Below are 144,179 nucleotides of genomic sequence, written 5' to 3'. Positions count from 1 at the left end.
TTTTTACAGTATATTGCAATTCCTTTTTTTAAGTTTATCTCTACAACCAAGAGAACTACAACCCTTTTTCTTTTTTTAAAAAAAAAGCTTGGATTCTGAAAGGCTTATAAAGCAATAGAATAAGTTGTTTGGTCATCTGTATATGACCCAACCAGTGCACACAGCCCTCCCCTGATTTCAGTTAACTATAGACCCTGGGGATGGAAAAATAGAAAGAGAGCAAAAAACTGGTTGACCCAGGAAGCTGTAAAAGATTCTTATGTTTGTGGTTTGATAAATATTAGGCTCTTCAAAAGTACTGCGTGCATTGTATATGTGGGCAGCTGCCCCTTCTAATGAAGACTGCGTCCTTTCAATATGCAAGTCGCAGGCATGTATCTGTGCAAAGCCTGTAGACAAACTTCTGCTTCAGATCTGCTCGTTCTGTGGTTGCCATCAGCACTCCTATAGAGCTCCCAGGAAGAAGAATGAAATAAGAAGCAGCAGCAAAAAAGAGGCTGGAAGCAAGTAGAAATCACTACACCTCTGCACCCTCTTAAGCCGATTGCACCAGTAGAAAGATTCTTTGGAGGCACAAAATCTCATTCCAACTATTTAGTGCTGGTCACCTGCACCAACAGAACATGGAGATCACTCACTAACACTTAGTAAGTGTTCCTTTTCTTCAAGGTCGTTATGCACTGCAAGCAATGAAGATAATGGAACCACAAGTAAAGCAAGCTCTTCAGTCGCTGCCAAAATCTGTGAGTTTGCTTTACTCAATTTTCTTTTGCAGCCATATTAGTTGTTGTTTCTTTAATACTTTTGTTTTTGTTTTCTTGTTACAAAATTGTACACATATTAATAATGAAACATGACATAGCTAACAAAAAATGGGTCACTAGGGGAGTAAAATACTAAACATACTGTTTTTCAGTACATAATAATGAAGTGATTACAGTAAACCAGTAAAATGACTTCTTCAGTAAATCTGCTTGGAAAACACAGAGCAATAGGAGTGAGCTAACGAGTAGTGCCTGCTTATACGCCATATTGTAATATATGTTGTAGGCATTTCTCATCCATGTGTTGTTTCATATGTATATTTAATAAAATCACACCATACAGTGTAAAAATTAACTTGATTTTCCCCACCCCTTGCCACCTTCAAATTTTGCGACAGATTTTCTTTTCCATTATGGCTGTTTCCCAGACTGTATTATGCCAGTAATCAATATTCATTAATTGCCAGGTTTAGTTCATTCCTTACTTCTTGATTGCTCTACATCTGAAGTATATAAATGAAGGCTAATGCTGGGGTTTTGGGGATTGTCCGAGCTGCAGTCTGACATATCTCTTTAAAAACAATCCTTCCAAACTTGTTCTAGTTGTGAACATCCTCTCCTCCCCCCCCCCAAGGTGTCCTGAGATACATAGTTCCCAGAGAGCCATCATTGGATGATTTTCAGCAGTTACATTTACACATTCCTAAGTCCTCTCCAGATCTCATCCTTTTTCTTAAATCTATGGAAGCATATAATAATGCCTCTTGGAGGAGCTGAAACATGCAGACAAGTTGATAGAGCTCTGTGGTTTCTTTCAGTATCCTCTTGGAATAGGCACATATTAGTCCTTTAAAGTCTACAATATGGTTATTTTCTGCCCCTTCTGCAAATTCCTCAAAAAAAAGTTAACCTTTTTAAGTCTGTTTGAAAACCTTCCAGCTTTGATTTTATATCCATATTCTCTTTAAGCAGTTTAAAAAGTATTTTATGTAGTGAGCTTAAGTCCATTGCTGCTTACACAGTTTCCACTGTTCCACGTAATTTTTCTGGCAGTGCATTTGCCTTATCTATGAGGAGTCATCAGTTTGTGGTCAGAATTTATTTCTACACCACTTGTTCTTATGCAGGTGAGGGAACACCTTTAAATAAAACACGGAATCAAGAGAATAACAACAATATCAGCGTCCTGTAGGGATCCAGTTTATTAAAACTATTGCAATAGGACAGCCTTGCTAACCAGTTGTTCAGCAGAACTGCTAGTTAGCAAAGACTGCCACGGAGCACAATAAAAGAAAACTTATACAGTGGTACTTTGGCTCTCAAACTTAATCCGTTCCGGGAGTCCGTTCGACTCCCAAAACCATTTGAAAACCAAGGCGCGGCTTCCAGTTGGCTGCAGGAGCTTCCTGCACTCAGTTGGAAACCGCAGAAGCTGCATTGGACGTTCGGCTTCCAAAAACGTTTGCCAACCGGAACACTTACTTCTGGGTTTGCGGCGTTCAGGAGCTGATTTGTTCAACAACTAAGCCATTCGGGAACCAAGGTACCACTGTATAGGGATTTCAAACACAGACTACAAAGGGTCATAAAACACCAAAACATCTTTAAACATCCTTGTACATTCATCAAGAAAGGTTACAGGTCATGGAATGCATGGCTCCATACTGATACTGACTCACCCGCAATTACCTTGGGGTGCCTAGACTATTTGGGTCTCAAATGTTGCACTTTTAACAGTTTCCTTGGCAACCAGGTCTTCAGCAGTGTTTATTGACATTCCAGCCCCCTATCTTAACTTCCCTGTTCCCAAAACATGTCAAAGAGCTTCAAGGAGAGATGCTGGATTTGCACTCCAGTGTTTACTCAAAACAGACTTGGGAAAACATCCTTCATGGTCACTTGTGCCACTTTCAAGGTTAGATAGGATTTCTTGTTTATGGCCTAGAGAGCACAAGGGTTGCAAAATGCAGGCACACAGGAACCATTCATTGATGCATTCTACCTAAAGGTTAAATGCAATTAATATTGAAGCAGTTATATCAAAATCTGTATCAATCTTGATATCTAACTAAATATCAAAAAATTTACATCAAGTTCCGTCTGTGTTTCTGTAATCATTTCTTTAATGTGGATATGTTGAGCTGCAAATTCTTGTCTCAGCACTGCATTTCTAACTTTTTCTGCCAAGGCTTCTGCAGTCTTTATCAGGCCTGGCTCCATGTTATGTCTCTGCTGATTCATAAACTCCTCTGCTTTAAGGCTGTTCAAAGTCCTGTCTCTGAGGATTTTCTCCCACTCTGTGTAGACTTCTAAATGTCATGAAAGCATGTGTGCATGTACAATGAAAACACACAAGTGTGTTACAGCAGTAAGTGCTTTGCACAAAGATTACAATCACATACTACTGGGCAGTTCTAAATTTCCCATTAAAAAGAACCCTGCACCACAAACCATATTTTTAAAAATGCTTTGCAGTCCTGACAATGTGTACACGAAAGTAGGTTGTGTTGATTCTAATGGATTTACTCCCAGATCAGTGGAGTTAGGCTTGCAGTCTAAATATTTGAGAATCTGATGAGTTCTCACAGTGCAATGTTATCCCATTCAATTGGTGTGTTAAATTCTCAGACTTGCTCTCATGTGCATCATTGTTATTTCTCAAGTATGAAGTAAGGAAGCAGCTTTTGGTTGTTGAGTTGAGGTGGGGGGAGCATTTTGGTTTTGTGTGGTTGAAGTCATTAAAAAAAATTTTATGGGTAGGGGTCTAAAATACAGGAAATGGTCTGGGCCTCTCTAGGCACTGCACACACCAGTCAGGAAGCTAGACAAGAATGTCATTATTACTCTTAAACAAGAACAGAACAACCACAGGTAGCTGACTAGATGCAACTGTTGCTAGTACCACCTAGTGACTCAACCAAACAATGATGCTACCAACACAGTTATCTTGCTCATTTTGCATAATGCTTTTTTTAAATGCATCTTATTTTAGGCCTTCAGTGCCTACTACAGAGGAGGATTTGAACCCAAAATGAGCAAGCGGGAAGCTGCTTTAATATTAGGAGTGAGGTAAGAAAGAATTTCAGGTTTTCAAAGACTCAGGGGCCCAACAACTCTTGGTGACTTTCTCTGGTGTATGCTTGGTATATGAAATTTCACAGTCAATCAAATTAATTTGCCCCAAACCATTGAGCATCACAAAAATTAAGTTGGGCTGAGGTACGTAAGTAGTCCCCAGCATTTTGGGCATTGTGTTAAAGGTAGGGCTTGTCTAGTTGAAGAGAAGAAACATGCCAGTCTGCAGACTGGTCATTCCCCAAGAGTGAAAATGAGAAATTGAGCCTTTAGTGTCATCAGCCCAGTCTTGTGGAACGCTCTGTGAGCAGTCATCTTCTGAAAACTTGTACTAGGCCTATGCAGGTACCCCCCCCCCCCCATTATGAACTGCTGTGATATATTTTATGATACAGTGTTATATAAATACTTTAACAAATAAATAGTTACTTGGGTATGTAACACACCAGCAGAAGAATCAACAATAGAAGCAGGGTAGAAAACATTTTATCTGTGTGTTCATGTAGTCACAAAATACCGTATTTTTCGCTCCATAGGACGCACGGGACCATAGGGTGCACCTCGTTTTTAGAGGAGGAAAACAAGGGGGGGTAAATATTCTGAACGAAACAGTGTATGTATGATTTTTTGTGGTTCATGTGCTTTTACCTCTCCATCCCCCAGGCAGCTTCTTTTATTACTAGCGTCCCTTATCTCCCATGGGGGGGGGGAGGTTAAAGAGAAAAGAGACAGGAACGTTTCAGCTGATATTGCAGCTACAGAACAGAAGCAAAAAAAGGGGGGGGTGAATGAAAGAACAATGCTCAAGAATGTGAAGGGTAGATTTATATTGTAGCAGAGCAGAAAGAAGAACTGATTCAAGCTCCTGTTCCGACATGCGAGGAGAGGGAGTAGGGGGCCAAGCAAAGTCAACACTCGTGTGTGTGTGTGTGTGTGTGTGTGTGTGTGTGTAGCAAAGGGGGGCAGAGAGAAAAAAGATGCAACGAGGATGGGGGGGAGAAGAAAAAGAGGACCAGTTTGATGAGGGAAACACCGTGGGGGGGGTGGAGTGAGGAGAAAACTGAAAATCCTGAAAGGAATTGGGGGGGGGGGCGGTGCAGAGAATCGCAGTGCACGGAGAGGGGAAGAAAAGAACAATAGTCCATGGCCGAAGAAGACATGGAAAGAAAGAGAGAGAAGCATGGGGAAAGTGGGGGGGGGGAGAGAGTGTGTGTGCGGGATCAAGGAGGTGCTGTCCGTCTGCCAGCTCGCCCGTTCCTGCCCAGCTTCGCTGCTTTAAAGTAGCTGCAGAGGAGGGAAGGAAGCGGTCAATAGGACGCACAAATATTTTCCCTTCCTTTTTAGGAGGGAAAAAGTGCACCCTATGGAGCGAAAAATACGGTAATCAAATGGGAGAGACCATTTCTTTTTGTGCCTGCTGCTGGAATTTTGTAAATATTGTGGAATGCGCATATAACTTTTTAGCTAGGGCTGTATTGCAAGAATGCTGTGTGTAACTCATTAATAGTGATGTTTTGATGTCTGATACAAGTGGGCCAAGTTAGTGCCAACAGGCAAAAGCAGCACATCCCTGATGACATATGTTGCTAGTTTTGAACATACCTAGAACTGATCTTATCTTTTTCTTTTTTTAACTACTAGTCCTACAGCTAATAAAGGAAAAATCAGAGAAGCTCACAGACGAATCATGCTTTTGAATCATCCTGATAAAGGTAAATGAGATAAATTTTGACATTTGTCAGTGTTCATTTAGTACAGTGGAACCCCGGGTTACGCACATCCCGGGTTGCGGACGTTCGAGTTAAGAACACCTGCAACCCGGAAGCGTTTCTAGAGCGCGCACGACCCCCAGATGCGCAGAACACTTCTGCGCACTTTGCGCATGCGCAGAAGCACTCAAATTGCACTACTTCCGGGTTTTTTCTTGGGGGGGGCGTTTGTGTTACGCACACCCGTGTTACATAGCGCGATCCGGAACAGATCGCGTGCGTAACATGGGGTACCACTGTATGAGGCCATGCTGCAAAGCCAGATGGGAAGTCTTCAAGTGTTGTGCTAAGGAGAAAATGTGATGTTTTCTGGTAGGTGTGGAAAGGCCCTCTTTCGGGTACTTTGTTTGAGTGTATAGAGCAGCTCAATTAGTAGAGCATGAGACCCTTAATTTCAGGGTTTGATCCCTACGTCGGGCAAGAGATTCCTGCATTGCAGGATGTTGGATTAGATGACCCTGGTTCCCTTCAACTCTATATAGAATCATATTAATAGAATCATGGAATCATGCTAATAGCACGTCCTCTGATGGGATAATTTTGTCATTCTGAAGGTTCTCCCTATGTCCATCACTCTGAAATGGCTTTTATTCCTGTCACCATACATAGATGGGTAAAGGTAAAGGTACCCCTGACTGTTAGGTCCCGTCGCAGACGACTCTGGGGTTGCGCGCTCATCTCGCTCTATAGGTCGAGGGAGCCGGCGTTTGTCCGCAGACAGCTTCCGGGTCATGTGGCCAGCATGACTAAGCCACTTCTAGCGAACCAGAACAGCGCACGGAAATGCTGTTTACCTTCACGCTGGAGCGGTACCTATTTATCTACTTGCACTTGACGTGCTTTCAAACTGCTAGGTGGGCAGGAGCTGGGACCAAACAATGGGACCTCACTCCGTCGCAGGGATTCCAACTGCCGACCTTCCAATCGGCAAGCCCTAGGCTCTGTGGTTTAGACCATAGCGCCACCTGCGTCCCACATAGATGTATAGCATGTATCAAAGGGTTGGGACAAATATTCCCTTTTGTGGTGTATGACATCCTTTTTTTTTCCTTGCCAGGGGGGTCTCCGTATGTCGCAGCCAAAATTAATGAAGCTAAAGACTTATTGGAAGGTCAAGCTAAGAAATGAAGACACACCACCTGATCAATGGCTTTATTATTAAATTTTATTCTTATTGTTGACAAAAGATGAAGTTTGTGCCAGGACGGACTGTTTGCTCCAGTATTGGTCACATCATTCATCTTTTGCTTATATTTCCAGAACTGAATCTATATTCAGGTGAGAGTAATGAGTCAGCAAGGTAACACCAGCATCCAAGACTGGGTTGCAAAAAAACCCCACAACCACCTTTTATGTCTCATCATGTAGTGTTTTGAAATATTTAATTTACCTGATAAAGTGTGGACAGTTGTACAAATTGCCCTATTATAAAACGTCTATCTGGTTTATTCCCATCATGAAATTCCTAGCTTTTATAATTGCAAGTTTCAAAGGAATAAATTTGTTATAATCTTACGTCTGTAAAACACTTACATTGACCAGAAACAGATCTGTGTCGAGGCTCTCTCCTTCTTTTGAGACTGAACCCTTAAAACAGCTGCCAGGCATGAGGACTAAATTGGGACCTCCCCACATAGCGTACCCTTGAAAGCAAGGATGGGGGAGCCTGTGGCCTTCCATGTTTGACATCATGCTGGCTGGGAATGATGGGAACTGGAGTTGGACATCCTAAGTGGGGCTATTGGTTCCCCATCGCATTTCAGCAGTCTTAGTATCAAGAAAAACTTAACCTAAACATCATCCCCTCTCTCAAAATCTGCATCTTTGAAGATCCTGAAACATTAGCGAATGCTGAAGAATGGAAGAGCAGAAATAAAGCAGCCAGATCAAAATCTGACAAGTCTTCTGGAGTTATTTACTATCCCACACCCAAGCAAAGTTACCTATTCAGCTATTAGCGACAAACTTTTTCTCTAGAGAGTACCATGCCTGTATCCACATTCTAGGTTTACAAATTCCATTTAAACAAAATAAAAGGTGACCATGTAGTTCAATACAAAGAACCTTATTCTGGCTAATCATGGTGTGGTTCCTAGAATTTAGCCTATGCTACTAGGTTCAAACTCATGAGTAGCAACACCGGAATATCCAGTCTTGCTTACAGCCAAAGTTCCCCTGTTATTGTGCTGTTAACAGTAGTTACTGGGCTGGCCCTAAAAGATCTTGGCTTTCACAGGGCAAGATTTTAACATGATAGCAGTATGTTAACATACCACCACCCTTCTCTGCCAAGCAGTAAGAAGAATCCAGGGGTTCCAGGCATTAATTCAGGGTGGTTTTTGTTGGAGAATCAAGGCACAGCAGAAGCTGCAGTGTCTTAGAAATACGATTTATTCACACACATTTACACTTGAAGCCTTCAGTAGGGGTGTACAGAGCATTATGTACATTGCTCCTCAAAAGCTTTAGCAAGTTTTGGTCCAAAATTGTAGCCATTCATGCCCCCACCCCAGTCTCTCACTGCAGCCTCTGCATGGAGTTCTGCCTAATTTCCTCTTCTTCACTCCCAGATCACCTTGACAAAAAAACCTGTGTAAAAGGACTTCTTTTCTGTGACATTATGCCCACATTAAAATTCTACAAGGCAGGCTTTAGCAGTATGTGGACCGAGAACTCCCAGAAGTGCAAACTGGATTTTGAAGGGGCAGAGGAACCAGAGACCAAATTGCAAACATGCGCTGGATTATGGAGAAAGCTAGAGAGTTCCAGAAAAAATCTGCTTCTGCTTCATTGACTACGCAAAAGCATTTGACTATCGACCACAGCAAACTATGGCAAGTTCTTAAAGAAATGGGAGTGCCAGATCACCTTATCTGTCTCCTGAGAAATCTATGTGGGACAAGAAGCTAGAGTTAGAACTGGATATGGAATAACTTTGGTTCAAAATTGGAAAAGGAGTACAACAAGGCTGTATATTCTCCTTGTTTAATTTATATGCAGAGTTCATGCAAAAGGCTGGACTGGATGAATCCCAAACCGGAATTAAGATTGCTGGAAGAAATATCAACAACCTCAGATATGCTGATGACACAACCTTGATGGCAGAAAGTGAGGAGGAATTAAAGAACCTTTTAATGAGGGTGAAAGAGGAGAGCACAAAATATGGTCTGAAGCTCAACATCAAAAAAACTAAGATCACGGCCACTGGTCCCATCACCTCCTCGCAAATAGAAGGGGAAGAAATGGAGGCAGTGAGAGATTTTACTTTCTTGGGCTCCATGATCACTGCAGATGGTGACAGCAGTCACGAAATTAGAAGACACCTGCTTCTTGGGAGAAAAGCAATGACAAACCTAGACAGCACCTTAAAAAGCAGGCATCACCTTGCTGACAAAGGTCTGTATAGTTAAAAGCTATGGTTTTCCCAGTAGTGATGTATGGAAGTGAGAGCTGGACCATAAAGAAGGCTGATTGCTGAAGAACTGATGCTTTTGAATTATGGTGCTGGAGGGGACTCTTGAGAGACCCATGGACTGCAAAAAGATCAAACCTATCCATTCTTGAGGAAATCAGCCCTGGGTGCTTACTGGAAGGACAGATCCTGAAGCTGAGGCTCCAATACCTTGGCCACCTCATGAGAAGACTCCCTGGAAAAGACCCTGATGTTGGGAAAGGTTGAGGGCACAAGGAGAAGGGTACGACAGACGACGAGATGGTTGGACAGTGTTCTCGAAGCTACCAACTTGTCTGACCAAACTGCGGGAGGCAGTGGAAGACAGGATTGCCTGGCATGCTCTGATCCATGGGGTCATGAAGATCCGGACACAACTAAACAACAAATGCCCACATTGCTCTGGCAACCTCCTCCTCAGTCACCTATAGTCTTGTCTTGTAGAAGGCTTTTGCAATGGATTAATGGCAGGGCCATCATCTCCCTATGCCTGGCAGAGAAAAACCGAGATCAGCATGTCAGCTTACCTTAATTATCAAGGCTCTGATTAAACCCCAGCACCCAAGAATCTAGGAGAAATGGGGCACCCAGGGGTCTTTGTTCCCCCACTAACCCATAGCAGTATTTATAGCGTAAGCCTTGTCAGTTGAAGGAAACAAAACATGAAAGGCAGTGGTACGTGGCTGCTACATGTCTCCAAAAGAACGTTTTCCCCTCAGAATTCTGGGCACTGTAATTTAGCTCCCAGTTACAATTCCCAGCAACCCTTAATAGGATTACTTTTGAGGAAGAAAATGTATTTTGTAGGTATGGTGTACATAGTCAAGAAAGCATGTTTTCTACCAGCATACAAAAACATATTGCACATCAAACAACCAAAACAAAAATAAAAATACTCTAAGGACTAACGTATGTAGTTTATACAGAATAAACTTTCTGGAAATTGATCTTTTCAGTAGTTCTGGTTATGTCTTAATGGACATGACTAATTCAGCTTAAGTGTTTTAACTAAAGCTATGTTTGATTTTTAAATACTGTACAGTTTAATAAATAAATCAAACAAAGCCTCAATGTAGAACAGTCACTGCCAATGTCGCCCAATATCCCTGCAGATTGAGAATTTAATAAATGTATTCCAGTGGTCTGCAGTATTTTCCCCACTACATACAGCATTTAAAAAACAATGTATTAAAACAGACCAGTTTCCAGACTAAACTAATGGAGAAATTACAATTCAGTGCAAAATATTTTAGACTGCATTTTTTTTTCTAGTTTTCCTCAGGTGAAGAAGTGGTTGCATATTATTAAAAATGTAACAAAAGCAGCTAATGCTTTCATAAAGAAGGTTACGTTAGGGATCCCCCCCACATCTCTGCCATATTTTGAAAACAAAATAACATTTCCTATAGCCAGCAATTTGTTTTTATTTAAATGTTACATATACTATTCTCAAGGCACATCTGATGATATTTATAACACAGTAGGTGTCAAAGTATGTTCAACATTGGATTTCTTCAGGATCCCTCCCTGTTCTGTTTTCCAAAATGGAGGAACTGAAAGTGCGGTGTCAAGACTCGCGATCCATATTCTATCTTTGGCAAGCTTATACAAGCACTATTGTAAAATGTAAATGTAAAAGAACTGTAAACTAGGAACTCTGTTTATGAAACACCATTCAGCACAGCTTCGTCCTGTTTATTCCCATCTTCTTGTACAGTACTAGGCCTTTCTTCAGGACTATGCTGCAACTTTGAAGGCTCAGTCTCAGAAATAACTGCAGGGCCATTTATGGCCTTTTCAGAAAGGCCAACTTCTTCAATCACATCTTTTGTCTGAAAATAAAATTTAGAAAAATAGTGACAAGACCACACATGAATCATTCACAACATAAGCTACTATTTTCCCTCCTCTCAAATTCAGATGTTACTAGAAAAGCAAGTTTTAAATAAAAATGTAATGCATTTATTTCTGGTACCTCTATATTCTACCTACAGTGTTCTGTTTATCAATTCCTTTACCTTTTCAAATAATTAAATTGTTTATTTTAAAATCCAGTTAAAAACTTCTGCTGCGTAAGCCATTTTGTGACAATGAATTCCATACATGAATTGTCTCTGAGGAAATGGGGGCATGAACTGCCATTATTTTTTTATAGGTGGAGAATATCTGAACAGGATACGCCTTCTTCATTGAACACATTTACATTTATTGGGCTCATGTCCAGCTTATGGGCTTTCTCATAGGCACCTGGTTAGCTGCTGTGAGAACAGAAGGCTGGGATCACATGGGCCTTTGGTGTGACCCAGCAGGGTTGATATGTAGCCAAGTACTTCCGCCACAGCAGGTGGTGCTGTGGTCTAAACCACAGAGCCTAGGGCTTGCCAATGAGAAGGTCGGTAGTTCGAATCCCTGCGACGGGGTGAGCTCACGTTGCTTGGTCCCTGCTCCTGCCCACCTAGCAGTTCAAAAGCACGTCAAAGTGCAAGTAGATAAATAGGTACCACTCCAGCGGGAAGGTAAACGGCGTTTCTGTGCGCTGCTCTGGTTTTGCCAGAAGCGGCTTCGTCATGCTGGCCACATGACCCAGAAGCTGTCTGCGGACAAACGCTGGCTCCCTTGGCCTATAGAGCAAGATGAGAGTGCAACCCCATAGTTGTCCGCAACTGGACCTGACGGTTAGGGGTACCTTTACTTCCGCCTTAATTCTCCTATTATGTGAAATATTAACACCTTCCCCACACCAGCCCACTTGAGACAAAAGACTAACAAAGGTTTGGCAGTCAGCACTAATGGGAAGGATTCAGACACAGGATCCTATAAAATTGCTATGTAGATCAATGTAAGGACCTATGCTGGTGCTACCAAATTGTGTTTCCCTAGTGTGTATCAGCACCAGCATGATGGGCAACTACATTTAACAGCATTTGTAGTCACACTCCTCTGGTGTTGTGGTGTCAATGATTAAATTATTCTATACACACAAAGGAGGAGACCACAGATTTCTATTATCATTTTGTTTCCTGTAATTTTTCTTACCATTTCTTTCTTGGTTTTGGCCAGTGTTTCCCTTGGGAGGTTTCTTTGTCTACTCTGAGATTCTGCTCTTGATATATAATCAGCAACTGTTACTGTGAAGAGAAAAAAGTATTTTTGCTTAAATTACTTCATGTTTAAGAACTGAGCAGCCACCATTGGCTGCAAACCAACAGGGCCCATTTATGCAGATGCCTTACAAGGTTCTTATATCATAATACATTTCTCAAAACTCCTAAGCTTTCAGGATTGATTGCTGGGTGGGGGGGAAAGGGAGATTCTAAACCCCAACTGTCTACATATGTTTTGAATGTTTTATCATTTAGTACTGTATACTGAGTCTCTGAAGGATTCTCAACTACAAACGGAATTATTTGTCAAGTTACTAATTGTCTGGGGCAATCTAAAGCCTCCCCATAGCTTTTTACTCAGAACTAATCCTAATCAAGTCAATAAACATTTGTTTCCAAAGGGTTTCCCTATTCATGTCTTTAAGCAGGACAGGATTTTGTTTATAGGCTGCATTATTACTAGGAAACGATTGGTTTGCTATGGTAGTGCTTACAGCTTTCTGAATTATATTCTTAAAAGAGACTGAAGGAAAATTATTTTGATAATAAGCTTGAAAAATATGAAGTGGTTTTAGACCAGGTTGAGAGGAAGGTGATGTACTGGGCCAGGCAATCTGGCCAATATGGCCTGGGTGTCAGCCCAGGATGAAATTCTTCATGACTGAGCATTAAGGGTCATTTATTTATTTGTACTTATAGCCTGCTCTTCACCAAATGCTCCCATGAAGGGTTATAAAAGTATCACAATTAAAATACAAATTGCATTAAAATCATAAAATAAAACCATAAAACAGAACAGCTGTGCACAGCAATTATAGCTTCAGAACAGGTTCGCATTTCCTGTTATTGCCAAGGGAATTAATGTGGTCTTCATTAACAGTGCTGCAGAGCTGCATATAAGCAATCTGCTTCTGCTTAAAACTATCCACATAAGGGGAACATGTGTTCCTTTAGATTGCAATGTACAATCATTATGCTGGAGAGGGAAAAGAGCAAAGTGCAGTTGAATGCAGCAGTCTTGATTGTACATCTGCATGCACAATGTGTAGCAAGAAAAACCTGACAGTGCAGACATAGCCATGTTTCTGAAGATGCTTCATGTGACAATGACCGCCAGACATTGTCTGGCTCTTTCAAAATTTAAGATTAAGTTCATCTTTTAGAAGGTGATGTAAGCCTATAAACATATGACGCTGCCTTATATGGAGTCAGACACTGGTCCCTCTAGCTAAGTACTGCCAATACTGACTGGCGATGGCTCTCCAGGGTTTCTTGCAGGAGGCTTTCCCAGCCTTACCTGCAGAAGCCCTACCTTGGTTCTGGGATAGCTCAGTTGGCAAAGCATGAGACTCTTAATCTCAGGGTTGTGGGTTTGAGGCCAGTGTTGGCCAAAGAGATTCCTGCATTGCAGTGGGTTGGACTAGAATGGTCCCTTCCAACCCTAAAATTTTACGATTCTATGCTGGGGACTAAACTGGGACCTTTTGTATGGAAAGCATGAGCTCTGCCACTTAGCAACAGCCCTTCTATATGGCTTTCTGGTATTTTCCAATTCTATGCTTCTGCAGAAGCAAATTTACGCCATCATTTGACAAAATGGATGTGTGTGTGGATTGTGTGTGGTATGCCTCTGTTGTTCAATAGGTTGTTTAAGCTGTTTTGTGGGGATAATATAGCAAACACAACAGTAATCACCAATAATTACTTTAGTGAAATACAGACACTACATTTCGGGGGGGGGGGGATAAAAAAATACTTAGCACAACAAACAAGGAATTTACAGGTGCAACACTTAGAATTATACTGAAAGTTATTTTACACCTTTAAAATATGTAAGGTGTTAGTATGTATTTTAAAAAAATCTGTCAAACCACAATTATCAAAGCATGAACATGCAACAATTTTTTGTTTTAATTTAGTTGTGATTTCTGGTGTTCTTAAAAGCAAGACATTTAAGTTTGATTCAAAGGACAGGAAGGCCCATGCATCCTTGTTTGCTACAGCACTAGAACTTGGCTAACATACCTTTTATGTATGTTAAGGAAAGATGCCAGAAGGCAGAAGGAAGAGTCTGTCTGACAGTGTTACTTGCAACATGGCATACATACCCTTGCACCTATGACATTCATTTATAGTTGTCCTCTAATTTCAACATATATTAAGTAAAGTCTATACACACTTTTACAGTGGAAGTACACCAAATAAAAGGCAACAGTATTAGTTTCATTATAAAAACTAGAACATGCCCCACTGACAATTTCTCATCCTGCAGTTTGATTAGTATTAAGCAATCATTATTTACAAAAGACAGCTTTACGTATATTTTAGAAGGTACACAAACAGCAAACGCAGAGCATTCCTTCATGCTTGTGACCCGAGGTGGTTCATCTCTCCACTCGAGTTACCTGGCTGTCTATCTTCTGCCTGACCCCTGAAACGACGCCTGCGACTACGATTGCGTCGCTGGGGTTTTTTGTCTCTATCATCTGCAATTGCAAAGTTTTACTATGAACTTTCTCGGTGACCAAATTGTTCTGCTGACAATTTAGCACACAACACTTTCAAAGGAAAAAGTATTCAGAATAGCTAAGTAGCGCAAAAGAGTTTTACACATCAGGGGACTGAAAAAGCAACTGCAACTCTGTTTAAGCTGTTATCACTAAGTTGATACTGAAAGTTAAACATTGGCTAAAGAAATTAATTCCCCATCTTATGAGAAAGATTTTTTCCTTGGTGTGATTTGCTTAAACTGTAAATGGCTATTCTTAGACACAAAATAAACCCTAGACCTGAAATCACATACACAGAAGCCCTACTTATTTTTAAGTATGTTTTGAATCACAGCCTTAGAGGAGCAAGAAATGGGGACTCTTCTCCAGGCCTCAATTTCCTTCTTCCCAAAGTTCATTTAGCAAATTCAGCAATAAAACCACTTAAGGCCTAGAGAAGGCAAAGGGGACTCTAATTCTTGAGAAGTAAACAAATGTGAAATTAAGGTGTGGCTTCTCTGACTTTCCCACCAAGTCAATAGCAGATATCTACATGGAATGAAGCCTTATGAATGAGTTCAATGTATGCCCTGCTATCCCATTGCAATGGACTAAGGCTAAAACTGGACTGGGTGCATATATGGTAACAGGGTAGCTGAGATGGTTGCAAAACCCTAGATAAGACGTACATAGCAGAAGGCATCTCAAAGACAACAATAAAATGAAAGTCAGCCTTACATAGCCTTTCTGAACATTTGGTCCAAAATATTCCAGTCCAATATACAGCTAAAATCTTTTAATAGTGCAACAGATGAGGACACAGTTTTGAACCACAAGGAAACAAGTAGAATAAAGTGCTAGTTAAGAAAATGAAGAGTGACTATTATATTTTTTACAGTTATACAAAGCTGATAAGACAATTTACATACCAAAGCCATTTTCATTAACAGATGCTGTGTCAGATTCTGTCATCCCATCCATTAAGACAGCATCCTCATCAGTTCTTCGTCTACGAGATCGCCTACGCCGGTTAGTGCTGTGGTGTGATTCACTTGCGTCTGTGTCTGCAGTCTGGTCAGACTCTGTGTTATCAAGTAAACTGTAAGGGTTGCTGTCTGGGTCTTTCAGCACTTAAAAGGAAATGACAAAACCAGTAAGAGCACATTTTCATTTGACAATGTTTTCATCTCATATTTTAACTTTAAAATATTAAAAATCAACCATCATCAAGAAACAGGGAAGTAGTTAACAACACACAAAATAGGCCTCTCAAATACATACCAGAACTTATAGAGGACTTCCCACCTCGGGGACCACCACGTCCACGACCTCCAGAAACACTGCGCCCTCTTCCCCCCGGTGGACGCCTTCTGCTGTCACGCTGGTGTCGACTCTCCCTGTCATCATCTCCTGCTAATGACCAATCACTCAGTTCATCTTTCCTTTCCGATTCTGTTTCAGAGGGATTAGACAGCTCAGAATTTGTTCCTTTACAATAAATGAGAGGGAGAGGTGATAATCAAGTACTGTTCTAGTACAATTTTGAATTTTAGCAGAAGAATGCCACTAGCAAGGAAAGCTGAGATACATGCAATTTTCTGAGGCACAACATTCAGGGGTAAACGTTTGCTCTATCAGAAGAAAAGTACCATTCCCAGAAGATTGCACAACATCAGGCCACTTCTGCACCAGTGTCTGAAACACGTAACAGAATTCAGTCCAAAAAACAAACTTGCCAGATTAGACGAGAAATTGAACTCTACAGCACAAACTAGATGCCAAGGTGGATGCATAGCATGTGAAGTAAACCTATTTCTGCACAGTCTAATACTGAATATTAGTATTAAAACTTCATTCATACACACGCAACAGCATAAACGATCACTAATGGGAACCATATCAGAGTGGATCTGAAAGGGGCTTCTTATGTATGCAATTGCGGATGCTTCCATTTCACCCTAGCTTCAACACAATTTCCATGTAATTTATCTATTTGCCATAGGATGCAGAGCTAACTGAACACCTAAACTACTACTTTTACTCTTGTAACATTCATACATCTCAATCTGTTACAGGTAAAGAACACCTTGCCAACACAAACAAAAAGTCAGTCTAAAACCCTACTGCTGATGGTCTTGGGTTATTAATAGCCCACAGTGCTCAGTTATGAAACAACATGGCAGGGAGAGATAAAAGAGATGTTCCCATGGAAACATACAATATGATGCCATTATATAATGGACAATTGCAATATTACTAATTCAAATCAAAACATGTAAACAAGGAGGGTGGCAGGATTTCCCATTAGAACTTGGGCTGTCAATATAATAATAATACCTTTATTGTCAATGTACAACCTGTGTACAATGAAATTAACCAAGCCTCCCCCCGCCCCGCTACAAACATTCAATCTTATTGCACTCTGTGCTTGTCGCACAACACACCAACTCTGAAAGTCAGTTGCACTGTATTATTTTCCGTTCAGCAGCCCAACAGCCCATGGATAGAAACTGTTTTTTAGTCTATTGGTATGACTGATTATATTTCTATATCTCCTGCTCGAGGGTAGAAGATTAAAGAGGTGCTGGCCGGGGTGTGAATCGTGCCTGAGAATTTTTCTCGCTCTCTTAAGGCAACGATCCCTTGTGATGTCATCTAGCGGGCTCAGCGGACAGCCCATGATATCATGTGCTGTGTTCACCACCTGTAAAGACAGTGCTGTAAAGACTTTCTGACTATGGCTGTCAAGCCAACGTAGCACACTGTGATACAATATGAGAGGACACTTTCTATTGTGGACCGGTAGAAGGTGGTCATCAATTGTTGTTTAACATTGTTCTTTCGCAAGACCCTGAAAAAATGGAGTCTCTGTTGGGCCTTCCTAACCACCTGAGTTATATTGTTTTTCCAAGTGAGGTCTTCACTAAGGTAAACTCCCAGGAATTTAAAGGAAGAGACTCTCTTCACACAACCCCCCCCCCCCGGATATACAATGGGGCTAATTCCCCCCTCTTCCTCCAAAAGTCCAACACCATCTCCTTTGTCTTGCTAATATTTAGGTGCAAGTTATTCTCTAAGCACCATGTAGATACTTTTTGAACCTCCCCCCTGTACGCTGATTCATCTCCACCTGTAATTAGATCCATTATGATAGTATCACCTGCAAACTTAATAATTACAGTGACAACTATAAAGGCTTAAAAAGAGAGCCCCAAACCTCTGGAAGTGGTGGCATAAAAAACAAAAATGGAAGCCTCTACTTCCAAACAGGCCTATTATTCCCAAGCATCCCACTAAGTGGAAACACGAAGGGCTGGCTGCTGAAAACTTTGTCCACAGTGCATACAGAGGTCCAAGATTCTAAACATGCTGCCACCTCTTTTCACAAGCAATGTAGAAACATGTATGTGGAGCCTGGCATGAAAACAACACTCTAAACCTGAATTTACGTATCACATTACCATATATAACAGTAACAGTAAAATTATGCACTCATTGGAACAGCTATACAGTAACTTATCAAGCAACCCATTTGTTTGTTGGAGATCACTATTTTGCTGTAGCTAACACTAAATGATATATTTGAAAGATCTGATCAATTTAGACCAGGGTGCACAACAAGCCTGAATACACACTACAGGCCCTTCAGCTATAGTTGGGCTTCTGTATACCCTTTTTTGTTAATGTTTGCAGAAACAAGTATGAAAGTATGCTGCCAAACAGACAAGACTATTTCTGAAGTTCGCATTCAGTAATTTATTTTTGATGCTCTTGATTTCCAAGTTAAGTGACAACTCTGGATTTCTTTAAGTGTCAAAATCTTTTAAAAGCTATCAAACACCGGTAATAAATTCAAAGCACAGCATGTCCACCATTCACAGCTTCACCTCCACTATGTTTTTATAATTTTCTAGCTGTATTCCTCACAACAGCCCTGCCAGTTAAGCAGCATTATGGTTTCCCATATTGCAGATGATGGGACTCAGAAGAATAAAGGAAGCTGTTTTATATTGGGTTAGGCCAGGTGTCAGCAACCTTTTTCAGCCGTGGGCCAGCCCACCGTCCCTCAGACCATGTGGTGGGCTGGACTATTGGGGGGGGGGGTGAACGAATTCCTATGCCCCACAAATAACCCAGAGGTGCATTTTAAATGAAAGCACACATTCTACTCATGTAAAAACACGCTGATTCCCAGACCGTCCGTGGGCCGGATTTAGAAGGCAATTGGGCCGCATCCGGCCCATGGGGCTTATGTTGCCTACCCCTGGGTTAGACCATTGGTCACCCTAACCCCTAACCCAGTGAAGGAGAACTTGAGGCCCCAAATTCTTAAGATTTCATTGAGTTTCATAAGGCTCAAACATTCATACGGGTTCAAGAGGGTCTGCCAATATTGAATATAGTTAATGGGGTTGTCTGTGCAATCACCATTTAGTGATATGAATGTGACCTTTCATGAGACCAATTTAATTCACAGATGGAAGTATAGAACCCTGAGACCACCATTACTGATTGAAATAATTAGACTATCAGGCTAATTGAACACTATTCACTGTTGCTGACAGAAACAAGGCAGGCCAAATTTCACAATGGGCTTCCTAGGAAGCAAACATTGGTCATTATTGAATGCACCTAACTAAATTAGAAAATTAAGAAGTGAAAACTAGATTCTCCTGGATCTGAAGCACCAAACGTGTGAGAAATGAGCTGGAGAGTATGTGGTCCTAGGCTTTAAGGTCACCCCCTCTACCTTTCATCTCTACCACAAAAGAAATTTATCTTATTCCTTTTTTAAACACTTGTGTGAAATTATTCTTTGAAATGCTTGTAAGGGAAGAATTGTATGAGCTTCCAGATCAAAATTTGATATCTAATCAAAGTCTATTTGAAGCAAATTCCTGCATTGTCTACTCTTGACTAGCAGTGCCTTTCCAGAGTTTCAGGTAGGTGATGCCGGGGACTGAACCTGCGACTTTCAAAACTGATCTTTAAGCATAACTTACCATAGCCAGAGGTGTAATTGGGGCCTCTCCGTCCCCTACCTCTTCCACTATAGGATCTGGAGCCTTGTACAGAGGAAGGGGTGTTCTCATCTGTGGTATAACCCTTTTCCTTTTCAGGACCTCTGGTAGATGAAGGTCTGAACCCCATGCCAATCTGACGTAGCTGCTCATCAATCTGGAGCCTCTCCATCCGCAGCTGTTCCACTTCCTGCATGGACAGTTACACTAAATGTAAGCAAGTCCACTGTTTTGCTTTTTTTAAAAAAAATATTTTTTAACACTTACACCCCATATTTCTATTTTAACAATACTCAAAGCAGCAAACAGCTCTTTTAGTCCTAAGATTCAATTAGGACTATTCAATGCACAGTGCTCTCAGGGCAGTAATGCTTTGAGATGTAGACTGAAATACCCACTGAAAATCAACATGTTATGATGCACTGAAAAATACCCTGATTTTGAGACAACTTTCATCCACATTGCTTTCAGAGCATTTGGTGTATGCTGTTTGCTATCTTCTGTGTTTCCAGATCCAATACTGATCACCTTCACAAGTCATACTATTGTGCATTCCCATGATACTGAAACTGCTGTCTTTCCCACAAAGAATGCTTACCTTCAAATAGGCAATATGGTATTCAAGAAGCACTTGGACATTCCCAATGCTTTCTTTAGTACCCACAAAGACAAACGGAACCATTCCCTACAAAGATAAAATGTAATATTGTTGAAACACAAAGAGAGTCACAAGCAAATAATGCCTGCAACCCAGTGTACAATTACACAAGTGTAACAGTGCACTGGGTTGCAGCCTGGTTATTTTTTTAATAGGAATTTCTACAATTTTTTATACCATGGATTCAGTCTACCTGTGGGCCTTCTCTCAGTGGATAAAGGGGATAGGTGTAGGGAGCACACACACACCCATAAACTCAGCAAATTATCACACTACCCAACTTTTTTAGTATTAAGACATCTTCAAAGAAAGCTGAATTATAACCTAAATACTCGGAGCCCAAGTTTGAAGCCAAGACAACCTTAGCTTGAAATAACCAAAAAGGTGTTAGATAGCAGTTGGCAAAACCCACAAATGGCACCACTAAACATTTTGACCTTTCAAATGGCACCCCTAAGGGGAAAGGCTACAGCTCATGGAAAAGAAACCACTTTACATGCAGACAGTCCCAGAGAGACCCCCGTCTGAAACCCAGGAAAGCTACTGCCAGTCATCATAAACAATATTGCGCTAGATGGACTAATGGTCTGACTCTGTTGTAGGCTTCCTACTGCCAATGTAGTAGCATTTGTGAATGACACGTCCATCAGACGCTAGGCAGAAAGAATAATCCAATGCAGTGGCTTTTCCATCATTCTGCCACTCCACATCAATTTATCCACCCCTGCCACCCCTTGGATGTATTACAAATCCCAAATAAGAATTAAATCTTACATCTTCTCTGGGCAGTTTGTTCTCATTGTCTCCTTCAATCCTCACTCGCACAACTCCTGACTTGTCCACAATTTCCTGAATAACTTTGCCATTTTTGCCAATAACTTTTCCTTTAATAAAAAAATAAAATACATTTTGAGATTTCTCAAGCAATATAAAGGTAGCTGAAAGACTGAGAACAAAAAAATCCCTTTACAATCTCAAAATAATTAATATAAAAGTTATTTATAAATGGGTTCATTAAAAACACAATACATATTTTCTAACAATGAGGTTATTCCATGTTTCTCTCTGTTAGGGACTTTCAGAAGATTGTTGTAACGTGTTTATAATAAAGCAAACACTCAGGTCTGACTATTACTATTTAGGAATATGGAAGAAAAAGAGGATATTTTGCCTTAACAAGTTGTGTCTCTTTTCTGGGTATGAGAGGCACATTCCAAAAAAGGGAAGTCCACTTCCTCAGGACTACAAGGCAGCAGTTGATGTTACCCAAGGAAGAGGACTCCCTTCCCCTAATCTGGAACAGCAATTACTTGAAACACAGAATTCTTAACAGGAGGAAGATGAAAAGTTAAAAGGACAATGAACCAATCCGAAATCCATGGCAGATGGAATCAGAAACAGTGAGACCAAATGACAGTCTTACTCAAAATGAAGTTTCACCATGTAGAAAAAAACCTTTTCTCTCAACATCTGATGTGCAGGATTAGAGGAGCATCACTCCAGTCCCATGTCACTTTCTACTAGAGCCTACCCCATGTCTAGCAGAGCAATGGTTGAACCTTACACTGACCCTGTGGGGCAAGACTACAATGCTTCAAGTTACCAGTAGGCATTGTCCTCAGGTGGTGAGGAAGAAGAGTAAATGAGTCCCAGGCAGCAGCTAAACGAGAAGAACTTGGTCATGAGGAAACAAAAAGAAAATGTTTTTATTTTCCCTCTGTATCATGACTAACACACCAAGGATGGCAGGCAGATGAATGAGCACAGGAAGCGACCATAGTGTGGAGCAGCAATAGGTATCATCTGCTTAAAATTTTATCTCTCAGGAGAGAGGAGTGGAGCTGCACTTGATCACTGCCTCTGCAAGGAGATAATGAACTGAGTCACTTGAGGCTTCTTAGCTCCTTTGGCAAAAAGAGGAAGAAATTAAGAAAAATGAAAGGCAATAATTGAAGCAAAAAGAGTAGGCTGAAGAGGCACAATTGAGGGGAAGCATTGCCTACTCTTGCTTTCCAGCCCGACAGAAATTAACTGAGGGTAGGGAATCTATTTGGACTCAATTCCCTTGGATAACATCGCCTTCAATTTCCTACTTCCTCTTCCAAGGAAATAGCCTTCCCATGCTCCTCTAACCATAATCCAGAATACTACATTTGTTACTGCAGCACTGCTCTCTATATATAATCCAGTGTATCAGCCACCAAAATAATAGTTCAGGTGTGTCATTAAAAGGTGGGGAGACGTCAACATTTTCATACTGAATAGGCAGTGGGAGGGTATTCAAGGATGTTAAAAGTTTTATCACTATTACATACCCACAAGACTCCTAGGAACCTGAATAAAGTCCTCTACGAATTCCAAATAACTTCTAGCCTTTTTTACTGCCTCAGCACTCTGGAAAAGAACAGAAGCCATTTGTAAACATAATATATTAAAAATTAAAACCCCTTCCAACAGTTAAAACTCCTTCAGGCAATTAATGTTTAAATATAAAACAGGACATAAGTACATAAAATCTCATTTGCAACTTAAAAATGCTAAAGAAATATACACATTCATATTATTAACTGTGAAATTACGAACTGTGTGATTGGAGTCTAGTGGCCTAAAATACAAGTGGAGACTTGGGTAAATTTCTGTACTATTTTTATTTTAAACTCTGTTATTTCTCGGTTTTCTTCAAGTAGCCTCATGCTTCTCTACTCCTTCCTCTAATAATCAAACATTTTCAACAGTTTATATACCTTTAAGCACCATGATTTCTAAAGGAATTTACAACGAGGTCAATCACAAGAGATACAAAGGATAAAATCAGTTAAATGTGACCATATGTACCTCACCAGTTTTATTAATTCAATTTATTATATGTCTATTACTAAAACAGACTCAAGAAAACTTATGGTATAAAAACACAATATAAAATACAGTATATTGTATTGTATCTTAGAATTCTAATATGTAATTATTAAGTAGCAAAGCAACCCTAACTCCCCACAAAAAAAAAATCATTTGCTAGTTATTCACCAGCTACTAGTAGCAATTAACTCAGTAGTAGCCTACCAGAGTGGCTGGGGAAACCCCACCAAATGGGTGGGAAATTATTAATTATTATTATTATTAACCCAACAGGAACACACTCTCCATAATGCAGCACAGTGATTAAGTGCACAGAAAGGGATATAAATACCTGCAAAATAATGCAGGAAAGCTTCAATGCAAGTGAAAATAAAGCAGTGATTATGAGTTTCATCATAGAGACTTCCATTCACAGGCACAAGTAAAAATAGCCTTCTATACAGCAGCAGTTCTCAACTGGGGGGGGGGGTCCTGAACCCCAGGAGGTCCAGACAACCCACCCAGGTTATTTTCAAACACGGATAGAAATTTTTTCAAAAGGTTCATGGCTTGGCTTTTGAAAAACATGGGGTCCTCAATACTTGGCTAATTGGGAACCACTGTTGTGCAGCATTCCCTTCTAGCAAATGCATGGTGTCCTTACAAAGGCTATGGAATTTTTGGAATCTTGTGCTCATCTCATTTTTATTTATTTTATTTTAAAATAGTTCCATGTCACTTAAGGTAGCTAAAAAGACAATTACAAAATATCAACAAAAACCTAAAAACACCTGCCATACATACCAATAAAATCCAATAAAAAGCATACTTGGCCAACTCATTAAAACATTTTGCAACAGCAACAGCAAACCAGTCTAACCAATAAAACTTAATTCAAGAATAAGTTGGAAAAGGTATGTTTTTAAAGCTTTCAGAAACTACTGCAGTTTGGCAGCCTGCTGCAGATCCACTAAAGGGAGTTCCACAGCCTTTGGGGCCACAATGGAAAAGGTCTCTACCAAACTCACTGATCCTTGGACACCCAAAGGAGGCCTTTATTGCAGTGTGAGGCAAGCTGATATAGTTGCAGGCTCATGTCAAATTCAGACGACTAGGGCAAGTAAAGAAAAAGAACGCCACACAACTACAAATGTAAGAAACCCCTTGTTTCCTTTTACCTCTCCATAGATCCTGAAAGTTCCAGTATCTTCCTCAAGCTCAATTGCAGTAACTCCTGGAACCTTTCTGGCTTGCTGTATATTACTACCATGTGTTCCTATTGCAAGTCCCATTAAATCTTCTCTGACAACAAATTCCTCATGAAATGCTGCTGCAAGCTGTTTCGTGCACTAGGGAGGAGGCAAAATCATTTGTTTACTACAGCAGAACTTCAAATATGAGAACAGCTACATCAAGACTGGAATTGAGGAGGGTGGCTGAAATTGGAGGGGAAGCCAGTATGAGGACAACTCACTTCTAGATGCTTTGTTGCTTCTTCATTTCTTGACATAAGCATTATCTTGGTTCGAATGCTGCGCAAATGCATGTCACTCAGGATATTTACTCTTTTCACTGTTGCCTCACTGGCGGACTGTAGAAATAAAGTAACAATGATACAAACAGGATTTCCACTTTACGGGGCAATTTATAGCTAGAGAGCCCTTATTTTATTTAACAATTCCTTGTTAAAACTGCATGTTTTGGAAAAATGTGACAGCTTCTTCCGTTGCTCAGAAGAACATCAAAGAATGTCTGCTGTTTTTGGTTTCTGAAACAAGGTCAGCAAACATTTATTTTCATCACTGGATCAAAATGGTGCGATGGATATTGCCTCAATGGCAGGAGGGACAGCAAGTTTTATGTTAATGGAGATCAAACAAGATGTGTTGGACTACGTTGTTTAGGATAGCCTGACGTACTATCGGCAGAAAGCCATGCCCATACGGATGCATCAGCTTTCGCAGGAAATGTGGATGAGGGTGTACACAAAGTTATGCAAGGTATCCTGGCACACACACCCTTCAGCCTGACCCAGCTGTCTTGTACTACAATATGCACAGAAGTGTCAAAGGCAAAATAGTAAAGCCTGGGCTTTAGCTTGCATGAGATCCTCTGGCCACTGGTTCTGTCCACAACTTTCTACCCTGGAATCTCTAAAGCAAATTTCTCACTCACAAGCAGAAAGCTTCTCAATATACCCAAGTAACAATCTTGGAGAACTAAGCCATGCTTAGAACAGACTCATTGAAAACAACAGGCACTGATTTCAATGGACCTACTCTGAATACAAAGCTGAAGATAACCTTCAGTCTTCAATCTTTTTTCTCTCCCTCATACATAATCATAACATTCGCCATTAAGTAAACTCACACAATGATCAAACCAAACAGAAAATATACCTTACCAGTACTATTAGCTGAGCAGTTTCAGCCTGGTAAAAAATTCTGCAGGCTCCTACAGCTTTCTTAAAATCCTTATGGGCACTTTCATTAGCACACCTAGAAAAATCGATTTATAAATTAATTCAGGTGGCAGTTTTATCAACAAAGCATGCTGCTGTATAAAACTGCAATACTGCATGAAAAAAAATCCAATTCAACGTTTGTACAAGTGAGTGTAGGACACAGTAAGGCGATATTCCTGTTATGTTAATTCCCTCTTCCTTGAATGCTGAAGCTTGTGAGACTGGTGATCCATCTTTACCCACCAAACTAATGACCATTAATAAAAAATGAAACTCCTATTTTGAACCCAGTCGCCTATTGTTAGAGTCCCATCCTATTTCTTCCTCTCCATGCCTCTCAGCCATTTCTGTTTTCTGCCACAATCGAAATCTAGTCTATGGCCTTCGAATTTCTCACCCACTTCTCCCTGCTACAGGCATACATCCTTCTATTGCGCTTCACAGATATTGCTCCTGAAGAGGACACAGGTGCAGCTGCAGGCAGCCTGGCCACATCCAGAGGAAAGAAGCCCCCCGCTGCTGCCACCCTTCTGGCCACATGAGCTAGCTAGGGCTGGAGCCAGGTTTTTCACCTCCCGCCCTGCAGTCAGGGGGGCCTGGCTTAATAGACCATAGTGTAAACATAACTTTTATATGCACTGGGAAACCAAACAAATTGTGTGACTCATTTTATTGTGTTATTTGCTTTATTGCGGTGCTCTGGACCAAACCCACAAGATCTCTGAGGTATGCCTGTACTGAGAAAATCCTGCTGCATGTCTAGGCCTTCCTATCCATCTGTCTTTCTTAAAGATTCAGTAAAACAGAGTCACAGTGTCATCTAATGCATGTCTACTTGGAGGTAAATCCTACTGAGTTTAATGGGAACTATTCCTAGGTAACTGTGTACTCTATCTTTCATCTGTCCAAGACTTCTGGCGGTTCCCTCATTGCAAGAAGTGAGGTTACAGGGAACCAGACAGAGGGCCTTCTCGGTAGTGGCACCCACCCTGTGGAACACCCTTCCACCAGATGTCAAGGAAATAAGCAGCTATCTTATTTTTAAAAGACATCTGAAGGCAGCCCTGTTCAGGGAAGTTTTTATATTTAATGCTGTATTGTTTTTAACACTTGATTGGGAGCCGCCCAGAGTGACCGGGGAAACTCAGCCAGATGGGTGGGGTACAAATAATAAATTATTATTATTATTATTATTATTATTATTATTATTATTATTATTATTATCATTATTACTTCAGATGATTTTTTTATTTCAAAAAAAAATAAGCTTTAGGTTGTTTAAAAGAAAACCAATTTTTAGATACAAGATAGTGTTATAATGAAATTTTAGAGTAGTCACTCACGCTTCTCTCAGATCTTCAGGAACTTCTACTGCACACTTGAAGAACGTGTTTTTGTTAACAGGTTTGTTTTGATTCACAGGCCGAAGTCGTTCGAATGTCACTATTTCATTGTAAGTGGCATCACAGGCAGCATACTCAATGACGTAGAACTAAAGACAGATTAGAATTCTTTTGTAAAAAAAAAATCTAAAGGGCACACATTTGCCCCCCAAAGACCTCTAAAATTATTGGACCCCAAAACATGCAGAAATACTCATAGCAGTTTATCGTCTCCATAATATATCATCCTCATAAAACACATGCCTCAGCTTTGTAGATATACTGCATTTTACCACAGCCCTCCAATGTAAGGGTGGCATACATCAACAATAAGGCTTAAGTTGGGCTAAAGTGTGTAGCTGGCGAAAAGTCGTCCAATGGGCTTCATTGATATGGAGGGATTTGAACCCAGGTCTCACCAATCCTAGTGTAAAACTCAGCCTTTATACTACATGAGAAACAGGAGCATGGGGTTTTTGAAGCCCTAAATATAAGGAAGCAAAATGCATTATCCACCTTTGTCAACCTGGTATCTTCCAGATGTTTTTGAACTACAACCCCCATCAGCCGCAGTCAGCACAGCTGTTGTAATCCAAAACATCTTAACGGCACCAGATTGACAAAGTCTGTGTTATAGGAACAAAAAGGTGTAACACTGGGAAATGAACTATTATGGAAAACAGAGCACCCTCAAGTGGCTTGAATGTTACTCAGGGGTGCCGTGGGCAACACTGAACTTTTTCGCTCTTTCCTTCCCTCCCTCTTCTGATGCCCTCTCGCATCTCTGCCTCCCTAAGGTTTGCACAGCTGGTTATTGCAGCAGCCCTGGCTATAAGCTCTACAGGCAAATGGTGCCTCTGGGGGGCACACCTCTTTGGGGCGGGGGGTGGGGCAGCTCAGAGACCAGGGGCAGTAGCAACGGCTGCCCAAAGGACTCTCAAGCAGAGAGGGAAGGGGAGGAGGCTAAGGGAACGCTCCACAAGGGAGGGTGTTCAAAAAAGAGGGGCTGCCAGCTCATAGCTGTCAACTTTTCCCTTTTCTTGCGAGGAATCCTATTCGGAATAAGGGAATTTCCTGTAAAAAGGGGAAAAGTTGACAGCTATGCGCCAGCTCTGCAGGCAAGGGGTGAAACTGGGCTCCTGAGCCTCGCAGGGGTGCCGCAGAAAGAATGTAGTTGGTTAAGGGAGCCGTGCACTCAAAAATATTGAAAACCTCTGAGTTAGAGGGCTGCATTCAACTAAGGCATACTCAGCGCAGGTTCACTGAAATCCATGGACTTAAAAGTAACAAATCCATTGTTTTCAACAGGCCTTCTCTTGAGTATGACATAGTTGGGCACAACCCAAAGAGCACTAAATAGTGAGCATGATAAATACTTAAATCATCCTTCCTCTTTGCGTTTGCCATTCCACCACCCTCAGGCAGCAAAACTTTCAGCAAATTTAACTAAGAATACCCAATTTCATCCATTTGGGGGAGTGTATGTAAATAGGTTACTAGACTTGCATACTGTAGGTTTTTTTTTGGAGTGCTCTTGTTTACAACGTCCTACACAGAGGTTTAAAACTTTCTTAGGTTTAAAGCTTTCTTTAGATAGTTCCTCATGAAGTTTGCTTACAATTCCCAAGTTTTATTCCTACTTACCTCCCCTTTCATCATTCGAACTTTTGCTAGCCACCATCCACAAGGCTCTTGGTCATTTGCTCGTGAATACACCTAAGGGGGGATCATACAGCATATTTAAACCATATTCATTAGAATATGTTTCAATCTTCGCAAACTAGCACTACTCAGATTCATTTCAATGATGTTTGTGGACAGCCACCAAAATCATGGCTACTGAAAGCTGGATTTTCTTTTAAGAATTACAAGTATCAATACAATTACAGGCATAAACTATTCTAAAAATAAATTCTTTCCCTTAATATAAAATGTAAGATAATCTTGTCTGCCTTCATATCTTTATATAAAACAGAGCAATGGTTCTCAAACATTCTACTCCCAAGGCTCAAATGAGACGGCTGAAAATTGTATAGGCCTATCAATCACAAAATGGCAGCGCAGGGATGAAGCCAATTACAAAATGGTGGCAGATGGATAAAGAGCTTGGCATAATCTGCTGGCAACAATTTTCTCCTGGTTTCCAATTCATCTTCAGAAATAGGTAGAGATGAAAAATTTCCAGAAATTTTGAAGTCATGCCAGGCGGGGGGGGGGGAGGAGATAGTTTTTTTCTCAGAAGAAACACAAATTTTGGGGGAAACTGAAAATTATTCAGTATCTATTTTTTAAGCACCATTTATAGATCAAAAGTAACTTTCTTACTTTAGGAACATAAAATGTATTGTGTATGACTTTATCATAAAATACCATGTTTGTTATACTGGAAGTAGAGTTTATTCAAACAATAATTACAAATTGAATTTACTTTTTAAAATGTGTTACAAATGGAGCTACAAACTACTGAACTGTAAGGAACCCAGCATCTCTTTGGTATTGTGAGTTTATGAGTAAAACAAAGAAAATTATTAAGTATTCTCAAAATCACTGCATCTCCTCCAGTTCTCCACATTGTCATGCAGACATAAAACCTTGTCATGTTGAAACAAAGCATGGTTTCAAATTGGATGGGGGAGCGCATGTTGAGATTCTGGCACTGCAGGGGACTGGATTTCCTACTCTACAATTCTGTGGTTCTATGTCTATGAGCCATAAGAATAGCTGAGAAAAAGGTTGGAGGGGAGACTAAATTTAATGCAGTATTCATAGGATCAGTTTCATTTTCTGAACTATCCGTCAGTTTCTGTTTCTTCATATTTGTCATTATGTGATGACAAATCTGAGGCACAGACAAGCACGACAGAGAACAGAAACAGATCCACCAACCGTGGCAACAAGAGGAAGCACTGAATCCTCCTCCCTTCTTTAGTGACAATGCAGTGCCTCCTAGAGGAATAAATGCATCTTGCTGTTGCATTTGAGAGTTGTGTCCTGTGTGTCTAATTCAGAACTTGCTTGTCCTCACTATACATGGTCTTACCAAAAAGTCTGTTACATAACTTTCATGAAGAATACCATCTACTTGGTAATAACAACATGCAGACTGACTCTGACAGCTGTGTAGCTACTGGAAAGAGGGGACTTCTCTAATTTATATCCATGGCACAAGTGACCAAGCATTGCTGTGAAAATTCCATTCATTTTGACATGATTGGTTTTAAGGGTCTAACTTGACCAACACCACCTCTAAAAATACAAGTCACTGCCCATCACTGGATGAACTCACCTCCACTTCATCTCCTTCACCAATTTCTTTCTTGATATCAGGTGGTGGTGGTAATCTTACTTCATTGAAGGGAACTTGGCGTTCTGGTTGCCAGCTGAAAGTTTCAAATTACATCACTGTCAGTAAGAAACAGCAACCCTGGTTCACAGTTGTAATTTTAAATTGATTATTTAAATACTAATATTGGACACAAATGGATTACTGTGCACACTAATATTAAACAGAGAATTTCAATATCCAAAAGCCAACAACATTTTTGTTAGATTGCCTAACAACACACACTTATTATTAACCATCCGTGACTCAAATGGTACTCTCTATTCTAAACTATGATGCAAATAATTATGAACAAGCTGTGGTGAGCCTTGGCTTTATGCGCTCTCTCATCCTTTGCTGACGAGAAGAGAGCAAACATTTCTGCTTTCACTTTAGAATGAACTAGAGTTCCTTATTACATATGAATGCTGGAACTGTGGTTTGTTCTTACCAAGGTTAGCCAACAAAATAGGTTCCAATATCAGTTTTACCCTGGTTTAAACAAACAACACTTGTGGTTTATAGATATTCAGCACTGTAGTTTGTTCTAAAATGAAAGTGGAAGGTCTCTCTCAAGTATTAGGGTGGTGGGGAGAGGAAGAGCACAAGACTGAGACTTGTTACAGTTTGCTCCCAATCACCTAAACCAGGACAATGACAGCCAGAAAGGAGGGGGAAATGTTCTCTTCTAATTTACAGAAGGATCTCTGCCTTAGTCACAGGGAGGCAGCCAACAGAGTGGCTATTTACCAGCCTCCCCATTGTCAACACAGTAAGATCAGCTATATTTCTATTTAAACCCGTTTCAATTTACTATAGTTGCCAAGACTACGGGACTACTGTGGCTTCAAGAACTTAGCAACAACATTTAAGTATGTTCTTTCCATTTTACATTCAACTGTATTTGTAGTCAAGTTCCTGCGCTTTGTCTCCATAGTGAAATATGTGCTATGCATTTCTAGGGGGTGGCACATTATGTAACTAAATAAAGGGAGTAATATTTTTCAACGTAGTACGTACTTATTTTCAAACACAACTGTGAGTGAATCCTCATGAACATCTTTGATGAATCCCTAGAATAAAGTATAAAAATTATTAAATACTGCTATCAAGGATGATTTTTTCTTTTGCAAAATGGCACATCCCATTAGAACGATAATTTTAAACTGAAACAATTTTTTTGTTTAAGAAAAAACACAACATGGTTAAATATGCCGAAGACTGCATACAAAAGAGATACTTAGTGGTTTGCAGTAGCTTTAAGGAAAAACTGATATTCGTTAATTGTATTACAGAACTATTCAACTTATAACTATTCTAATATTTACTTCTAGGTAGGAAGGAACAAATATACAGTGGTACCTCAGAAGTCAAACGGAATCCATTCTGGAAGTCCATTCGACTTCCAAAACATTTGGAAACCAAGGCGTGGCTTCCGATTGGCTGCAGGAAGCTCCTGCAGTCAATTGGAAGCACCAGAAACAGCGTCGGACTTTCGGGTTCCAAAGAACATTCGCAAACCGGAACACTCACTTCCGTGTTTGCAGCATTCAGGAGCCAAAATGTTTGACTCACAAGGTGTTTGGGATCCAAGGTACAGCCATAGTAAAAATTAATAAAGGGTTTACTGAGTTTATTAGTAACCTCATCTTCAGCTATAACACTCAAAGGCTAAATAATTTTAGCCAAAGTATAATTTTACAAGAGAAATACTGTACTGCTATTATTCTGCAGTTAGCACACCACAGATTACAACATCAAAACTAAGTTAAGGAAACATTCCACTTTTCCTTTCAGGAAAGAAAACTGCTAGAGTGATAAGTGATGGCAATTCTAGCTAAATTAAGAGTCCCAGCCACATCGTCAAAGTTTCAAGTTTACTTAAAGAATTACTGAAACCACCAGTCAGCAAATTGTGTTGTCAACAACTATTTCTATCGGTCAGAAAGAGCATGGGAACATGCCCAAGCATACACAATGTGTTTTTCTCCTGCCATTGAGGAAGTCCAGTCTGCCCTCCCCTTCCCACAAAGAAATTAAGGAGGATACAAATAATTAATTTTCCACAAATCCGAATTGCTGCATATCTCTTTAGAAATTAAACTTTGCCCCCAGCTCAGTAGCAAATATTCCATACATAACTAGAGAACACAGAGCATAAACTCCCTTTCCCCCAAAATCCTGAGTTTTCCCCAACTCCTGTCCAGCAGCTTTTCACAATGATAATACTTCTCCCAATCAAACTCTCTTGACATAGATGAGCTCTTCATTCTGTTCATCCACTTCATCAACAAAGGGCTTCATTTTTGCGAGAGAAGAGAATAACAGGAATCTGCTTTCAGCATCAAGCTAAAAGGCTACTAGTTTTCCCTCCACTCAAGTAATCCACTTCAAGTTTTCTGGCAGCCTAACTCAGCTGCTGTAATGCAACCTCCTTTTCACAACTCCATCTCCTGCTGCTGTGCTAACAGCTGATCCTACAATCTCAAGTCCATTCACTTTGCCTTAAGCATGTTTCATTCTACACAGGATTGAGCTGTAAGCCTCACAATATATAGCTCAGGCCCCAGGGGTGTTGTTATTCACCAGAATGAAAATCATCCATGCCTCCAAATTCATGGAGGAAAAATATCAGTGACTATTAGCTAGGATAGCTATGCTCTGCCTCCACGGACTCAGGTCATACTTGCTGGTTGGCCACTGTGAAAAGAGGGTGTTGAACTAGATGGGTCACTGGTCTGATCCAGCAGGCTGTTCTTTATGTTCTTATTAACTACAGTGGCTGCATTCACATGTCACGTTAAGCCAAACCTTGGCTTAGCATGAATGCACTAGTTCCCAAGAAATAGGTTGCAGCTAATCTGCTCCTCCATTGCATAAAATAGAAGCAAAAGCTTGCAAACTCCTTCTCATGACACCAGAAAAATGTGGGAACTTGAGGCTCACCTAGGCTTATTCTTACAGTGCTGAACACTAGTCTGAAGAAGCCCACTGCGAAACAAAGTTTTCCACAGGGGACTATGCTGTAAAATACATGTCAATCTTAAAATTATACAAAAACTATAGATCTTTAAAAGAAAAAAAAGCAAACTCAAAAGGAAAGAAGGAAAAATGTAGCTATCGCCCAGATGCCACCAGAGCACTAAGCAGCAGAACAGGGTCCAAGAGAACACAATGCTACGGACCTTGTCCACAGGCAGTGTTAAAAACTCAGATATATAATCTACCTATATACTTGAGTATAAGCTGACCCGAATATAAGCCAAGGCACCTAATTTTACCCCAAAACTGGGAAAACTTATTGACTCGAGTATAAGCCAAGGGTGGGAATTGCAGCAGCTACTGGTAAATTTCAAAAATAAAAATAAATACCAATAAAATTACATTAATTGAGGCAAGGGACATGTTTTTTTTTTCTGTGACATTATGCCCCTCCATCTTCTTGGCAACCACCCAAATCTCCTGTTTGTCAATAGCTTTGCATCTAGTTTGCCAACCGCAAGGCTGGTTTGCAGAAGCTAATCCAGGAATTTCTTTTCTGGCACAGTTCTGCAGCTTGTATTTTCCCTCCATATCTCTCTGGTACCCTAGATCTATGACAATAAAAAGCTACAGGCAGGTAGCCGTGTTGGCCTGCCATGTCAAAACAAAATAATAAATAATAAAATTCTTTCCAGTAGCACCTTAGAGACCAACTAAGTTTGTTCTTGGTATGAGCTTTTGTGTGCATGCACGCACGAAAGCTCATACCAAGAACAAACTTAGTTGGTCTCTAAGGATGCTACTGGAAGGAATTTTATTATTTTTTATTTTGTTTTGAATAAAAAGCTAGATAGGGTGAGGAACCTTTGGCTAACAGGCCAATCTGCTGGTGAGCAGAGGGCTCAATCCTGCTTGGTGCTGCTAGCAAAGCATGTTCTCCCCATCCTCACCTCAAGGTCAACATTTACAGATGGTGAGACCACCCACAATCAGTCTAGTTGGATGAATGGTTTGACTTCACTTCTGCTTGCTGCCTTTATGCAAATCCAGGATTGTGATGCAGCAACTACAAATCCTCCAGTGGGGGCTGCCACCACGAAAGCCTTTCTTCCTAGGGAAAGAAAGGTATCTTGTGGACCCTAAGCTAATTCTGGACTAAATTTCACAAGCCCACAGGTTTAATTTTTATCTTACCTGACATTTCCAGCAATGATGACAACGAACACAGGTGCTTTCCTCGTCCACAAAAGGGCCTCTCTACCCGACTAAAACACACGGGCAAGAAAGACACAGCCCAGGGCTTTGAGCCGAGGGAGCCAAAAGCAACCCAGGCCCCTTTACACTGACCCTGAGGCGGGAAGGTATGGCAGAAAGTGCCAGGAGCACTGCCGTGCATGCGTAGGAACTGCTCAATGTTTGTTTGTGTCACTGGTATATTAGTGTATCAAAGGAAACACCGGATTAGTAATAACAAGGAGCAAATGGGCGGGAGGGGGGGGAATCAAGGGGTAATGTGTCAAGACCCAGAGCAAATTCAAACATGCATAAAGTTATAGATATAGAACTGTTCATCATGCTTCATATTGCTAGTTTGAAAATACACCTGCAATGAGCATCCCATAAAAAGGGGGTTGATCTATTCATGCAAGAGTTTACTGAAACAGGCTCCTCATATGATACTGTGATGTTATAATTTCCACATAAGAACTATACTATCTCATTTAGGCACAGCTGATCACTTTATGATGAAACATGAAGCATGCCAAGTTTCTCAAATAAAAACAAGTGTATGAATTCTATACTGATCAAGAATCAGTATAGAATGAAATTTGTACTATGTTGTACTTGGCAGGAGTTCAACCAACATAAAAGCTTTAATGATCTGAACAACGAAGAATTTGATAGTTTATTTCAGGAATGGAAAGGCTTTGCCCTTCAGATGTTGTGGAATTCCTCTTCCCATCATCCTTAGCCTAGATGGTCAATGATCATGGATAATGTGAGTTGTAGTCCAACATCATCTATAGGGCTACAGGCTCGCGATCCCTGGTTTAGCTGACTCATTTCATCAGAAGTCAATATCAGTCACATCACAAAGTCCTTTGAAAAAAATCATAGATATATTGAGACCATTCTTTTGGAAGTTTCTCCATTTCTCTGAATATGTTAAGTTGTCCAGAAAACTATTCTTATTATGCTACTTTGTACACTGGGATTTCAAATTGACTTTTCAAAATCATAATACATCCAAAGGAAGAAATAGTGTTTTATAGTGACATAACACAAAATAAGATATTTAACTTCCTATTTTCTCAAAAGCCTCTACTATCAAAAGCAGATAACCTAAAATAAACTTACAGCTATCTAACTTGTCAGTGACTGTGAGATAGCAAAGTAAAGCTCAACCCAAGAGACAAGGACTCAATGGGCAGCAGAAAGCAAAAAGTACTGGCAAAGAACAAATACGGCTCAAAGTAACCACTGGAAACAGATATTAAAGCATAGTTCCAAAATTGCAAAAATCTATGTATCATTTGAACTTGACAAAAACGTTGTGCCTTCTTCCTTTGAGTATGGCATTGTCCAGTTTCTAACCTACACTAATTTAACAGTGGCTAGTGCAATGCAAACTATTTCATTGCAAATTTCCAAGTTCTTCTGAAATTGTAAACATCATCCAATATTAACACTGGATTTCCCATAAGATCTTTGGCAAGTTTGTTCTAAAACTCAGATTTCACAATTCTTGACAAAAATAGCCACTCGTTTGTTGTTAGCATCTGTCTATCTTGGGAGACAATGGAAAAAGTGTAAACTCAAACTGTTGAGATTTACAGCACCTGCTGTGACTGTCGAGAATGATAGGAGAGAGACATATTTTGCTGCAGCTGGGGCAGATGAAGGCATCTGGTTGTGCTGCTACAGGTGCACCATGGCATGTCTTCTCTCTGCACTCCTTCCCACAGTCATTCCTCCTTTGGTCACTACCGTGGTATACAACCTGACTGTCCGTCTCCAGGCACTGTGGTCTTCTGCAAGGGATTCCCACACAGTAGGGTTAATGTTGCCAGCCTTCATATCATGTCTGCAGACCTCTTTGTAATGCAGAGAAGGTACTTAGGAGAGAGGAATTAAGACTGCTTTCAGCATTTCTGTCCTAATGCAGAGAAGGTACTTAGGAGAGAGGAATTAAGACTGCTTTCAGCATTTCTGTCCTGGGGCTTTACCACACGCCTGAGAGTTGATGGTGTTTTTTCTGTTCATCCAGGGAGGGAGGGACATCCAGCTCTTCCAAGAAATGCAGAGTCTGGATGCTATCAATTGCCTTGTTGGAAACCATGTTTTCCCACTAGTACAGTTCTTGATAGTGCTCTGCCCATCACTTCACCTCCCAACAAGGTTTTCAGTGGTGCAGTTTTCCTGTCTATTGGTCCAAAGGCTGTCTTCATGCCTTCAAAATTACAGTGGTACCTCTGGGTGCGAATGGGATTTGTTCCGGAGCCCCGTTCGCATCATGAGCAGTCCACAACTCGAAGCGCCGCGTCTGCGCATGTGCGTGACGCAATTCGGCACTTCTGCACGACATCATTTGACGCGCCTGCACATGCGCGAACCGCCGAACCCAGAAGTAACCCGTTCCGGTACTTCTGGGTTCAGCGCATGCGTATTCCGTGACGAACGCAACACGCAGCGTTCGCAACACGAGGTACGACTGCACATCTTGTGATGCTTGCCGCACTAAGAAAGGCAAGAATTGCTAAATAATGTGCCAATATAAAAACCAGATATTAAGGACTCTGTTGCATTTCAAAATGCTAGAATAATTAGCCTTTCCTCAAGACACAGAAAAGCAACCAAGTAACTTGGAGGGCCCCTCTGTGGGGAAGATATTCCACAACTGCAATGTCACTACTGGGAATACCCAATTCCTTCCCACTACCAGAGGTAATTTTCTGGAAACAGAGTAAAATATCCCCCAAGGATCTCAGTAGCTTGTAAATGATTATAAACTGACCACCGTACACAGAGGAAAAACCTGAAAAGTGCTGATACTCAATCTGACTTCGTAAGAGTACATAAGAAAAGGCTTGCTGGATTGTATCAGAGGCCTTTCTAGTCCAGCGCTGCTTCCCACAATGATCAACCAAATGCCTATGGCAAGCCCACAAGCTGGATGTTGAGGGCAATAGCCCTCTATTGCATTGTTCAACAGCAACTGGTATATTGAAGGCAGTATACAGACATAACTAGTAGCCACTGAAAGGCTTAACCTCACTGGAATTTGGCCAGTCTCATTTTAAATCCTTCTTAAACTGAAGTTGGTGCTAGTGTTTCTGGTCAATTTTAACAATAGTAGCACCACAGATATTTCAGTGCACAGGCATACCAATTCTTGAAAGTATCACTGGCAGTGTCAGAAACTCATATATATAAGCTAGGCACCAAATGGCTCCTTAAACCAGGCTTACAGTTGCCAAAAAGGAAAGCCTAGTTGCCATTTTTGGAACAGACAACTCAAATATCGTATTCTGCAATACAACTTTTTGGTTCCTGAAGCTCATTCTGATTGTGAAGATAAAATATGACTGACAGAATTCTACAGGACGTTTTCCTAGTCTATGAAAGCAGTCCAGATCTGAGGACCCCCCAGGCATGCAACTCCAGATGATGGACACATCAGGCGCCATCCTGGCATCTTCACTTGGTTGCAAGTGGTCGATAGCCAGGTTCAAAATGTGTCTGGCACCTGGTGAGTTTCGAATGCTGGTACCAAGTTATGGCTACAGGGTTTCTAAAGTTAGCTTCAATTTGAAATCAGAAGTACCTGTATCATCTGAAAAATAAGTCAGCTTTTTTTTAGTAGAAGAGTTTGGATTTGATATCCCGCTTTTCACTACCCGAAGGAGTCTCAAAGCGGCTCACATTCTCCTTTCCCTTCCTCCCCCACAACAAACACTCTGTGAGGTGAGTGGGGCTGAGAGACTTCACAGAAGTGTGACTAGCCCAAGGTCACCCAGCAGCTGCATGTGGAGGAGTGGAGACTCGAACCCGGTTCCCCAGATTACGAGTCTACCGCTCTTAACCACTACACCACACTGGCTCCAAGCTGTAATTGGAGACCAGTCCACACCAGATTAAAAACAAACAAACAAGTAGCAACCATCTCTAATTGGAAATAAATAACTGGTGAGATCTTCCATATCCATAAACTATTATTTCTGGTTATTTATTCACTGTTATAACAGGTGGGAAACTTGTGGTACTCAATTTGTTGTCAGAGCCCCCAATTCCCATCACTGTAGCCAGCATGACCAAAGGTCAGGGATGATGGGAGATGTGGTCCAGTAACACCTGAATAGCCATAGGTTCCACAGCCCTGTAATAGGTCATGAACAAATCAAGCCCCATATGGCAGCTTACTAATAATGGGTATATCCATCTGAGCGCTCTGAAGCAATTATTGTACAAGCACATATAGTCACATGGATTTTGCATTCTGTCAATATATCCTCCCTGAGTTATTCAGGAAATTCAAACAGGATGGCCTGCATTCAAAATGGAGGTTTTGGAATTATTTTTGTGTCAGTCACATTTTTATTATTTATATATAGTCACTAGGCAATATAAATCACAAAAAAAGAAATCCAAGAGTAAGTTAAACATATAAATTTCCAGATTTGCCACCTATCAAAATTGTAAGCTCTCTAATTCATACATGGGCTTCAATATCTGGAACCTTTTCAACTTGGATCCCAGGCCCACCTAAAGGCAAAGGGCTAGTCACAACAGTAGCTAACTCCACAAATGCTAAAAGGCAATGTCTTAAATGCTCTGGAAATCCTGGCTTTATATTAGCAGCAACTAGGCCCAAGCAATGTTCAATTTTAAAATGGTGCTGTGATCCATGATAATAACCATATATGCCTGGTATGTGGCTGCCTGAAGCAATTATCACTGATTAAATTCAGTCTCAGTGACACTTTGTATTACTTTCACCACCACCAACAAGGAGTTCCAACTATTATTGCCAGTTGGTTGGTTTTATTTAAATCACAGGCTTACCATTCTGAAAGCAACACTTTCCTCCTCCTTCCATATGTACACATGAAAAAGCAGAATAGAAAATTCACTTCTACAAAAATAAATGCTTGTGCTAGCTTAAGCGAGAAAGCTTCAAGGCCAAATGGATTCAGCAAAGTATAAACATAATTTCATCACATGTACATACTGAAGTTGAACAAAATTTTCAAAATGCTAGGTGAAAAACTTTCACATAACACGGCATTAAACTTGAACATTCTAACTTTCTTACATATACAGTGGTACCTCTGGTTACATACTTAATTCGTTCCGGAGGTCCGTTCTTAACCTGAAACTGTTCTTAACCTGAAGCACTACTTTAGCTGCCGCTGCGCCACCAGAGCACGATTTCTGTTCTTATCCTGAAGCAAAGTTCTTAACCTGAAGCGTTATTTCTGGGTTAGCGGAGTATGTAACCTGAAGCGTATGTAACATGAAGCGTATGTAACCAGAGGTAAACTGATGTTATCAAACCACATCTCTCATCAAGCCTGCAATTACTGTCTTTGAAAAGTCATCCACATATCACAAAAATGAATTCCAGATTTTTACTATGACTTTGCATTTGAACATATCTTAAGATATACATTTCAACACTCCTGGAGTCACAAAACTAAAGTATGGCACAGGTATGTTGCACAAGGTCATAAAGAAATAAAATGGCAGGGAAAATGCTTCCCAGAAATTCCTGACACTACTAACCAGTAAAAAGGCCCTACTCAGAAAATATATAAATTTTAGAACAAAGGAACTGCCTATATTCCGATATATTTGTAAAGTTTACACAAGACATGAAATTTTATTCCACAGATGAAGAGTAGGATCCATGTTGATATGTATATGTATTCAAGTACAAAATGCAAATGTAGTGTAATTAGAGTTTCCAAACCTTATTACAAGAGAGTCCCCCCCTCACCTTAAGTTTTACAAAATTGCCATTGGTGTTGCATGGAATGTCAACTAACCACAATCTTTAAATTCCCATCACATTTACATAAGTTATACTTACCACAACATCCACCCAAAACACAGACATAGTAAATAGTTTTGTTGTAATTGGCATACATTTATGATTAAGTATAAAGAAAACTTTCACAGTGCGCAGATAAAACTGTAATTCACAATGCTGGCTCCTATCAGTGCTCCTGTAGAGGAACAGAGGCCTCACGCCATAAAAAGGTCTAGGATTTTCAAGCATCCAAGGCTTGGCTTAGGGAGAAAGACTGACAGCAACAGCTGAGAGTATCCTGTATTGATCCTGTAACATCCTGGCATACCAGGGAGGGTGGCAGTGAAGAAAGCTTTCTGGTGACATAAATAAACTCAAGAGTCTGTAAAAGTATTAAGGTTGTCGTGCATTCCTAACTTTATGAAGGAGTATCTTATTTAAAACAGAATAACCTGCATTTTGGGTGAAGAATCCCACACCTTTCAACTTACCTCTAGCCCTAACTTGCACAAATGTTCTCTAAAACCCAAACCACAGCAGTGGGTCTACTTATCAGAGGTGTGATTCCATGCTGCCTGACCTGAATCTAATATTAATAAAGGGATATAAAATGTATTTTGATTCACAGCAGAGGGCATCCCCCACACCCCTGGCAAGTGACTCATAAAACCCCCACCCCACCCGTGTCCTACTTGGGGGACTGAACACACCACAGTAAAATAAAATTCAGAAACTTCCTTTCCCACCCCCCCTTTCACCAAGGTAACAACCCCCCCAAAAAAGCCTTCCAACACAAAACCCTCCAAAAGAGGGTTCTCAAGGTGCTTCACAAAGTCAGCCCTGCCCTGTCCCGGAAAACGAAAGGAAGCCCCTTCGCACGTTACACCGCTTTTCAGGAGTGTCCAAAACGAAAAAGCGTTACCTCAACACTGCGGGGACACGTAACGTACCCAGAACTTGGGCTCTCCCCACGACTCTCCCTCACCATTGTCCCTCCCAAAAACCACCCACCACCCATCCCCGCACCCCTAGCCTCACACACCTTTTATCCTCCCCACCCACCCACCCCCAAAAAAGAAACCGCTCAACCTTCCACTGTCTGCCCGCTCCGGCCTGGGCCAAAGGCCCCCCAGCTCCAAGGGAGGCGGCCAAGGGCCGCCCTCCTACCCACCCCTCCGGCCCCAAGCGCGCAGTAACGGGCCGTCTCCCCCCCCCCGCCGCCGCGGCCGCTCCTCCCCGGGCTCCCAGCGGCGAAAGGGCGAGGCGTACCTTGTAGAAGGCCCCGTTGGAGCCGCGCACTTCCACCGTCAGCTCCTCCATGTTGGGGCCGCAAAGGACGCCGGGACGGGCTTCTAGAAACTATCTCCACCTGAGGGGGAGAGAGAGAGAGCGAGAGACTGGAGGGAGGGGAAAGAGGGAGGGACGGGGGCGCCCTCGGGGCTTTTCCCCCTTCCTCGCACCCGACGCAGGCCCAGGGCCGAGGGAGGAGCGGAGCAGGCGGAAGGAGAAGGAGGAGGGAAAGGGGCGGGCGGCGCCGCCCTCGAGTCTCCGCCGCCGCCGCCGGCGACTCACGGAGGCGGAGGGATCTCCGCCCCCTCAGGCCTCACTGCCCCCCCCTCCCACCTCCTCCGCCGCCTCGCGCGCGCCTCAAGGGCGGGCGACGCCTCCTCAGGCCGCGAAACGGGAGAAACAAGATGGGGGACGAGGGTTCTTTTCCCCCGCTCCCTTGGACAGGCAGGAGGCGGGTGTTTTATTTTATTTTATGCTACCTTTCCTACTAAGCGGGGGTTTCACCGTCTCCTCCTCACGACGTCCTTCTCCCGCTTCTTCGCGCACACGCGCTAGAGAAACGCCGCCTCACGCGACGGTTTGCTCCAGGAAAGCCCTCGCAGGCGGGGGCGGCGTGTGGGGAAAAACGCCTGTCGTTTAAAGGCGCCTTGAATCAAACCCAAAGGGGGGGATCCGCGTGCCCACATCTATAGACGCGCGGCCTCGGCACAGTCGCTGGCCCCGTGACGGGGGAGAAGCTGCGTTCAGACGTGCACGCAGAGGTGCTCCCTGTCGCCGCGCGGGGGTGGGCAGTGGGAATTGCCGCCGGCCGTAGCGAGAAAGTGCGAGCGCGCAAACACGCCAAGCTGAGGCCAGAGTCGCCCTGCCCCAAATGAGCTGTTGGCTTTGTTTACACGCAAGATTAAAGAGTCGTTGGCTACATGCAAATGTCTAGACCAGTATCGTGTTTCCCCGCGCACAGAGACCAGAGGTTCACCAGCCGGTCATGAAGGCAAGAGCCCCAAACTTGAATGTAATCTGGGTGTAAAGCCCGGGCGGGGGGAGCGGGGCGGGGTCCGGATCCAGCTGACCTGCTTTTCAATGATACTGTAGTGTTCCCTTGTTTTCACTGAACGCACCTGAGATTAGCGACCAAATCCATCGCAGTGTTGGCAAGTGGGGCGTTGTACTCCATACTCTGCCACGAAACTCTGAAATTTCTTTAATAAGAGAGGCTCTCAGAAGCATCTTGGCAGCGTTTTGCGGGGATCACTCTGGCCATGCTAATGTGCACGCAAAGATAATCTAAAACATGCAAATAATTAAACCAACATAAACCAAAATGCCATCAGAATAATTCAAGTAAAACATCAGAAAAAGTTGAAACGCGTGAGAGAAGAAAAGCATTGAGGGAGGCTGGTATTGCACCCCACGGAGCACCTGCTGCTTTTTTTAACCACACAGTAGAGTTTTCCTGGTGCAGTAGTATTGGGGAAAGGCCAACATTATTGTTATGTACTGAGTTGATTATAATGAAAAAATAGAACAATATTTGCTGCACTCAGGCCCAATGTTACTTTCGTACTAGTTTTCTTCCCTGCCGTTCACTATGATGTAATGGTGGGCACAACAAATATTTTTGAAGTGTGTTAAAAGTGAAACTAAACATTTATTTGTCTTATTTCTAGACCACACATAAGAGATTCTTAAAAAGGATCTAGATAAAACAGTCCTATAATGCTATTATCAAGAACAATGAAAAACTACTGGTAATTAGGTAACTTACTGCTTAATTTAAAGGTGGGGGACTATGTTGCAGGTAGTTATTTGAAAACTATTTATGGTAGATTGTCCCCAGTGCAAATGCATACAGGTTGCACCTAGACATACAACAGAAGAGCTACTCTTCCTTTGAAAATACAAAATCCATAAGATTTGAATCTACTAAGATTCTGCTAATTTAGAAAGAAATTGACTTAGAGCCATGAGAAGCACCCACAAGGCTATATTTGGAATATTATTCATAGTTCTGGACCAATAATGATGAGGCTTAACTTGGCGTGCTGCAATCTACATGTGAATTTGCCCGATTAAAGTTGTTTGTGATGGAAATATAAATGCTGGTGTGTTTAGGAGGCAAAGTGTATTTCACAGGCTGACGGCCAGTTATTTCTGCAGGAAAAAAATTAAAACATTTTGAGGGGACGGCTAAGGAAGGAGCAACACAGAACAATTGAAGCTTGAAATATTGATTATACTAAATCCTTTTTAAGTTTACATGATCAATGTACATGTGACTGAATGTGACAACACTCTTTGCCTAAAATAATAGGATTTAAGTCAACAAGCAGCCTGATTCTCAGGGTTCTCAGACTTGCTCTCACTCGTGTTCTGCCTAAAAGGAGCAAGGCCTACCCCTTTCCAAAGAATTTCCATAGACTTAAGGAGGCTGGTAGAGAAATGATTGTTTCAGCATGCATCTGGAATGCTTCTTGGAACCCATAGATTGGTTTCAGTGGGATGAAATAATTTTAAAGCAGCACTATTGTTGACAACCAGTCAACAGCCATTTGCAGGACTGAGAAGCAACATGGGGCAGTAATATACCTAAAATGACCAATGGTATGCATACGCTTGTACATGTATGGATATCTATGGCACTGGCAAACGAAGCCACTTGGCTACCCGGAGCAGCAAACCCAGGTGCACCCCCCGGGGGTGGGGTGTCGCTCCATAGCATGCATGCGCAGCATTGCTCCATAGCGCGCATGCGTTGTATGGAGCGGCACATGCACGCTATGGAGCAGCAGCACGGCAAACCCCGCAAGCTAGCTTGCAAACCTGCTCAGCCGGAAAAAGGAAAGCGTGTGCCGAGCACGTTTGCAAACAAGCCGTCGGTGCGCGCTTTTTACCAGGTGGTGGAGCTCGGCTTGGGTTTTGCGGGGGGTGCGCCCTGAGTGTCACCCCCCTCCAGGGTGGCACCCAAGGCGGGCCACCCCCAGCGCACCCACCTTGCTCCACCCCTGATCTATGGATTATTCAATGCTTGGACCTGGTTCACACATGCACAAATATTTAATGATTTCTAATCTCCAGATTTTATTTCACTTTATGATTGGCAGTAATGTGAAGCACTAGTAAATAAAAAAACCCAAAAAAACTCTAATCATCTGCATCCTCACTCACGGAATAAGGAGCAGAAAATGCATTAGTGATCGTGATGATGTAGCCCCAATAAAAATTAAGCACCAGGCTTCCTCTGTTTATAAACTAAACTGAATTTGCCCTGCTGTCAAATGTTCCAGGTCATCTGCCAACAAAGTTATAAATTGTGTTCTCCGATTCCACTGGGTTTCTTTTGCATCCTTTGAGCCCTGAGGTTGGAGTCTGCTCCAAACTGCAATTTGTACCATATTCCATAATAATCCTAGCTAACTGGGTTTTCAGCCTGTCTACATAACACTGGGATTTCCCCTCCCCCTGCTGGGTAGAATTGGTACTTCCAAGCAAAAGTCTTTTTCCAGCATGGGAAATGTTAGTGAAGACTGTTGGAGAGAAATGGCCGAGTGTTAGATGCTGAATACATTAAAACGTTATTAATAAAACTGGCTAGTAGGAGACTAATGAGAGGAGTGAGAAAAGAGACATGAGAAGGCAGAAATGAGATGGACAATGAATAATAGAAAGGATAAAAGAGAATACAGGGCAGTGCAAGAGGGGAAAAAAAGAGCTGAAAATATATTTCTGTGTGCATGTTATATATGTGACTTAACCTTCCCTTTGAGAAAAGTCAGCATGATCCAGAGGCCTAGGAAATTTAGGGGCAAATCTTACAATTTCTGTGAACTTCCAGAGTCACATCCATATACATTTAAAGCACTACTTTCCCTGAGAAATCCTGGGAACTGTAGTGCTGAGAGTGGTTAGGAACTGCCACTCACAAAGCTATAATTCCTAGCACCCTTAACACACTATAGTTCCCAGGATTCTTGGGTGGGGGTGGGGACTATGACTGTTAAAGTGGTATAAAGACTCAGCTATACAGCTGCAAATAAAATGTTTTAAGTGCAATACAGTGGTACCTCTAGTTGCGGACTTAATCCATTTCGGAGTGCCATTCACACCCCGAAAAGTCCGCAACTAGAGCACCTCTTCTGCGCATGTGCACGGCAAAACCCGGAAGTAAACACTTCCAGGTTTGCCGCGTTCTTGAAAAAAAAGCAACCTGAAGCGGCTGTAACCCGAGGTCAGGTGTTGTCAACCTGGTCCCTATTGCCCACTAGTGGGTGTTTCAGGATTCTAGGTGGGTGGTAGGGGGTTCTATGGCACAAGCTGAATCCTCCCTTCCATTGAGCACTGGTGGGCAGTAAGGAAATTTTACCATCAAGAAAGATGCATTAGGGGGCGGTAGATATAAAAAGGTTGACTCCCCCTGCACTAGATGGTGATGGCCTTATGGAAAATTCAATGTAATTTTTAAAAAGCATTTTCAAAACATTTTTTATGTGTGTGTAGATTCCACTTAAGAGAGCTTCAAATATTCGGTGAGGATGTGCTGGGTATATTTGAACAAGTCGCTCACTCTCAGTCTCAGTTTCCCAACTGCAAAATATGAAGTGTAGAGGTGGACTTCATAGGGCTGTCCCTTGCTGGTTTCTACAACAGCCCAATAAGATCAGGCACTATACTTCTTATTTTGCAGTTGGGGTGTGACCATTCAGATTGGAGTAATTTTAGTAATGCAATAGGCGGTTGCTATGACAACTACCCTGGGATTTGTTTATTATTTTAAAGAGCAGTATATAAATAAACAAAGGATGGAGCATAAAATGATGTATGAAGGTGCTCCTTTGTCTGGAGAAGGACAAAAGTCCTTGCTGCCAAGTGCAATTATGTTTCTCCCCACATGGCTGCTTCTTTGGAGAGGAGTCACTGTTTTGTAAAATTTGCTGATTCGTATTGCATGTTTTTGGAACATACATTTAAAGCACCCCACCCCAAAATAATCCAGAGAACTGTAGTTTACACCCCTTAATTCTCAGCACCCTTAATGTACCTTTACACTTCCTATGATCCTTTGGGGGGGAATAACTACAAAATTCTTTAAATGTATAGCATGTTTTCAACCTGATATGGTGGACCTGTGCATGGGTTGTACTACATCCATCTAAAGATGGGAGTTCACATGAATTAATATTCCTCCTAAAAATAATAATCCCAAACCCTCCCTCTGCATAGATAACTGTCATGGAAGACAGTTCTAGCCTAGCCTTCCCCCAAAATTGAATTACCACAGGGCAATGGAAGCTTGCCCACCCTTATCTTTCAAGCATTTGGAGCTGCAGTAAAGGATAATGTGTACACAGTCTGGGCGCCAAGTAATATTTTGTAAGATCACCTGCTACACTTCATATTTTGCAGATGAAGAACTGAGGCTGAAAGAGTGGATGACTCGTTCAAAGCTATCGAGGAAGACCATAGAAATGAGAGTTTTGCCATCGTCCAGCCGCCCAGACACTGAGGTTCACTTCTGAGGGCCTTCTGTAGGTTCCCTCGCCGCAAGAAGTAAAGTTACAAGATGTCAAACAGATAAACAACTATATAACTTTCCAAAGACATACGATATCGGAAAGCTTTTAATGTTCGATATCTCATGTTGCAGGCTTCCCAGGGTGGTTGGGGCAACACAGTCAGATGGTATGGAGTATAAACTAATATATTATTAAAAACAAAATTTAAAAATTCCTTCCAGTAGCACCTTAGAGACCAACTAAGTTGTGTCCTCTGGACCACACCAACATAAACTGAGGAGAAAGGATAACTTTGACAAACAAAAATCAAGATAATGTATCCATATCTAGGGCTTCATAATAATCCTCCAGAACCCTACAAATACCTGTTGAGAAGCAATTTGGAAATCTCCCACACGTGTTTAAGTCTGAATTACAGGTGCAGCAAGGGCCACGTCCTGCTGTAATTTAAAATGTTCCCTAAGTCAGTCTCTGCTTATATATATTTAAAGCCCTGTACTTTTGTTAGATCAATGCTTCTTCTTTACCCAATTTAAACTACCTCCGTCTTTAATAGGAATTTTCCCCCAACTTCCTCTCCCCCCCCCTTTTTTTGGTAAAACTTTATTATGTTTCATTGCCCCCTTCTTTTGAACACACTGGTTCTCAGAAAGCTCTGTGTGAAATTTTTAGAAGGTTTAGAAGGTTTTTAAACATTGGTGAAGATAGATGCATATATTGAACTCAAAGGACCTTATTTTAAAAGAAATTTGCCAGATACCCAGACCTCTGGTTGGTGATGCTCATTGAAGGATACAGAATCCATCAGCCACATTATTATTTTTACATCTGAACTTTTTTTTTTTAATGTAGCAGATAGACTTGAAACTTACAGGGTCATTTGCCCAGCATGTAATGGAATGTCCTGAGTTATAGATTCTAATTAGCTCGACCATCTTCAATAGGCTTGTACCACCAGCGCTGTCTTACCGATTTCCACTTGGCTTTATCTGTTTCTTCTTTGTTACAGCTGCAACCTGATCTTATCAATCCTTTGATAATAAATATTTCAATTACCCCAGGGAGAAGCTTTCAGCTTTATGAAGCATTGATGTCTTCCCTATTTGTTCTTCTGTTGAAGAGCACTTCAAAAGAAGAGTTTCAGGGGAAGTAATCTGATAAAATTAGGATAAAGTCTTGTGGACTTTCACTGCTGATCCTCTCACACACACAGTCCGCCTGTAATCTGAGCTGAAGAATCTGCCAACTCAGTTACAGTAAGGGCTCTGATTCCTTTAACTGTAGAAAAGATGTGTACCTTAAAACTTGGAGGGAAACTATATGTTACATGCCTGTTTTTGTGAGGTTTGGGGGGGGGTTAATGGGGAAAAAAGCATTGGAAAGCTGACATTTTGGACAGAGCAGTTGCAAGGGAGGAAGTGCTTAACCTTTTCCTCAGCAGCCATCCCCCTTTCAAAACACATCTGCCCCAAGTTGCCCCACAATGGAGAGGTGTGTGTGACTACCCTTTTGGATAAACAAAATGATGTTCTACTTATTGCAGGTTTCTGAGACTGCTTTTCATTTAAAACAAAAACCTGGAACATATTGTTACAAATTGGAGCTGGGCAAGGATCCCATAAATTCCTGGGTGCCAAATCCTCGCCATAATTCCTGGATTTAGTAAAAGTTAGAAATAATCAAGGTTTGATTAAACTGTGCCAAACTCTGCTGGATTTCTCACAGTAAGAGCTGTTCAACAGTGGAATAGTCTCCCTCGGGAGGTAGTGGACTCTCCTTCCTTGGAGGTTTTCAAGCAGAGGTTGGATGGCCATCTGTCATCGATGCTTTAGTGAGATTCCTGCATTGCAGAGGGCTGGACTAGATGACCATTGGGGTCCCTTCCAATTCTATGACTTGGCTTATCCTAAGAAGCCAGAACAAAGCTAATAATGGCCGAGCAGTGAACAGAGACTCTCAAGCCCACCCCCTCAAGAGAAAATGAGGAAAGCCCCTCCCTGATGTGAGAGGCAGCAGAAACAAAAAGCCAGAGTTTGAGGAGGGAGGGGCAGAACTGCAGTGGGCAATGAGGTAAGCAAACAGGAAACAAGTGTCCGTTTTACAAGCTGAGGGGATAGGCAGAGCAGAACAGTCCTGTTTTAGGCTACAGAGAGGGTCAGACACAATGCTTGGAGTCTCTTGGAATCTGAAGCTGCAGCAATGGAAGGAACGGGACTCTCTTGGGATGTGAATGCTCTGCTCTCCCTCCACCTACGCTCAGGTGTGTATGTGTGTAATTAAACCGTATATCACAAGGACACCACCATCTCTGCTGTGCCTCTTTGTTCTGAAAGGAAACACAGACACAGACCCCTGGTACACACGCCTGGTACCTCTGGAATCTCATACTGCTCAGAGATTGGGGTGGTGTGTTACAATATGATAAAAACTACCTTCCACTCAGATCCACACCATACATTTAATAAACTATATAATGGAAACCTGTGTGATTTGACCCCTATACCCACAGGTCACTGGGGTTTTTTGTGGGGGGGGGCAGAACTTTAAAAATAATGATTAATCCAGCTAAATAGGGATGTTGTTGCTGGCATCCATCTGTCTTGAGACAATGGAGTGTGCCTCCGGGGGTGGAAGAATCACAGCACCCACTGCAGCTGCAGAGACTTGTGACTTGTTATGCTGCTTTCTGCATTGTTTTTAGCAGTACTGAAGTTACCCCCCCCCCAGGCAGTGTGTATGAAGGTCCTAGGCTGCCCCGTCAACAAGACTCCCCTTTTGGCATCGCTGATGAGGTCCAAAGGAGGAGGCAGAGCTGGCTGCAGGAGGAAGTTGCCAGAAGGAGGCGAACAAGGCACCATCCAACTGTCTTAGGGATTCCACTCTGGATTTGTGTAGGATTTGCCGAGGGATATCCCTGCAAGTCAGCGGAATTTTTGGATCAAGAGTTTTCTTTCTCCTAGACGGGCTCCCTTCCCAATTTAAATGATAGGCTTGTGACCAGTATAGACATATCCTAGAAAGAGCTTTTATAAAAAGGCGTTAACAAAGCAAAAGCAGAATGAAAGTCTGAAGACATATCTATAACAGATCTAGTAAGCAGTGGCGATAGTTAGAAGCAATATCATATTTTCATTCATAATCACCAGGATCAAAATGTTGATAAACTCCTTAATTCCTGCATGATCCTGAGTTTATGCCATGTTAACTCAGAAATTGCAAACTCAATGAATATAGTTGAGAAAAATAATCACAAAGCATGTTACATGTCTCCGTACAAAATGTTTTTTTTGGAAAAAAATTCCTTAAAATAATCCATTACATTTGAAGTCCCAAGTTTGTTTGTCCTGTTTCCCTTCTATAAAACTTGTTCTGTTGCCTACAACATTGTTAAGAGGGTAGCATCTGATTATGCTTTCTAGTTCAGTTTCCTCTTCGGATAAGAAAAAGAAGAAGCTTCAACTGCTGTTGCTTTTGCATCTTCTTCAGTAGCTTTCCCTTATATTAGTAATGATGACCTTGCCAGTTCACGCTTTCTTCTTTTCCTTTTACGCTTTCATAACGTTCAACAGACATTGTATGAAATTGAATCCCTCATTATTGTCTCTATCTTGCAATTTAATTTGTTGACAGCATTGAAGTTTCCTAATGTCTCTTGAAAAAAAGCTGGAACATACTAATTCCAACAATCTACTCATGATGAGAGTTATAAAGTTCCAAAGAAGATAATCTTTCCCAGTGGCATGAAAATCCTGTCATTCCTTGCTTTACTGTTGTTAAGCCTTTGTATAAGCCTCTCTATGTGTGTGTCTCTCTCTTTTCTCCTCACATCAGAAGGACGTTTCAGTGTTCTCCCTAATCCCTAATACTGGGCAAGGGCACAAAATGGTATCCACAAGGTCGGAAGAAGTAAACAAGGCTGCTAATACAACAATGTTTATTTTAAAATCAATACCTCGGGGGATTTTTTTTTACGTAGTCAACATACAATCAAGATTTACAGCATCTCTTTTGCCAGTGAAAAACATCTCTTGAAGAAACTGGCTTCATTCTGTAAATAAAAGTGCATTGCAGATTGAGTCTGCATTACCCTGCTGTGTGTCCTTGTGAAAACATATGTAGGCGGACCCGGCAATGGGGGATTTATCCAATGATGTTGTAAGTGGGCGTATTTCAATATTGGAATTGCCACTTCCTCCTTCATTCACCTGAAGCATGTGCAGGGAGGAAAAGGCATGGATAACCTAATCAATGAGAGTTTTCAAGCGCACCCGGGATCTAGAATCAATCAAGACAAAGCCGTGCCTTGAGGATGAGAATGAAGGATTTTAACTACATTTTTGTGCTACACAGTTGAGTATGTACACAGCCTAGAGGAGAAAGAGGACTACTAGGTCTTGCATTGGTGACAGAGCAACACCATTCTCCTGGGCCAGGGCATGCAATGGATATGCCACATTCCACATGTTACAAGGAATTCGTTCTATCATACAGGAAACTGAGGCTTGGTGGGTGCCTCTGCCAATACTATTCAGAGGGTTCCTGTCGTGCCAGAAGCATGTATGGAATCTCATGCAGATTCCTGCATTATTGATTCCCTGTGTAAACTCAACACATGACCACATAATCTTCTGCAGTGTGGATGCAGAGTGTTCTGAGCTATTCTTTTAGTGCACACAGGGTCAACCTTGCCTTTCCCGCATGGTCCCTCATTCCTCGTATTGTCAGGGCAGCTGCAGTTAACTCAGATGTAAGAGAACGGCACCCTGCGCATTCCCAGTAAGGGTGCCAGGTTCAAAGCCAAAAAAAAAAAATCAATTTTCTGCGAAGTCTCCCGATGCTACAGTCTCTCCCGTCTCCTTTCCCTTCCATTCTTGGCCCTTTTACCTGGAATCCTGATCAACTACAGCAAGTTGGGTAATGGAGCAACTGTCAGGGCCAGATCGGAAACAGACAAAAGACACCACGGCTGCTTTTTCTCCATGGTTACTCCTTGCATAGCAGTGGACCAGGATTACAGCTGACTCTTACTTCAACCCTGGCAATGAGACAATAACCTCCACTGCACCTGGGGAGCAGCCTACCTATGACCAGGGCAGGTTTTGCAGCCCACCTAGCTCTGTCCCTCAGAAACCGATGTCTGAGGTGGCTAACTCACTCTGCCTCATGATTGCTCTGCCTCACGACCCATGGGCTGGTAACCTTAAGACTGGATTACTATAATGCACTCCACATGGGGCTGAAATCTGCTGGTAATTGGAGAATGATGCAGCTACATCCCAGATGGAGGCGGCCTGTTTGTGCGCATGTAACACCAGTTCTGAAAGAATTGCACTGGCTGTCAAAATGCTACAGAGCCCATTCTTGTACTAGCTGAAAGCCCTAAACAACTTGGGGCCTGGTTACTTGAGAGAACGCCTGTTCCCCTATACAAGAGCCTGCACAAACAGATCAGCCAGGAGATCTCAGCAGTGGAATCTTTTCCTGAAGTTCAATGGGCAGCCGCGCAGACGAGAACCTCCTCAGAGGGGACACCCCAGCTTTGGAACTCCTTCCCCTCTGTGATACAAGTGGTGCCAATAATAACAATAATTTTATTATTTACAGTATATGCCACCCTTCTGACTGGGTTGCCCCAGCCACTCTGGGCAGCTCCCAACAAAGTATTAAAAATGCAATAAAACATCAACCATTAATGACGTCCCTGAACAGTGCTGCCTTCAGATGTCTTCTAAAACTCAATAGTTGTTTTATCTGTTTGGCATCGGATGGGAGGGCATTCCTCAGGGCGGGTGCCACTACTGAGAAGGCCTGATGCTGCTGAATTTCTGGTGCCAGTTAAAGACCTGATTATTTGTTGAGGCTTTTCCTGGAGTTTAATGTCCAACTGGAGCACTGGTTGTGATCTGCCTGCTTTAAGTGGTTGTTTATATATTTTATTTATGCTTTAACTAGTAACCTGAACTGGAAGTTCCTTTTGCAATGAATAGCAAGGTAAAAATGTTTTCCATACATACCGTACATAAGACTAGAGCTGGCTCTACTGGCCAACCCCTGGCCCCATAAGGACACTTCATACTCCCACTTTATGTTCAAATGCTCCAGAGCCTGAGCCACAGAATTTAAAACCAATCTGAGGACAAAGTGTTTTATTTCTATTATTCCAGATTTTGACCAACAAAAAATGCATCAACGTTAAAAATTGAATATCAGCAAGCATAGGGTTAAATGATGCCAGTTTTAAACAATCTCTTATGTAGCTCAAAATACCTCCAAAGAGGGTGTTGTGTGTGTGTGTGTGTGTGTGTCACTCTCTCTCCTCTTTCATACACACACTTTTTATTTTATCAATGGGCATTTGAATTAACCAGGGGGAAAAACATTTCTCCCTTCCCCCACTAATATTTCATTCTGCTGCTGCCACCTAGGGCATGTTCAGCAATGTATTATGTTTACAAGACAATTTGCAGCTGCAAACTGAGATAAAATATATATTAAGCAACAACATAAATAAAGCTTTCACAAAAAAATCCAAGTTTAAAAAGTTTCTCACGGTCTGCAATATTTCACAAGCATACATACATACTCTGGTTTCTCTTCAGATCATATAAATGTTTCACCTTTTACTAAATATTTCCATGGAGAGGAACTACATACTACATACATAATGTTATTAGATTCTGCCTTTCCATAGTTAAACCATGCCTCAAGGCTGCTACAACATGAAAAAAATGCATAGCTTGCAACATAACAAAAAGCATTAATAAACAATAGAGACAACATTTAAAAATACACAACCAAACCAAACAATTTCCACATAATCAGAATAAGATCTAAAATAATATACAAAAAAAACACACCAACAGCCCCTCCCCTGCCACAACAAAAGCCTCTAAGCCAGTGGCTCCCCAGCTGGCGGTCTGTGGACCCTGAAGGAGGGGTCACAAAACTCAGGGAGTCATGGTTGGCACCATTCACATACAAACTACCATAGCACTATCAACATTTGTCAAAATGTAGGGGGTCCATGGCTTGGCTTTTGGAAAACAAGGGAATCCTCAGCTAATTGGGAACCACTGTCCTTAATACTTACAGCCCACCACATGCTTAACACAACATACTCCATTCTCTAGACATGAATTCCCTTGCAAATTGGAACTTTGGAGCTCTCCCAGACCCTGTAGGGTGTGATCCAATGGCTTTCCCTTCTCCTCACTGCTGGGATTATTCTGCCTCAAGGAAGTCCTCCTACAAACCTTGCTCCCATAGGCTTATAGCCCAGCAAGAGAACTGAACTAACATTTCATGCCTAGAGTCAAAGCTTTGTCACCAGGTATTTCAATGTACTTATTTCAAGCGGGTGGGGAGGATTTGTTATGGAAGGAATAAGCGGAGCTTTCCTTTCCCTCAGATACAACTTTGAGCTGCATACATTTAAAGCTCAGGTTCTCCTCCTTCTCCTCCGCCAAGGATCCTGGGGAACTCCATCATAGAATCCTAGACTTGTAGAATTGGAAGGGAACCCTGAGGTATCTCGTCCACCCCCTGCTATGCAGGAATATGCAGCTGTCCTAGACGGGGATCGAACCTGCAACCGTGCTATTTTCACAGCCCATGCTCTACAAACCAACTGAGCTATCCAGGTGGCTCAACTGGAAATGGCAGCTCTGTAAGCGGTAAAACTATAGTTCCCAACACCCTCAACCATACATGTCCCAGTATTCTTTGCAGGAAGCCATGTGTTTTGAATGTAAGGTTGTGGATGTGAGCTAAAAAATAAATGCCCAGTCAGATAGACAAGTATATTGATTGTCAAAAGGATAGCTCAGTTGGTAGAGCACAAGACTCTTATTCTCAGGCTTGTAGGTTCAAGCCCCACATTGGGCAAAATATTCCTGCACTGGAGGGGGTTGGGCTAGAATGATGACTCTCATGGTCCCTTCCAACTCTACAATTCTATGATTCCACTCACCTCTCTCTTCCCACCTCCACTATCTCTCACCCACCATATCTTCCAGCAGTAGTGTTATGTACTGAGTTGAATAGGATCCAAACTGCAGCAGGCTGATTGGTCCTAGAACAATAGGATTGAGATTGCAGCAGTCTGACTGGTCCCAGAACAATAGGATTGAGATTGCAGCAGTCTGACTGGTCCCAGAACAATAGGATTGAGATTGCAGCAGTCTGATTGGTCCCAGAACAATAGGATTGAGATTGCAGCAGTCTGATTGGTCCGCAGGAGCCACCCAATCCAGCTCCAGGTGGAAGTGAATCTGCACTCTGATTGGCATACAGGCGTATCCCGGAATTAGCCAATCACGTGGGGCCCATTGTGTAAATAGTGTATATAAAGCAAACGTTTTGGGGGAACTACATTCCTCACTACTATGAGCTGAATAAAGAGCATGAAATTCACACTCGACTCCAAGTATCTTTCAAGTAGCATTATTTATTTTTATGCATTTGTGTGAGTGCATCACCCTTCAACCAAAGAGCTCCAAGGCAACAAGTTGCTTTGGATCAACAACAAAGAGCCCTGTGGCACCTTAAAGACTAACACTTTCTTATGGCATAAGCTTTCGTGGACTAGAGCAGGCTTCCTCAACCTCGGCCCTCCAGATGTTTTTGGCCTACAACTCCCATGATCCCTAGCTAGCAGGACCAGTGGTCAGGGATGATGGGAATTGTAGTCTCAAAACATCTGGAGGGCCGAGTCTTGAGGAAGCCTGGACTCGAGCCAACTTCAGATCCCTTTGGTCCCCCTCCTTCTTTTCTATCCTTAAACCATCCCCATACTTCATCAGACCTCCGTTATGAAACATTTTTAAAACCAGGATTTATCCCTGGAATAAACCAGGTGAGATACCGATGACACAACAAGCGTCTCCAAGCATGTGCAGAATGATTTTTCTCGCACTGCTGAGCAATTGCAACTTTGGGGCTGTGAGGATTCCAAGTTCCAGGGTAGAAGATGCGTAAGACACAGATTTGGCTAATCTAAACAGAGCAGCTTCCGTCATATGTCTCATCCCTGGCCAAAGAATGAATTAGATCAATGGGAGGTGCTTTTTAAACCATCCCAGTGGCTTTGCAGTCATTCGTTAGATCACTGGGAAATGGTGTTGCAGTAGTAAACTTAGAAGTGCAGAAGCTCATCATGAGCTCTCCAGGAGGCTCCATAAATATGACCACCCCCCTCGAGAGTCCAAAAATTCAGATAGCTGTGTTGATCCAGTTGTGGTGTTGGAATATTTATAACCCACCCTGCAAGCTGAAGGTTCCCAGGGCAGTATAATAACAAGTTAATAAAATATAAACCGAAATATCAGGGATGATGGGAATTACAGTCTTAAGAACATTTTCAAGATCACAATATCCCCATCATTGTACTATATCAAATACCTCATCCTTAGAGGGGGGTTTGGAGGGGGGAGTGGTATTCACTCAGAACCGCATTAACTCAAGGACAACCTTCCCCATAAGAACTGACCCAGACCCGGCAATCATCACTTGATGCCCTTCTTCGTGTGGCTCCTCCATGGGAAGTCCAGAAGGTGGCAACACAAAAACGAGTATTTTTCTGCAGTGGCTCCCTGCTTGTGGAATGCTCTCTGCAAGGAGGCTCGCCTGGTGCCTTCGTTACATATCTTTAGGTGCCAGGCGAAAACTCTTCTCTTCAGCCAGGCATTTGGCCAATTAACATTCTATGGAATGGGGGATATTGATTTGTTTTCCTTTTGTTTTTGTTTGATTATGTGTTTTGTGTTTTCATTTTATATTTTATGTTGGACTCAGCTACGTTAGTAAAAAAAAAAAAACAGTGATTTTAATATGTTATTAACATACAACACCAGGTGGTCCAGAGAGCGCAAACCTTTCTGTAGCATTTTACATAAGGTTTCCCCCCCCCCCAATTTTGTTAGAACTATTTATTTATGACTTATTCATAGCATTCCACCCCCACCCTACCCCGTGTGTAGATCCATCGTTGTGAACCACCCTGTGATCTTCAGGTGAAGAGCAGTATACAAATTTAATTAATAAATTAAACAAAGAAATAATCACTAGTGAAATGGCAACGACATTCCTTCACCAAAAGCAAGCAAGGACCAAACTACAAGTGCCATGGGCTGTTTGCATGGAGCCAGATGGCAATGAAGCTACGGTTGGATGTAGCAGGGGGTTCTGCATCACTTGTCATTTACACAAATTTGAAAAATAATACTTCATCTTTTATAATAATATATCTTTATAATATTAAGTTTCCCAAAAAATACACATAAAATTCCAGTACATATTATAAAATAATTCTTTTTTATTTTCGATTTCCCAACCCATTTTCTGTGATGCCATTCTTATCTCCCCTTTGCTGAACCCTATCTCCAATCTTTTTTTTAATCATAGTCATAACACAATAGTCCTCAATTATTTCTGTTGCTCTTAGTTTGAAACCTGGTTGCAGATTCTTCATATTGTTAGTATTTATCCCAATAATCCTTTATTTGAAAATGTATCCTTCTAATACAGACCTGTTTTTAGCTCTACGGTCGCCTTTGTAATTAGCCGTGTATTTAAAAGGTAGAAATATTGTATTAGAAACAGTGCACAGGGATGTCTTAAAGCAGCACTTGGGGGCTAAATGGCAGCAGTGTCTGAATCAGATGCCTGCAGAAGTCCTTTAGTGCAGTGTTTTTCAACCTTTTTTGGGCAAAGGCACACTTGTTTCATGAAAAAAATCACGAGGCACACCACCATTAGAAAATGTTAAAAAAATTAACTCTGTGCCTATATTGACTATATATAAAGTAATTCTCTTGAATTTTTCAATTTTTCCCACGGCACACCAGGCAACATCTCGCGGCACACTAGTGTGCCGCGGAACAGTGGTTGAAAAACACTGCTTTAGTGCTTTCTGCTTGATGAGCTCAGAACTCTCAGAAGCTTTAAAAGTTGCTAGAGACAAATGGAAATCATTCCGACTTTTAACACATGCTTGCTTCAAACGTCAGTGAGTGGCCGTTGTAAAACTGGAGTGGCCATTAAAACTTCAAAAGTAAAAGGGACGTCTGACCTGGATTTCACTTCCTTTTGCTACTTCGGAACCTCATCACCATTTCTAATTATATTGTGTCAGCCTGAATACGGTCTTCAATGAACTTTTTCTAAAACAAAAACAACCCTCACCTCCCCATATATAACTAACGGAGTAATTCTATAACAAGATCTGCCGGTACTTGGGAGCTTCCTGGCACAGCTGGCCTAAGCCATCTTAAATCCCTGATGCTCAGCTCAGTAGGATATATGCTGGTGTATCTCCCTCATCCTGGCTCACCCAGGACCCTCAGCCTGCTAAACCAAGCCCCGCAGATCTTAAACTCATGTAAGTGCTGGAAAGGGTGTGTGGCAGGGGCAGGACTAGAGATTGTCATGTGACCTGGCAATCCGGCATAAATTAAGCCATCAAACAGGATGGTGTAACTCGAACACTATTTTAAAGCCTCGTTTCTCTCTCTGCCAGGTTTATGCAGGGTGGCGTCAGCAGGCCCCACCGCTGAACAGAGTTTGGATCTGGGGTAACTTCATGCCAGCTTAATTTATGCCAGCTTGTTTAAATTAGCTTCTTGTGCATAGGATTGCTCCGCCAATTCTTTGGCATTGCGGTCAGTCAATATCGGTGAATGAACTCCTTCAGGTTAATTAATTCACCAAATTAATTCCAAAATCTCCGAATTACACCTGAAAGTAGCTCTTATAATTTCAGAGTCTTCTTCTTCTTCTTTGGCGATCGCTCGTAGCTGAGTAAGATGTCTTCCATAAACACGGTTTTAACAATGAGTCCCGTAAGTGACTGTGGAGGCCAATTCTGGATCTGCACGTCCTTCCATAGTGAGGACATTGGTTCCGGGTGGGAGTTGATCACAGTGAGGGTTTGCCAAGTGTGCCTTCCTCTTAGCATGTCTTGCATCCTGAGTTCGAGTGTCTTCAAAGCCCATGACACCTTTGGTAAAGGCTGTTCTCCAACTGGAGCACTCGCAGGCCAGTGTGTTCCCAGTTGTCAGTGTTTATACTATTTTTTTTTAGATTTGCCTTGAGACAGTCTTTAAACCTTTTTGTTGACCACCAGCATTACACTTTCCATTTTTAAGTTTGGAATAGAGTAGTTGATATAGAAGACGATAATCAGGCACCCGCACAACATGACCAGTCCAACGAAGTTGATGTTGAAGAAAGATTGCTTCGACACTGGTGATCTTGGCTTCTTCCAGTACACTGGCATTAGTTCTCCTGTCTTCCCAAGTGATGTGTAAAAATTTTTGGAGACACCGTTGATGGAATCTTTCAAGGAGTTGGAGATGGCGTTTATAAGTGGTCCATGTTTCACAAGCATATAGTAAGTTGGCAGTACAATAGCTTTGTAAACAAACATTTTGGTTTCCCTGTGAATGCCCTGGTCCTCAAACACTCTGCACTTCAATCAGGAGAAAGCTGCACTCACAGAGCTCAGGCAATGCTGGATTTCAGCATCAATGTTGGCCCTTGTGGAAAGATAACCGCCTAGGTAGGAGAAGTGATCAACGTTTTCCAACATTACACCATTGAGTTGGATTTGGTGGCGCTGCAGAGGGGTTATTTTGTACTTGTTGGTGCAGCACTTTAGTTTTTTTGATGTTGAGCGATAGGCCAAGCTTTTCGTAAGCTTCTACGAAGATATTTAGGATGGTTTGGAGGTCATCCTCTGAGCATGTGCACACTATGTTGTTATCAGCATACTGAAGGGAATTTCAGAGTGAAATGAACATGAATTATGTTTCTTGTGAAGTGTGATTTGGGGCGATTTTAATTCAACTCAATTCAACTCCGTTTTAATCTAATAATTTAAATGCATGGTACTCTGTGCTTGCATTTCCCAAATCTAGCTATCTGAAAAGTGATGCTGCTGTTTGAGATTTAAAGATGATAATTGCTGGGGGGGGGGGAGGGAAAATAAAGCAATGGTTCCCTTACAATGTGTGTGTGTGTTTGGTGTTTTCTTAGTCTTCATAAGAATATTTTATATTTTAGCAGAGCAGCTTGTAAAATTCTGAAGGCCAGGGGAAAATGCTGAAGACCATGTGAATGAATTGCAAACTGAACTGTAAATTGAACTGGAATGGAGTTAGTTCATTTTTAAAGGGTGTGAACTTGAACTGAAACAAATTTCTTTTCAAAATTCCAAGCACTGATCTACATCGCTATAAGGCTAGTCTTCTGAGGAATGTTGACCTATGCCAGTGGTGGCCAAACTCGGCCGTTTTGGGACTACAATTCCCATCATCCCTGACCACTGGTTCTGTTAGCTATGGATGATGGGAGTTGTCGTCCCAAAACATCTGGAGGGCCGAGTTTGGCCACCACTGCCCTATGCATTTCAATGTAAGTCTCACAGAATGCAGATCTGAGCAGGGCCAGCCCACCCATGAGGCAGCAAGATCCACAGGGGCAGCTGATCCCAATGCAGTTATTTATTCCCACCCCACCCCTTGTTCCTGATGTAGATCTTCACTTACCCTTTCTTCCCTAGCAGGAAGGGGGTGCCATTTTGTGGTTTGACTCATTGGCCAAAATGTCTTGGGTTAGCCCCGGCTTTGAGTAAACATGTTTGGCTCAAGCTGCAGAAAAGGCAAGTGAGGAAGAACCACACGGGTGTCTATGTCGCTAATAATGACAGTTGTGAGGAGCTTTTATGGAGCGCCATCAAAGCGTAAGAGGCCAAGAAGCTTACAATCTAAAATTCAACACAGAGGAGACACCAGAAAAGGGGATGGGAATGGAGGCAGGAGTTAACGGGGGAAGTATATGCATTTATTTCTGTTACAGACACTGAGTTAAATATAAGTATTATTTATTTTTTTATTTATTTATACATACATACATACAACTACATACATACATACATACCCCCAGCCACTCTGGGCGGCTCCCAACAGATATTAAAACACGATAAAACAGCAAACATTAAAAACTTCCCTAAACAGGGTTGCCTTCAGATGTCTTCTAAAAGTCAGGTAGTTCATTTCCTTGACATCTGATGGGAAGGCATTCCACAGAGAGGGCGCCACTACTGAGAAGGCCCTCTGCCTGGTTCCCTGCAAACTCACTTCTCACAGTGAGGGAACCGCCAGAAGGCTGTCGGAGCTGGACCTCAGTGTCCAGGCTGAACGATGGGGTGGAGACGTTCCTTCACATATACTGGGCCAAGGCCATTTAGGGCTTTAAAGGTCAGCACCAACACTTTGAATTGTGCTCAGAAACGTACTGAGAGCCAATGTAGGTCTTTCAGGACCGGTGTTATATGGTCTCGACAGTCGAGTATGGGAGTCTACGAGTTAAGCCCAAGACATAGAAAAAGCAGGGTTTGAGAAGAGATTTTAAGGAAGTAAGTGAAGTGGTATCACTGCGGTGCCTGGGCAGCAGAACTGTTTAGGGTGCTGTACACATTTCTACAAATGATTTTGTATCTACCGTATACCAGTGCTTTACTATAGTTGGAGATCATATCTCTGTAGAATCTGCGTTTTAGCTGCTCTAAATTAAACAAGGGAACAAAGGGGTTAGTACACTGCAAATCTAAAATGGTTTAACCGCCATAATTTCCCCCAAAGAATTCTGGGAATTGTCGTTTTATCAACCAGACATCTCCAACAGGGAAATCTCAGCAGCTGCACAATGCTTTAGCTACCCACTGGGCTCCTTGGAAGAAGCCATGCCAGTTAAATTAGCAGTCAAAAATCACTATGATCTCTTGGTTTGTATTGTTGAAATGTGATCTGTGAATGGTAGACGATTGATGCTAGGAGGGGATGCTCAATTGACCATTTCACACAGGTTTTTTTCTTGGAAATCTTGATGAAATATTTGACAAACAAGGGTCAGTCTTGGGCCCTTATATGTATTTCAACTGACTGCAAAACCTTATTGGAATTGCCCCTTCTCAGATCTATTCAACATCCTTCTAGAAACAGGGTGGGTTTCTTTTACCCCCAGAGACCTGTCCTTTGCCACTTGTTCACAGATGTATATGACTGGTTGTCCCCTTCCAAGAGGGCATGAGAAGATGCTCTCCTTCCCTTTATGATGGAGGCAGCTCATGTGTTCACTTGGGGGGTTTCTGCAAAATCAAGTACTATAGACCAAAGAATCACTTGTGGCAGGTAGGAAAGAAATTTCAATAAAGTAAACTCTCCATATTATCAAAATTATACATTTGGGGCTGTTAGCATGGCCTAGAAAAAGATGAGGACAGGCTCATCTCATTAAATGAGAAGAAATAGTGGAATTAGCTTGAATCTAATTACAAACCACACTATCTAATGTAAAAACATGACTGTTTTTTCACTCCCATTCATTTTGGCTAGTAATTAGTTTTGGCCTCTAAAATGCCACCCTTTAATCATCCAAACACAGATGTGATTTGCCGTGCAATTTAATCTTGCTTTAATGAAGAACTAATGGACGCATCGCAAATTACTTTCCCTGTTGGAGAAAAATTCTATTTCCTGCTTTTCAAAAGATCAAGAGTATCTTGTGATAATAGCCCAAGCGGCCCTGGCAGCCTCCTTGCGCAGAGCAAACAAGCTCTTTTACTCAACTCCCAATTCAATGGAGAAAAAGAGGCTACAATTAGCAACAAAGCAGGGGAAACGGGGCATTGCAGCCGAATCACTTTCTGCAGCTCAACCCCCGGCAACCACTGCCTTGTTAGAGCCAGGTCTAAAGTGTCACGAGCGAACAATGTGCCGTGATAAATTACTCTCTTCAAACAGCTGCACTGCTAATTTTCAATTATACACACAAATGGTTCTCAGATTGGAAGAAAATGGAGTGCAGGGGGAGAATGGTTGTAGATTTCTCTGTTTGTTTGGCGGGGAGAGTGAAGGTGGGAGAAAAAGCATTCCCCCGCCCCAAAAAGAAAACCAGTGCATGCAAGATCTATCTTCCAATACCAGCTGATGAGCCATCCCAAATCGCACCGTATGGAGCACATCTTTCTCAATTATCGTGGGTGGATGCAGGTGATCATCCTTCAGAGACTCACTCATGCCCTGCCCTTTAACCAAAGAGGCTCTGGGAGTTCTAAAATCAGTACTGAGATGGTCCCTGCCTTTAGGTTTACAATCTAAAAAGACATGGCACACGAGGAAAAAGGAAGAGGGGGGAGGAGGAGGGAAAAGCAGGGCCAGTCTCTTAAAGCTGCCTTTTTTTATAACACAGCTAAGTGGCAGCAACTCGTTGCCAATGTCAATGTCACTTCTAGGTGTCTTGCCCTTTATTTGTTTATTAAACGTGTATGCCTCCCTTCCTCTGTAGATCTCAGGGCAGTTCACAACATAAAAATACAATATAAAAAAACAAAATACATGATAAAAACAAGAACAAAAAAACACAAACCAATAAACCTTCCCCCCCCCCCACCCTCAACATATCCAGGCAGATGTGTTGACAATGTCCAGGCCATTAAACCTAGGACTCAGCTACATTAGTAAAGAAAAAGTGTTTTAAATGTGTTATAACACTGTGGCACCAGATGGCGCTGTGGAGTTCCAGCTTTCGCATGCTTTCCCATTACTGTATGAGGTTTACAATGTATTTTCCTGAAACTTTTTTTTGGGGGGGGGTGTCTAGATAAACTATGGGTTTGCTTGCAGTGCATACGTTCAGAAGTCTTTGGCTCTGTTCTGGGTCAGCCAACAACCAGTACTCTTGAGTTGGAAAGCAGCCTGCTATGTTTGTACCACCAAAAATAGTCCCCTCCTTGAGAAGCGAAATGCCTTATGGAACGATCCTAAGAATGGGAAGCTAGTTTAAGTTATACCAGCTTAAGTTAAGCAGGCGTAAGATCCAGACACTGTTCAGCAGCAGCAGGCTACAGTTTTGGCTGAGCGAGCCTAAGCCTGGTAAAGGGAAAACAAGCCTTTAAATAAGAGTTTGAGTCATACCACCCTATTTGCTGGATTGATTGTGCAAGGTTAACATGCCACATGACCAAATCAAATGGGTTTAGGTTAAGCCTAAGCCCCACGAGTGTCCCCCAACCCCAGCCAGTCCCCTGGAAAAGCCCTTAAGATCCACCAGGATGAGGCATTTGGGACTTATACCAGTGCAGCCTGGATGAACCTGGCTCAGCCAAACATCTGCTGCATCCTACCTTTGTTCATCCTAGGAGATCTAGGCTGAGAATTGTGCCCTTAGCTACACTTAGAACTCTCTGCCTCTTGAGTATGAGGCAGGAGCATCCACTGTAATTCTTTTTGTCACACCGCTTAAAACATTTTGGTTTAGGGAAGCCTATCCAGACAGTTAGACATTCCATTTGTTTTAACGCTTTCTAGCTACTGTTAACTTTAAAGGTAAAGTAAAGGGACCCCTGACCATTAGGTCCAGTAGCAGACACTCTGGGGTTGCGGCACCCATCTCGCTTTACTGGCCGAGGGAGCTGGCGTTTATCCGCAGACAGCTTCCGGATCATGTGGCCAGCATGACTAAGCCGTTTTCTGGTGAACCAGAGCAGCGCACGGTGACGGAAACTCCGTTTACCTTCCCGCCGGAGTGGTATCTATTTATCTACTTGCACTTTGACATGCTTTTGAACTGCTAGGTTGGCAGGAGCAGGGACCGAGGGACGGGAGCTCACCCCATCGCAGGGATTCGAACTGACAACACTTCTGATTCAGCAAGCCCTAGGCTCTGTGGTTTAACCCACAGCGCCACTTTACTCATCTCTTAAATGTTTTTAGATACTGTACCTGTTTTAACTTTTATATTGAGAATTTTTAGCACTGCATATTTAATTTCCGCAAGCTGCTTAGAGGTTTTCTTATGACCAAATGGCATATAAATTTATTTAGAGAAATAAATAAAAATGAATAAAGGAGCAGGCCGTGGCCTGGACTCTAGCTCTCCGCCATCTCTCTCTGAGCTCATGCCTGGTGTCTGATGCCCCTGGCAATGGGTCCTTGCTACACCTGAGCTCATGGACTGCAGTTCCCCCAGAGAATCCTGGGAACTGTAGTTTACCCCTCACATAACTTATTTCCCAGCACCTTAACAAACTACAGTTCCAAGGGTTCTTTGGGGGTAATCATAGGCCACAAATGTGCTTTAATTAGAGATTCGTGGGATTGGATTACTGGTACTTAGCATTAGCCACTAGACCAGGCACCCCCAAACTCGGCCCTCCAGATGTTTTGGGACTACAATCCATAGCTGTCAACTCTCCCTGCTGTTTCCCAAAGCTATAATAAGGGAATTTCCCTACAAAAAAAGGAAAAGGTTGACAGCTCATCCCTAACCACTGGTCCTGTTAGCTAGGGATGATGAGAGTTGTAGTCCCAAAACATCTGGAGGGCCGAGTTTGGGGATGCTTACACTAGACCATGGGTAGCCAATATGGTGACATTCAGGTGCCTACAACTCCCATAATCCTTTGGACATGCTGGCAAGGGCTGATGGGAGTTGGAGTCCAACGTGTTGCTGTCCCACATTTGCAAGTACATTGCCAAAGCATAAAGTGCTTTACTTTTGCATCCTCACATACAGTATTTGTTGCCTGAAATGAAGTAGTTTCATTATAGTGTTGAAAACTGTTTAAAAAAATAAATAAAACAAAAATGGAAAAGGGGGGAGGAATCTTCAGCTTAAAAAAAAATAAACAAGATTTCCCCCCTTTTTCTGATGAGTGCCAGCGAGTCTGTCTATAAGTTTCTCGCATTGATTTGCAGCTGACGGCTAAAAACAGCTTATACTGATTTTGTTTGTTTGGAGGGCAGATGATAAAACGTTCCACCCAAATTAGTGATGACAATTTTTGTCTCCAGAAATGTACATGCAAATGTAATGGTGTTTGTTGTCGTTTCAACATCTCTGCCATTATTGAAACAGAAGAGCCAGTACTAATTCTTGCTGTCATATTTTTGAAAATGAAAATAAGGCTTTTAAAGAGTCGTCAAGGTTTTCAGCGTGGATCATTCACCGCTGGCATGCTCTTAGGAGAACACCCTCAGCAAAACAGCTAAACCAAAGCTAACTAGGGTTCTGGTTTCTAATCTTTTTTAGGAAACATACTCTGTGAGATTCCCAGCTAGAGAGCCGCTCTGAAAATTGAAGCACTGAAGTGGGAAGAAAGGTGTGTGGATCTCTCATAGATAGCCCTACAAATAATAATAATAATAATAATAATAATAATAATAATAATAAATAATAATAATAATAATAATAAATGCCCCACCCATCTGGCCAGGCCTCCCCAGCCATTCTGGGTGGCTTCCAGAACATAAAAACATAAAAAATAAAACATAATAAAACGTCAAACATCAAAAACTTCCCGATACAGAGATCTGTGTGTGTGCCCCTGCTCATAATTCATCTATTCATTTATTTTATTTTATTAAATTTATATCCTAAAGGAGCCCAGAGTGGCAAGACATCAGTGATAATTAAAAAGAAGGTAAAAACATTTAAGACAATTAAAAGCATCTAAATGTATTAAAACAATAAACACAGTACATACCCTTCAAACCTTTCTCCAGTGAAAACAGGGACACCCTAGTCCATAATATTATTAATAATAATGTTATTATTTATACCCTGCCCATCTGACGGGGTTGCCCCAGCCACTCTGGGTGGCTTCCAACACATATAAAAACATAATAAAACATTAAACATTAAAAAACCTCCCTATACAATGCTGCCTTCAGATGTCTTCTAAGGTTGTATAGTTCAGGGGGTAGGCAAACTAAGGCCCGGGGTCCGGATCTGGCCCAATCACCTTCTAAATCTGGCCCACGGACGGTCCTGGAATCAGCGTGTTTTTACATGAGTAGAATGTGTCCTTTTATTTAAAATGCATCTTTTGGTTATTTGTGGGGCCTGCCCGGTATTTTTACATGAGTAAATGTGTGCTTTTATTAAAATGCATCTCTGGGTTATTTGTGGGGCATAGGAATTTGTTCATTTCCCCCCCCCCCCCCAAAAAAAATAGTCCGGCCCACCACATGGTCTGAGGGACGATGGACTGGCCCACAGCTGAAAAAGGTTGCTGACCCCTAGTATAGTTACTTATCTCCTCGGCTCGGGAGTAGCATAACTCCATGCCCTCCAACATTTCTCCGATGAAAATAGGGACCTCCTAAGGAAAAGCGGGGCATTCTGGGATCAAATCAGAAACTGGGATGGCGTCTCTAAATCAGAGACCTCCCTGGAAAATACAGGCACTTGCAGGGGCTGCGGTTGTAGGACCATTGCACCCAAGCTGTCTTTGTGGGCGAACAGCTCCTGCCGATCGAGAACACCTATGCCTCAATTGACAAAAACAGGAACCACTTGCCCACAGGGTTTCCATCTTGCCAAGGTTTAAACTCAGTTTTGTTGCCCAGCCACTCAGATGTTACAGGGAAATGGGGGGGCACTTCTTAGAGATTTCCCCCTCACACACAACCTAAGCTTTGTATAAAACTGATTAAAAAGAAGTAAATAGGCACTTGCCCAAACTGACTCCATTGCAGCTTGGCAGTTAAGATCCCATCAGGCATTTGGCTTCTGGCTGGCTGCCTCATAGAGGATTTGGTCACCTGATGCTTCTGATGGTTATGCTTTTTTAATATTACTGCTTATCTGCATTTTAATATGCTGGTTATTTTTACCTGGCCACACTTCTGTTACATTGCGGTTGTCTTGTAAGCTGCTTCCAATATTTTGCATGGGAAAACAAGGTGGATATTTATTGAAACCAATGATTTCCAGGTTAGGAATGCAGGCAGAACAGCAGCTATCTAACAGTGGACAGAGATTATGTAGCAAAAATCAACGTTTGAGGCTGAAGGAAATCTCTACGCTGCGGTGAGAAAACAAAGGGTGTTTATTGCTAGCAATAATGACTCAGTGGGATCACTCTCCAAAAGCTGAGCAAACCTCAAAAGGGTGGGACCCCTTAATATACATAGCTGTTTTCTGTTAAAGCAATACATATGCATAAACTTCCTTCAATCTAAAGTTTGTTGTTCAGTCGTTCAGTCGTGTCCAACTCTTCGTGACCCCATGGACCAGAGCACGCCAGGCACGCCTATCCTTCACTGCCTCCCGCACCAGGAGCCAGCCAAAGGGCAGGCTGACCCATATCTTAAAATAAGAGTGAAAAGCTTTAATTTTCACCCAAGAATGAACTCAGGGCTGTCTTAGCCAGAGACAATATGAGTCATTGATAGATGGCATGGCTGAAGTACACATGGAGACAGGCAGGCACCAGGAATGAACTCAAGGCTAAAGTGACCTTTTTGCTTTGGAGATAAGATTGTAAGAACAGAGATTTTCAAGGATGTTACTAATGGTGTGACGTGCACGAACTCATGAGGCTGAATTCCTGGAGAGGGGAGAGGGACTCTGAAAGAGGATAAAAGCTGTATGTATCTTTTCGCCAGTTGCATTTGCTGTGAGTTATCACGCGGGTGCCTTCTGCTGTCCTAGGCAGTCAGAATAAAATTCTTTCTCTGGATCATCGGTGTCTTTATTGGCTCCTTCCTCCCTCACCTAACGGGTGCAACAAAGAACCCAAGGTTAATGGAAAGGTCTGCAAAAAGGCTACACTAGCACAAGTTAAGGCACAAGGCCTCTAGCCTGGCTAGTTAGCTGAGCTTTTAGGTCTCTATGTACATCAATTAGAGCAGGGGTCAGCAAACTTTTTCAGCAGGGGGCCAATCCACTGTCCCTCAGACCTTGTGGGGGGCCGGACTATAAGCCACCCCTCCACCGACTCTCCCTTCTCCACAGCACCGGACAAGCCCCAGGGGCTGCTTACCTGTGTCTTGCGAGCAGCAGAGCGGCAGGGGCTGGCAGCGGCGGCAGTGGAGAAACGATGAGCGGCGCCCAAAAGGGCTCCGGAGAGGGGCTGCTTAAAACGGTGGCCACTCAAGCGCTGCTGCTGCTGGCACCAACAAAGCCGAGCCCCCTTCCTCCTCTAGGCAGGTCGGGGAGAAGCCAGGAGGAGGGAGGGAGGAGGCACCGCTGCCACTGTGTGAGGGAGAGGGAAAGAATGTGTGTGCTGGCAATCCACGCGGTGATTCACAGACTGTCCACGGGCCAGATCCAGAAGGCAATTGGGCCTGATCCGGCCCGTGGGCCTTAGTTTGCTGACCCATGGATTAGAGCCTACATTTGAAATTGCACCAACGAATGGAGGTGGTAAAGTTCACAGGGCAGTTTACAAAATAAAAACACAAAAATACACAGCATAGTAATAAACAACAACAATACCCCACCACCATATGCAATAAAATATGGATTGTATCCAACAAACTATATGTACCCTTCCAATTGGGCCATGGGACTCCCACTCTCTCCTCCCTCTGCAAAACCAAAAAGGATCTCCTGAACAATACAATCAGTATTGTAGTGACCTATCAGTACTGTAGCTTCCAGAACCCTCTTGAATTAAGTAGAATAGGAAAGGTCTCTACACATCAGATCAATACTTTCTGAACTAAGAAATGCAAACTGACATGAATTCCGTGTCAAATTTATCCGAATGTAGAGATGTTGTATGCTATTTTCCCTAATGTACTCATTTTTGAAAAGCAATTTTTGCTAAAGCAATGCATTTTATGTGTATTTTCACGAATGCATGCATTTTTATGCATGCTTTACCCCAGTACAGTAATTTTGTCTGCATTACTTGGATGGAGACCTGCGTTGCAGGATCCAGAGAAGATTCTGTTGTGCTTCAGGTTGCACAAAGTGGGGATTAGGTAGGTGCACTTTTAAATGCGGAATTGAACTGAACTTACCTCCCAGAAAACATGCCTAGGATTGCTCTGCAACCCTCTTAAGGGAAAGCTGTGCTGCTTAGCACTTCTTGCCCAGCTAACACTTATTCAGCAAAATCTATGGAGCTTGCCGGCCTTGTTTGCATTTAGCTGGTAATCTTTGCATAAGGATTAACTCCTCTCCCGCAATTATCCTGCTGCTGTATTAGAGACACACGGAAGGTTTTGGGTGTTCAATTTACATTTCCTGATAAATTCCATTTTGTTTTCTTTGCACAAACATATTGATTGTTCTGATTTCAAAGGTAACCCTATTCGTTATTAAGTCTTGGGATCCCTTCAGAACTGCCTTCGATTAAAATAAGTAATTTGGAAACGGTGCAGGATCTGATATTTGAGAGGATATGCAAACTCAGCCTCTTTTTGTGTGCCTGCTGTGAGTTAACTAGACACTGTTATGTGTTTTTTTAAAAATTAAACAAAAAAGCCATCATTTTTATTGCTTTTTTGCAGTTTGACTGGATTTGAGAGCGCTTTCCATTTCAGCAACACAGTAAAATCAGTGCTCCCCACCCCAAAAAAACATTTAGGGGTAACTCTCAATTTGACTCAAGAAAATCACCATTTTATAGTTCAAATCGGACAAAATAAATACAGGAAATGGACAAAAGTACAAAGATTCACAAAATGTTTAGGGGTATGTGTACCCCTGTATTCCCCCCCCCCAGAAAAAAGCAGTAGCAGTAATGTTCTACAGGGCAACCTTGATACACCACACAAATTTGAGCACAGCATACCCTCCAAACGCTCCTATATTCTTGGGACATTTCTGGAATTACAGAAGCCATCCCAGCTTCTGTTTTGATCCCAGAATGTCCTGGATATGAGCCGGCGCTGGCGCTTGCAGTGGTGCCATGCATCTTTCAGTACCAAAGAACGTGCACCCCAATTTTCACCAGGGGAATGTTGGTGGGAATTGCAGAGCATTGCAAAAAAAGAAAAAAGAAAAAACAACAGTATTGCCCCTTAAAAGTGACCCAAATTTGGGGTTTCTGCCTTTCGGATATTCTGCAATGAATCAGTTCTCTTGACACTTGAAAGTTGCTCCTCCGGAAAGTGCCTCCCTCTTAACTAGCTGATCAATTGGGCACAACGGGGATGCCTGTTAGTAGTGGAGTCTGTTTTCTTTTTTCCGCCTTTAAAGAGTAGAGTGGGCTAACTGTTATGTATCCAGTGGTCTGTGTTTACCTGAGCTTGAGTCTGGACTAAGGATTCTGAGCCCCTGTGTTCTGATTCGATACATGATATCCAATCACAGAACATTTCAGGATTTGGGCCTCTGCCATTGGCCCTTAAACTCTGAGTCATGATTTGCAGCTTGGAAGTTTAGACAGCCAATAATGTTGGGAGTGGAAATGACCCAGGCCTTCAGAAATGTATATAAGCAGTTGCTTTGCCCCTGTTGTCCATTTCTGTAGTTCAATAAAAGTTTTTTGCTGTTATCACTGTGTCTTGCCTCGTGGGAACCCAACTACATTTCACTAACATCCACATGCAGTGATTCCAGAGCCTCTTTCCATTATGGAAAACGTTCCCCCTTCTAGATCCAGAGATAACAGTGGTTGCTTGAAGAGCTTCTGGGCGGCAAAGCATTCTGGACAAAAATGAGGGCTTCTTTGCATTGTTATAATAAAACCAAGAGGTGCAGAGATGGCAATATGGCCACCAATGTCAAAAGTTGGAGGATAAAGCTATCAAGGACAGCTAGCTATGTTCTATATCCACTGTCAGCAGCACCATGTCTCTGAATGCCACTTGGGTTCTTGGGTGGGGAGATCGTTTCACCCTTGGGTCCTGCTTGCGGGATTCCCAGAGGCGTCTGGCTGGTCACTTTGAGAAAAGGATGCTGTACTAGATAGGCCTGTGGCCCGATCCAGCAGGGCTGTTGAAAACCTGAGACTTCTGAAGAGGCCAGAAACCATCTTGGCTGTGAGTCCTGGAAGACCTGCTCCCTGCTTTGCAGGCCTTTTCCCACCTGGCCTGGGAGGGAGGGGCCCGGACTGACTCCAGCCACAAAAGTTGAGGCTGCCGAACAAACTCTTGGGCTGAGGGAATTTGTGGTGTGTTGCTGTTTCTGATACTAATTTCCGTGTGTCTTTATATTTTAGATCTTATTATGATTTATGTGGAAATGGTTTGATTTGGTTGTGTACTTTTCGTTGCTGTATTCATTGTGTATGACTACTTTTGTTACGGTGGTTGTTGTTGTTAATTGATTAGATTTATATACAGTGCTGTCTTTCATCATAAGATCTCAGGGCAGTTCACGGAATAAAATTCAGGATAGAAACATGAAAATAAGCAAAACAAAACATGTTGTAAGCCTCAGGTTTTAATAATGGAAAGGTGGCATACAAATAAAATTATGTATGTGTGAACGTACATAGTGTATGTACATGGCTGATTAATATTCTACAGCCTCTTAAATGTGTGTGTGGGAAGGGGGGTTATTGTTTTGCTGTCCCCTCCCCCCACTTAATTACTTGTTTTTATCCTGTATTTTATTCTGTGAAGTGCCCTGAGGTCTTACGATGACGGGTAGTATACAAATCTAATAAATAACCAAGTACTGGTATGTATGCTCTTACTGTGACTCTTACCCTGAGGCAGTGGGAGACCAGTATACCACCACAGCAGATTCTGTTTCCAGTTTGGCAGCTAGCAACTCCAGTTGCAGATAGAGGCATGAAGTGGGGCTGTTAGGCTCAAAGAACCCTCAACACCTGTCCCCATTCTGTGAAGTGGTTATTACGTTGAAAGCACTGGGCAGATTCCCCCACCCCCACCCCCGCTTCTGAAACTCCTGAAGATTATTTTAATACTTTGCTAAGTATTTTAAGACAAACTAAGTAGTTGTGCCTCCTAATTATGAAGTGCAATTACCATACAAAAGGATTATTTTTTTTAAATGTTTCAAGTAAGATGCCATCCCAGTTTCAGATGGCTTCCTCCTCTCCCCCTAAAAATAAAATAAAATATGGCGACATGAAACGGAGAAGGGGGGGGGGGGTGAAGAATCAGAGAGGCAATACTGAATTGTAACAAGCCACTTTCTTTCTTTTTTTCTTTATTTTTTTTTCTTTTTTGCTGAAGTGGGATTTTACTCCTTCTAGTTTATAATCGTTACAGAAATTTAAACCTCAAGCCATTTCAGTCCAAGCTTATACTAAGCTTGTTAGTGGTTTCTGATGCTGTATACGATAGGGTTTCAGCATTACCATAAATCAGCAGAATTAACTATGATCTTCAGAAGCATGCTTGAAAGTGGGTGACAGAAGTCTGCAATTTGGTGCTCTGAATATTATGATAACATTCTATATTAAATGTTTATAATCTACTTATGGCTGAGCTTCAAGTATATTTTATATATTTGCGCTTTCCCCCAATATTGGAAATCAGAGGCTATTATGGCTTTCCGGGGCGACAATATTAGCAAACACCCCCCCCCCCCATTTTATTTTTATTTATTTTTAAAAAAACAGAAATCAGAAGGGCAACAAAACGGCGAGATGAAAGTTTCTTTCTTTCTAGAAAAAAATATAGAAAGGTAATTGGGACTCTGTTTGCTAGTTAATTTATGTTTTAGAAACAGAAGACTAATACAGTTTGCAAACTCTCCAGGAATTGTATAGGGAGAGGTCACTTTCCTCCACAATTTTCCCATATTGAAACTAAGACTGTGCAAATGCCTTGCAGCAGAGACCAGTTTCCACCCTTATTGTTACTTTATAAACTTTATAACATAAAGTACCACATGAAAAGTACTATATTCATGTTACATCATTGTACATTGTACCACCCCCCAAAAAATCAGAGAATAGTAGCATTAACAGTACAGTGGTACCTTGGTTTACAACTGTAATCCGTTTCAGAGGTCCATTTGTAAACCAAAACAGGTTGTAACCCAAGGCGCACTTTCATCAATGGGGCCTCCCAAAATTTTTTGTTTGTAATCCAAAAAAAATAGGCTGTAATCCAAAAAAAGGTTGCAAACTGGGACACGCATTTACGGGTTTGACATGTTTGTAATCCAAAAAGTATGCAAACCAAGACGTATGTACTTCCTAGCCTTATACCCTAAAATGCTGAGCATACTGAATAGCACTGATTGATCTAGACTGAATCCTATAGGGTCTCACACATTATATTCAATGAGTTTACAATTTGTGTACCTGTGTACACAAAAAGTCGGGATGTACACTCATAAAGATATTCACATGTACAAGTAGTGTATGGTCTGTGTACCCGTACAAGCAATATTTGAGCTGTGCAATTCAACATGATACCATCTTGGCTGTGAGTCCTGGAAGACCTGCTCCCTGCCTTGCAGGCCTTTTTCCACATGGCCTGTGAAGGAGGGACCCGGACTGACTCCAGCTACAAAAGCTGAGGCTGCTGAGCAGAATCCTGGGAGCGGGTATTATCTAGGGAGTTGTTGCTGTTATTTATATATTTTTTGAATCTTTTTTGTGTCTTCCTATTATTAATGTGGAAATCATTCAACTTGGTTGTGTACTTTCTGATGCTTTATCGTTTATGACTACTTTTGTTACATTTGTAATTATGTCATTTTTTATATGTTGCAAGACGCCTTGATCTTGGTTTTAACTTTGGAAAGGCAGCATACAAATAAAATGATTGATTGGTTTGATTGAAATGTACAGTATATTCTGGCGTATAAGACTACTTTTTAATCCAGGAAAATCTTCTCAAAAGTCGGGGGTCGTCTTATACGCCGGGTGGAAAATCTGTGGTTGAGTATATCTCAAACTATATTTTAACTGAAAAAGTTGGGGGTCGTCTTATACGCCCAGTCGTCTTATACGCCGCAATATACAGTACATTCTTTCCTACAATGGGTGCGTTCAGACACAATGATTATTGCATTCGTTTTCTGTGTTATAATGCTAGTGCTTTTGACCTGGTTTCTAATGTTCCTTTCACATTGTATTTTCTGCTGCGTAACAGAACTGTGGCTTTTTCATCAATATACTGCCATGTCACACTGAGTTTCATTCACACCAGTGGGCGTGGTTTGACACCACGGCAGATGACATCAGAGAAGACCCTCCCCCCCCCAGCTTTATGCACATGTGCACTTCTGTTTCCCCTCAATATTGTCCTATTATTTTCTAGATTAGCCAGGTGGCAAATTCTGAAGCAATCAGCATGAACATTAGCACTAAACCTCTGCTAGGTCATTGTTTCCCAAACTTGGGTCTCCAGCTGTTTTTGGACTACAACTCCTATCATGCCTAGCTAGCTAGACCGGTTGTCATGGATGATTGGAATTGTAATCTGAAAAACAGCTTGGAGACCCAAGTATGGGAAACCCTGTGCTAGATTCTCCGCGATTTCCAGAAGTAGCTTTCATGTCATGTGAAAAATCACATAGGATGTGAAAATTATCAGATAAGAAAATGTTGGGCAAACGAAATGAAGTTCCGTCTGAATGCAGCAAAACAATTGTACACGCGAAGAGATAATTTGCGTTCATTGTAAAGAAGGCATGTTCTTCTTTCTAGGCTGAACATAAGATGAGCCCTGCAGGATCATACCAAAGGTCCTTCAGCATTTTGTTCCCATGGTGCCAAAAAAGATGTCTATGGAATACTCAATAGCACATACAGTATGTGCAATAGCATTTTTCTGCTTATGTGCCCCGGCATTTGGTATTCAGAGGCAGCATATAACCATCATGACTAGCAGCCATTGTGAACTGATAACTGCTTACTGTACATGGCAGCTGTCAAGACAGTTACTTGTCCCTGATTCATTTGCTCAGCTTTTGAATATGTCATTAAAAAAAAAAAGGTACACACAGCAGAGGTTGGGTGGCCATTTGTCTCGGATGCTTTAGCTGAAATTCCTGCATTGCATAGGGTTGGACTAGACTAGATCACTCTTAGGGTCCCTTTCCAACTCTACAATTCTATGATTCTATATATAGCCTATTTCATGACTTTGATGCACGGTTTGCCTTGCCATATTTGCCCACATGAACCTGATTACTATTACACACGAACATCATGTGTTGCAGTGATCTGTCATATTTTCAGAAATACACACAATTCTGGCAACACAGGCCATATACCTGTAGGTCAGTGCTGCCAGCTTTCCAAATGGAGACGAATTGTCTGTACTATTAGTTTCACCTGAGGAGTGGATAGTTGAGCCCATGACAGGTGCCTGGGTTGCCCACCTCTCAATCCAGTCCTGCTTTTGACCGATAAGCTGGAGATATTGTTTTTACTGATACTGTACCAGTCTGATGAGTGGATCTGTTTAGGGTTTAAAGTTTGCATGACCAGTGTCTTACCTGTTTACGAATTTCATAAAAAATCTTTTTTATTTTATTTTTTGGTGGGGTTAATTTTTTTTTGTAAGACATTGGCACAATCAATTTCAGAAATATATAAATGGTGTGATAAAAGAAATGTAGACCTTTGTCTGAGACTCTATAGGTCTGTAGCCTTGTGCTCCATTTGTTCCCCAAACATATTTTACTTAGCATAAAGTTAGACATGAAATATCCTGAGTGAATGAAATGTTCACTCGCTCATTTCTGCGTACTGCCATTTTTAGAAGAGAGGATTTCAACAGGTGTGTCTTTTCCTCCCATTTCAGCACTGTGGTGACTAGAAAAGCAGAATCTCCCTTGCATTCTCTGCTGAAATACTAGCAACCAAACTCCCAATGAGATTCAACGTCCCTTTGCATGTACAGGGTTTTTAAAAATGCAAACTGCATCAGCAAAAAGGGTGGAGGAGAAAGGCTGATAATTAATGGGATCAGAGCAGCAAGGAGATAGAATTCCACCCTTTCCTTGGATTCCTCCCCTGCTAAAGTCCAGGGAAACCCTCCAGAGCTAGCATTTGCAATGGGAGAATATTCCTCATCAGCACCAATGGGAGTTTACCCCCAAATACAAACATTAGAGTCGAAGGAGGGGTTTTCCTCAGGATGGTAGCAGGGGAGGAAACAGTTAAAAGCTTCCACCCCAGCAGCTTCTCTGCAGATCCAATTTGCATTCAAAACAAAGGCTAGATAGCCCACAACATACATTTAAAGCACACCCACACACCCCGCCACTGCCAATAATTGTGGGAACTGTAGTTTGTTAAGGGTGTCTGGAACTGCAGCTCTGTAACGGACAAACTACAATTCCCACGGCTCTTTTTTTTTTTTAGAGGGGTGCTTTGAGAGAGCCAGTGTGGTGTAGTGGTTAAGAATCTTGTAATCTGGGGAACCGGGTTCATGTCTCCACTCCTCCACATGCAGCTGCTGGGTGACCTTGGGCTAGTCACACTTCTTTGAAGTCTCTCAGCCCCACTCACCTCACAGAGTGTTTGTTGTGGGGGAGGAAGGGAAAGGAGAATGTTAGCCGCTTTGAGACTCCTTCGGGTAGTGAAAAGCGGGATATCAAATCCAAACTCCTCCTCCTCCTCCTCTTCTTCTTCTTCTTTAAACGTATGGTGTGTAGAAACCTGCATGTAAGATGCAAAGCCACATCTAACATCGTATATAATTTGGCCCTAAATTAAGAGGTTGCTCTAATATCAAAACAACTCTCATGGTGCAAATCTTGAGGTGATTTAGGGACCAGCTGTCAGCTAACTCCTTCTTCACTTGGTGCAACTTGTAAGCACTAACAAATTCCTGTTTGTTAGCCATTGCTGGTCTTATTATTACTGATTGATACATTCCATGGATGTCTCCTCTTCTGCAGGTAGTATTATGCTAACCTCTCACCAGTTCCTTACGAGTGGACCAAATCTGGGTTCACTGAGCATGTGGAAGTCAATGGACCTCCCTTGCTGTCCTTGCTCTATGCAGAATGCATATTTGCTGCGTCTACAGCACTTAGGTGCCTCCCAGTAGAAGCGTAGGTAAATTTCATTCACATTGGCTCTTGGTGGCCAGACGCAAGACAAAATGCAGGAATAATCTGCGCCTCTGTGGAATTGGTGGCACAGCAAAATACTGACACCTGCCCTGAGCCTGCGGGTTGAGACTGGGCTATGAATGGAATAAAATAAATAAAAAGGCGGCATCCGTGTTATCAGGAAAGGAGTGAAGCAGAGCTGTAATTAATCACTAACGGAGACACAGTGCAACAGTTAAAGTAATGAAGCTAATTTATTAAAATAGAAGCAGCTCAGTGGGTGAGATAGCTTGCAAAGATTCAAGCCTCTGAAACAGGAGGCTCTTATTTATTTTTATATACAAGAATTCACCACCACCACCATCTTCCTAGTGGGTATGCATCACTCAACAAATAAGGCCACAATTTGGTGATAAAGTCCCAGCACCAAGACAAAATACAGCTGAATTTTTCTTCCAGAAGTCTTCCTCATGGGTGAAGTCTGAAGGAGGAAGGTCCTTTCTGGAGGGATTTGTTGATACCTGTGCGGCCTTGAATGAATAACTAAAGTTCTGAATTTAAAAAAATAAACGAAAAGTGAAGTGCTTGAATATGACATTTTGCTGCCTTAAAACCTTTTCTTTGGATTTTTGTGTTAGGAAGGGGTCACGGCCCCTTGAGCTGCTTCTCAGAACCCTGGCGATTAACCAAGTAATCAGAAAGAAGATTTCATGAAAATAAATAAATAAAATGTCATAACCTGCCCTCATACTTTGAGTAGGACATAACCTCAATACAACCTCAATGGTTTGGTATTAGAGCCTTTGCTGTGGAGCAGTTTCCTCATGTTATGAAGGACTTCACAGTATTCAGCTTAACAGAAGAGACACCCACCCACCCAATATGGAGAGGGGAGTAAGACTGCCAACCCCCCCCCCCAACATGCTTCTGACCCTCCAACCATATTTTGTGCAGAATGTCAGCTGAGGTCTGATTCCTTATCTTCTGCCTCGGTCACTGAAACCCTCTGGCGGTTGTCATGGCTGTCATGACAACCATGAGGCTGTCCCAACTTGTCCCATGGTTGTCCCATGACAACCATGTCACTGGCCCAATGCATGTGGCAGGCCACTCTCTCTGAATCTTGTTTTTCTTGACTGGGAAGGAAGAAGGTGATGTTTACATCAGTCCCTTGTCATGGTCAGATTGCTTCCTGTTTCAGGCTTTCAGCAGTTTTACCACTCTGCAGAAGATTCGCCCTATTAGGATAATCCACCCTCGGAGGCTGATGGATCCAATGGGTTTCCAGACGGCTCTGGGGAATTTTCCCGGCTGATATGACTGGTGCTCCTCTCAAAGTCCTTGCAAACTTTTGGAATATCTTGATGACTCAGGCTGTTGACACGATCATCCCTGAGCACCTTCTCCAACTTCTTGGTGCTGGTTTGCCTTCCTGGTATAAATGCCAGTCAAATCCAGGCAATAGTCAGGAACCACCCCTGTAGAAGTCTGGTTAGAGCAGGGGTCAGCAAACGTTTATCTGCCGTGGGCTGGTCCACCGTCCCTCAGACCATGTGGTGGGCCGGACTATTTTTTGAAAAGAAAAAAAAAAGAACAAATTCCTGTGCCCCACAAGTAACCCAGAGATGCATTTTAAATAAAAGCACACATTCTACAAATGTAAAAACACGATGATTCCCAGACCGTCCACGGGCCGGATTTATAAGGCAATTGGGCCGCATCCGGCCCACGGGCTTTAGGTTGCCTACCCCTGGGTTAGAGGATGCAGAAGGCGATTTTGACATTCCTTCAACTAGAAAGTCTAGTTAGACAAAGCAATAGCCCCACCTGTTGGCAGCTTCAAAAAACAAACTCTGAGAAACTATTCAGCCGGATCCTATACACTTTTACTTGGAAGTAAATCTAGATGTGAGGGGGGGGCAGCTTGCTCCCAGGTAAATGTGCGCAGGATGTGTAGCCTTGCTGCTACAGTACTTGATTACATGCCATGCACTTCTGTTGAGTCAGTAATTGTTTGCAAAACCCCTTCTCTTCCTTGATAATCCCCTCATATTATCTAGGAGAAAATGAGGCTGCAGTTCAGGTGTTAATTGCTCTGGAAAGTAGTGTAAGTGGCTGATAATGGAAAATAAAAAAAAATCCTTCCAGTAGCACGTTAGAGACCAACTAAGTTTGTTCTTGGTATGAGCTTTCGTGTGCATGCACACTTCTTCAGATACCAAACACCTATCTGAAGAAGTGTGCATGCACACGAAAGCTCATACCAAGAACAAACTCAGTTGGTCTCTAAGGTGCTACTGGAAAGAATTTTCTATTTTGTTTTGATAGTGGTCAAAGTTAGGCATTGACAGTAATGGATCCACTATCCACTAGAAGGCAAATGTGAGTCTCTCACATAAAGGCTTCACCCTGCACACAGCATGCAATATATCTTGCCGATAAATGTTCAGCAGTTTGTGTTGGTGCTCCGGATATCTGTGGCTAAAAGAAACTATGCTCTGTGCAGAAAACAAACGAATAAGACATGAAGTACATACAGGCAGAAGCTACCTATAAGTTCCTGCTAACAATCACTTATTAGGATGAAGTGTGTATACAGGAGCACATATATTTCACGACTGCAATGCAAACACTGAATTTGGTATCAGCTATGGAAATCATATCACATACCCTCCAACGTTCCTCAGATGAAAATAGGGGCATTTCTCAGTCCCCTCACCCCACCCACAACTGACCCTCCTTGATCCCCCATTTTTGTGGGGGGAGGGCCCTTGCCACAGAGCATTTCTTGGCAGAAGGGTGAGTGCCACCACCACTGCAACAATGGGACACAGCACACACACCACCCTAGGGGAAAAAAACTTAATCCCTGTTTTATTTTATTTTATCCTTTAGTAGATTTACAAAAAGAAAAACACACCAATAAATAAATTTTAGAAAGGGGCAAGATTAAACATGGAAACACAGTTTTTTAAAAAACAAAACAAAAAACCCAAGACTCCTTCTATTCCTCTTCACTCCCCCTTTCTTCATGCCCAGGGTGGCCTTGCCCTTTGCCTGCAACTCAGAGCTGGTGCATCACACAAGGCTGGGCCTCTGTGGTGGCAGCCTCTCCAGCAGCTGCTACAAGCTGCCCAAGGGAGGAGGCAGATGGGGGGGCATGGAGAAGCCATGGGATGCTCCCTCGCAGCCACCACTCCCATCACCGCCATCATTCAGGACAAGCACTGCATCGTCCTCCTCCCCAAGTTTGGCAGTAGGTGGGAGGAAGAATAGGGACTTTCCAGGATCAAATCAGACGCCAGGATGACTTTTGTAATTCTGGGAATGTCCCTGGAAAATCGGAACACTTGGAGCATATGAAATCAGCACTGAGATAAACTCAGTTGTTAATCAGCCAAAGGCCTGGTTATGGAGAAATGTTTTCGCCTGGTGCCTAATGAAGGCGCCAATTGAAATGGATCTAGAAAACCAGTTTTCTCCAGGAGCACCTGGATCTGGTCTGCGTATGCGTGGATACACCCATGCATAGCAGATACATGCAGAAGGGTAGAGCAGAAGGGGTTGGAGAGGGGCAATCTGGTGGCTGTACCCCCTCACCCCAAGCCCTACCAGCTTCTACTGGTCAGGGCAGAAATTGTGGGTTTTCTTCTTCCTCTTTGCTATGCCAGCTCCAGCCCCTGAGGGATATAAAAGCTTCTGGGGCAAAAAGAGAACAAGAACAAAAACAAAATTCAAATGAACTCCAGCAAGGAAGAGGGATAACCTCTTGGGTACCACCACTGAGGGGTGGGGGGAAACCACAAGCCTGGTGTTACCACCAGCCGCAGCAGGGCATGAGCAAAAGGTCATCTCAGAGAGGGAGCAAATACGTATGGGAACAGGCGGTCCTTTCAGTAACTAATTGGTCTCAAATACATTTAGGGTGTTAAAGATAAAAATCCAGCAAGGTTGACTGTGTGGTCTTTGAGGCTCAGGTTGTGACCACAGCAGGAAGTGCTCAGGACAGATGCATCCTAGATACGTAACTATTTTCCCAGGGTGGGGGGCAGAGGAAAAGATGCTGAAGGCAAGCTTGCATTCTAATAAATTCCTTGGACTGCTCTGAACTATTCATTATAGAAATGAGCACTATCATGTTCTTTCACTCTACTTCCTTCAGGGATAAATGCAGTGTGACATGTATCAATTTTTGTTAAATAAGATGTAACCAGATGTAACTGGTCCCATCACCTCCTGGCAAATAGAAGGGGAAGAAATGGAGGCAGTGAGAGATTTCACTTTCTTGGGTTCCATGATCACTACAGATGGTGACAGAGTCACGAAATTAGAAGACGCCTGCTTCTTGGGAGAAAAGCAATGACAAACCTAGACAGCATCTTAAAAAGCAAAGACATCACCTTGCCGACAAAGGTCCGTATAGTTAAAGCTATGGTTTTCCCAGTAGTAATGTATGGAAGTGAGAGCTGGACCATCAAGAAGGCTGATCGCCGAAGAATTGATGCTTTTGAATTATGGTGCTGGAGGAGACTCTTGAGAGTCCCATGGACTGCAAGAAGATCAAACCTATCCATTCTCAAGGAAATTGGCCCTGAGTGCTCACTAGAAGGACAGATCCTGAAGTTGAGGCTCCAGTACTTTGGCCACCTCATGAGAAGAGAAGACTCCCTGGAAAAGACCCTGATGTTGGGAAAGATGGAGGGCACAAGGAGAAGGGGACGACAGAGGATGAGATGGTTGGACAGTGTTCTCGAAGTTACTAACATGAGTTTGGCCAAACTGCGGGAGGCAGTGAAGAATAGGCGTGCCTGGCGTGCTCTGGTCCATGGGGTCACGAAGAGTCGGACACGACTGAACGACTGAACAACAACAACAGGAGATGGAAGCTATGGGGCTGCAGTTGGGGAAGAAGTAACCACAGATACCACCCCCTTTTCCCCGCCCCCCAATACAATTTATTTAACATGTCTTCCTTTAGAAAAGTTGGAAACACAGACATTATCCCAATATTTTTCTGCTTTACCTGATGTCTAGAAGCTAACTAAATAATGATAACAGCATTGTAATATTCAGCACAAGGCTGGCTCTACCGCTGGGTAAAGGAGCAGGGGGATATCACGATACCACAAGAGGGCAGCAAATGGTCATTTGCTTACTTTATTATTATATTTTTTGCTTATGAGGACACCATCTTGGTTTTCTGCCACATGCTCCAAAACATAATGGCCCCTTCCGTTTGCATAAGTAATACAGTTTGGTCAGTGCTATGTTTCCTTAATGCACATTGTTAATCTGTCTTAAGTGAAATAAGGCCCAGATAACAGGATTTGGACTAAGGCAAAATGCGGGGAGGTGGGGTGTGTGTGGCTGCAACAAAATGTTGCATTGTGGAGTGTTGCTGTACAGGATTCCAGACACTCTATTCCATATACCCTCCTGTTTTTCATTTCCAACTCCAGTGGTGTGTCTGCATTAACACCATGCATTTAACGCACCCACTCACCCACCCAAGACTCCTGGGGAACTGCAGTTTACCCCCCCCCCGAGCTATAATTCCCAGAGCCCTTAACCAACTAGGGTTCCCAGGTTTCTTGGTGGTGGTGTGTATGTGTGCTTTAAATTTATGTTGTGTACACAGCCTTAAATTTGGACCATCAAGAAGGCTGATCGCCGAAGAATTGATGCTTTTGAATTATGGTGCTAGAGGAGACTTTTGAGAGTCCCATGGACTGCAAGAAGATCAAACCTATCCATTCTCAAAGATATCAGCCCTGAGTGCTCACTAGAAGGACAGATCCTGAAGTTGAGGCTCCAGTACTTTGGCCACCTCATGAGAAGAGAAGACTCCCTAGAAAAGACCCTGATGTTGGGAAAGATGGAGGGCACAAGGAGAAGGGGACGACAGAGGATGAGATGGTTGGACAGTGTTCTCGAAGCGACTGGCATGAGTTTGGCCAAACTGCGAGAGGCAGTGAAGGATAGGCGTGCCTGGCGTGCTCTGGTCCATGGGGGTCACGAAGAGTCGGACACGACTGAACGACTGAACAACAACAACACAGCCTTAGTCAGTATTCTGTGCCAACTGGAAAAGTCCAATACTTACTGGACTGTTTTTGGGGTGTGTGAAGAGTTGCATGCTGTTGTTGTTCTTTGCTTCTGCAAACCTCGGTTTTAGCAGCAAGTCTGCTGATATTCCCTTTTGTGTGTGGGTAATGCCATTTTGGCTACATAAGGATCGACACAACCTGAAGATCAGAAGTGGAAGAAAGACTACCTTAAAGGTTTACGTTGCATGCAAGTTTCTACATGAGTTGAAAGGACAGGGGAGAGAAGGGCAGAAGATAGGGAGGGTTGGTTTTTTTTTTTAATCATTTTTTCATCAGGGCAAAAAAGAATAATCCAAAGCGTGTCGGAAATGGAAAACAATTTACTCGGGACTGTCTCCTTAAGTGTCACAAAACTCTTCTCCGGCTGCTGCGACATCCTCTAATGACATTACAGCTTGTGGCTCCCATCTCATCTAATCTGTTAGCAAAATCCGAAAGTCACTTATGTCAGTCTCTAATGCAAGCTAAATGAGTCTTCCCAGTAATAAGAAGCTTCGCAGAATTAGTTTTCGTTCTGCAGAAAATTGCCATGGGGGCCGGCACTTTTATCTAAAAATTTCACTTGTGCATAAGCAAAAAACTCATATATTATTTGGTTACATTCCATCAGTGTGAGGAATAACATTGTGAGAATTCAATGCATGCTAATGATATATAGAAATCCACCTGCTTTCCGATAAAATGAGTTTAATTTTCTGTTGCCCACTGCCTGGTTGGCCTTTCATAAATTACTTATGCACAGCTATTATTAAAATAGAGGGAAAGCAAATTAGAAAGTCCGCATATCTCTCTACTGGATTTAACCAAGGCAGGGCTGTGACAGCTAGAGTCAGCGTTTTTGAAAAAAAAAAAAAACCCCTCTCCTCTCTTGAAAATTTTTGCATCTCTATACAATTCTCTGCCACTGTTGTAAACGTTCTGACCTGCCTTCTTACCAAATTAACCTAAATCCTTTCTATTTTTCAACATTAATGGAATCCTCTAGAGTCCTGCTGATATATATTAAAATATATTTATTGGTTAATTTGAATTCCAGCCATTTTTTTGTACCTCATTTCCTCGCACTTCTGTTATATCTCCGCAGTTTGGAGCTTTAGCATGAGAAACCTTACAAATTAAGATAAATGCATCTGACAATTATCAGATCAAAAACAACTTAACTTTCATTGGAATATATGATTGCAAATTTCCCTTCCTGATGAAAGAGAAAAATGAGGACTTTCTCCTTGAAACAGTTAATTGGATTTTGAAGCACTGTACATTTCAAGCAATTGGTACAGCTTTGGGCCGGTCTGCGACTATATGACCCCTTGGCTTTACAAACAGACAATGGGCTTTCGTTTTCTCGCGAGGCTTTCAAATCCATAGTTCACGGTGACTTTAACTTTAATTTCTGTTAATGATATTATTTTGCTCTTTTTAGGATAAAACTTTCGTGTGATGGGTTTGAGCAACAGTGGCAATCCCATTAGCTTCTCAAATTGCACTCTTTTTAATGCTGCTTGCAGCATTATTTCATTTTATACTATCTTTTCACACACAAACACATTTCAGACGCACACAAACACACATACATATGCACACACATATAGAGAATTTCAAAGTATTCTAGGAGATACATAATAATAAAGGGTAAAGAAAAATAAATAAATTGAAGCTGCTGTCCTCTCTATCCACTTACCTAGGAGTAAGTCCCATTGGACTTAGTGGGGCTTACTTCTGAGTAATAATAATAATATTAATAATATATTTTTATTTATATCACACCCATTGGGCTGGGCTGCCCCAGCCACTCTGGGCAGATTCCAACACACATATAAATAATAATAAAACATCCAACATTAATAGTAACAATCTGATCCAATATGAAAAGTCACAATAACTTTAAAATAACCAACTTATATAAAATAAAAGAATATTTGTTCTGTGAACCACCCTGAGACCTCCAGTTATAGGGTGGTATATAAATTCAATAAATAAAATAAATAAATATTCAATAATCCATTAGAATCCATTAGTAGACCATAGGTTTGCACTGTAAATTATTAAGCCTTTGTACAGGGAAAGCTGATAATGATAATAGTCACAAACACTGGGTTGTAGCCAACATTAGTCTTACTCAGAGTAGGTAAAAGGTAAAGGTACCTCTTACCATTAGGTCCAGTCGTGGACATGAGTTGTGGCGCTCATCTCGCTCTATAGTCCGAGGGAGCTATTATTTAATGATTATCAATATATTTAATTTGCTATGCCAAAGGATAAAGGTAAAGGGACCCCTGACCGTTAGGTCCACTCGCAGACGACTCTGGGGTTGCGACGCTCATCTTGCTTTATCAGCCGAGGGAGCCGGCGTACAGCTTCCAGGTCATGTGGCCAGCATGACTAAGCCGCTTCTGGCGAACCAGAGCAGCGCAGGGAAACGCCGTTTACCTTCCCGCCAGAGCAGTACCTATTTATCTACTTGCACTTTGACGTGCTTTCGAACTGCTAGGTGGGCAGGAGCTGGGACCGAACAATAGGAGCTCACCCCGTCGCGGGGATTCAAACTCATTGAAAATAAAGGGCATGACTGACTTAGGTGCATTAATTTAAATAGTCTATTCTGCGCTGAATACAACCCCTTGTGGTTTCACTCAGGGATCTGATGAGAAGAAAGGCCAGGAGCTGATTCTGTTCTCATGACTTGAATGTAGTAGCAGGGGGCCTGGTGAGAAAGAGTGACTCAGGGATAAGACTCACGACCGCCCCATAATTAGCCCAGAGGAGGAGTGTTATTCATTGCCCCCCAAAAACCCACCGCTTGCATTCAAGAATTTCAGGTACTTGATATATGTCCATTTGGTGGGCAGGATAATTGCAAACTGCAAAGTTACTCATTTTCTCCCTCTTTGACCTGTGTCCATGGAGCCCTTGTTGATTCCCCGCACAAACACCACATTTTCTTGAAGTACGAAGCAATGGCAACAGAAAGGGTGACCACTTACACATTGCCAAAAAATTAAGACAAAAGGGGTCATGGTTTTGCAAAAGCTAATTTGTGTGCATTGGTGCAAATTTAGAAGTTTAGAAATAATGACTGACCTCCCATCCGTGCCATGGCTATGGTAAACCAGGACAACAAAGGGCGAGGCAGCAGCAAGGTTTTCATGCCACACTGCCGCAGCCAAATTGCTAGAGCCAATCCAGTATGCTTGCTGGCATGTTCGCACCCCGCTGACCTTGGTGTCGCCACATCCCTGCCCCTGCTGTTCTGCTACAGCGATGGCAGTGATGGGCAACACTTCTTTCTTAGAGTTCTTTATCTTTAAACCAGACTTGGTCAAGGCAGCGTGGAGGGCACCTTCAAATACAGAGCTGTCCCCCAGCACTTCACCACTACTCCCCAAACCACTTAGCACCTGCCATGCCACCTGAGGTGGCTGCCTCACTTTGTCGAAGGACAGGGCTGGTCCTACATACTGGAAGAGCTGGAATTTAAGCCACCCCCCCCCCCAATGAACACCAAATGGTTACTTTATGTCAGGCTTCCTCAACCGCGGCCCTCCAGATGTTTTTGGCCTACAACTCCCATGATCCCTAGCTAGCAGGACCAGTGGTCAGTCAGGGATGATGGGAATTGTAGTCTCAAAAATCTGGAAGGCAAAGGTTGAGGAAGCCTGCTTTATGTGAACACCCCTCTGAATACCAAGTTTTACCGTGTTTCTCCAAAAATAAGACACCGTCTTATATTTTCCCCCCCTCAACAAAACACAGTAGCCTATGTCTTATTTTCAGGGGATCTCTTATTTTAACTGCATCACATCGGTATGCTGCATAGCCACGCCGCCCCAGGCTGTTTTAATGGGAGGTGCTGCGTCACTATGGCTTATTTTCGGGGTATGGCTTATTTTCGGGGAATGGCTTATATTTCGCAAATGCATAGAAATCCTGCTATGGCTTATTTTATGGCTATGTCTTATTTTAGGAGAAACACGGTAATATCAAAAGGCTCAAAATCAAGTGATTGTTATGCTTACATGGGCAAGACTGGTTCACAGAATAAACTTTAGTGGAGTAGGAGAGCTGAAAATAATGTCAATATATCTTGCATCTGCCAATGAATGTGCCCCTTGGGTTTCAGATAATGCTTGGGAAATTAAGGGCTGCCATACATCTGGATTTTCATGGACATTGTCGGGATTTCAAAGGTGGAATTGATGTACGGGAGGAATTTGCAAAAGGCAGCGTTTTGTCCTGGATCTTAGGCAAGTCAATCGAAAAATTGCCTTTTTGTGTTTTTGTAAAGGAAAGCTCAACACCTTTTGGGGTGTCCTGGTTTTTACTTTTTGAAATATGGCAACCCTAGATAATACATCGGTCCTCCTGACACTTTGGGAAGGAAGAAGCTAGGATTCCCTCTCCCACCCCTCATATTTTCAGTCTTCTTACGAACTCTGGAAAGATACAGGGATTAATTGTGAGTACATAGACACACCAATAACTTCAAGTTTCTAAATATTTAGAAATAAACTTGCAAGTAACAGGCATTTAACATACAGGGGAACACAAGCAAAGTTATCAACTAGAATCTGCCCATGTTAAAACTTACAACAAAAAGGCAAAGCAAAAGACAAAAGGCATAGCCTTCCAGTTAATGAACTGTAGTAATTAATAAGTAATAGTAAAATAACCCCCTCATTAGGAACCAGCTGCTCTCCAACTTCCATTGGGTCCTTCTGTTGTTTATCTTTCTTTAGTATGTGTATGCTCTCTGAGTTGTCCAATGGCTGGGATTAAAATAACTTAGTTTGATGTATTATTATTATTATTATTCATTGGTTAGTTGCTTTATGCATAAGTAGATAGTTTATTAGCAAGAAAAAAATACAACAAATTAAAGCAATTTAAAACCAGATTTTTATTTAAAAGTGAACTATACAAAATACATAAAATGCTTACTCAATAACATATTAATAAGGACAAGTCTTACCCCACCCTAAGAAGAGCATTGCCACTGGAGGAACTTAATTCCCTAAGGCCTGACATCTGATGGAATACAATGAGCTAGATACTATGGCTTATATGTTGGGTTGGTGGGTTTTTTAAGTTGCTGTTCATATTAATTTTGTTTAATTTTACAATTAACAAGACTATCAATAATAGTATATTTCTTTTTACAGATTTCATTGTGTTGGTTTTCGTTGTGTGTTATTATTTTTAACCCTCTGGATGACTTTTTACAGATATTTCTTTTTACAGATTGCATTGTGTTGGTTTTTGTTGTGTGTTGTTATTTTTAACCCTCTGGATGACTTTTTAAAAATTGCACATTATTGATGATTTGTACTCATGATGCTATTGGGGTGGTCATACACAATTTTGCTTTCCATTCTGGTTGTGCCTGCAAATTTTTTGGAGCTGTCACACTGCTTCATTTCCAACCAGTTACATATCCCATAACTTCCTGCTACAATCCCATAACTTTTTATACTGCAACTGTTTTGGTTCTGGTTTTGTCCTTCTTTTGTTGTGCTATAGCCTCTCCAAACAGCAAAAATGTGGTAGCATTCAGGAAGCATCATGTAACAAACTGAAGTAGAATAAAATCCACCACAGTTGTAATATTGCTGTTTCAGTTACAGGTGGGTAGCCGTGTTGGTCTGCCATAGTCAAAACAAAATCAAAAATTCTTTCTAGTAGCACCTTAGAGACCAACTGAGTTTGTTCCTGGTATGAGCTTTCGTGTGCATGCACACTTCTGATTGCTGTTTGTGTTTGTGTGTGTGTGTTTTAAATTATGTTCATTATTTGTTGTAGGTCTCCAAGAGAGTGACTGGTATTAGATGATGAGCACACAAAATAAATAAGTAAATAAGGACACATGGCCCCCTTTAAACTACCGGTAGTTCACCTCTCAATGTCCAAAGATGCTGAGAACCAAGGAAATTTCCCATGCACAATAACATCCTACACAGAGCTGGGGAAGTACCTTTGCCAAAACATTTCACTACGCTACAAGAACAAGACAGTATATGCCTCTCAACAAGTATGGTAGCAATCTCCTCCAACCCTCTAGGATGATGGGAAGCAAGACTATGGCAGGTGACTTGGAAGGTTCCACTTCGGGCAGAATTAACATTCTCCAGTAATTGGCTCACTGCCTCTTTAGCCACAAAGACATTGTCAAACAAAACTGGGAATAAGCAGGCATTTGACAAAACATCATTTTGAGCATAGTATACCGAAAACAACATCCAAGTCTTGTTTGCGTAAGCATGCGAATTAGCTGGCTTAAGGGCAGAGAAAAAAGCAACATTCCCTTGTGATGATTTTTTTTTAACATAGAAAACTCGCTCTACTGTATTTGTTAGATAATGGATTCATGCCTATTGTCCTGCCCTTCACTCCTCATCAACAAGAGCACTTCAGTACAGAGAAATATGATTTTACTGCAGAGGAACAAAAGCGAGTGAGAAGGCAGAGGGGAGGGGGGGGGGGAGAAAACAGCAGATGGAATATTATTTGCATCTGTGCAAATAATGCATTGGAACAAATATATATGCTATTTTATTATGAGATAAAGCAAGCCAGCGTGTCTAGAGTGCACCTAGTGTACAGAGGAGGAACGTCTTTGTTCGATGCAAAGTTCTTAACCTTCATGTATATTCCTCCTTGTACGTCCATTAGCTTTTCTCTTTATAAATCTGTTCACTTGCTAGATCCAAAATGTTCACAGTGCATTTGCACAGGGCTGCATTATCATCAAAATGCCTTTCTTTCTAACAAGTGATACTCAAAATAAGGTTCTGCTTTTGACTGTGAGCACTGAGCTATAGATAGTCTCTAAAAACAAAACATACTTTATAACTGCAGGGATAGGGAACAGGTGAATCCTCAGATGTTGTTGAGCCCCCATTAGCCCCCAGCTAGCATGGGCAATGGTCAGGGATGATGGGAATATGTCCAGAGGAGGGCAACCAAAATGGTCAAAGGCTTGGAAACGATGCCTTATGAGGAACAGCTTAGGGAGCTGGGTATGTTTAGCCTGGAGAAGTGAAGGTTAAGGGGTGATATGATAGCCATGTTCAAATATATAAAAGGATGTCATATAGAGGAGGGAGAAAGGTTGTTTTCTGCTGCTCCACAGAAGCAGACACGGGGCATTGAATTCAAACTACAAGAAAGAAGATTCCACCTAAACATTAGGAAGAACTTCCTGACAGTAAGAGCTGTTCGACAGTGGAATTTGCTGCCAAGGAGTGTGGTGGAGTCTGCTTCTTTGGAGGTCTTTAAGCAGAGGCTTGACAGCCATCTGTCAGGAATGCTTTGATGGCGTTTCCTGCTTGGCAGGGGGTTGGACTGGATGGCCCTTGTGGTCTCTTCCGACTCTATGATTCTATGAGTTTGTTGTCCGGCAATAACTGGACAACCACAGAAGACCGTAGGGTCTTCTGCATAATCAGTAACCCTGCATGATCCAAACTCCCCATTGCACATACAGAGCCTAAATATGGATTTATTAAATATTATTTTTTAAAAAATATGGATTTATGCACCTGTAGAGAGGCCTGTCCTGCTCTCATTCCTGCTCTTGTCAGGTGCTCTGTGAATGCATATATAAACATAAGAAAAGGGATACCATGTTAGGGGAAAGGGGAGTGTGTACTCATCACATATTTGTTTATTTGAATGCAAGAATGTTTAGACCAGCATTTCCCAAACTTGGGTCTCCGGCTGTTTTTGGACTAGAACTCCCACCATCCCTAGCTACCTAGGGATGATGGGAGTTGTAGTCCAAAAGCAGCTGGAGACCCAAGTTTGGGAAACATTGGTTTAGGTCACTCCATGTTCATTTTCATGGTGGGTACATCCTAGACCCAGAGAGAGGGCTGAATAGAGACGTGAGGAGGGCAGCAGACCTTGCATGGGATGTTTCACTGCATTTTTCTGTGTTCATGTTGAATGTTACAAGCCCCTCTTCCTACAATTCCTCTTTCGACTGTGTAGGGACTAATTACGTCCCGTCTGCAAAGCAGAACTATACAACAGTTTTGTATGACTTCACTCAACATGATTCTCCTGATGAACCGTACAATAGTGAGTTATGTGATCCTGAACAACCCCTTCAGGAAGGCTGCTTGTGTTCATTCATGTGAATGCAGCCTAAGTTTCAGTGGCTTGAAATAAAACAAGATACTGACCCTTTCCCTTCCTTGTTCAGTCAAAAGTATTTGCAAGCCTGTCACTTCTTTCTCGTTTCGGTGACAAGCTCCATTTTGCTGCTGGTGCTAATGCATCGTTTTTGTTTTTAGCAAAAGTAGCAAGTTTCCCCACGATGCCTCAGCAATGACTATTAAGAATTCAGTTGCCTACAAGCCAAAGTTTTCTTCCCATTCTAAAACTTTTGAGAAGACTCTGATTCCAATCCGAATGAAAGGAAGAGTTTTAACAAGGCGTTTGCTTGTGAGTTCAGCACATGTATTTCTTATCTGAACCAGATCAAACCCTTGCTTCTCTGTACGGCTACTGTCCGTTGTGTACTGAACCAGATCTTCAGTCATCTTTCAGCTGACCAGTATCTATAATAATGATTCCTTTTGCTTTTTTTTTAAGAACTGAAAGGTGACTAAGTTCTCCACACATGCACACTCCTAATGGCTGAACATCTCCAAAGGGCATCAAGTCTTTTGGAGTAGTAATGAATACGGATTTTTGTCTTGCGCACTGCATGGGAGAGGAACTTTTCATGCTTTCCCCCATATAGCTACCATGAAAACTCGACCCTAAGCAAGGGTGTGAGTCACTGATGAATGCAGCTCCAGGGCTTCATGCTGTGTGCTATGAGAGCTGAAAAAGGCATTATAAGAATGCAAGAGTATGAGGAGGATGAAGACAGATTGTGGCTGTTAGGAGGTTATTAATAACAATCAAAATGTGTTTTTATGAGATGGGAGCCATTTCCTAAACAAGAAATTACTGCTGGAACTTTTGACATGCACTTTAAATGTCATCTAAAGGCTGCAATGCCCTTGCTATCATGGGATACACCTGCATGTATAGCCAGTGTCTTGCAATAATAATGAACTAATCTCTTGCTATTAACAGAATGTGCTAAACTTAGTATAGAGTTTAGAAACTTGGGTCTTCTCTTGAGGTTGATCCAGACTGAAGCAGCCAGCCAGAGATGTGTGACCCTATTGCTTAAAGCAGGAGTGAGGAAACCTTTTCAATCCAAGGGCCACATTATCTCCTGGGCAACCTTCTAGCAGCTGCATCTCAGTGGTGGGTGGGGCCAAAGGCAAAAGTGTACGGAACAATGAATGTGAGTTTTGCATTATAGTAGGGTGGTTTCTACATACAGCCACACAGCCCCCTCTGTCTTCTATCCAGGCAAACAAGAGGCATTATTAGTGTTCAAGGATGCATTCCAGGCTGCCAGGCAAAAACAAGGAGGGTGAAGAGCAGAACCTTTGAGGGAGAGGGGGTGTGGCCTGGGGGAAATCCCAAGAGCCAAATAGAGGAGGCTGGGGGGTTGCATTCAATTCTTGGGCCTGAGAATACTCAGGCTGCAGCTGATGGGAGTTGTAGTCCAAAACATCTGGAAGGAGCCAGGCTGGCAAAGGCTGAGCCACACTAACAGATGCTTCATCACCTAATAATCTTTTTCATTTTTTTTAGCTGTGGTGGTCTGTATTGCTTTTTGTAGAACCCCACTGCTCCTTGTCTTCTCCTTAGCCAATTGTTTCCCTCTTCTTCTCATATTCCACTGAATATCTGAAAAGTCAACACATTTCCACTTAACCTTTCAGCCATGCTCCTTCACCCTTTTCCTCACGTTGCTATTTTCTTTAAAACTCTTTATTGTTCTCATAGCTTTCTTCTGAAGCCTTTCCAACTTAACTTCCTTCTTGAACTGTGGCTCCCAGAGCAGAGTCCTCAGGTGAGATCCTCCTAGCTGCCTAGCACTCTGTCAAGTGGACACTTCCCTCCCTTTTCTGGGAGCTGAAGTTCTCCTTGAAGGAGAATAAGGAAGTAAACCAGACCTTGAGGAACAATTCCTTAGTCTCTCATTGGATGTTGAATGACGGGCAAAGATTGAGCACATATTAGATATGTGTTTAGAGACATTCAAGTGTCCCCCTCACTGCAGCAGATACCTTAGCTAAATTCTGGATTTGATTCTGTAGCACAGTGGTTCCAAACTTTTCAGGCGATTGTCCCCTTGGCTCCATAAACCCACCCCCAGTGTCCACTACCCTACGTATAAAGAGCATTATTCAGAATAGCAGTTTCCACAACCCACTAAGGAAGATAATGACACAATAAAATGCAAAACAGTAAAAAATTAATTGTAATTTATCAAAAATTCAATGCCATTAATTAATTAATTAATTAATTAATTAACTTGATCCAGTGATACCAGCTTTTCAATGTCTGATAGTCATTGTTACCAGTGTTTCCTTGCCATCACCTTGCCTCTTAGCGCCCCCCCCATTAATTCCACAGCCCCCCAGGGTGGGCTCCTGCTCATTTTGGGAACCACATACTGAAACATTTTTTGTTTCATCAAGTGCTTTTAGAGAATTCATTTGATACAGGTTTGGAAATTTATTATGCATATTGTGGTTGTTGTTGTTGAAAAAGCATGTAAAACAAAACATTAGAACAAAACATTCCAAAAATCGCATTGAGAGAAAAAAAGAATCACAGGTGAACAGTTTATCCTCCTTATACACGTTGGAAAGAATATATCTCTATATTTTATATTTTAAAATATTTGTTTTGTTTTGTTTTATTGGGCCCCACCATATTTCTGATTAGCAGGTGGTTTATTAATATAAATATAAAATAAAAAAATGTAGGATCACTCCATTTTAAGTATGACAATGTTTCTTCAAAGTCCACTGAGGGCTCGTCCACATGGCTGCTTGCCCTGTCGTTTCCCCGCAGGGAAACCCAATATTTACCGCTGAATTGGAATAAACATCAATCAGTTTCTTTGCGGCTTGATGTTCCGATTCAGAGGTAAACAGTGTGCTTACCAGGGAAAGTGGTGAGACAAACGGAAAATCTCTTGGAGCCTCACTTTTTAGGCATGAGACAAGCAGAAGGGTGGATGAACCATATGCCTGCCTTCAGCCTCAGCTTTCTCAATCTGTTGTCTTTGCCGCTTGCTCCCGGACTCCCTGTCCCTTCGTTTCCCTGCATAGGAACATAGGAAGCTGCCTCTTATTGTGTTAAACCATTGGTGCATCTAGCTCAGCATTGCCTTCACCAATTGGTGCTGGGTTTCCAGGATTTCAGACAATATTCTCTTCCAGCAATACCAGGAGATGCCAATGATTGAACCTGGAACCTCCTGCAGGCAAAACAGATGCTCTACTGCTGAGCCCTTACTCTATGTCACGAGGAATGCAAAGGGGTTTTCATAACATGGGTTTAAGCCACTAGATAATTTTTGGATTCTTATATTTTGAATACGAAGGGACTCTTCAGGAGGTATACACATATTTTTTTTAAAAAAATCCCTTGAAATATACAGACACGCAGCACCATCTACTGGAATAATGTTAAGTAAGGGAACATTGTCATAAATACTGGTTCACATGACAAGGTGGGAGGGAGTCATGAAACAAATACATTGTGTGTGTGTGTTTCTGTATAATTTCACATACAGTGTAAGGCTCAGCGTAGCCTTTTTCCAGCATTTCCTTTTGCGAAGCAAATCTCTTCAATTGCACATGTATGGGCCGAGCAAAGGGTTGCTTGGTCCTTTGAACTCCCCCCCCCCCCCGTCTCTTGTGCATCTAAGAAATGAATGACAGGCAGATAAATTCTGCAGAGTTTGTGAATGTCTGCCTCTCATACAACTGTAAAAAGGCACAGCTTAATTTTTTTTTTTATTCAATCGGTTTTTGAGATGCGGTGGGCATGAGTAAATGGGACTGAGATGCCCACTGTCTGTGCATACCTGCACCTGGGTTTTTTTTAAAAAAGCATAAAACCTTCCAAACATAATGTAGATTCCCCCCCCCCCCTTTTAACTGTGCTCTCCAACGACACATACCGCTGACTCACATTATAAACAAGGAACTTCTAGCGAAGTATTCCATATAATAATGGGCACTTCCAAAAGACCTGCTTATGGATCATTCATCCCGATTCGTTTGCAGGGAGATCAGACGAAGTCAGCGAACCTTTCGGCGCAACCGTTGCGCAAGAAATCTGAAGACCTCCCAATGGCGCCACCTCCATTTGCGACAGCCTGGAAACGCTCTTATTTTAATATATATAATTTAATATATGAATATCTCATGTATATGGGAATCTCATCTGTATATGTGGGAATTAAACCCAGATTCAATGGGGCCGGGATATCAGCTTATTCTGACGCCTCCGACGTGGCGTGCAAGCTGCGAAATGTTCGTAGGCACGAGGGACATTATAAACACTCGTCGGAGGCGCCTCGTGTTGCCGAGCCGCTGCCGCCGCCACCCCGCCCGCCGGACCCCGAGTTTTATGAGAGGAGGGGGCGGAGGGAGAATCCCACCCCCATAGCACCGCGCTTGGCTTTATAAACCCGCCGGCCCAGGATGAGGCCTTCCTGCCTGCCTGCGGGCTTGCGCGGCGGTTGCCAAGGCCTCGCGCCGGCCGTTGCCAAGGCAACCAACGGCGCGCGTCTCGCTTTGCTCAGGGCCGGCGGCGGCGGGAGCCCGAGCTGAGGAAGGGGCGCCATGAACGCCTTCGGCGACCGCGGCCATGGCGGAGGCGACTCCACCGCTTCGATACTGGCCGAGCTCGACTGGGACGACGGCTTCGCCATCCCCGTGGCCAGCGCGGAAAACAAGGCTCTGGAGGACGAGGCGAGTTGGCGGGACTGGGTGGGGAGCGGGGTAAGAGAAGCAAGGGCGGATGGGGCGGGACCCTCCTCCTCTTCCAAGCCCCCTTAGCTCCATCTCTGAGTCTGCCTTGGTCAGGCCACACCTGGGGCGTTGTGTCCCGTTTTGGGGCGCAAATCATTGAATAAGGACATGGACAAGCTGGAATATAGGCAGAGCAGAGACCAAGATGATGCAGGCTCTGGAAGCCTAGCCTGATGAGGAACGGTTGAAGGATTGGCATATGTTTAGCCTGGGAAAGAGGAGGTCCATCCACCTTTCAGATATCTCCAGGGGTGTCCCATGGAAGAGGGAGCGAGCTTGTTTTCTCCTGCTCCAGAGGGTAGGACTCGAACCAGTGGATTCAAGTTAACAGGGAGGAGATGCCGACTAAACGTCAGGAAGAACTTCCCAGCAGTGAGAGCTGCTCGACGGTGGAACGGCCTCCCTCTGGAGTCTGTGGACTCTTCTTCCTTGGAGGTTTTAAAGCAGAGTTTGGCTGGCCATCTGTCCCCTGGGTGCTTTGGTTGAGATTCCTGCATTGTAGGGGGCTGCTGCAAAGGCCCCCACTCCAAATGTTATTGGAGGGGGAGGAGTGGGATCTCCTGGAAAGTGAGGTGTGGGTTGGGTGATTTTGGCCAACCAGCCCCCCACCCCCCAAGTGCAAGAATTTCCTCAACTATGTGCTTAGTGTGCCACAACCATTGCTGATAGAAGAATTGAAACCAAAGACCCCCCCCAAAAAACACACACACACACACACACACACACACACACACAAAAGAGTCTGTCTGTTTTCTCATTGCATTGTATATACGGTATTTTTTTACAGCTCTGGCGCATAAATTATTCCGGTCAAACTCTACTTCCAGGGATGCTCTGTACAGAGATGCAGCAACATGGCACTGGAAGCAAATTTAAAGAGGAGCCTTGCTTCTAGGCCTTCAGTCAAACTTAGGGGTCCATCTAAAACTGGATTCCAAGCAGCAGGTCCCCCTGTGCCTTCCTGCAGCAGCTGGTTTTCAGAGGCATATACTGCCTCAGAGCATTTAGCTGTCATGGCTAAGAGCTGTTAATAGACATGTGAGGCTGCTGTTCCATCTCTGCATGAGTACATCTACTTTGGGCTTGCTGCCTTCCATTGCAGAGTGACTAGTGCAGAGCAGAGGCGGCTCAAAATAGGAATTTTCTTCAAGGGCAAGAATGAAGAGTTTATTGAATTCAGAGGAGAAAATAAAGCATGCCACCTGGAGTTTGGGAAACATTGTGCTGATGCAGTATGGTGCCTCGTAGGACTATGTTCTGCTCTTTATATTTATATTTCCAGAGCTGTCCGTAATTAGTCAGAAAAGTTGGCTTAGGAGAGCACTGTTGGATCAGAGTAAAGGTCCGTCTGCTTATTTTAGTTCAGCGTTCTGTTTCCTTACGCTGGCTAACCAGATGAGGTAGGAACATGAGCTGGGTGTAAAGGCAGCCTTTATTGTTCGTGCCCAGCATATGGTATTCAGAGATGAATTGACTATGAACATGAAGGTTCCAAGTTAGCTATAATAGCTAATAGGTGTTAAGAGAGTAATTTTCCGTGCATTTATGTAATCATTTTAAAAAGCCATTTAGGCTAAACGCCATGTGGCAGTAAATTCCATTATATATGCATTCTGGTTGGAGTTTGTCCAGTCTCCTGCACGCACAAATTTTATATCCAACCCAGCCTAAATTTATTTTTACACAGGATTAGGATGTGTGTATTGGTTAAATTGTGGCAAAGTATGGCAAACAGGGAAGGAAGTGGGGTTAACTTGCCTTTAAAAGTGGATATATTTTATGGATGGCTGTGCTGACATTCCCATGACTTCTGAAGAAGTGTGCATGCACACGAAAGCTCATACCAATAACAAACTTAGTTGGTCTCTAAGGTGCTACTGGAAGGATTTTGTTAGTTTGTTTGTTTATTCCCATTTACTGTGTGTTTCCAGTGCTGGGCGTTTAATGCATATGTATCCTGAAATTTGGTGTAAAATGCTACTGTTTGATGTATTGTTTCTTAAAACAGCTTCATGCTGATTGGATCCTTAAGCCTTTCTTAATTGCTAATTCATTTCTAGCCAAAGTGTGAACACCTTTGCATCCCCACCCTGTCAACATACCTTGGTGTGTACACAAATAAACATATCTGACGAATTGAAGATATGGTGATATGAAAAGCTGGTAAGGGGAGTACTGTGGTGAAATGTGAATACACCAATTTATTTCTGAACAAATCACCAAATATGTTCATGTAGGAAGACTTTATGGTTTTTCTTTCCCACCTCTAAATGCAGTAGTATCTAAAAGACCTGACCATCTTCTGATCTTCTAATACTTCTAATATTTTGTAACACTAAAATATATTGAATTTTGTTTACAGCTGCAAAAATTGCAAAAAGAAAAGGCAAACTTACAAAATCAGTTGACTGACTTTGAAGACCGTATTGCTGCAATGACATCACATTTGAAGAACGTCAGGCAAGAGTTTAATTTGACACAGGTAGATGCTTAAGAGCCCTTCTTTGGTGAAATACATGTGTAATGTTCTCTGCATGTTTATTTTGAAGTAAATCCCACTGTGTTCAGTGAGGCATACTCCCAACTAAATTCACACTGGATTTCAATTTTATCTAAATATACCCATCTTTCTTCCCTTCAAGGTAGTAAACATAAGATTCAATGTGATCTCCCACCCAGACACTAACCAGAAATGTTGCTGTGTTACAGCCTTTCAGGCCTGCCATCCTATGCACACTTATTAAGCATAAATAAACTTAATGGAATTTACTTCTAAGGAAATATGCTTAGGATTGTTATGCAGAGCTGTAATCCTGTGTGCAATTATTTGGAAATAAGAAACATTTAACTCTGTAGGGTTCACTTCTCAGTAAATATGCATAAGATCAGGGTACATGAAACAGAAAAGGGGTGTTGATCATTGTTACTTATGCTCATAGTTTATCATTGTTGCTTGTGTTTTGCATTGATTATTTCCAAACATAATTTTTAAATGAGTTGTATTCCTCTTTTGTCAGTAGGCAATGCATGGCTGGTTCATAATATTTACAAAAGAAATGTTATAAGCAAAATGATATCATTGATAATGTGGGCACATAAAGATTTAATGGATTTTTATAAGTCAAAGGGATTCTAGCAAAAACAAGAGATCTTATAACTGGTTATATTTAATATGCTGGTTCTAGATAAGATTATGGAACTTCTTTGTAAGAGATGGAACATTTTATCTAGAAAAATAAATGATTATTAATCATGACAGTTAATCATTTCTGTCAGTTAATTCATATAACAGCTCATGATATTAAGAAGTTTGCTGCAGTCATGTTTTTTTGAATAAAATAGACTCCAAATTGGTAGAGAAACCCACGTGAATATAATTAACACTACATTTGTTCTGCTCTGGACTACAGAAAAATAAAATAATGGATTCAAAATCTAATTTGAAATGTTTGCATCACTTGGGTAGCTAACTGAAGGAAACTGCTTCAAGAGAAAATGCTGGATCTTTTGTTATACAAAACTCATACCTTTGTAAGTCTAAATACCTATCAGAAAGGTTCTTGGATATTTACTTAAGTGGAACTTCTTAGTTGTATGTTTTATAAATTTTCATCCATTTTTAACTTCAATTTCTTCTAAAAAGGAAACAAACACAAAAGGTGCCTTTAAATCATCACTGCTTGTTAACCCTGAAAAATAATTAATTGCCTTTCTCTTTAGTCTCTTTTCAGAGCCAGGCAGAATGAAATTGAAACTGAGCAGCATTTTAAATCCCTCGCAGAGAGAGAAGTGGGGCGACTGAAAAGCGAGATTCAAAGACTGGAGAATGAAATGGTTTCATTACGAGAGAAGAAAAATAGTCAAGAAGTATGTTTCAAGTATTTCATCACATATCTGAAAAATATATTCCTAAAGTTGGAAGCCTTCTCTGCTGCTATTCTTACACAGCTTCTCAGCTGCATCAAACAAAGGACTTCACACTGCAACAGTTTTGATATTCGTACTATTTTATTGCAGCATTCCCTCCTAAAGTATTTTAATGATCCAAGTACAGTATTTAAGGTTTTTAATGCAAGATTAGGGTACAATGTGGAAATGGTTTTCTGAACTACTATCTTGGTTTAACAGTACAGGTCACTTTAACATGGTTTATTAGAAACTTAAAAAGCTGTCAGACATTTAGTTCATCTAGCTCAGTTCTGTTTACAGTGACTGACAGGAGATGTTTGGGATTGAATCTGGGATCTTGGGCATGCAAAACATGTTCTCTATTGCTGACCTACAGCCGGTCCCTGCTTATCAGTTGATTTTCCAGGAACTGTTTACTTGGGGCAAAACTGTACTTAATAAGAAGCAGTCTCATATTGAGGCACTCATATTGTGCTATTGTTGAATTGCTTTGGGATGTTTTATGAGGTGTAACCCATAAATGAATAATAATAATAATAATTTTATTTATACCCCGCCCTTCCCAGCCAGAAAACCGGGCTCAGGGCGGCTAACATCAATTAAAATCACAGCAAGAAAACATAAAAACGATCAATTTAAAATAACAGATTAAAATACAAATTTAAAAATTCAATTAAAACTGCAGGTCTCAATTTCAAAATATCCCACCAATAAAAGATGAAGCATAAATATTAAACAGAAACCAACCCAAATGAAGTGAGTAAATATTGTTACAGGCCACCCTAATCTTTGCCGAGCAGTAGCAAGAGATTCTGGGTTCTTTGCACTTAACCAGGGTTTGTGATTCCTTGGAAAAATGAGGCACAGCAGAGTTTGTGTGTCTTAGAAATATGGTTCATTCACACATATTTACACTTGAAGCCTTCAATGAAGGGGGAGTTCACAGTATTTACATTCCAAGAGGGGCTTGTCCTTCCCAGCAGCACAGCAATGAATTCAGAGGCTTAGCCAAAGATAGGCCTACATAACTTGTTCATCCCAACTGAGCCAAAGCTGGGTAACTGGAGGCCAGTGTAAATTCCTCAAATGGGGCAATTCAGAGGCGTGGCAGAAGTGGGACCAGAGAGGGAGGACTTCATCTGCATCCTAAACCCATTCATCTTGGTCACGTGCCTTGGCAACCCAGCACAGAACACTATTTTAAAGGCTTGTTTTCCCTCCGCCACGCTTAGGCAAAGCAGCAACAGCCCTGCTGCCAGATGAGGTTTAGATCTGGTGTAACTTTATGCTGCATTATTTTCCCAGGCTTGCTTTATGTGAGTTTCTTGTGCATAGGATTGCTCCCTCAATAATAGTTGGTGTTTGGCATGGATTTGTAGTAACAGATGATTTTATGCATATTATTGGTATGCTGTATTGATGTTCTATCGTGCCTGTATAAGTTTTTACAATATTATTATTTTTATCATAGCCACCCTGCTGCATTTGAAACCCTGATAAAAATATGGGCTAGGTGCCAAACAGCTATGAAACTAGTTCTATGACCCCAAGAAACATTTGGCTTGTTTTCCTCAAATAGCAAACAGTGCTTCCAAAACAATTTCTCATATAGCATGAGAAGCCACTGTGTAGAATTCGACTAAATTTGCAGAAGTTGTTGTTGTTGTTCAGTCGTTCAGTCGTGTCCGACTCTTCGTGATCCCATGGACCAGAGCACACCAGGCACCCCTATCCTCCACTGCCTCCCACAGTTTGGCCAAACTCATGCTGGTCCCTTTGAGAACACTGTCCAACCACCTCGTCCTCTGTCATCCCCTTCTCCTTGTGCCCTCCATCTTTCCCAACATCAGGGTCTTTTCCAGGGAGTCTTCTCTTCTCATGAGGTGGCCAAAGTACTGGAGCCTTAACTTCAGGATCTGTCCTTCCAGAAGAAGTAAGAAGTGTAAAAAAAAAGTCTTTGGACCCCAGCAATGTTAATTATCATTTTTATCTCCCCCTAAAGGGTCAAACTGAAGTTCATGTCAGCTGTGCTAGGTGTGTCTCTGCTTTTATGCAATTTCCCCTAGCCAGCTCCAATGCCGGAAACTAGTTGGGTAGAGAGAAAACCTGTTTAAAGCAATATAGAAGTAAGGTTGGAAAAGGGGATTGGTTTTTGTCCCCTTCTCCACTCACTTCTTTTGCTGTAAAGTAGTAGATCCACTTGCAGTTCTGGTTTATATATGAACAATGTAGATACATGCTTTAAAATACATGTGACTGTCCCATCATGTCTGGCACAAATACACATATATAGGAAGGATTTGGAAGCAGCTTGTCTGTCCCCTGACCCTTCTTGGAAGCAGTCATGTGAATTGAAGTCCTTTCAACACGATGAGTTGGCCATAGCTCTGTCATAAATACAACCTGTTTTTATTTACTCGGGCCCATCACTCCCATTTACTGTAACTAGTCTTCAGACTAGTCTTCCGAGTAGGATTTCAGATTACTGGAGGGGGAAAAGGCAGAGAACAAAGATACACAAAACTGATTCTGACAGTATTTAAACTCAATATTTTCCCCAGGTAAGCAGTCTTAAGTTAGCAACAATGTAGTTGTTTGTTGGGCTAATAAAAATATGTGATTGTATGAATTTTTATTACATCTCCTCCCACCCCTTCGTACTATATTAGAACAATATTTTCAAAGTGACTCAGAAGCTGGAAGCCTTAAGATGCCAAATGAACTGGGACCAACAAGCTTTGGAGGCTTGGTTAGAAGAGTCTGCACGCAAAGACAACGATGCAGTTGCAATCCAGAAGTATGCACAGCAAGATGATGGCAAATTGCAAGTATGTATATATTTTATTAAAAGTTCACGTGTAACACCCATAGCCCCACAAGTCCATATTACTTGCAGCATCTGGTTGGATGGGAAAGAGATGTAGTGTCGTACTAAGACATGAGATGCAAAACATAGATGTTTGCAACTATTATTTGGGAGGTTTGGTTGTGCAAAGTGGTATTCTGTTGCATGAGCAAAACAGCCACATTGGATACTTCTGATGGAGTTATAAGTAGATGGTCCAGATAATCTTTTGAGTCCTTCCTAGCCTTAGGATTTTATGACCTTAGGTTTTTGTGAAAACATGGCAGTGGTAATGCTTTATTAACTTCTAACTATTTTATAATTAGAGTTCAGTATTTTTAAAAGTATGTTTCATTATCTTTTCAGATGTTAACGCTACAGATTGAAATGCTGACTGTACAATGTAATAACAGACGCAGAATTCTTGACAATGAGCTTACAGAAACCTTGGCTGCTCAGGTTTGTCCACTGGAGAATGAATTTTGCAGTAATACTTCAAGTGCTTCTTATACCTGGTATACATTGTTATTAGTTTCCGCTTCTCTTTACAGATAGAGCTGGATAAAACAGCTGAAGATTTCCGCAGGGTTCATCATGAAAGACAAGAACTTATCAGGCAATGGGAGAGCACCATAGAACAAATGCAGAAAAGAGATCAAGAAATAGATAAGTGTGCCTTGGTAAACTATTTTCTGGCTTTTGGACCTCTTGAGATATGTAATGTCATCTGGGCTTCCATTTCCTAAAGAGCTGAATGTCATACAGGTTTTATCATATTGGTCTGAATATAAGCCGCTCTAAAATATAGACCACACTTGTAAAATGAGATCTCTTTGAAGGAAACAAATGTCATAAATCTCGCACAATTTTAAAAACGCATGCAACCTCTAGACTCGTCTCATACAGAATAATACTGGGCAACCAGTGCCACCTATTGAGAAGGGCAGGTGATCTTTTTACAAAAATTACTAAAGTGCACAACTAAAGATTGTACTCCGGTTTTATACAAGCCAGATTTTGGGGGAAATGTGGACTATATTCCTACCAATACAGTATATAATTGGGTTTTCCCACCATTAACTGTTAAAGCAAGAAAAAACAAAAACAGTCCCCTGAACAACAAATTTAACCAACTTTTTTTTTGCGGTTCTTGGTTTGTTGATCCAGCAGCATGGTTACAACTGATTTGTGTATTTTTCTGTGCCTAGCTTTTAGCACAGGCAAGGCGGGCAATCCGTGCAAAGGAAAGTTTGCTTAAAGACAAGGTTCAGTTTTTGGCAAATGAGAGCGGTAATAACATGGAGTACGAGAAGAGAATTGCCGTGGCTGATCGGCTAGCTACCAAACTGAGGCTAGATTACCAAAAAGAGGAGGCCAATCGAAATCAGTTACAGGATGAGGTAATTTTAACATCATATATAGAATGGAGACACTAATCTTTTTCAGTTTAATGCCACTTTGGAACAAAATGTCTGCCCATGCTGTCATAGCAGAAATATGCTGTAAACCTGAGAAAGTTAAATGGCAGCAAAATGAAGACACCTTTCTAGAACTGATAGTCCCATTATGTCTGATGTTTACTAATAGATATCTCAGAGGAAGTTATAATAAAAACTTGTTAAGGTCAGTGCATGTAATAAGGGATATTTATACATATGTGGCATTTGTCCAGGTTTTCAGCCTTTGGTAATTGGTATTTGAATTGGGAAAGTTGTAAAACTTTCCATGGTGCTTTGTCAACTTTACATCTGCAGTTCACAGTCAAGTAGTATAAACTGAGAAAAAGCCAATACTGTACACTCTTTCATTTCAATAAGGTTTTTGATGGGAAGTTCACAGAGAAACATACATAACATTTAAAGTAAAAAGGTATGAAAACAAGGGGTGCGCACCTAAAATTGGGAATGTTTGCATGACAGAATGCAGGTTTTCTGTATCAAAGTAATATTTGTAATAGCTAGCTGTTAGTAATAAAAAATAAAATCTGTGTTATATATATTGGTGTAACACATTTGTGTTACAGTACAAATGTGGGAAGTTGGTGGGGTGCCTGACAGATATGATTTCAAAATGACCAGAGTACCCTGAATAAACACTTACATTTTCAATGTTCATGAAACCTTACCATTAGCTGGATACCTTGAAAGCTACCGTGGATGGAACTGCTTCTGAGTTAGAAGCGATGAGGATCAATGTAGCTAACCTTAAAAAGGAAATCCAAGAGAAAACTTTAAGGTAGGCATTATAAATGGTGAGATGACTGCTATAGTTATTTTGAAAATATTTTTGTAACAAGTACTAGAAGAATACTGTAGATACTTTAGACAATGGTGAAAAGTGATGGCAAGGCGCATTTTCACAAATATGGCTATTTAGCATTTACTGAACCATTTTTTGTTAGCTAGGTTTTTTTTAAGACTTAGGGAAACTTCGGGACTTGGAGCATAATTTAGGGCAAGGTGCAGTATTCCCTGGATGCTAAACATTGTATCCCCTACCTCCCCAGCTAGAATTTATTATCTTGTTTTCTCTTTCCCATATCAATCTGTAGCTTCTCTCAGAATGGTACAGTGTTCCATCCATTCTCTTCTACATTCTGGAAACGTATGAGAGTTGACCAGGAAATTCCCAATTCCTTTTTTGATAAAGCTTTAAAGGTGTTTCCTGATTCATATCTTAATATGTGATAAGCTATTAAGTGTAATGAAACTATCTGATTTATTTTGTCTTTAAACAATATCAAAACGATGGCTGAAATTTGGGCTCTTTACTTAAGTAAGTTGTTAGAGGTCCTAAATAGCAAATTACATTTCTTAAGAGTCACATGTATTTTATATTAATTTGAGGGTTAGGGATGTTAGCTCCAGTTTTCTATTTTGAAAAATATATGTAACTTGCCTTCTCACCCCATAAATCTGTGCTTAGGCTAAACGTGATAAAGGATCAGAATGACAGTCTTGCGAGTAAACTGAAATATGTGACAAACCAAGCACTGACTTTAGAAGAAAAAGCAGCCAGAATGGAAGAGCTCCTGAAAGAGAAAGAGAAAAGTGTCAAGGTAAAAGCAAATATATATATAAAGCATGCTTTCTTTCACTGTTACCAGCAGTTTGTCAAAGTGCCATTGGACATGGATACCTTTGACTGACTGACAATTTGGTTTCAGTTTTTGTGTTACTTTACAGAAATATTTGTTGTCCATGTGAGCTCTATCTGATTAATCATTTCCACAATACTTTGTACTTCTGTTAAGAACTGAGATAAACATATAAGAAGTTTTGAGATAAAAACTTGTAAGATCAGGTGTATGCCAGACAAATGTGTTTTGACTGAATTGGGAATGAGATTCACAGAGGAAAGAGAATCAACAGTTCTAAGGTGAAGGAACTAAAATGTTATAACAAGCACCACAAAAGCAAAAATCCTTGAGTCACCCAATGAATCACAGAGGATGTAAGGAAAGTCTGGTCATTATTTCCACATGGGATTTTTTTTTAAAAAAAAGTAATTTCCAGAAAACCTATAATAATGATCCTTATAGGAACTGTTCATACAAAGCATGAAAGGTAAAAATGAACAGTATTTTAATCACTATTCAGCTGTGCAAAGCTTTAATATTCTGGATGACATTATTTCTGGTCTAAGAAGCTCACAACCAATGCCTATTATAAAATCATAGAGTTGGAAGGGACCACAAAGGTCATCAAATCCAACCCCCTGCAATGCAGGAATCTTTAGTCCAATGTGGGGCTCAAACTCAATGACCCTGAGATTAAGAGTCTCATGTGCTACTGACGGAACTGTCCCAGCATCTTCATAAGGAACTTGAGTATCAACAACAATCTGTATAGACACAAGAGGTAGATTAGTGCCATTGCTAGCACTGACAAAATATTTTATTGAAATTACTTAAGATGGGAACACAGCTCAGTTGTCTCCACTCCTTAAACTTAACATCTAGTCTTCCAAAAATGGCTATTTTTGCATAATGGTACTGATCTTGTAGTATTGGTGAGACAACTTGGACCGGTTTGTGACACTGCCCAGATTGTTAGGACTGTGCCCTGTTCTAAATGCTAATTTTTGGCATATGATACTATAATACTAGACCTCAAGTGATTTCACAATTCAACAAGAAGCACTTTAAATTCTTCTTTGAAATTAAGTATAGCATTTTCTAAATGTGGATTAATAGTAGTTGAAATAACAATGTCAGAGAACCTGAACACACTGAAATGAAACAACCTGACTGCAGACTGCAAGAGATTATCCATAATATTCTTAGTAGGGCAGCTAAACCATGTGCAGTGCTTCTTTCCTTACAAAGGAAGTGGATAACCCAAGAGCATAGCAGTTCCACAGCTGAGGGGTGATAGTTTAACTAGGATGAACAATGTCTGTAATGTGTTAGTCAGAAGTTCGCTTTCCATCAAAATTAGCCATGCATGTCTATTTGCCACATCTATTAATTCACGGTGAAAAGATATGGGCAGAGAATAATGTACTCAAAATTGCATTCTTTCCATTTGAGCTTCTGTTCCTCAGTGCCTGCCGCCAGTCCCCCCTGTAGGAAAGCAGTGTTGCTGGGACTGAATCTTATTTAACAGTCTGTATGTTTTAGGATCTTTATGTGTTATTAAAATATCTGAATTAAGATCTTAATCATTTAGAAAGAATGATATCTCATTTCAGTCGAAGTGAATTAGATTTTTGTGTTCAGTTATGGTAATTGCTAACAGTGTTTTGTAGATCATTGGATGAGTAAGTTAGGGACATAGTGGTCTGCCCTTTAGGTAGATGAGAGAGATAGCATTGGCAGAGTGGTTGTCTTTCAGGTGACACTTTGCAACAAGCTATAGTGGGAGTGAGAGTGGAAATGGTCTATCTCTAGAAAGAAGAGGGAGAGGCAGGATGGAGGTGTCAGATAAGGGATGGCATGGGTGCCAGAGCAGAATGGGTGCATATCCCAAAGAGGCACAGACCCATCAAAGGTAACTAATCTTAACTCTCGTTAAACTTAAAAGTGCATCCTTGTGTAGTCATTTACATTCTTAGGGTGCTTTCTGGTTATCATTGTTTGGCTGGTAGGATTCAGAATGAATGCTTAATAAATAGCGAGTGTCATATAACCTCCATGCAAACATTCTACAAACAAAATTGGAATGAATGCTCAATAAAAAGGTCATCTGGAAGCAACCTTGGAATTGGAAAGATTGATAAAGCAACAGATAGCATAGCATTCACCTTTTGAACGTTTTTAACACCATTAGGAGAAAGAGGCACTGGAACAACATCTGCGAGACAAACAGTTTAAAAGAATGAAGGAGCTGCAGAAACTTAAAGACAAGGAGAAGTGTTGCTCAGCCGAAATAGATGGACGCAAAGGACAGCTGAAAAACCTACACAGTCGCTTATGCCGGGTGGATGCTGAGACACTCAAACAACAAGAACTCATGTATAAGCAGGCAAGGGATAACAAGTGTTTGTGTGTGTAGTGTATGTGTGTCTCAGCAAAGGGACATCTGCTGCAGGAGAAGGTTTTTAAGAAGAATGAGAAAGCACAGGTAGACATTTAAGAACTGGGAGAAGACCATGGGCTGAGCACTCCTAATTCTTAAACATTCTCTTTTGACAGGTGTCCCCTTCCTGACAAATTTCTCCTTTCTTAGCACAGTCTCCTAGGCTTTGTGATTTGAAATCCAGCTGTGCTGTTGATGATGGCAGAAGCCAAAAATGGTCAAGAAATCATTTTAAGCCTTTCACTGACATACATATAATTGTGTGTATATTTTCATTGTGTAGTTCTGAAGTGTTTGCAAAACACAGTATTAAGTAAGAGAATATTTATTTGAGTTCAGAGTTAATAAAGTTATTGTTTTACCCTTCAGTTATAAAATATATTTATCTGATAGTAAGTGTCATTGAAATTAGAGGAAGCTATTTCTAAAAAAGGGAAAAAAATATCCATTTACTTGGAAACTAATTCCATTTACTTCCAAGTAAATATGTTTGGAATGGGATTGTATGATTTCCAAATCAGCTTTTTGCTATGGCTCCTCTGAACCATGGCTGCTTCAGGGTAAATTTTTGAAGCGATACAAGAGATGAACATGCCCAAATCCTGTTATTTGTTAATGAGATTTGTATGCATAACTCCTATGCACCACTTTGAAATTTTACCCCTTTTTATCAGCATCTACTGGTAGTGGTAAGATTGCTACTCAGCTGTAAGCCTCCCTAAAGCAGACTCTCTCTGGGTTGGGGACGCTTTGTTATATTTTTAGAAGATTACTTGTGAGCCAGCATTGCACACCAGTCATTTTAAGACAGTCTACAAATGAGAAGGCCTATAGGCCTGAAACAATTGTACAGGAACAATTACTTAATTAGGTGCCTGTCCTACAGCTAATTTTTTTGTGTTAATGTTTTAGCATGTATAGAAATGACTCTAATTGTTTGTTTTTCAGTCTCTCTTTTCATTTTATTTCTTGCCTAAAAATATTTTTAACAGGATTTTTATATACAGCAAGTTGAGAGAAGGCTGTCACGCTTGCATGGAGAGCTTAACACAGATGAGAAGCAAGTTTTAGAAGCAAAAGTTGCTGAGCTTTCGAAGATAGCAGAAGAAAAGAAACAAGCATACAATACTCTACAAGCACAGCAGAAGAAACTCCAGGTAGTGTGGCTTTTCATCTCATGGGATTGCACCTACAGCAAGAATTAATTTATAGCCCACATGATGGTCTAATGTAACTCAATGTTTGGAATGAAGCACATTTGTCCCCAGCCAATATCAGGACAGAGATGTGGTTGGGAATGCCAGTTCTATAGGGGGAGATCTAATATAGTATGAACAGGCATCCTTGCACACAGCAAGACTTCTCTTTCCTCTTCTCCAGAGGATCGGGGACCATTTGGAGCAGATTTTGGGGGTGCTTGGGGAATGCTGGAGTGGGGAAAAGAGAAACCAGAAATCTTGTTGTGGTAGTGGCTTTCTGTTATGCAAGCAGATGGACATCAATAGATGTCACCCATGTTTTGCACAGGTAAGGATCTGGATGTGGCGAGGGTCTACTGATAACAAAACAGTATTTATGACCAAACTAAAAGCAACTTGTTTTTTCTTTCTTTCAGAATGACATCCATTTTATCAAGTTGGCTATGACTAAGACTGGAGAAGAAATGGCTGGCTTGACAACCAGAGTAGATGAGCTAAATCTTTTCACTGACAAATCAGAGAAGCTACTAAAAAAAGCCAGAGCAGATAAGCAGGTATAAATAAAAACAATTATTATAATGCTGACCCACACAAATGCTTGGGTTCTTTGCACTGACAGACTGTCCATGCCCCTGGGCATGCCTAATTTGATGTGTCACAAGTTTGGAAACCAAACTATTCAAAACAAAAGTTACATCTCAGGAGGCTTTGGATTTAGTGCTGAATATTATTTTTCTTTTGCCAACTGAAGGATATGCTGATTGAAGATAACCTCCTGAAACTGGAGCTGAAGCGTGTAAGAGATACCCTGTACAACAAGGCAGAGCAAGTTCTTTCCCTTGAAAAACGGAAGCAGCAACTTCAAACGGCAATGGAAGAAAGAACTGCAGATATCAAAGTTCATAAGGCAATGATTGAGACTCAGATAAGGATAATAGAGCAGGAGCGTCAGACTTTGAGGTATTTGCCCTGTGTGTTGCATGGAGGTGGGAATGGATTTCTCTTTTCAAGGAAACATAAGATATTGAAGGAATCACTTCGGAAAACCAACTTTATACTTGCTGCCTTTCTCAACCTTGGTAGTTAGCTAATAACTGATGCACCTATGTGATTGGTTGTCAGGAATTGCTATTATTTTGCTGCTTCTAAATTTCCTTGTACAAGAACTCTAGACAGAAGCAAACACACTCAATACTTATTCTCAGGCAGGGTTCTGTTACTAGGAGCCTGCTTTTATGCCTGCCTGCTTGCCTATCACATTTGTACCCTACCTTTCTATAAAAATGTAAATCAGCAAAGCACCCAATAAAGGCTAGCTATAGTCAGTTACAGAAACCAAGATACAAGCTGCAAGGGCCTGTTTTCTACAGCATTAAGAAACTGGGAAGTAAGAATCTTTGTGCAGCGGGTGGTTAAAGCCAAGTGGGAAATGAACACTCAACCAGCTGATTTGGCAGCCCTTTTTTCCATTCTCCTCCTTCCATCCACAGCCCACGCAATAGGAAATTAGAGTGATTTAGTGTGACTGGAGCTTAACCCCTCGCCAAGCAGGCAGGCCCTGTGTGTTTTTCCTGTGATAATTACATGACTAATTGGCACTTGCATATAATTTGATTTGGGGTTGCTTCCTGCTGTTGCTTATTCTCTCTGAGCAGTGGCAATATTAAGATACAATCAGCAGGGGGCAGCTTCTGCAGCTGTAAGACTGAAATGCCAAACCTTTAAATATTTGGGTAAGGTTCCTTGGATGGCGGCTCCCCACGATGCAGGAATTTGCAATGTAATGTTGAATTTGTCTCCTCCTGTGTGTGGGGATTTGAGACAACTGTGAGTCGGGAGGACTGGGTACCAGCAGCAACTAGAATAGATGGGTATACCACTAGCCTAAGTACTGTGTTGTCTGTTTTTAATAGCGACATCATCCACTCTGCTATAGGGTTCACACAGTCTCACTGAAGGGAAGAGGTCCCCCAAGGATGCATCTAGATGGGTAGCATTTTGAAAGTCTTTTACCAAGGCAGCACAGACTTCATCTCAATCTGTAACTGTTAAATATAACAAAAGAAAAGCAGCTTTGAAATAGGACAGTTCTCTGCCCCAAACCGTTTGCTCTCAAAGCGGCTTCTTCTCACTAGATGAACTGACTGCCAGAATTTTGTTGCATACATTTGTGTGTTGTTTGTAGCCCTGCTCTTACTTGGCAGTCACAGGAAAATCAAAGACATTTCAAGGAAAGGATCACATAAGCCTGTAGAAATTCCATGGTCCGGGCAGGAGGGACTGTCGGGAAACACAATCTCAGTGATGCACAAAGGCTTTCCCCTCTAGCCTTCAGCACTTTCCATCCGTTCTATGGATCTGGATGGACCTGCAGGTTTAATAGCTTTCCCCCCCTCTACTAATTGGAAAGGATCTTTGTGGAATGCTCTCCCCATGGAAATGCACCTGGCACCATCAGACAGGCTAAGAAAATTTTATTTACCCAGGCTTTTGGTGCTTAAATTAACCACTACTGTGCTACTAATCTTTCAGTGGGGTATGGTAGGATCTGTTCTTTTTTTCGGTTGAACATTTTTGGAGCTTTGTATTGTATGGTTTTTTTGTTTTGTTTTTAAATGGCTTTTAATTGATTTTACTTGCTTGTATTTATCTTGCTGTAAAGTTGCTTTGAGTTTTCCTTTGTATAAAGCACGTAATAAAAGCAAAATTACTTTCAAGTCAATTCCCTGTTCCCCTCAAAAGGCAAACAGGTGTACCTGATTTCTTAGGAAACTTCATCTCACATATTTATGACCATGAATTAAATTATTTTCTTTTGAACCTATTAGTCGGTTTCTCCTATTCTTCTCAAATCAGTTCTGAGTTTCATGAGCGACTGGGTAAAATTGAGAAATTGAAGAGCAGATTTGAAATCATTACCGTTTTCATGATGCCCCCAGAAGGAGAAGAGGAGAAAACTCACACTTATTACGTCATCAAGGTAACCTTCCAGCTTGGATGCTGCCCATGAGCTTGTCAAATTATCCATACTTGATCTCCAATCTCTGCTGTTTTCATTACTGGGTATCCTGCGTCTATCCAGTGTGAGATTGGACTATGGGTTGGTTCATAACTTCCTGATCTGCCACTTCAACATAGAGATCACTGAAGTAATCTCACGAATTTGAGGGATTGTGCAGTCATCCCAAGTGTAAATAAGAAAATATCCACAACCACCTTCAAAATCAGAAGGAATAGACAGGGAGGTGGGCCCAACAACATTTTGTAATATTTCTGACTACACTTATTACTGAAGAAGGAAAATCTGGCATGTTAGACATTGGCCTAGGAAGCAGAAGTATGTGTTGCCATTCAGTCTAATCTTTCCATTGGTGGGCAGGGCATGTTACAATTTCAGTACCATTTAACAGTAAGGGTGTTTCTTTCATAAGAGGGAGTCTGTGGTCAAAACCTTGAGAGAGGTTTAATGTGACCATGTGCCATGGTGTCTCAGAAAAGGCTGGGGGTGGGGGACGACCGCACGGAACTAAATGTGTTTATTCGTTTTCAAATTATGAACCATAACAAAATCTCCATCATTCCTCCCCTCACCTTGGATCAACCTTTTCATTGGGTCCTGATCCAAATTTGGTAGACTGGGGTCAGATAAAATTACTTCATTGGCCACTGTTGACTATATACCTACACTTAGTTAGGGCTTGTTAGCAGCCCCCTCCCCATTTAACTAAACTCTTGATTTATCCAGCTGTTTTAGGCATTCTTTTGAACTGAATAGGTTGCACATTTTCTCCCCCTGCTTTTTCATAGCTTCCTCACACACTTTTCCTGCATACCTCAATTCAAAACATGCTGGGTACTATTCATAGGGTTTTAGCTCCACCTTTGCCTGCCATTTTGGAAAGTTGTTTTTAAGAAAGTATGCTGCACTTTGTTCCCATGCTGCTCTTATTATTTAGGCTTGGAATAGGTTTGAAAAATAAAAGTATCTGTTAAAGGTTGAGTAAGTGCAGCCTATCCCACTCCTTAGGTTCTGTGACCTATGCCCATCCTACCCTGTTTCATGAGTCTTCTGGGGTGGCAGGCAGTAGTTTTAGTGGAAAAGTTTAGAGTCGCTGGGTGACCCTGTTAAACATTCTTATAGGTGAATCACAGAACCTTCCCACTGTTGAGTTACCATGTATCCCCGTTTCATCAAATATTCAGCCCTTTTGCTGTTGATTCACACAAGCCTAGAAATCTTTGCACATGGCCAGATTTTCACCCAGGATTGAAAACAAGCAGTGTTATGAGGTGTTATTAGACAATATGCACTTGTGCTTAACTACTTACCCCTTTCCGATGGAGGATTCACAAACCCTCCAAGTGTCCCTATTTTCCAGGGACAGTCCCGGATTTTCAGAAGCTGTCCTGGTTTCTGATTTGATCCCAGAATGTACCAATTTTTCTTAGGACGTCCCTATTTTCATCAGAGAATTGTTGGAGGGTATGGAGTTATTTCCTTGGCTCGGGGGTGGCATAAGTAACAATACAACCTTAAGAAGACATCTGAAGGCAGCCCTGTATAGGTTTTTAAATTTTTTAAAAAATGTTTTATTATGTTTTTATATATGTTGGAAGTCGCTCAGAGTGGCTGGGGCAATCCAGTCAGATGGGTGGGGTATAAATAATAAAATTGTTGTTGTTGAATAGGACGTCCCTCTTTTCATTGGAGAAATGATGGAGGGTATGGATTATTTAATAAATACCCAAGTGTAATACTGCAGTGTAAGGCAGATGGGGACTGGGTATTAATCTTAAGATTCTGAATTCTGTTAATAGTAATTTTTCTTCTTTCAAGGCTGCCCAGGAAAAGGAAGATCTTCAGCGTGAAGGAGACAATTTGGATGCAAAGATCCAGCTAGCTGAGAAAGAATGTATTGCCCTAGAGAATACTCTGCATGTGCTTAATAACTGCAACAGCAACTATCGAGACACATTCAAGGCAGTCACAGAGAAAAGTAAGGAACTAGGGTAAAAGGCTAAAGTCCAAGAGCAAAGGGAGATCCGGAAAGGACACTTACTAACTGCTCTGCCACAAACACTGCAATGTAATTTACTTTTTTAGTCCTCCTAGGCTCAGAACATGCAATCTTTTCCATGTGATGCAGTGAAGTTATGGATGAAGAAGATCCGAGTTCAGATCTTTGCACAACCGTGAGCCTCACTGCATCACCTGGGACTGGAAATGCTTAAACCACCTAAAAAGATGTTGGATCATTGGGACTTGAAATGCAGGTTGCATTAAGCAACAGTTCCTTCCAATAATTTCAGATGTACCTTTTTCTCAGAAGCAATTGTTTCCTAAGTATAAAAGACAGGTTTAATTACAACAGAAGTAGCCTATGCTACTTACACTGAAAGTGTAGCAGACTATAATACCACAATACAAACTAGTCTGGAAACTACTGGAAACTGGAACTTTAAAATCTCTCCCTTTTATTTGTACCTGAATATTAAAATAGTGTTTTGATGACAGAGAAAGGATTTGCAGTTAACTTTTGCTCCCTCTGCTGGCTCTATTACTTTAGTATTATGCCATCTTCATTAATAAGTTGTGAGGATTTTTGAAAAACTGCCAAGTTTGGCAGTTTTAAAAGAGATACCTCTTTAGCATTTATTAGAGAAGGCATTAAAATGGTTCACACAACACGGTTAGCCAAGCTATATGACTTAGCAAGACTGAACATGCAGACTCTCAGGGCCCCAGGAGTTCACAGATACTTTGCTCTGCACCAATCCCTTTTACCACCCTTAGGACTTGATGTGTCATCTGAATTTTGATTTACAATTAGGGTCTCCCTTAACTAAATACAAGCTGCAAAAAAGCAAACCTAGAAAGGGCCAGAGGGGAGCAGATCAAGAACAAGCACCTACTGGGGAGCCTGCATATTCACACTGAGTCATATTCTCCCTAAGTCAGTTTCACTTACTATGTTGTGCGAACCAGCTTATGACGACAATCAACACTGAACCATGGTTAAGCAATGGCTCACATTAGATCTGCATTTGCCCATAAACTTTTCAGTCAAGCACATTGCATATTGTCATTCAGATTAGTATAAGGTACTGTAAAAGTGAACTTGAGTAGATCTGATCACTTTTGACGTTTCATTGCAGACTAAATGTTTTGAAATGCATCAATTTTGTTATGCTGGAGGCAATTCATGCAGCCTCCTTTGCTGGAACGCATATCCCATCCACAGTCCAGCATTAAATGAGTGTCCTAGAGCTTTTAATAATTTAAACATTTTTAAATTAGTGCATGACTTCAACATCTACTTCTGTTTCTGATCATGTTTACGGTTGATTGTGGCTGTAGCGGTGTGGATTTTTGCCACTTTTTAAAAGGCTTGCTTAGTTTACTGTGGTTGGTTCCCTGTATTTATTTAATAGTTGTATTGGACTAGACTGGATGTTTTAAAAGTAATTTTTACTGTATGTTGCCTAGAGGTAAGGCAACCAATAAATTCAATAAATAATTGTATTTGTAATAGGTGAGGAGCACCAAGAGAAGGTGAAACTGGAAGATGAGAAAAGAGCTGCGGATGAGAAATACAGATACAAGAGAAGACAGATCAAGGAAATCCAGGAAGATATACAGGTAAATAAACTTCTGCCTTAAGCTGTTTTAAGCCACTCTATAATCCTTATCTAAATTTAAACTTTTCTAGCAACTTTGTTCTTATATCTGTCCACTTCCTCACACTGTGAAGTGCCACCCTTGCTTTGCAATTGGACAGGAAGAGGTGTAAAGGGAGGAATAGAATGATGCAAATTCTGTGCAAATATCCTATGAAGAGTATTTATTCATTCCATCCCTCACCCCCTCATACACTGTATTTTTCCTTTCAATGATTTTGCAACTATCACTGTCTTTCTTACCAGTTCTTCTGAAGTTGTGTAAATTTTGAATTGCTTTATACATTATGGCAGGAGAAAATCAGGACGGCGTCCACTTCCTGCAGCCCGTGCGTTGGGTGTCACAAAACATAGGGACCAGGACCTCTAGAAGTCAGTGTATGCACACCCAAAATGCTATTGATGATGAAACTGCAGCTATGCATTTGATTTCTGATAGAGGTTCCTCTACAAACATGAGAAGTAGCAACACCATTTGAGAGTAGAAGTCGGAGGAAGGCATATTGTTCCAAACTACACAGCCGCTACTAATTGTGTTACCCTTTGTACTTTTTTATTATGGAGTATGGTATGTCTTACCTGGTATATGACCCAGAAATTTGCAAGGGTGGAATATAAAGAAAGTAAATCTCTAGTTCCTTGAGCTTTCTTCTAACTCTGATATCATACTGTTGTTCTCATTTTACAGATCTGAGTTACAACTCAAGAAAGAGAGAATGTGCCAATGTATATTTTATTTTGTGTAGCATTCATTTATTGTTATGGATTTTTAAAATGGCTTCAAAACAGGTTTATGTACGAACTTGTATTTCTCCAGACCATGCAGGGTAATCTTGATACTCTTTTGAAAGAGGAGGCTCTCTGCAGAGAAAAAATACAAGGGAAAGAAGCACACGCTTTGCAGTTAAGCAGAGACATAGATGACCAGAAGCCAAAACTAGAAAGAGCCACAAAACAGGTTGGTTTAAATGAAGACAGCATTATCATTATTAAATGAATTCTTTCAATTTCAATAAAATAAGAGATAAACATTGTCCATTACTGCTGAAATATTTACTATATAAAATCTGTTAAAATGAAATCTAATTGTTACCATAGCAGCATCGATTAAACAATCCTTGTAATACTTTTCTGTCTAAAAAGGTCGCCCGAGTAACTAGAGAGATCAGAGCATTAAAGAGGACTCAGTCAGAAACACAAGAAGAACAAGATATTGAACTTCGTTCATTGAAAGAGTTCAGCAGATCAATTGATACAATGCTGCACGAAGTTGCAGAATCAAATCCAGATTTGAACACAATACTTCAGAGATACTTCGAACAGGTACTGTCTTGTGTTGATAAATCTGCTTCCAAAAAACACCAAAAACCTTCCAAGACTTGCAGACCTTAAAACCACACCACAAAATATGGCCATTTCAAAGTAATAGCCAAATATGAATTCGGTATGTTTGTTTATATCCACTAATGATTAATACCACAATACTTTATTTTAGGCTTCCCTCCAGCTTCAGATTTCTTCTCGGCTTAGCTTTCGTTCATCTCCTCAAAGCTCATCATCTTCAACTGTGTAAGCGCCATTATAAAAACGTTTTATTCTTTGTTACTGTATAGTGACCGCAACATTTATCCAAAGAGGATGGGGGAATGGTCTGTATGCAAGGTAACTAATCTTTCCTGACTTGACCACTTGGCAGGAGCTGGGAAGAGAATGCACCAGTGACTCACAATTTCAGTGGGGAATAAAGGGGAGAGTTGATTTGTTACTGGTACTCTGCACACAAGCTGTCACTAAATACAGCAAGTAGAACTTGATGATCTACTAGAAAAGGAGCCCCACCTAATTTTGGTCCTGCCTTTTGACCAAAGAACAGTCGTTCAGTGTTTATGGAGCTTACCTTTTCAGCTAGAGCAAAATACAACCATATTCACACTAGTATGACACTCAAATTACCCTCATGGCGTACTAAGGAAAGAAGCTTTAATTATTCTGTGAACCCCTCTGAGATCTTTGGATGAAGGGTGGTATAAAAATTCAATTAAATAATTAGGCCAGGCACAGGCAAACTTGGCCCTCCAGATGTTTTGGGACTACAACTCCCATGATCCCTAGCTAACAGGATCAGTGGTCAGGGGTGATGGGAATTCTAGTCCCAAAACACCTGGAGGGCTGTTTGCCTATGCCTGAATTAGGCCTTCAACAACATCTAACCACTACACCAGTGTGGTGTAGTGGTTAAGAGTGGTAGACTCGTAATCTGGGGAACCGGGTTCGCGTCTCCGCTCCTCCACATGCAGCTGCTGGGTGACCTTGGGCTAGTCACACTTCTTTGAAGTCTCTCAGCCCCACTCACCTCACAGAGTGTTTGTTGGGGAGGAAGGGAAAGGAGAATGTTAGCCGCTTTGAGACTAATTCGGGTAATGAAAAGTGGGATATCAAATCCAAACCTTCTTCTACTACTAATATCTGGCACACTTGTCCCCTTGGATGGACTTCAAAGGCAGCAGAAAAGGAAAACAGGGCAATATTCAGTGCTAAAGACCCATTATTATTGAAATTTGTTAGTCACTTAATTTTTCCCAAAGTGACTTAAAACCAAACCAACAACCCCTAAATGCATTAAAACCAAGGGGCAGGGGTGGACATTAAAAACATCCCACCCACTTCTAAAAGGCCACAGATAAAGGCCAAAGGCCTGGTTATAAAGTTTTTACCTGGCACCTAAAGATATATAATGATGGCGCCACAGAGGGGAGAGCATGCCACAGACATGGAGACACCGCAGAAAAGGCATGCTCTTATGTTGCCACCCTCCAGACCTCTCATGGAGGGGGCACATAAGGAGGACCTGAGATTATGATTGCAGGGTGTGGGTTGGTTCATATGGGAAGCAGTGGTCCATGTGTGACAAGCATTTGATAGCAGTAAAAATAAGCTTATTTCAATTATGCTTTTGAATGTGGTGTAAAATGGACTTTACAGGGCCATTCTTGGCCTAATGCTTTCAAAGTGTTGCTTCATGCATTTAAACATATCGAGCTCATTTCAATAAGTTGTTTCTTAGCATGTGCTGAGGTCATCTCCTTTTGGTGGTGATGGGGAGGTCCTCTTCACTGACTGGAGCAAGGTCTCGCAACAGTCACAAGTACTGAGAAGGGATCCATCAAATACACTATGGAATCAGATAGTAGGGGCCAGTGGAGCAACGTTGGCCACCTGCCATGCATGGTTGTTGGCTACCAAGAGAAAAGGGGAAAAGGTAGCAGGGGGCTTGGCGTGGGTGTAGTGGCAGGAGTGTCAGATTGGCCCTGCCGCTGAGCACTCCCTACTGCCATGCCCTTCCCTCTTTCTAATAAGTAGCAGTGCACAGCATTAGGAAGCAAAGTGAGCAACACTGCCTCACTGGCTGCAACTGGAATCAGACAATAGCAAACCTCACATGCCAAGAAGTAAAGCAAAGATAGGGAACATCAGCAAGAGTATTTTATGGGGGAGGCCATGCCAAATTTACCACCAAGACCCTGTCTTCTTCCCCTGCTGCTAGGACAAGTGCTCAGAGAGGTTCATAAATATATTATTGTACTGCTTAAGATAATCATGTAAGATTCAGTGGAGGGACCAAGGCAGGAACTTCTCTCTACATTTTGGAAAATGAAAAAAAGGACAGGATTTTTTCCACTGCTAATGTTAATGTTATCCTGGATGTTACAACATCGTTTTGTTTCCTGCAATATTCAAGATATATTTATTGTGTGACATCTTTCCTTGTGTCTTCTAGGTCCCCCAAGAGTTCTTCATCTGCTACTCAACTTAAAGTTGTATCTCTGACTTTGAGTCCCAATGCAGAAACTCTTTCACGTCCTTCTAGCCAAAGCAGCTTTTCTGGAACCTCTCGTAGCAAAAGCCCCAATTAGCTTTAAGTGTTATACTGCAGGGAATGTCTCAGAGCTTTTAAAGTCATAAATGATTTAATGTTTACCCCCTATTTAGAAATACTAATTTGCTAAACTGCAGTAAAGTTTCTTTGTGGATAAGTAATTTAAATATTGTTTACTTTGGGTTATATCAAACAAGCTGAGTTACTGGAAAATAGAATAAAAAATTTCTTTAAAAAATTCAGTGAACATGAAGTCATTTAATAATTTCAGTAGCCTAAGACAACTGGCTTTAATGTTTCAAATTTCTTCAGGTTTTTTTTAAAGGATTCTGTAGCTTTAACTATCCATAATTTTCAGAAAACAGTATCAAACTGTGCTCCCCTGCCCTATCTGTCTCAATAAACTTCCTCTATTCATGACTTTGCTTAGGTAGCTTCTTTCATTTAAAAGACTCCGAGAGCGTTAAGCAAGAAGACTTGGGGAAGTTTTCCTAAGAGGCCCCCTCTTGGCCCACCCCCCAAAATGATTCAAGTGAAAAAGCCATTGGATGATCCACAGACACATTAAAGAAAACCAAGGAAATTTTATAAAAATTTAATAGCAAGACAGGCTATTTACACACTAATGGCACATTTATGTTTTTATTAACAATACAAAGTTAACAGTCATTGATGCCTTGGAAATATTCCTTCTGTAAAGTGCAATTTAGATGCCATTTAAGCACAGGTGGCAGTCTTAATAGTAGTTAAGTTTCTCAGCCAAACACGCTATCACATATTATCCAAAAAAGCAAAAGAAAATCATTTTTTTTTAAAAAAAGATATGATGTAACTCTTGCATATTCACCATTCCCTAAATCAATATCAAGTAGAGGCAACAGAAATACACACCCCTATTTCCCCCCCCTCCCATTAAGAGCACAGACTCATCAAGTGATTAGAAACTGAACTATACTTGCACCCAATGTAACAGCCTTTAAAAAAAAAAATTCACTGGTTTTTCTGTTTACTTCCCTTTTCTCTCTCAAATTCAGCAATCTGATTAAATATGTTGACCAAGTTCTGAGGCAGTTGTTTCTTAGCACCAGTTCCTGACTGTCCTTTACCATTGAGTGTTGCTTCATCTTGCTCCTTGGCTTTTGTGTTTTCCCTTTCCCTGCTCTTGGGTTCTCTCTCACCTTTAATCCACGCCAATTCAGGTCTGTTTTCAGCACTGTACCTACTAGGCTCATTTATCCATTGGCTAGTGTATCGATTGTAGTGTTCAACTGATTTTGTTGAATAATCGGACCCTGTTGGAGATGTGGAGTACTTTGTTTGGCTTGGGCTGTGCTTCTGATAATGCTCCTTCTTTGATTCTTTTTCTACTTTTCCTGAATATCTCATCTTGTTCCTGTCATCAGACTTTCTACGATATGAACCTGTACTATCCCTCCTATCAGAAGAAACTCTATCTAACTTACCCTGTTTTTCAGTTGTGTTACTATTTGCCTGAGTCTTGGAACTGCTGTAGGACTCTCTGGAATCTTCAGACCTACCTCCATAAATATCTTCAGCAGCAGAAGTCCTTGATAGAGAGTGATCTCTCTCTCTTACCTCAGTCTTTTGATAGATTAACCTGTCCTGTCTCTCCAGAAGTTTCTCCATTTCATGCTTTTGATTAAGGAAGGAAGCAGAGGTATTGGCGGGAGGAGAGTAGCAGTCATCTTTCCTACTTTGATGTAAGAAACTCCTAGATGTGTGCTTTTTAGAGCTGCGTGAGGACTCGGACCTGTTCCGACTCCTTTTCTTACGCTTTTTGTTATCAGAAGAGGAAGAGGAGGAAGGAGATTCATCTGATGAAGAACTGCAGGAGGAAGAGGAAGTTGACCTTTTCTTTTTCTTCTTCAACCTAAAAGTTTTAATTAACCATGAGGTAATGCCATTAGCATTAAAAATGCAGTATTTGCTGGCAAATCTTTCCTACTTAGCTGCTGAAATATACATTTTATGGTTTAAAAATTTCCTGGTAATCAAGTTCAGAAGTTTGACTATTACTCCTCATCTCATCAAGATGACCAAAATTACCCACCAAGCAGCAACACTAAAATGTAAAACAGTATTTTAAGACCATGCAGCTGCTGCAGGATTGCTTTACCCTCAAATTCTAGTAGTCAGAATCGATTATTTTTATCTAAAAGGAAACACAGCTTTCCTCCCTTTAAAAAAAACAAATCAGTAGATTAAGTTCAGTTGATAGTGTCTGATTTTGCTTATGAACACTCATTAGATTTCTAACTGAAATGCCATATGCACTTCCTTTCTTGCCTTGCCTTATGTTCCCCCCTCCTCAAAACTAATATTTTTCCAATAAAGTTTTGCCTCAACCCCTTAATATTTAAGCTCCGCTATGTGAAACTCTATTCGCTTACATTCATCTCATACTATTTTTGTCTCTTCCCCCTCTTTTCTGCTTTCTTAACCTTATGAGAGTATTGACCTACAGTGGTGCCCCGCTAGACGAATGCCTCGCTAGACGAAAAACTCGCTAGACGAACGGCATTCGCTAGCGGAAGGCTGCCCCGCAAGACGAAAAAGTCAATGGGGCTGCCTCGCAAGACAATTTTTTTTAAAAGCGAAAAATAGCGGTTTGCATTGGTGCTTCGCAAGACGAAAAAATCGCTCTACGAAGACACTCGCAGAACGAATTATTTTCGTTTAGCGAGGCACCACTGTATCTTTATTCTAAAGTACTATATATAGTTATGGTACTGTATAAACAATTTTGGCAGTTATTCAGCTTTACCTATGAAAGACTAAATTGTGTGTTTCAATAATGGTGCCTAAAGATTTGAAATTGGGAAATATATGTATTGCTTCTTCACCTTAAAATAGTATTCCAGGACTAAAAAGCATTTGGTACACAAATCATTAAGCAGATAAGGTAACCCTCAGCCTAAATATAGCTGCAAGTCCCACTGATTTCACTGTCTTTAGACTGACAACTTAAAACTGCAGTGGGAGAGATTATGCTCTTAGAAAGAATTAGCTATAAAAGAGACAGCCAAAACCGAAGTTTTAGTTCTGATATTAAGGAATCAACTAAATAGAGAAACGAACACTCTGATGGATCTGTTCTACACAAAATGTCATAGATTGTATCCAACCAAGTCAGAACGACTCTACAACTTCCATTTCCCTCTCTTCTCCCTGGCTTGGCTACAAATCTGGGTTCCCCCACTAACTCTCTGGAGCAGATCAATGTGTGTGCGCACAGCAGACATGGGAGAAAAGAGAGGGGAAGTTCTTTAACTTGAGTGGAAATCATTCCGCCCAGCAATGACTTAGTAGGATTCAACCCCAACTGGTACAATTTGCAATTCACTGCAATTGCAGTATTGTTGCAGTATGGTTATAAGTAAAAGTGTAACCAACACAGAAGGAATACAGTGGTACCTTAGTTTTCAAACGTAATCCGTTCTGGAAGACCATTCGAGTTCTGAAACGTTTGAAAACTCAATAGCCAACAGCTAGGCCTCAGGATCTTGCACTCAATGGAAGCCGCGTGGCATGTTCAACTTCTGAGGCGTGTTCGAAAACCGAAGCATTTACTTCTGGGATTATGGCGTTCAAAAACCGAAATGTTTGTCAACAGAGACGTTCAAAAACTGAGGTACCACTGTACATCCTAACACAACCAAGCTATAGCTCCTTGACACAAAAAGAGTCAGGCCGCAGATTCTCTACTGCTGAGTTACAACACAGTTTGCTTCTGGGCTCAAATTCAAAGTGCTGGCTTTGACCTGCAGGGATCCTCTCTTGATTTTATAATAGGGTTTAATAGTGGTGGACTCAATCCTAATATAAACATGAGCGTAATGACTGCACAGGTTGTTTGTTTAATTTCTGTTAGGTTCTCAAGGATTGTATGGTCTAAGAAACAAAAGGTTGGATATGGTGAATGGTACAAAAAGAGGAGTAGGGCTGAAAGAATATATATATATATATATATATATATATATATATATATATATATATATATATATATATATATATCCTGTATCATCAATGCAAAAGAGTACAAGACTTGCTTATAACCAGATATTTAGTATATAACAAGAGGTCACATTTCCCCCACCCTCTGTGTTGAAGATTCCTTAATGGCCATGTTCATGTCACAGTAAGCCATAATGGGTTACACCATGCATGAATTACTTGCATTCACTTCGCTGCTCCCCAATACCACTAGAAGGAAACAAACGACTCCAGATATCATGGTTAGTTTCATTCCATACAAGCCACTGTAAGTCCAGACTTGTTCATAGTGTACTGATTGCTGTAACCCTACAATGCAGTCTGACTAGATGGCTAAATACCTGGTTAAGAGCAACCCATTCTGTTCTTATGAAATGTGAATTAAATGCTTAGAGCATTCAAAACCATGCCTCAGAGTTCAGCTGTCATTACAAAGGAACTTCATGCTTTAATCTCCCTCATTTATTCCCTGAGACTTTAAAAAAAAAATCTCTTGTGAAGGTTCTCCTTAGCTTTTTTCACTAGAATACACACACACACACGCCACAATCAGCTTGCCAATAACCATGAACGCCTTACTATACTTACAGTACCAACAAGGCTCTATAGAAGGTTGAATATAATGGAGGTTACCTTTTTTCTTCTTTTAAGAGCTTACGCAGTTTTTCTGCACTTGTTTCTATTTTCTTCTCTTTTTGTCTCTCTTCTTTTGCAGCTTGTTTCTCTCTCATTTCCACAGATTTCTTTTTTGAATCCCAACATCGAAAATATTCCATTAACAAGCCAGTGTTGACCCAAGGTTCCCCCCCCCAAATTCCACCCAATATTCACACAGTTTACACCAACCCCAAGGTATCAGATCCAAAAAGAAAAGGTATTCAAGGCAAAATAATTGTGTTCAAATGGGATGTTAAGCATTGAGATGAACAAGTATAGCATTAAGGACCATATTTGCAGTTAAAAACCCATATATTAAAAGAGAATAATAATAAAAAGACCAAGATGGGAATTAGCATCCATTGCCCAATACAATGACATTAGTAATTCAGAAGGCATAAATGGAAAAATAGCAAAGTGGTCGGCCATACAGAATTAACCAAATACAAAGGCATCAAGGAAATAATCATTATTTGGAATTTTGCGTAAAACGTGATCCAAATTAAAACATAATTGGAAGAGGCCATGTATGAATACAAACCATTTGGCAACCGTATCACAGCCCAGTTTGATGCATGGTTTACACACGTAATCATATTCCAATGGGTTGTTGATGAGCAGCACCAGAGGTCAGACACAGCAGCAACAGTTCCAGTTCAGAGGAAAATGCATTGAAGAAAAACATATCATCAGTATTACAGGAGGGCAACTGTTAATTCTCAGCAGTAACTCAAGTCAACTTTGTATGTGCTTGTTTAGATTCCCCACCAAGGGGAGAGAGGTGCTTATACGAAGGGGGACAACGAGTCTATTTTTACCAAGCTTCCATTTACAGGCTGCTTTTTGCTGGCATGTTATGTGGAAATGTCTCTGTAAAAATAGACATGGCATCCCGCTTTGCATGTATTCTTCTCTGCATGACGGAGGAGAGGCAGCATGTAGAGGGTAAAAGCCCAATACTAGCACGTACAAAGTGACCCTCAATGTGTTTCAAACATGCACGCTATAAATAAATCTCATCTGCTAAAACTTTTGTTACCAAACTTTGAGGGCATGCTAACTAATCCTGTAGGTTAAGGATCTTTGAAAATTATATTCAGTTGTAGATAATCAGCAAGCTCATGGCACAGGAGGAAATGTGAATCTAGTTGCTGGATCAATATCCCAAGTTATTGGCACCAGTGCCAAAAGAAAAGGCAACCTTTTCTTTTGCAGGATTTATTTTGGTTCTGCTGGAATCAAGTTCTTGTAAACCCTCCTGTGCCAACCTTGCAATCTGATCCCAAGCATACATGTGCTTCAGAAACAACACATATTTCCGAGTAACTCTGCTCTGAAAATTCACTTAACTACGCAATACAGGTAGGTCCTGTTGGCAGAACTAATCTGATTGAGGCATCTTGAATCTACCTTCAGTGCCATATTTTACCTCTTCTCTCAAATCAGCCCCCACCCCTGACTTATCAGCAGTTCAGAAAGTCCACACACATCCAGTTCGATAGCTGCAACCATGTTCCAAGTAAATGATCCATGGAAGCTTGCAAGAAGAACAAAAAATAATGCATGCCTCTTGATGCATTTAACTCAGTCAACTAAGAGAAAATAAAGAATCACCTGCATCTGCTTACGAAGTTTCAACAAGGCATCCTCAGCTTCTTGAAAGGTCTCATCTATGTTTAAAGCCTTCTTGTAGTAACTCTCAGCATTTAACAGCTTATCCTCCTCTTCTAACCTGACAGATGATTTTATACAACATGTAAAGTATTCTAACTACCACAATTAGTCTCAGCTACATTTTGAGAGTGAGATCACTTTATGCTTAAGAAACGCTGACATCCTTTGTGATCAATCCACTAGCGTTATAACAATGTGGGAACATGTTCCCATGTACCTCCTGCCATGCAAATGCCATTGGGTTGAACCTGAGCACAGTGAGGCATAACAAATTTCATAGCAGAGGTGATTGTGTGACATGTTACTGCACTAAATAATCAAGCTTCTCCTAGGCATGGTTTAGTGGCAGTGAAATGACAGTTCCGCTATTTGAATCCAGCATTTTGCATGATAAAAAGAACTTACGGTACATTTAAAACAAAGGTTAGAATGCAACAACCATATAGTAGGAAAGACAGCAACGAAAAAAGTAGATGCCAAGGTATGGTGGGATGGGTATGATTAGAGCTGGGTTTTCCTGGCAAACCACATTGACATTAGCAAAAGGCACCTGTGCTTCAATCCCAGCCCTCTAAAATAGCAATTTTGTTGACACAGATAACTTTTCCCACCTCTCCTTTGTCTCTGAGATAGTAATGAATGTGTGTGAGAGAGTCGGAAAAAGCACCAACTTCCCTGAGAACAGCTTTGGCTAAGGATAAGTACAGTACTGCGGGGGGGAAATGAAAGACGCTTATATGTTTGACCCAATCACAAGGCAACACTTACTGGCCTCCCCGTTCAACAAGCGTTTGGCAAAGGTATTTCCTGGCATTTCTGTGTGTTGGACAGTTTTCTAGAGCAACCTGAAAATCATCAATTGCTTTATTTAAGCTTCCTTTTGTTGCATACCTAGAAGGGGGGGGGAAACCTTGTTAAGTACAAATATTTTAAATTTGCTCATAAAATTATTTAAAATTCTGCATTCCAGCTACAAATCAAACAGACACTTACAGAGCTCCACGGGCTACTAAGGCTTCAACATTTTGCACATCTATTTCCAGCGCCTTGTTGTATTCATTCATAGCATCCACATGGCGGCCTTCTTTGAAATAATCCACACCAATCTTGACACTAAAAAAAATGGCATTATGAATATTATGGTTTCTATAATATAGAATCTATATGCAAACCAATAATTGGGTAATTTGTTGCAGGAATTCAAACATGATAAGCTGTGAAGGCTAGTGACATACCTAATTTTCTTTAGCTCCTAAATCTGCCTAATGCACTTTCTCATTATCATTGCAGATTTTCTCCAAATTCCCTAAAAATCAGTTTTAAAATGCAGTGGGGTTTCCTCAAGTTACATGAAGATAAGGGCAGAATTATTTGGGGACTAACCTTATCTCCCATCAATCCTCCATGGGGAACAAAGTAACATTTAGCACTTTTATCCAAATGTAGACAAACAGCAAATGCAATGATAGGAAAGCTCACTCCAGTCTTGTGAGCCAGAAGTACATGATCCAGAAATATGGCTAAATGGGAAAACTAGTTAAGTATCATCACACTTAATTTTTTTTTAAGTACTTCCTTAAATATCTACGTTCTCACTTCATAAGCACCCCAGCATGGTTCCCAGTCATCAACCAGAGGAACTTGACAAATAGCTAATGTCCATTTCAAGCAAATATTAGATTTACAATCCACAATTCTGGGAGGAAAATGATAGTTCTTTCCAATCTTACATAAAACATTTGCCTATCAACATGAAGAAGTGCATACCATTTTAAGGCCCAGGAGGCCGACTGTTTTTTCCTCAAAGCAATAGCAAAATCTTCTTCGTTGAAATTTTTACTAGGGGAGAAAAATAAATCAAGGAACATTTAAATCATAGACTCATAAGAGCTGGAAGGTACCTCCCAGGGTCATCTAGTCCAACCCCCTGCAATGCAGGAATCCCAACTAGATTATACATCACAGGGGCCATGCAACTTTTGCTACAAAACATCCAAGGAAGGAGAGTCCACCCCCTCTTGTGGCAATCTGTCCCACGGTTCAACAGCTCTGACTGTCAGAATGTTCTTCCTTTCTTGCAACTTGAATCGACAACCCCATCTTAAAATCAGTAATCTTTATATGGAAGACTCAAAGCTATGTTTTGGCCCTTGAGCTGTCCCCATTAATTCCTTCTTTAGATCACTCTGCCTTTAGGCAGAAGGGTAAGTATCAGAAATATAAAGTGTGGTAGGTAAAACAGAGGTCTTTACAGGATTTGGGACCTACTGCGCAAAAGTAAAGTGATCACTAAAGGAGGGCTAAAGGAAAATCTAAAAAAACCTGCACCCTAACTGGCTCCAGCTGCTGCAGTCTTGTTTGTCCGCAAAACATTTAGAATGAAAAGCAAAAGAAATGATGGTATTTTAATTGATATGTACCAAGTCTCACTGCTTCGTTGATTTAGTGTATGCTTGTGGAATATTATATGGGAAATGCAAAAACGTTAATGTTTAGTATGTGAGGCCAGAATAGGCAAAGGAGGACCCTGCCCCTAAAACCTCTTTATCTTGCCTTCAATAAGTTTCTCTGAAGGTCATCCTCAGGTGGCATTTGACTTTGTTTCAGTTAGCAAAAATCAATAAATCCTTATCCTCTCTCTGCTGGAGGGGTTGTGGTAATTTTGGCTCCTATTTCCATGTTTTGTGGGAATTCAAAATTGCTCACATGTTCTGGACCACAGTTTCTGATATTATTTCTAAATCTGGCTTTAGCTCGGCTTTCACAAAAAATGGATTCTGACCTCACTATCTGACACAAAGATTTAGGGTTCTTTTTATTGATAGCCGCACATTTGGTGATAGTACGCTTTTGGAAATCTAAGGTTCAGCAACATATGGGAAATGGCTATCTCAGAGCAACTCCTCAGGCACAGAAAGGTAGCAAAAGGTACTGCCAAGAGATACCTTTATTGAATTGAATTGGGTAATTGAATTAGTTTAAATCTGGTTATTGATCAGAACGTTAACCTGTTGCCCAATATAAACTATTTGCTTTGTTTGTTGAGGAAGTTTAATAATGATTTAGTTGCAAATAGAAAAAGAGCTTTTCCTGCACTCTTTTTTTGTTTGTTTTTTTAAGTAATGGAAGTTTCACTTTAGTGAGCAATCTCAAAATAAAGTAAACCTGGAAGCTACCCAAGGTTTAAAAGAACTGCAGCACTTTCTGTGAAGAGGTGCCGTATATACCTTTGTAGTCCTCTCATTAAGGATGGTGGGCTGGATTCATTCAATCCTAGTTTTCCTACCAGAAACTCAACTACAGCTGGATTGGCAAAGCCCAAGGAATGATGTAAAACTTTATCATATGTTTCCAAACTGCTGGCTATTTCAACACTTTTCCTGAGGAAAGAAAAAGAGAGGTAGCAATTATGAGCATTCTGTCTTTGGTTCCACCTTGACAGGGACATATTTCCCATTCTATTTCTAACACAGAACTGATGAGGGACAAGCCTAAGGATACATGGAAAGGTTGCCGATGGAATATGCCCAACTCACCCACCTCCTCAAGAGCTACTGGCACAACCACAAAATAGTTACTTTGTGAGGAGTTGCTAGTCATAAAATGTTTGTAGCACTTCCCGCTCTGTTTTCTGAGAGGAACAAACACAACTTCTCTGTCTTCATTGACTGGATAGGACAGCCTGCCTCAATCTATCATTTGGAGACTGAATGCAAAATGCTTCTCCTCTTCACAATGAGGTGAATGTAAAACTCATTAATGGGCTAGAAACACACTGCACGCATCTAGGAAGTCACTGCATGAAGCATGAGACTTGGAATGTGCCACATTAAATATTTTGCCAGCTGCTTCTGAGCTTGTGTGTACCTCACCCCCAACTCCTATTGCAAGGTCAAGGAAAACCTTAGAAACTTTTGCTTTTAGATAACCATGGGTTCCTGTTGTCTGACTAGTAATAATGGTCAGTTACACAGGCCAGTTTCAAGCCACTGGTTATGAAGTTGGCTTGTTTAAATTAATGATAGTGACTACTATAGTTCCTAATTAGACGAAAGAGCAAAGTGTCATTAACTAAGAGGAAATGAAAGCTTCAGAAATCCTCCCTCTAGACTCACAGGAGGAGCAGAGGGAAAGGGATGACGTGTGCAAGCCCAGAAGACTAGGATGACTTATGTAGTGTGAAACTGGTTTAGCATTACCGGTATGTTCAAATGTGGCTAAATATTTTATTCTATTAAGGAAAGCCCAGTATGTGCCAAAGAGTTTATTGAGCCACTAAAGAAAGAAGATGCAGAAGAAGAGGAGTTTGGATTTGATATCCCGCTTTATCACTACCCTAAGGAGTCTCAGTATTATTACTGTTTCATACCTGTAGTGCAGAGGCAAATCTTCTGAGCTGATTACTCCTAATTTGGTACTTGCTAGACTGGGTGATAGAGCAGAGCTGTGCAGTGATACTGTGAGCTTTTCATGGTAGCGATCAATATCCTTGATTGCAGCTATTAAAACACAAAAAGGCTTGATTTAAGCAGCAGAATATCCTGTCAACATTTCCTGAAAATAAATATGAAGGGGGAATCTAGTTGTGAGGTAGTCAGAGGCTAAGTCAAATTAACTTGCCTTGGATAAGGTCACCTGTTTGATAGTATGATAAAGGGTCACCATGGCTGCTCTGGGAAGGCACATCCCTCAATGGACAAAGAGCCTGAAATAGAAACCAAATGACCAAAAACTTTAGCATCCTTTACCAGACCAGTAAATGTTCTTGCTGAGGCAAGGGGCACACATATAACTTGTATAAATGAACTCTCAGGCCAGCTATATTCATTGCAGGGAGAGGTTCACTTAGGAGAAACCATGTTGGTCTGAACCTGCTGTAATGGCAACACTGAAGATTCAGTCCTGCTGACATTTTAGCTCCAAATCACAAGGGGAGGGAACAATATGCGCAATGGAAAAGATGATAGAGGTGGATTTGTGTTTTCTTCCTATTTTTGCAGTGTTCACTAGCGCGGCTGTTGCTGGTCCAGCCCTGTAATTCTCCCAGTGTCCCATGTAGGTTAGGAATTGCTGTAAAGCTGAGAAGCTCCCAGTAAGATGAGAACATGATCTGACAGAGAGCCTTAAGGTAAGGCAGTGAACATGAAGTCACCTGCAGATCCTTCTTTTTATGTTTACAGGGTCTCATGAAAATCTTTGGCCTCTCCTCGAGATGAAGAGGCGCTTCTCCAAGCATAAATGCTTATTGCATATTTCCAGTAAGATATGCACAACTTACACTTTTGCATAACATCCTTGAGCACAGAAAAAGGAAGCAGAATTCATTTGAAAACAAATTCTACTCAGCTACCGCAAAGCAAAATACATAAATGCTTGCAAGAATGTCATTTTGAGATGGCTCCCTTTTTAAAGAGCTGCACAAATGCTATCAAAACTGCAACAGAGTTCACTTGAAGGCTTTTATGTCCTCAAAATAACCTTTAAACAGAAAAAAAGAGAAATGTTTTGCTGAGGTAGCGAAACATCTTCTAGCTCACCACTTTTTGAGGCCACACTACAGTAAAAGCTTTAAACTATTGACTGTCCCGCAGCACACATTTACTTTTCCTGAGCAAGCAGCTCCCAATTTGTTGTACAAAAAGCTAACACAAAACAAAACAATCCATCCATCAGAAAGTGTCTCCAGCGCAAGAATTCACATGTGAATAGTTATCAGACTTACAGTGATCTCTAGATCTGCTATCTCTCGAGTGACACCACTTCGAAGGCAGAACAGCACCATGAAAAAACCAAATTCACGAATGGAACTAATCCTTCCAATCACTATGTCCCCACGCTCAATATCACGGAAAAACAGCTCTCTCCTCTCTGCACTGGGAACATCCATGTACTGCTCCAAAGGTGGCATAGTAGCATAATAATCTTCAACAGGGATAAAAAGAGCCATGTTGAAATAAAATATTACATAAACAGTTTTTAAAATATGATGTATTCACTGTATCACATAAAAACATTTTAAAACAAAAACTGTCATCTTACAGTGTAACCTTTCATATGTCTACTTCAACAGGGCTAAAACTCACAGGTAAGTGGATTTAAGATATCACTCTTACAGAACAATCCTAAACATAGAAATAAGTTCTAATGAATTCAGAGGGGCTCACTCCCAGGCAATTGGGGTTAGGATTGTAGCCATAGCTTCTTACAGCTATTCACAATTTTGACACACAGATAACTTAGCACACTCCTCCCTGGCCCAAATTAGTATTTAAAGAACTTGTCTACTTGCACCAGAGATGGGACTTGACCCCAAAGAGAAGAGATCCCAGCTCTGGTGCATATATTAAAATCACATTTATTATATAGTGGGACAGAGCACAGAATAACAGAGAAAATACTAATACAACAATTTCCCCAATGAAAATTGGTGTCTGAAAAGGATCTGTAGTTTTTACAGTGCTGCCTCGCAAGACGAAAATAATTCGTTCTGCGAGTGCTGTCATATAGCGAATTTTTCGTCTTGCGAAGCACCAACGGGAAAATAGCGGTTTGACGGGGAAATATTTTTTTTCGTCTTGCGAGGCAGCCCCATTGACAAATTCGTCTTGCGGGGCAGCCTTCCGCTAGCGAATGCCTTTCGTCTAGCAAGTTTTTCGTCTAGCGAGGCATTCGTCTAGCGGGGCACCACTGTAATTCAAAACATCTACTTTCAAGCTTCACAACTTCAGAAAATGGAAGATCACACACTGAAAACCAAGTCCACCTGTTAGTATGTTTCTTGATGATATATGCATATATTTAAACATTTATTGATTTGTTTTACTTGATATAGGAATCCTAGGCAAGTGAGAAGAAACAGACATCAAATGATATGTTGTGCAAAGGCTTTGGCACTATGAAGCTATTCTGTATTCTACCACATTTGCAAATACTATTCCAACTACATCTGAAAAATGTTGCTTAGCATATTACTGTTGACTGGAATACTAACAATGCTTGAACTCTAAATCAAGAAGTAATGAGAATGGATTATAACAGTACTGTTTTCAAAAACTCCTTTAATAAATATTTCACTGCTAATACTTAAAAGAGCAAAATATTTAATATGAAGGTTTTCCTCAATTTTTCTAGACCATGGGGTGAGAGAAGAAAGAAAAAAACATTAAGGAGATGTACTTATCAGCACGTACCACTAATCACAATATGACTTACAACTTTTGCCTTGTCTGTAGAAATCTTACCTTCATTCTCTTCATTTGCTTCTGTTGTTGTTGGCACATTTGTTTTCCAAGCATGAGAAAAAAGGAGATCAGCTTTTTTTGCAATGAAATGCTGTATCTCAATATTTTCAAGTCCTCTCTCTTTCCTGAAACAGCAAAGAAAAGAGATTAGCACCTCCTAAGCAGGGCCCACCAACCTGGGGTGAAACCTCCCATGCTACCCACAGAAAGGTCTCTTTACATAGGTAAAGGTAAAGATAAGGATACCCCTGACCGTTGGCTCTGTGGTTTAGACCACAGCGCCACCCACGTCCCTTCTTTACATAGACCTGAGTAAATATTCCCTCAAAAAGCCACTCTCCAGCCCCAGGAGCCTTCATAAGGGAGCCATTTGCAGAGAAAGAACTGAGGGGAGAGAGACCCTGTGTTGGACAGAGGGGTTCGTGGGTTTCAAAACGTGCAGGTTTGGAAAGCCAGACCCCCCTGCCCCGCCCCACTGTGAATGGAGGAAAGGTGCAAGGAGTTTCTCTCTCTGAGTGCAGAGGTGGCTGATGCAAGTGCTTTTCCCACAGATGACAGGGGAATATCCACACACTTTTGTGGCCCTATATATTTTTCCTGCTCTTTCAGATGTAGCAGGCTTGCATTTCCTCAAAATTTCTAAAGGTTCCCTACCCATGTCCTAAAGGAACACTGTTCCAAATGAGAACTTGGCAACTTGATTACTACAACAGCACTGTAGATAGAAAACACACTATCTTATTCTAGTAAGTCTGCTGTAAAGTGCACAACTTTGCTCTGCCAGCTGATGCTTTGTAATTATATGGTTAGGAACACAATTGTCTAATTCTGCCTTGAGCCACTTTTGCATTCAAAACACATTAGCTCTTAAGTCAGCTACCCTTTCAGCCTTTAGCATATCATTAAATGTATGTTTCTCTCTTGATGCCATTAAACTGAGATCTGTAGTTCACAGTATGTTTATTTAGAAGTCCTATCAAATTTAACAACGCTGCTTCCCTAGTACATTCTGGAGTCTGACATAGCTGGTTGGTGACTGCCAATGCTATATACATACACACACACATATATATGCTCGTGTGTGTTATTTGTTTATAAAAATATCCCTATGCCACTTTATCATAAGAATATCAAAGCAGCTTACAATAGTATCTATATATATATAAAAGCACATAAAAATGAAAACCAGAGACCATCAGTTAACTATTATGGAGAGGTGTGTTTTTAATTGCCTGCTTAAGCTTGGCAGAATAGAAGTTTTTCAGCGGTCATTTAAAAGTTTATATAAATGTCTCTGCATTTTATTTGTATGCCACCTTTCCATAATTAAAACCATGCTCAAAGCAGCTGAATCTGTATTGGCACCAATATTCCATAGGACTGGGCCAATGACACCAGAGGCTCTGTTTCATGTTGATGTCAAATGACTGTCACCAACTCAGAATAAAACCAGCGTCATTCCTGCAATGATCTTAAGTGATCAAGCTGGGATATGAGGGTACAGCTGGATGGCAGAGAAGTACTAACATCTAACTGCTGTGCTGGAGGTGGATTGGGGCTTTACATCATACAACACAGAATGCCACATGGGAGCGGGGGGCATGTTTATGTTGTGGAAAAAGGGAGGGTGCTCCAATGGCAAATTTCTAGAAAGAAGCTGAGCAATGGAGCAGGTGCATTGATCACAGGCCCCGAGTTCAAATCCCCAGGTAGGGCTGGAGAAGAATCTTGACTGAAACCCTTCAGTCGCTGCCAGTCAAGAGCCACCGATTTTGAACTAGATGCACCAACAAGCTTGACAAGGAAAAGGGGAACTTCCTACAGCTACAGCCTGCTTTAAAGGTACCCGGGAAACCTTATCCAGCAAAACCTGCTGCGATATATTTAGGGTAAAAGCACCTGCACATGTTCAGAGGCGCTTTTCATGTGATAATACAGAGCCTCAGGGGCGGGCTGCAAAAGAAAAACAAACCCTAAGAGAGCCCAGTCGGCGAGACTCTTAATCTTAGGGTCGCAGGTTCGAGCCCCACGCCGTGCAAAACCGATTTCTGCATTGAAAGGGGGTTGGACTAGATGACACGACACGCACCCACCCAGAGGCCCCACACCCTCCACGAGGAGCCCCGCCCCTTCCCCCCGCCAAGGCGGGGCCCGCTCACCTGGCTGGCGGCAGCGCCTCCAGGCCAGGCCCGCCAGGCGGCAGAAGGCCTCGGAAGTCGGGGTTGTCGTGCTGCTCTGTGCGGAGCAAGGGGAGTAGCGCCGGCCCGTGAAAGCCGAGCGCCTGGCGGAGCAGGTCCCGCTCCATCCCCCGCGCAGTCGGTCTGCCTACTCCTCCCCCTCACGCAGAACGATCTAGGCGACCCGGAAGGGAAAGCTTTCCATAGACTTTCCCTCACGCCGTCGCCCTCGTCGTCCTCCTCCCCGCGCTGAAGCGGCGAATTGGGCGCAGGCGCAGAGGGGAGCCCGCTCGTCAGCATTTAACTCTAGTCTCGAGGAAGGGGCGGGGAGGCGGAACTTAGCGAGGAAAGGGCGGGAAAGGCGGTTGCTTCTCAGTATTTACCTCACGAAGCATCGCGTCTCAGTAAAAGGCGAAATGCGTTTCTCTGTAGCGTCGCGAGGGGAGAACGGAGTTGGCCTTAAATATAATACTGTAAAATGGAATTTTCCTGCCCTTGTGAAGTTTGTTTGTTTCTTTAGTGCAGTAACCTAATGTCATTCAGAGACGCATGACATACGACAGGCGCGCAAACTCCGCACTTTCCAGAAACAATTGAAGACATTTTTGGTCCTCATAGGCTTTCCCAGCTGGGTATAGGAGCAATCCTAAGGATGAGAAACCAGAATAGAATAAGATGGGGGGGGGTGTAGGTGGCAATTCCTGATCTAAACTCCCTTGAGGAGTGGCTGAGGGAGCCTAAACAGGGGAGCATGAAAACGAGCCTTTAAAATAGAGTTTTGTTTCATAACATCCTTTTGGGTGGCTTCAGTTGAGACAGGTCAGACCATGCTGAATTGGTTCAGGGTGATTTCAGCCTCGTTGTAATAGCCTAAAGCCCCTTTCTGTCTAGCCACAAATTTGGGGATGCCCTCCTTTCCAGGACTTAGGCCAGTTTAAGATTTGGCAGGGCAGATGTTAAATTAGAAACCTCCAGGCTCAGCTGGAGATCTGCTGGATCCCAACTGCTCATCCTGGTGGATCTAGCCTTAGGGTTGTGCCCTAAATGAGTCTTTGCCATGAGTGTCTGTTTTGGATGATATTACTGGTAGTTTTGCTTTCAATGTTTATCTCTCTTTTTTGCTATTTTTTATTGTACATCACCTTGAGACGATCACATATAGGTTAATAATAATAACTTTTAAAAAAATTTAAGTAGGGGGGTTTGTATATATTGCTGATAATATTTAAATATTATTGCAAACATTTCTGAGATCGTGGGCTTTCCAGCGAGTGGCTCTTGTCCAGGCTTGTTAATTTCTGTCTTTAAATGATGTGAGGATCCTATGCCCTTTTAAAATGTATTTTTTTAGGGGGGGTTACTGGGTTTTTATTTTGTTTATGTATTTTGTGGTTTTATATTTTGATTTTATTCTGTGAACCGCCCTGAGACCTCCGGGTATAGGGTGGTATATAAATTCAATTAATAATAATAAGAATAGTATTAGCTTGTGTGCTTTACCAGGAGGCTTTGCAAACTTCCAACAGCTTGACCATCCCCAAAAGGCAAACTCTTCCATTGCCACCTGAGACTGGTGGATGCCAGGACATGTATAATTAGACTTCAGCACAACCTGAATAAATTTTTTTTCGAGCAAATGGTTTGTAAATTTTCAAAATAAATAAATAAATGCATAATATAGGCAAAAAATAATAATAATCAGAGAGCTGATAATGAGATTAATGGGTTTCATCCAAAGCTCTGTGAGCAGCATCCTATTTGCACGAGGGGACTTCCTCTCTTCCTTGCATCTCCCATTAGTGGAGGCATCTGTAGCATCAAAAGCTCCTTTTGTAAGCACAAATAACCCATTTGAATTCTATCCACTGTGTTATATCCACAGCCATGGAAACATTAGAATGGATCGGCTTGTCTCCTGCAAGAGCACCCACACCTACCCGCTATCTCAGCCAGCCAACAGAACTTCCATCTCAACTAGTGAGGCAGGATGTCTGGAGGAAAATGGAAGATTTAGCCTGGCGCTGTCTAACTGTTGCTGATGCTGCCTGCTATCCCGGCCACCGAGGACTCTGTGTTTATTCTGCCTGGAGGAAGCTTTGGAAAGAATCTCAAACAGCCCTGAATTTAGTTTGCAGCCAACCCACTGGAAAAAGAAACAAATGAATAAAATGCATTGATAACTGGCAGGGGATTGTGCATTTTCATTTAAGAAAAATGTCATTTGCATTTGTTGTTCACATCTTTGTGTTCCTCTGAAGAGTGGGATAAAATATTCAAAATCAATAAGGAAGTTAAAGAATGCTGTTCCTAATGGTTATTTTATTTGACGAGATTTGTAAATCACCCTGCCCTGAAGATGTGTAAATATTAGGATTTTTTTTACATATATACAAGGGCCAGCTATCACATTAATAGTTTGCTGTTCTAGAGATGATGAGAAATATACAATGGTATAACTAAATTTCAGATAAGCTACAAAACTTCATACACTTTACCAAATTACCAGGCAATAAGTGCCAACATCTGGCAGCTCAACCTGCTAATTCTGAAAAGCAAACATGGCCTCCAGATTTTATAAAGCTTGATCTTAAATGGATTTTACCAAACTTTATAACCAGAATGGAAACTTTATATTCCTGGGAGGTTTGGTTTCAAAATAGGATTGAAGCCTAAAACAATGTTCAGGGTCCTTGAAAAATCTGCAATGTGGAAATATTCCACTAGAGGGTGAAACAAGATCATTATGTGAGTCTAACCAACTGACTTTTTTATTATTATAAAAAATACCCTTATTTTTGTGTATAGTCTGTAAGCGGGTGGCGCTGTGGGTTAAACCACAGAGCCTAGGGCTTGCTGATCAGAACGTCGGTGGTCCAAATCCCCGCGACGGGGTGAACTCCCGTTGCTTGGTCCCAGCTCCTGCCCACCAAGCAGTCCGAAAGCACGTCAAAGTGCAAATAGATAAATAGGTACCGCTCCGGCAGGAAGGTAAACAGCGTTTCCATGCACTGCTCTGGTTCGCCAGAAGTGGCTTAGTCATGCTGGCCACATGACCTGGAAGCTGTACGCCGGCTCCCTCGGCCAGTAACGCGAGATGAGCTCCACAACCCCACAGTCGGACACGACTGGACCTAATGGTCAGGGGTCCCTTTACCCTTATTTTTGTGTATAGTCTGTAAGTATGTTCAGTATCTTTGTATGTGCAGTACATATATGTTTCTATCTACGGGATAGATAGATTTCTGCCAGATGTTTGTAATATGGATTCCAAATCTGTATGTTATTGTTGCAATCCTGCTTCTATAATCATGTTTTCACATGGCTGAGTCTGATTTAAATATCAATAAAAATATTGACAGGACACCTTTCTGCGTGCAACTCGTCCAAAATGGTTTACATAATACTGTAAAGATACCAACAATACAAAGATTAAGATAAAACTACTACAATCCACTCATAGTTAATGCTGTTCCATTTATCAATGAAAACAGTGCTATAACATCAATAGTTAAAAACAAAACATCCCAGCTGAAAAAGATTGCCATCTGAAACGGATCTTCATAGCCTCCTGGAGATCCTTAAATCCTATACACAGTCAATAATAACTTATATCCTGCCATTCATCCAAGGAGCTCAATGTTATTTGAAAATGAGACTGCAGTTTTAATATTGAATTTTTAAATTTGTATTTTAATCTGTTATTTTAAATTGATTGTGTTATTTTTTTTTTTTTATAAGAATTTATTGACATTTTTACTTATAACAACATACAACCTTAACCACACCTACATTTATACACATACAAAACAAATACAATTACACATCTTATACAAAAATTGCCATGATTTTTCTTCTTAATTAGACATCTACAAAAAAAAATTTCTTTTTCCAATCTTGACAGTTGACTTCCCCTGCCTTTTCACCTTCGAGTTTATATCCATAATCTACTTTTTAACCTCTTCATTTAAAAAAATTAAACTTAATTATATATATAAAGTAAAACATTCATCTTAATCTTCATCTTAGTCTTAATCGTCTTAATCTATAAACTTAAACCTCTTAAAATGACTTCATTTATACTACATCCTCATAAATCCTCACAAATCATCCTCATCAAATCTATCTCTTCTATCCTTTGAACTGCTGCTAATAACATAAAAACTTGAAATATCTCTTTTCATATTCAAACAAATAATAAAACAAACTATTGTTGACAGTGTTCACCCTCCGATTTCAAAATACCATAACAGATTGCTTTAGATTTTACTTAATACTTCACCCCACACCCCCTCTGTCCATTCTTCTTCTCCTGATGGCATCAGCACTGAACTTCCATGCAACTTCCCTCTCCCAACGTCCACAGATCCAGGCACAGTCCAAAGCTCTCCTTGCCACGAGCTCCGAGGTATCCAACTCTCCCTCTCTCAGCTTCTCCGGTTCTTTGTAGCATTCCTTTTCTTCTTGTAAATACCTTAATTCTCTGTCCCTGGCCCCCGAGCTCACACCTCGGGGACTGGATATAGCAAATCTTGACATCGCCTTGGGGCTGCCACCCCCAACAAGCGAATTTCTTCTCCGAAGTAGCTCATTCATTTCTTCCCATCTTTCCATCAATCCTCTCAGCTCTTTGACAAGATTTCCTTCCAAAGTGTCAAAAGTTTTGTTAGCCTCCTCTGTGGGCAGTTGGTTCCATTTCAGACCCCCACACAAGACTTTGACTTTTCTGTAAATTAGTTCCACCTTCAAGGCAGTGAGCCTTTGTTCATCTGTTAGTCCAGAGTTCAATACCAGTTCAAGGACGAAACCCAGCATACTGGCAGAGGAGGAGGAAGTGGGTATCATATTTCTTCTCCTGTCTCTTTGTTCGTCGCCATTTTCCTAAGCTGGAGCGCAAACACCGCAACTTTAAATAGAGATATTTTCCGCTAGTTAGCTTCCCAAGAAAAAAGTTTGCCAGTCTCATGTATCGATTTTAGATACTTTATAACCAGTTCTGTGGCAGCAATCCCTCAAATTGGTTAATTTCTTAGGCTCGAAGGGAGGGAGGCAGGCTGCCTTTCTCCTTCCCCCCGGATCGTTCCAAAAACACGATTTCTGCCAAGATTATTTACTCACGACCACCGGGTTCCTTTAGCTCCATTCTTCACAGGTAGAACTTGGACGCTCACCGCGGGCTTTGCCGCCGCATTTGCATCCCGGTTGGGGCATATCCCCGTAAGCCCGGCTCCGTTGTCCCTTCACCCCCACTCCCCCTTTACAGGGGGGTAGGGGAAGGGTTCGGAGCCTCCGCGGGCACAGCCGGGGAGCCCAGGGTGCGGGACGCTCTTCCCGCACCCCAACCGGAGCCGCGCGCTGCGGTAGCGCGGCTCCTAACCCCCGGGATGGATCGGGCGCCTCGCAGCCGAAGCAGCCCCGACCACCCGCTATGGCGTCGCCAGCCGGAAGTCTGATTGTGTTATGTTTTTGCTGGAATTTTAATTAGTGTTAGCCGCCCTGAGCCCGGTTTTTGGCTGGGAAGGGCGGGGTATAAATAAAAAATTATTATTATTATTATTATTATTATTATTATTAATGTAGCATGCATGGTTCCCTCCATCCCCACCACCCCATTATGCTCATAACTGTAATGTAGAGATAGAGATAGTGATTGTGGTCAAGGTCACTTGGTATGCTTCATGGTTGATCAGGGTTCAAACCTGGTGTCCCCAGCCCTGGTTCAACATTTTAATCACTGCATCACGCAAGTTCTCGGTAAAGGGCTATTTCCCTTGCGTTCTGCTCGTGACCTTTCAGAGACATCTGGTTGGCCACTGTGGGAAATAGGATGCTGGATTAATGAACCATTGCTCTGATCTAGCAGGGCTCTTTTTTATGAATGTAAGCTCGATTGAACACAGTGGGACTTGCTCCTTTGAGCATGCCTTGCCCGTCCTGGTCTTAATTCACTTCAGGATGCCTCTGCAACCTTCTGCAGCGGTATTTAAGTATTTCAGAGCCCCAAGTAGCTTATGGGTTCATTCACCCTTGAGCAATTAGCTTTTTTCTCCCTGCCTCTGTGTTGGTTTAACTCAAACCCCCACTTTCACAGCATGCATAACCAGTAGCCTCTTAAGAGCAATTAAATCCAAGTGCCCATTGAACATTTAATGAAGCAGAAGCTCCTATCTTGCCCCAAAGTCATTAGCAGCCCCCATTCTTGTTTGCTTTAAATGGTATTGCGGTTTAAATTATCCAAAAGCAAAAAAAAAAAAATCTAGAGAACAAGATTAGTCTGAATAACTATCAACAAGAGGCAGTATTTAAGTTGTGGAGGAAATGAAGGAGGCACAAATTAACTGATATTTCAAATTCCAGACTGGTAATCATTCATGTTGCTGCAAAACAGCCTTAAAATTTAACAATTTTATACCATAACATGCACAAAGTGCTATGCTAAGATGCCAGAAACATACACACACAAGTGTGTAGTACCGGTATATAAAAAATTAAGCGATGAGGTAAGAGAGAAAAGAATTGCCAAAATTACAGACTGTGATGTTGTTGTCATTCAGTCGTGTCCGACTCTTCGTGACCCCATGAACCAGAGCATGCTAGGCACCCCTATCGTCCACTGTCTCCCGCAGTTTGGCCAAACTCATGCTATTTGCTTCGAGAACACTGTCCAACCATCTCATCCTCTGTCATCCCCTTCTCCTTGTGCCCTCCATCTTTCCCAACATCAGGGTCTTTTCTAGGGAGTCTTCTCATGAGGTGGCCAAAGTACTGGAGCCTCAACTTCAGGATCTGTCCTTCCAGTGAGCACTCAGGGCTGATTTCTTTAAGGATGGATAAATCTGATCTTTTTGCAGTCCATGGGACTCTCAAGAGTCTCCTCCAGCACCATAATTCAAAAGCATCAATTCTTCGGCGATCACTTCCATACATTACTACTAGGAAAACCATAGCTTTAACTATACAGACCTTTGTCGGCAAGGTGATGTCTCTGCTTGTTAAGATGCTGTCTAGGTTTGTCATTGCTTTCCTTCCAAGAAGCAGGCATTTTTTAATTCCGTGACTGCTGTCACCATCTGCAGTGATCATGGAGCCCTGGAGGAACAACCGGCAAGCCACTCCAGTATCCCTGCCAAGAAAACTCCATGGACAGACATTGATACTAAAGTTCAAATTTATGTAAAATAATTGAACTTTGCTTTTATTAGATATTATATTATTGGTACCATTATAATCATCATCTTGTCATGAAAGGGTTCAGTTCTAATTAAATTCAATGGGCCAAGTTGCGTCCACGTGGCACTGGACGGTTCTCTATTAGTGCTGCAATCAATGGATGTTTAAAAACTTTGTAAACCAAAATTACCTGCTGGATCAGGCCTGCGGGAAACCTTTAGCTGTTTGTTTGTTTTTTTTTAAAAAAAAGCTCAACAATTTTGAGGTCTTCTTAACAAAAAACAAAAAAAAGCTCCTGGTTTCAACTTTTTGAAATATGGCAACCCTAATGA

At 41.5% G+C, this 144,179-nt stretch overlaps 4 protein-coding genes, 1 long non-coding RNA gene and 1 other non-coding gene across 11 annotated transcripts in view; 4 read left to right on the top strand and 2 right to left on the bottom strand.

Annotated features, from left to right (window-relative positions):
- The window catches only part of DNAJC19 (DnaJ heat shock protein family (Hsp40) member C19), an 11,201-nt gene extending 4,084 nt beyond the window's left edge, over positions 1-7,117 (top strand). The window contains exons 3-6 of the mRNA XM_033150721.1: positions 670-743; positions 3,757-3,833; positions 5,481-5,551; positions 6,666-7,117. Coding sequence (XP_033006612.1) covers positions 670-743; positions 3,757-3,833; positions 5,481-5,551; positions 6,666-6,736 — 293 coding nt within the window. The 3' untranslated portion in view covers positions 6,737-7,117. The remainder of the gene's footprint in view (positions 1-669; positions 744-3,756; positions 3,834-5,480; positions 5,552-6,665) is intronic.
- A 2,996-nt stretch (positions 7,118-10,113) lies between these two features.
- FXR1 (FMR1 autosomal homolog 1) lies at positions 10,114-42,134 on the bottom strand. Of its 4 annotated transcripts, XM_033150714.1 has the most exons (18): positions 42,116-42,134; positions 41,616-41,715; positions 31,355-31,407; positions 30,299-30,392; positions 28,657-28,728; positions 26,974-27,122; positions 25,571-25,664; positions 24,641-24,757; positions 24,345-24,515; positions 22,647-22,725; positions 21,106-21,215; positions 20,272-20,358; positions 19,656-19,863; positions 15,934-16,140; positions 15,582-15,782; positions 14,569-14,649; positions 12,096-12,187; positions 10,114-10,891 (listed from the first exon to the last, which is right to left on the bottom strand). In XM_033150714.1, the coding sequence occupies exons 2-18, from the start codon at positions 41,664-41,666 to the stop codon at positions 10,721-10,723; spliced, it is 2,037 nt and encodes a 678-aa protein (XP_033006605.1). In that variant the 5' UTR covers positions 41,667-41,715; positions 42,116-42,134; the 3' UTR covers positions 10,114-10,720. The 4 variants fall into 4 exon arrangements, with proteins under 4 accessions (XP_033006605.1, XP_033006606.1, XP_033006604.1 ...); XM_033150715.1 differs by lacking the exon at positions 42,116-42,134 and having other exon boundaries at positions 15,934-16,104; positions 41,616-41,835; XM_033150713.1 differs by lacking the exon at positions 42,116-42,134 and having other exon boundaries at positions 41,616-41,834.
- An 11,591-nt stretch (positions 42,135-53,725) lies between these two features.
- Positions 53,726-53,839, top strand: LOC117047703. The gene has a single exon (XR_004426753.1). It is a non-coding gene; the product is annotated as a U5 spliceosomal RNA (small nuclear RNA).
- Positions 53,840-96,653: 42,814 nt separating this feature from the next.
- CCDC39 (coiled-coil domain containing 39) lies at positions 96,654-121,148 on the top strand. The gene is made up of 20 exons (XM_033150712.1): positions 96,654-96,830; positions 99,253-99,372; positions 100,611-100,757; positions 103,469-103,627; positions 104,011-104,103; positions 104,196-104,324; positions 104,853-105,044; positions 105,776-105,879; positions 106,570-106,702; positions 108,915-109,109; positions 110,156-110,320; positions 110,779-110,916; positions 111,114-111,322; positions 113,219-113,342; positions 115,200-115,359; positions 116,896-117,002; positions 117,858-117,998; positions 118,184-118,363; positions 118,536-118,609; positions 120,819-121,148. Exons 1-20 carry the CDS (start codon positions 96,702-96,704, stop codon positions 120,952-120,954), a joined length of 2,835 nt encoding a protein of 944 aa, XP_033006603.1. The 5' UTR covers positions 96,654-96,701; the 3' UTR covers positions 120,955-121,148.
- Positions 121,149-121,898: 750 nt separating this feature from the next.
- Positions 121,899-136,871, bottom strand: TTC14 (tetratricopeptide repeat domain 14). 2 transcript variants are annotated; one of them, XM_033150711.1, is made up of 12 exons: positions 136,663-136,871; positions 134,504-134,628; positions 132,985-133,184; positions 131,883-131,967; positions 131,632-131,761; positions 130,490-130,642; positions 129,030-129,101; positions 128,256-128,375; positions 128,031-128,153; positions 127,203-127,320; positions 125,565-125,674; positions 121,899-122,808 (listed from the first exon to the last, which is right to left on the bottom strand). In XM_033150711.1, the coding sequence occupies exons 1-12, from the start codon at positions 136,806-136,808 to the stop codon at positions 121,908-121,910; spliced, it is 2,283 nt and encodes a 760-aa protein (XP_033006602.1). In that variant the 5' UTR covers positions 136,809-136,871; the 3' UTR covers positions 121,899-121,907. The 2 variants fall into 2 exon arrangements, 1 of the variants encoding a protein (XP_033006602.1); XR_004426688.1 differs by lacking the exon at positions 121,899-122,808 and having other exon boundaries at positions 125,611-125,674; positions 126,130-127,320.
- Positions 136,872-137,080: 209 nt separating this feature from the next.
- On the top strand, positions 137,081-138,866 carry LOC117046348. 2 transcript variants are annotated; one of them, XR_004426572.1, is made up of 2 exons: positions 137,081-137,153; positions 138,563-138,866. It is a non-coding gene; the product is annotated as an uncharacterized LOC117046348 (long non-coding RNA). The 2 variants fall into 2 exon arrangements; XR_004426571.1 differs by lacking the exon at positions 137,081-137,153 and adding an exon at positions 137,282-137,312.
- The last annotated feature ends 5,313 nt before the right edge of the window (positions 138,867-144,179 follow it).

This window comes from Lacerta agilis, chromosome 5 (assembly GCF_009819535.1).
Source record: "Lacerta agilis isolate rLacAgi1 chromosome 5, rLacAgi1.pri, whole genome shotgun sequence".
Taxonomy (NCBI): Eukaryota; Metazoa; Chordata; class Lepidosauria; order Squamata; family Lacertidae; genus Lacerta; species Lacerta agilis.
Note: the sequence above shows the minus strand (reverse complement) of the source record. Positions and strands in the feature narration are given on the sequence as shown.

What these genes read in the sequence shown, in the direction of transcription:
- FXR1 (XM_033150714.1), bottom strand. Translation starts at nt 41,666, where the DNA reads ATGGAGGAGCTGACGGTGGAAGTGCGCGGCTCCAACGGGGCCTTCTAC. An exon ending in ACAAACTGCCCAGAGAAGAT is followed by an intron (nt 20,359 to 21,105) that starts GTAAGATTTAAT and finishes TTATCTTTGTAG; the next exon opens with GGAATGGTTCCGTTTGTCTT. An exon ending in GGCAGAAGATAGACAGCCAG is followed by an intron (nt 12,188 to 14,568) that starts GTAACTCGAGTG and finishes TTCTCTTCACAG; the next exon opens with TAACAGTTGCTGATTATATA.
- CCDC39 (XM_033150712.1), top strand. Translation starts at nt 96,702, where the DNA reads ATGAACGCCTTCGGCGACCGCGGCCATGGCGGAGGCGACTCCACCGCT. An exon ending in AAGAGTTTAATTTGACACAG is followed by an intron (nt 99,373 to 100,610) that starts GTAGATGCTTAA and finishes CTTTCTCTTTAG; the next exon opens with TCTCTTTTCAGAGCCAGGCA. An exon ending in TAGAAAGAGCCACAAAACAG is followed by an intron (nt 117,999 to 118,183) that starts GTTGGTTTAAAT and finishes CTGTCTAAAAAG; the next exon opens with GTCGCCCGAGTAACTAGAGA.
- TTC14 (XM_033150711.1), bottom strand. Translation starts at nt 136,808, where the DNA reads ATGGAGCGGGACCTGCTCCGCCAGGCGCTCGGCTTTCACGGGCCGGCG. An exon ending in GATTTGCCTCTGCACTACAG is followed by an intron (nt 130,643 to 131,631) that starts GTATGAAACAGT and finishes TTCTTTCCTCAG; the next exon opens with GAAAAGTGTTGAAATAGCCA. An exon ending in GCCTCCTGGGCCTTAAAATG is followed by an intron (nt 128,376 to 129,029) that starts GTATGCACTTCT and finishes CATTTTTTTTAG; the next exon opens with TGTCAAGATTGGTGTGGATT.